At 44.6% G+C, this 144,179-nt stretch overlaps 2 protein-coding genes across 2 annotated transcripts; both read right to left on the reverse strand.

Moving 5' to 3' along the window:
* Positions 1–7,848: 7,848 nt before the first annotated feature.
* LOC146861109 (collagen alpha-1(VI) chain-like) lies at positions 7,849–20,957 on the reverse strand. The gene is made up of 8 exons (XM_085646209.1): positions 20,885–20,957; positions 20,462–20,470; positions 19,159–19,292; positions 17,671–17,780; positions 15,432–15,618; positions 12,903–13,077; positions 12,229–12,258; positions 7,849–10,588 (listed from the first exon to the last, which is right to left on the reverse strand). Exons 1-8 carry the CDS (start codon positions 20,955–20,957, stop codon positions 9,978–9,980), a joined length of 1,329 nt encoding a protein of 442 aa, XP_085502335.1. The 3' UTR covers positions 7,849–9,977.
* On the reverse strand, positions 20,953–118,508 carry LOC146861110 (uncharacterized). The gene is made up of 29 exons (XM_085645170.1): positions 118,174–118,508; positions 117,025–117,084; positions 112,418–112,547; positions 87,915–88,115; positions 87,045–87,204; positions 86,141–86,263; positions 85,656–85,676; positions 82,790–82,810; positions 80,577–80,621; positions 76,182–76,235; positions 69,087–69,131; positions 68,954–68,980; positions 68,105–68,131; positions 67,805–67,849; positions 66,900–66,953; positions 63,921–63,983; positions 62,616–62,678; positions 58,479–58,532; positions 58,334–58,369; positions 47,636–47,698; positions 42,212–42,274; positions 36,693–36,755; positions 34,112–34,174; positions 32,465–32,515; positions 32,326–32,361; positions 31,285–31,347; positions 27,087–27,152; positions 21,809–21,844; positions 20,953–21,080 (listed from the first exon to the last, which is right to left on the reverse strand). Exons 1-29 carry the CDS (start codon positions 118,346–118,348, stop codon positions 21,036–21,038), a joined length of 1,953 nt encoding a protein of 650 aa, XP_085501296.1. The 5' UTR covers positions 118,349–118,508; the 3' UTR covers positions 20,953–21,035.
* Between the last annotated feature and the right edge of the window lie 25,671 nt (positions 118,509–144,179).

The raw sequence follows: 144,179 nt of genomic DNA on the forward strand, positions 1-144,179 counted from the left end.
CCTTTCTGCCAGCACGACTTGCGCAACATTAAAAACACAATGTAGGTGTTCATCAAGGTTTTACTTACGACTTTTCAAGGGCCGGGCAAACAAACACTGCGCTAGCTCTTTAGCTTCCAATAGTTCAACAATTTAAATAATTAAAAAAATGGACACCTTAAGAGACTGCGCGGCCGGTGCCGGGATAAGTCGCCTTTGGGACCTTATAAGTGTTTAGTTATCCAGCACAATATCCTTGGTGCAACAGCATCAACTGTTGCATGGCTAAACACTTATAAGGTCCCAAAGGCGAGACCTATTGGCTATGCCACTGCTTGTTCTTGATTGTCTGAGCCAACCTACCCTCCTCGCCATTATGATCTCATTATTGCCCCATACGTTAAAATGTTTACATTTACTCAGCCAATGACCAGCCCTATTTTGGAGCCATGACTCCTGTTGGTTGGATCTGGGGGAGACCCCAGCCAGAATTTAAATGTAGTGGCAGGCTGAGGGGGGAAGACTCAAAGTGTCCTGGCAGGGAGCAAAGCAAGTACCTCAGCAGCCTTAGGAGGTGAATTAGTGATCAGCAAACAAGGACAAGCTGTAGTAGTAGACAGACCAATCATGTTTGAATCAGTTGTCCTCAAGGTATGCGTACATCTGGTATTCACATTGGGTAAAAGTTTGCAGTTGCCCACAGAGTTCTCAGGAGGGCTCTTACCCGCAGTCTGCAGATTGCCATGCAAAGGGTTGCACAAGGTTATGTGTTCGTGTACAGATTGCCCATTCCCTTTGTTCCCCAAATGCTCCACACCTGGGTGTTTAGGAGTGTTGGCCAAAAGACCAAATGGTCCGATGTCGGTTTTAGTTTCCCCTCAAGAATGCTTCTAAATTTCTTACATAAGCCCGCAAGTGAAGAAAAGTCCTGCAGCAAAAGTTCACATCTGTGGCTTGCAGAACACTGAGATTGCGGTAGGGGCTGAAACCAAGAGAGTAGCTGTTTTTTTGTATTACTTGATAAGGGGGAGGTTCTTTCCGCTTTACAGACACATTCCTCCCTAATTGTCTTTTCTGCTTACCCACTAGGCTTGGGGCACACTGAGTGGTTGGAGAAGTGGCCGTCTCAGGATGAACCCCTATAATGTCAGTGGTGTTAGCGCAGTTCGTACGGCAGTCTAACACTTGTGGAGGGCCTACCCCTCTATCGGGAGGCCAGAGTATGTTACTGCTGACATCGGGAAGTGCGTGGTCTGGGGGTATGACTAAGGACACCCCATACATAGTCCAAAGAGAATCTGTGCTCCGTTAGCTCCTTTTCATTAGCAATGATTCCAACTGCTCTCTCTAGTATGCTGTCAATTGGCACTGAAGGACGCATGGCAGAGGCAGTCCCAGCTACTTTATGCATCCCCGAGATTGTACGATAGCAAACATGTCACCTTATCACAGGTGGGCACTTCCAAAACACCATAGAGTCCACTTTTTATGAGCGTTGAAGAGAGTGGGCCCAGCCCTAGGTGCTTCCTGCGTGAGTATGGCTCGAGCCAGCAGCAAGGGATACTGGGGATTGTAGTCCCCAAGCGGTGTTCCAATTCTCCACTGCTCCTCATTGGAATAATTGTCGCAGCAGCAGGGAAACAGTGTCTGTCAGAGTCCCAATGTCCTCAGAACCGCTATGTTCTTTTAAGCATGAGTACGGCTCCAGCCAGTAGCAAGGGGTATGGGGGACTGCAGTCCCCACGGATGTGATCCAACTCTCCACGGCTCCCCCTCTTCAAAATCGTAGCAGCAGCAGGCAAACAGTGTCTGTCAGCATCATACTCATTTTTGTAATAGATTAAAAGAAGAAATTTATTTTTGCCACAGAAAATGTTGTTTTTAGGCTCTAACATGAAGTTGGGAAACCAGAGATGCTGTAAAATTGTATGGATAGTGCTATTAACATTGGCATTATTAATAGTGAAGTTGTCAGTATGTCTAGTCATAACAAAAGTAAACAAATAGTACCACCTTGACTACGTCAATGAACTCAATGCAGGAATCACCTTGCACCTCCAGGAGAGACTATAGATCATACAGAATTCTGCGACCAGACTTATCATCGACCCCTCCGAATGAACCCACATCAACTCCCACCTCAGGAAGCTTCACTGGCTCCCCATTCAGAAGAGATGCAATTTCAAGATCCTGATCCACACACACAATGCCCTGCGCAACCAAGGACCAGCATACCTTAATTACTGCCTGAACTATCACCAACCCTCAAGGGATGTGCACTCCACCCCCCTTTACCTCGCTAACACCCCTCACATAAGTCGAAGCTACAGCGGAGGTCTTTCCTTCTCTCACCTTGCTGCTAGGTCCTAGAACGACCTCCCTCTTCACCTCTGGACCTCACCCTCTCTGCTGGAATTCAGGAAAGGAATCAAAACCTGGCTGTTCGACTGAGTGTCTGCAGCAAGAATACTCAGCGCCTGAATATCCTTACGGGTGATTAGCCGTGCTTTACAAGTCTTGTTTGAGTGATTGTCTGGTGGGTTGGTGAAAGCGTATGCAGCTGTTCAGGTATTCTGGTACTGTGTTATGTAGGAGTTTGTATGTGTGTGTGAGAAGTTTGACATGGCTGCACTTGTGAATGGGGAGCCAGTGAATCTTCCTGAGGTGCAAAGTGATTGCGGCATGGGAGATCCAGTATGAGTCTTGCTGCTGAGTTCTGGATGGTCTGGAGTCTGTGTAGGAGTTGTTTCGAGAGTCGAGAGTGTTGTTGTATCCAGCATGCTGCTGATGAGTACATGGGTGACAGTCCATCCGGTGTTCTGAGGTATAGTTTGAAGATCTTTCACAGTATGCGTAGGATATAGAAGTTGGAGGGGCACACTGTGTTGATTTGAGCTGTCATGCTGAGCTTGTTATCTAGGGTGATCCCTTGAATTCTTGTGTGGTCTGTGGGTGCGGGGGCGGGTCCTAGGTGGAATCCCATGAAGAGGTCTTGTTGCCGAAGGCCAGTACTTCCGTCTTGTCGGGGCTGAGCTTCAGGCAGTTGGTTTGCATTCAGTCCGCTACCATGGTCATGCAGTTGGTGATGTTGGTTCTGGTGGTGCTTGCCTTGTCCGTCAGGGAGAGGAGAAGTAGGGTGTCATCAGCGTAGAAGATGACGTGATCTCTTGTGATTGGATAATGTTGGTGAGCGGGGCCATGTATATGTTGTAGAGGGGAGGGCTTAGGGACGATCCTGTGGGACACCGCATATCGGTTTCTTGGTCTCTGAGGTGAAGTGTGTCAGCCTGACCCTCTGGGTTGTTCTTCTGAGGAAGGAACAAATCCATTTAAGAGCGGATCCTTTTATGCCAATCTCATGGAGTCTTCTGATGAGGGTGTTGCGGGAGACAGTGTCGAAGGCTGCGGAGAGGTTGAGCAAGATGAGGAATGCTGTTTCTCTTTGGTACAGGATGTTTCAAATGCCGTTGGTGACTGCGATGAGTGTTGTTTCTTTGCTGTGGTTCTTTCTGAATCCTGATTGTGTGTTGTCTAAAAGCTGATAAAGTTTGCGATGGGTTGTGAGACACTGTGGCTGGATAGAGGAGCAGGGAGATTAGTCTGGGGTTGCTCAATTGATGCGGGTCAGCTGTGGCTTCTTGAGGAAGACATTGATTTTTGCAAGTTTTCATTCAGCCAAGAAAGTTGCTATGGAAGAAGATGGATAGGTTGTCACAGAGTTGTTGGGAGGCAGCAATGTTTTTGGCAGTGGCTGAAGGCGAGGTGAAATCCTTGATGATCGTGAAGATCTCCATGCAGCTGTTGGAGCTTCCATCGATGCAGTCCACTACTGCTTTTTTCTTGGTGTCTCTAATTTGCTGGTGATAGTGTCTGAGTGCAGCTGTCAGTGGTGTTGTGGCTGGCTCTCCATTTCCTTTCTAGCTGTTTACAGAGGTGTTTGGAGTCTCGGAAGTCTTCTCTGTACCAGCTGGCCTGCCTATTTGATCTACTATGCTTGTTGGGTTTGATGGGTGCAAGTCCGCTTGTCGAGGTTGTCTGTTTGGCTAGGGTTTGGCTAGGCTGATCAGTGCTGAAGGCGCTGAGCCAGTCTACTTCCATGATTTTGCTCTAGCTGCGGCTTGGAGTGCTGAACCTGATAGGGGTGTTGACGAGATGTGTTGATTTGGAAGTAGATGATGGAGTGGTAGTTCCATGTGAGTTGTGTGGTGGAGTTGTATTTGATGCTGTACTATGATCAAGTGGTGGTTTAAAAACAAAGAATAGAAGGACAATTATTTAATGACAAGAAATTGCTATGTATGAGTGTACAATCTGAACATAGTAAATTGTCCAAGTATCCAAGAAAGGATGGCTTCAACACCGTAAAACACATGTTTTGAAGGGTGTTATATTCAGAACAGCAGAAATGATATCAACATATTTAAAACAAGACTTTAAAATTCCTGAAAGAGATTGCAAACTGTTGTTCTGTAAAGATTTGATTGTAAATGTGTTTACTGTTCACAAGAAGAGTTGAAATCACCATGAAATTGTTGTCTACTATGTTCTTGAATATTTCTAATGTTAGTAAAGTTCTAGTGACGAAATGATCCCCGCAATGAAGACTTTCTTAGGGTAGACTGAATCATGAAAACACCTTGTGATTACAAGAATATCCTGAAAGCTTTTAAAAACAGCCAGCATTAAAAACCTCTAATATTCATCAATATGCAATCTATCATCAAAGATGATTCATTTGAAGTTTGTGTGTATCCAGCCAGAATATCACTGTAGACTATTCTGTTGTAAGAGTCTTCACGTTTAGTTTCACTGCCCAGTCTGCAGTTTTGCTGTAGCCATATCAGCTGAGATACTTGCATTAGATTTAACTACTAATATATATCTGCACTTATGTTTTTAATTCATTATTCCTAAAATATTTCCATGATATTGTATTTTATGAAATATTGTTCCTTAAAGCATATGAATATTTATTTGTTTAGTTATCTTTTAAAGATATTTCTATAGTGTGACTGGAGCTATATTGGTAATGAGCCTTTGAAATGACAGAAGAAAAACACCATCAACAGTAAATGCTAGCTTAACTAATAGATATAGGTACACTAGAATAAAGGTGTCCTAGTAGCGTGTCAGGTAAGTGGAGTCCATGGGCTCCGCTCTTTTGATGGAGGACTGCATGCATGTTTCAAGCTCCCTGCCTGTGTTGCAGGGATCACTCTGTGTTCAGTGCATCCACCACCAGTTCATTTGATTCACTGAGCCACAGATGAATGCCGGGGAGGTGACAGGTTTATTTGCTCCCTCCTGTCATTCATTTCATGCTTTTCTGAAACCAGTGCAAGAGTTTGTTTCTAAAAAAAAAGAATTGTCATCCATGATGTGAAAGAGGTTTTCTGCTTACTCATCAAGCAAGTTGTATGTTTCCCTGTATAGCTGACATCGACGACCCAGGCAGGGAAAGACAGGCATCTGCCCAACCTTAAATAGGCTTTGGCTATTGCCATTGTGACCTGGTGGCATTGTTGCAGATTGTTTGTCAAGTTAAGGGTTTCCAACTTCAGTCAACCAAGGCTCAGCCATTCAAAATAGCAACTCTAGATGATGTGTCGGAACCTCCACATTCATTGGCCCTGAACTCTGCCAGTTCATGTTAGAGCACCTGGTCTGTTAAACTTTAAATGTAGCTCATAGACTTCAAGGTAGCGTTTAATACATGGTATGGAGTATTTATACTATGATACAGAATAGGTTTGAACAGAATTCCTCAGGTGAATGGTTTCAGAGCCTTGGTGCTTGACAGAAGAAGACCTTGTTCAACCTTTTGGACAGTCTAGTTCTGGGATTTCTGAGTTTTCTGGTATTTTTAGAAATTTGCAGGATTCACTTCTATGAAATTCTTGATATTCTTTGATTCATCAACTGCTTTCAGTTTTACTGCCATAACATTGCTCTTCACAATAATAGATCCAATGTGTATGTGAAATAAAAAAATGTAAGGTATCACACATCCATTGTACCATTCCACTGCTCCCTACATGTAAAATATACAATTATTACAATGCAATTTCTTTAAAAGGCAAGTCTCTGGTATGCAAATGATATCTACATTTATGTAAGCTTCTGTACCATATGAAGAAAGATGGTTTGTGGACTGTTGCATTCTAACTAATAAGGTTAATTTAATGGTCATGAATTCTATGCTTCTAACTTTCCTGGGACTGTTGTTAAAATAACATACCAAAACCAATGAGAGGGGAGAGAGAGGAACAGTTTGAGGGGAAATGCCCTCAGTTTTCCCCAAACTTTTATACATAAACCAAAAGTGGAGGGTGTCTCCTAAAACAAGCGGTCACTATGCCCTGCTCCTTGGTGCTCACCATGCACAGAACATGTGTTCTCAGAGAACCCTCACCCACATGCTAACATGCTTCATCATCAGATCCTAACCTGGTGAGGTACTCACCACCAGATGGGCTCATCCTTGTAGTATTTTGATATTCTCTATATTAGTAGTGGGGTCTTAGGACATAAAAGGATTTAAAATATATCCAGGACTGAAAACCCTATGTGCAGAGGAGGGGGGCCTCTGTGAACTTTTGGAGGTCGCCTATGACTGAGACCAGGTTGGTGACCCCTGTGCTGCTGAGGAGAAAGTCACCATGAATTGGAGTCCATCACCTGTAGATGAGAGTAGGTTGAGACTCCTGTGTGCAGAGGAGATGGCCCTCTGTGAAGTTTGGCCTGTTGTCTATGACTGAGACCAAGTTAGTGAACCTGTGCTACTGAGAAGGGGACCACCGGGTATTGCTGGCTGTTCCCTGTGGTAAAGTATAAGTTGATGACCCCTGTGTCTTATGGTGAGGCGGTGCTATGAAGACAAGGCTGTTGCCAAAGGAAGGCCAAGCTATGCCACCTCTTGTGTAACCATTAGAGGGGGGAACTACTGCGGAACCAAGAGAAACACTTACAGAGTCTGACATCAAAGCGGATCATCCAGAGACAGAGGAGGGCACTGTGTGATCGGAGAAGGGATGGCGAGAGGATGTGGGCCCCGAAATTTGGGAGACCAGCACTTCCGTAGGAGCATCCTTGCCCTCCCAGGACTGCTTGCTGCCAATGGGTCTGGTAAGACTGTTTCAAGCTTGTGGGGCACTTGCAGGAACTTAACTCCTGAGACCTGCGCACAAACTGGGACTAGAGTGTGCAGCATCAGGGAGTTGCCTCCAGTACAGAGTGGGGAATACCACCAATACTAGAAGACCGAGGGGCTCTGGATTCTGTCCAGGAGAGCACTCGCACTATTAAATAAAGAGGGTTGTGTGGATTATTTAGCATGTCATACATGCTTTACCTGAGGGGTTTAAAAAGTAAGTCTTCTAATTTTGGCTGTAATTTAGTTTAACAAGTATTCTTTATCCTCCTTTTTTTAAAGAAATAATCTGATTATGATCAGCTATAGATATATTTACTTCTACAGTTCATCTTCCTAAATAAATTAGAGCTAGATCCTAGAATTCTCCTATCATACATCTTATACTTTAATTTGCCAGTTCCAAGTATTTATTTTTTGCCCTGTTAACCTTAGTCTCATTGAATTTCATATTTGGCTCCTTTGAGTCTAAATCTCAACCAGTATTTTCTATTCATTGTTGTTATAATGTTTTGTCCATTTTGAAAAGTGAACACTTTTTTTTCTTCAAGTTAGAAAAGGAAGTGTTAATGTGTGTGTGTTTGTGTGTGTGCATGAGTGTGTGTCCAGGGATATGAGTGACTGTAAAGTACTGTGAATACAAGCTGCTTGAAAGATGCTAACTGTAATTCTCAACTTTGCACCTGCTAATGTAGAACTCAAAGAAAACCACACCAAGCTTATCTGTGGGAGGAACTCTTTTATTGTCACATGGATGAAAGAAAAATGGTTCAGTCAAACAAAAAAATACAAACCCGGCATGATTCTGGATTACAAAAGAACCTAGAAATACCATTGATAAAGCACCTCATTCAGTGATTAAAAGCACCATTAGTTCTGGTCCTGGGACCTTTCCTTGGAATACACCAGAACAAATAACCACTCAAGGAATTGTGAGTGGAACTGTCTGATCACAGAGGAAGAGTTGATCTGAGGAGTGGAGAGTTCCTCAATACGAGCAATGGATTATGCAAACTGTCGAGGGAGAGCAGCAGGAAAATCATGAGTCCCCCAGGAAGGGGAAGTGCCATCTGGGACCAATAATACTGACATAATAAGACATCCATCTGGGGATGGGAAATAGGGAGAGCACCTTTTGTAACTATAAATTGTCATGGCGTGCTATGGCCAATCTGCACCCGTTACAGTTAGACCTGCTGCCTCGTATCTTCAAATCCTTTTGCTTACACAGAGCGTATCAGCATCAGAATCTTTTAAACTATGCAGCAACATTCAATCAAAATAGACCCCTATATCCTATACATAATGATGCATGCCCTTAACTTCCCCAATCATAAGGACTAAAAGAGGCCACCTCCCATTTACACACTTCACAGACACAGCTCATGAGAAGGCTTACCTTCTCTACTTATCTTTCATTGGGCCTCCCTGGTTGGACCCTCTTCACCTGCTTTATGTCAATCAACAACTCAGCTAGTTAGTTCTTCCTTACAGCCAGGACTGGGGCTCTTTCCTTCAAACTGAACTGTCAGTGGTTGGTAGCTTTCCTACTTCGATCTCATGTCACTCATAGCTTCATATTTACTCCTTTGGGCAGGAGTTGCTGGTCTTGCTTTAATGTACTCTTTCATAGGCCTCCACGAGAATATCACTTGCCCAATGTTCATCTAAATGGTGTTTTCTTCAAAAGAGTTGAAATCACCTGTGGCAATGAGAACCAAGCCTCAGGAGGTTCCAGTCTCTTGAGGTGGCTGTTAAAAGATGAGCAGAGCATGCAGACACTTAGAGTGTTTGTGCACTCAAATCATTGTTTGAAGGCCCTACATAGTAGACGAAAGAAGAGCTTTTAAGGGGATGGGGTGACCAGGTACAGATTTAATTCCATAATAGAGTCTAATTTTAGACATCTTTTTTATGCTTTTGTGGTTTATTTTTTGTGATTTGTACATTACCACATACCACTTACAGACATTTGTATTCACAAAAGTTTGATAAAGCACCCCGATAAAAATGGAAATCGGGTGCAAGAAATAAATGGTGTCCCATTTTCAGACAAAAACAGAAGAAAAAGTATCCCAACACCCAACAAGAAAATGGGAGCCTCTTTTACACACAAATGAAGGTTTGACCCACGTATAGATAAAAAACAGCAAATTCAGTACACACGCTGAAGTACATGCTCTCCTCCCACCTTGGCCAGCAATTCATTCATATGGAAGCTAAAGAGAGAGAAAAAAGCCTTGCACTTCCTGTTCCCTATCATCATTTGCTACCCCCAACTGACAATTTGTTGAGATTGTGCTTGAATAGGCAAGCAATTGCTTAGTATCCTGGTATTCAGATCCCCTTGTTCTAAGTCCAACTTTCTAGGTGATCTATTTACAAGATGGCTGAGAACCTCATTAGCGATAAGATGTAGCATCGCAACCCCACACTTTCGTATAACAGCACCATCACATCTAAGAAGGAGAATCCTGAATATTGCTGATAACACAAAGACAACAAAAGAGTAAATCAGGGAAGCTGAATTGTAGCTCAGAGGAGTGCTTCCACACTCTGGTAGGTGCTTCTTCAGGGAGGAAAGGATGGACACTGATAAACACTCATGCTATGCCTGCTGGATTACTTATTATGGGACAAGGGATACAGAGGGTCAGCCTTGATAGAATGAATTACTTGCTCACCTTGGCTTCTTTTACGCACAAGGAGAGGGATTTTTCTCATTCAGAAGGGTTGCACTCTTCCCACAATCCATGTAATTATTTGGGGTGTCAATGGATATGGAAAGTGTGCTCAAACAATATAAGTGAACAGTTGAGATTGCCACTTCGGGGCTCATTCCAGCTCCTCAGTCAAGTGAAATCTTTCTGGAGATTGTTTGATAGAAAACCCCTCTTAGCAGGGAGGGGTAGTCTGCCACTCGGAAGAGATGGCGCTCCCCATAAACAATATCATAGTCTGTGCTCTTCCCTGCGATCAGGACACGTAAGTTGGATTCATTGGTCTGGCTGCCCACAGCTAGCACATAGATTTCAAGGCCTGCCTGTCTGGCGTCTTGCACAGTTCTCTCGAGTATGCTCTGGGTCACTCCTTGGGAGTTCCCATCTGAGAAGATCAGCACTTTTTTCTTGGCTGCAGCCCGGGGGCTCTGGCGGTACATGCGGATGACCTGCTGAAGAGCTGCGTTGACATCAGTAGCATCATTGATGAATGCCATGCTGTCAATGGCATTGGCAATCAGGGTGTAATTGGACAGGAACTGTGCTTCCACCTCCTGCTGGGTCCGTCCACTGTACTGGATGATAGAGATACGTACTGCATCATCTGCAGTCTTTCCTGCAGCCAGGAACCTCTCTGCCATGCGCTTCACAAACTTCTTAGTGGTTTCAAAGTTGCGACTCCCAACACTGGTGGAGCTGTCCACAAGGAGGGTGATGTCAGTAGGTGATGTAAATGAGACTAGGGAGAAAACAAAATGATAGTTTTACTTAAAATGTAAAATATGATGTATGAAATAACAGTGACACAAACAGGAAAAATAGTCGCGCATGGTCATAGCTACATAGGTTTATAATACACTCCTCAATGGTCTTTCACAGGAGGACAACAGGACCTCGAGTTTGACTGAGAAAGAAGACAGAACTATGGGAATAAACTACAGGAGGACATTATGTAGAGATGGATGGCCAGGTGATAAGAGGATCACCTCTAAACTATAGCAGGGCATCTGGTTTATTGGGGTTGCCAGTACACTGAAGAGAGAGCAAAGGATCATCACTGTGAGGGTAGTGAAGAGTCATGGCTGATCAGAAAGAAAACAGAGCTGAGGGTGAGACATAGAAAGATGTTCAATATTTTAGAAGAGCACTGTACAAATAATGATCTTTTGAAACCAATTGCCCAAATAATCTAACCAGCAAAAAACACATGTAAAATAATGATTTTAGTATAATGGAGCCCTATATGAATTTTTTAAATAATGATTATTTGTTAATTCTTATTTTAACAAAAGACACTTGTGCAGGTGTCACCAGAGTAAACCCTCCACTCCAAAATGCCTGCCATGTTGTGGGACATGTTGCAGTGTTGCTATCCCTCCTTCGCCACTCACCCACTGATGTCCTCCTAGCTTGACGTAATCAGTGGTAAAATGCCATTAAATTGGAAATTACATTTTGGTAGACAAAATAATTGGAAAAAAGACATTGGTACCAAAACATTGGTAACAAAACAATCAGGAAGAGAACAGATACCTAATAAGGATTAAGGGGCAAGGGTTAAATTAGGGAAAGAAGAAAAGGGAACAGGTGGGAAAATGCAAAGGGTAGATGGGGACAGTGTCCTCCCCCACACCCATAATCAAAAAGTAAAAAAAAAATGAAGAGATGGGGTATAAATAAAACATACAGTAGTAAACAAATAGCAAAACCAATGTAAGAGTCAAATAAAATGTAATAATCTAACAATGAATGAGAAAACTACAGGGAATCTCTCTATTAATTGGTTTGCGATTTATCTCCAAAACAATTAATGAGAGATAAAAAAAATCAAAGGGGACCGTACGCACTGACTGCTGTAGAGGGAGGCCGGCTGCACATTAGTTATAAACAAAGAGCAGCCTATATTAAATAAGAGCTTCCCCCAGGATCCTAAATAACAAATTAATCTACATTGCTTCTTGTTTGCAAATGAGGTTGTTGTGTGCTAAAAGAATGTTTGAATGAAAAAGGCCACTCAGAAGTGAAATATGTCATATGACAACCATCTTTTCTAAGCATATGGCTTTCTCTTAATATGCATAGGCAACAACAATGGAGACCCAACCTTTCTTGATGAACCCCACACTAAGCATTGCAATGCATTAATAATATACATTTTGCCTATCATCATTGAAATTGGAAGAGATATTAGTTTTAACAATCAAAACTTCAGTATAATCACTGGTGATCATGAAGCATGCAGACTACAACTTATGTTACTCTGGCAACCGAGCACATCAATGATAGGGTGAATCTTGGAAGGGGTTATCACTCAGACTGTCACTCAGTCAGGGCTGCATATGTCACTCAAGCAAAGATACAGGAAGGGGGAATACTTACTTGGACAGGTGTAGTCTGGGCATTTCTTGTCTGTGAAAACACAGATTAATATGTTAGAAAAGAGGGTAGAAGTCTGAACCATGAGACAATTGAAACAAAAGTACCCTTTAACACCCTAAGTGTCAGGAAGGACGTTAAACCTCAAGTCTGCGGTGTTTTGTCAGATATGTTCTAACCCTTCTCTCTCTCTGTGGTATATGTGAAGTCCTATGACCACTCTAGCCCCTTCTGTCTGTGTGTGTGAGATATTCTGTGGTTCTTTGTGACTGTGGTATGAAGTTCTCTATCCCTTTTATCTGCAATCAAACGCTGTGTGCTGCTTTCTGTGGTATTCACTCCTGCTGCTGCTGGAGCTTTTGCAGCACACCACTCTTCTATTCCATGGTGTATGGTTGTATCAAATCTTCTGTCTAAGTTGTGACGTTTAATCATCTGTTTTGGTTCTGATTGGATATTTAGCAAATTTCAACCCCACTTTGTCTGTTCAAACCCTCTCAAACCTTTTAAGACTTGAAATCCTGTTTAGATGACTCCACTGCAAATCCCAACTTTTGGCTATTGCAAACCCCATACTTCTTTCCAGTACCTGGGCTTCTAATTCTTAGAAGCCCTCAAACCTTCCTGTATCTCCTAGGATCCCTCTTAGAACCCACTTACCTGCCCCAGTCTCTTACCTTTGCAGATATGAGCAGTAACATTCTCCAGGAATCCATCCTCAAGGAGCTCAGCATAATTATCTTTCTGCAATGAAATCCCTTGGTTGTACGATGTGCCACCACAAGCAATCTGGTCCAACTGCTCTGGGTTCGGAGGTGCCCGGAAAATATCACCCACTCCCAGGGAGACCACCTGTGATGAACAAAACCAACCCATAGATGTCAGGTACATTGCAGAGGTGCAATTAGCTTCTTTTAGCAGACTGTGATGTCTGACAAGGTAGACATGTACAACATGTCAGTAGTGAAAGAGATGTTCAGATAATACACTGTAATCTTTGCAGAAACATCAACACTGTAACAAAATGTCCCCTGACCTCTGAGAATGTCTACCACACTGGCACAATGCTGAAGATCAGAGCCACTGCCGCAACCCTTGGCTATGCTTATCCATCCCTCAATGGTGACTGCCCACATCCATAACTGTGTAAAAAACTGATTTATTTCATTCTGGTCAGTAGTCTAAAGGGTGTGTTTACATAACACTGACCTTTGTTTCTGTTTGGTTACTGGATAGGGGCCTGTTTCTGTCATGCCCCACGGTTAGGAGCGGCAGGCGGTCCAGTATATAAGGACTCTGAGATTTCACGAACGCGCTTAGCGTTCTAGCCTGGAATCTAATTCCGTCCTAGTTAGTGTAGCCTGTCTTCCGGTTATTGATTTCCTGTTTCCGGGAGTCCTTCTTTACTGTTCGTTGTTTCTCGCGGCTCGTTCCGCGTCCTTGGCGTTCTGGAAGCGCCACTCTCTGTTGTTTCGTCGGATGCATCAAGTTGGTGGTTAGTGCTCTATTCTTGCATCACAGTAGTCTCTGGGACTCCGCAAGATTTGTGAGTGCGCTGGTTCCCCCGTTTGTGTTTACTATTTCAATCACTCCCTGTTGGTGGCGTCTAGTGTGTGCTCTGGCTCTGTGTTTTCGTTCCAATCCTAAGTTACATTTATATTCCCTTGTTAAGTGCTTTGTTCCTTGCACCTTTGTCAGTCGGTCCCCACATACCCGCACCCTCTAAACAGCTGAAATATCCCGGGTTTGGTATACCCTGGAGTGAGAGGTGCCGCTCATCCCCGCGCACCTCCCAGTAATTAAGTCTCGAGTGTAAAGCTCGTGGTTCCTCAGCGTTTTGCTCGCCAGCTGGTCCTCTTCCCTTCCGAACCCCCTTTCTATTCCCATTCTGTGAGGACCCTCCATGGCTAAGAACTGAAGGAAGGAGGTGGAGCACTTGCGTGGACCACGGTATGGTTTGACCAGTATACATCAGAAACACGGTAATAGCGCTGTGCGCTACCTTTCTTTATATACACGGTTTACCCTAGAGCGGGCGTGAGGTAACGATTGTTGTTCTATTCCCCTGTAGTCTTCAGCCCTTTATCAACATCAACTTGGTTAACCTGTTGCAGAATTGGGGCTTTTGGGTGTTCACAAAGGGTGAGTGATACTTAAGGCAGATCTGAGGCTATTGGGCGTGGGACAGGCTCTCAATCAGTGTTTTATGTCACATAGGATACTAGACTGTACTTTCCACGGTTCATACCTCCTGACTGGGAACAAGATCCTCCATAGGAAAGGGCATATCGAGAGGTAGGACTGTACAATTGGCAAGGTGTTAATTGTAGGTACTTATATGTGGATGGTCTATAATCTACCTTTCATTACAGCACAGAAGAGTCTCACCCTGGGATCCGCCTCTGCCACTATCTTGACGTCTTACCCTCCTTCCCTTGTTTTGTTTCCCTGTTTTCCCCTGGCGTGTCCTCCGGTTCTCTAGTGTTTGATAGAGACGGGGAACCGCAGGGGAAGACTGAGAATTGTCTTCACGGACCTGACGCTCCTGCGGATCAACCCACGTATCCTTAGAGTTTCTTTGCTTGGTTACTGGATACGAATGTTGCAGACAAATTGGTTTATGGATATGCTGTTTGCTTAGTTATTAGTTATGTATACTGTGTCTCTGATTACTGTTATTTTCTTGATTACTAGCAAGGACCTTTGCTGTCAACTTGGTTTCTGCATGTGTACATCACTGTTAGGTTGGCTCCTGGATACAAACCTGCTGCCGTTTGGTTGCTGGTACAGCGTTTACAGTCACATTGATTAAACAACATGGGCCTTGCTGCTGGCTTTACCCTGGGTGGTAGTTGTGCTGCTGGCTAGAATGCTATGGGTAGTGAATTCTGTTTTATGAAAGCCCTGAATATGTGTCTGCTTGTCTCTTGCACGTTCGGGATATGCCATGTTTTCAATTTGTTGCATGACAAGTACTCTGCTTTAGGTTAGGACTGTCTGGACATTACTGTCAATGTCACGTGGATTCTGAATATTGAGCTTATCTATAGGTTGAGCTTAGATATAATTGATTTTTCTGGCACATCCAAGAGGCACACACCACAAACGTATTGGGTCTTGAAATAGTTTGCGATAGGCTGACTAGTTTCACAATTCTATGTGCAAGGTACCATGTATCAAACTCTGGGCATGTCACTGCCTCTTACCTGAGTGTTAATTTCACAAAGGGATGAGAGAGGTGTGAGATCTCTCAGGGTATCTGAGCGCCCATCAGTCAGCACCAGTGCCACTCTCTTCTCAGAAGAGAAACGCTTCAAAAGGTTCTCCTTTGTAAACAAGAGTGCCTCTCCAGTCCATGTTCCTCCTGCAATCCACCCCAGGTTCTTCACGGCTCTGTGGGCACGATGGTACAAGGAGAGGACCTGAGTCAGCATGGTCAATATGTATACACAACCAGACTCTATAGATACCTACAGCAAGAGGCCAGCTATCCACAGCATCTCTTCAGTCATATCACATTACTATACAGCATCTCTGAGGGACAGTCCTACTCAACATTACACAGTCACATTGCATTCCTAAACATGATTTCTACAGGCAAAATGCAGCCGTACACAAAATCTCTACATCCACATCACAACTATCATTTCAACCATAGACCATTTCTTAAAGCCTAATCTACCACCATCAATTTTAAAGTCCAAGTATAGCCACAACAGAGTGAGAAATCATCAAACATCATCATTAAAAGACCTACCCCTGAACTGTTCAATCACATTACAACATTAAGCCCATCTATGGTCATTTCCTAACCATAAATAAGCAATTTTATGTATTCCCATATTATATATTTTCCAAATATAATCTCACCATCCTTTCTAGGGATGCATTGAAGAAGGCTTTGAAGGAATAAAAGAAACTTGTTGCCTCTGCAAAATCTGCTTTCTACACCAGTTAAATTTTGGGGGATGCACATTCAGCCAATGAAAAGCTCCAAACAATAAGGGAATACTCCTACAATTAATGTGAGTGAATACAATCGAAAATACCCAGGAGTTGGCGAATAAGTTGTCTAACGTCTTTGAAGTTAGGATCTCTACCATCCTTAAATCACGAACTTCCTCTAGTGAACTCTTGTCACCTGGAGAGGCTGATGCAGCTGTCATGCCCAGCCTGGTAGGTCAGGAGGGCAAGGAGGTGTCTTCTACATTAGATAGTACAGACCATTACATTTTGGTACCATTGAGAGCATCTGTTCTTGGACAAATTCATTTAGATTATCACCTTATTAAAATATAATTCACTTTTAGATCCTCTTCTTCCTCTCCATTGGAAAGCAACAATGGAGGTTCTCGGACCTGCCTTACTGGAGGTCTTCAATAGTTCCTAAATTAATGGTCATGTTCCAGAGGTTTGGAAAAAAAGTGCTGATAGTGCCTAAGTTTAAAAAAAACTTGTGCTGACCCCTCACTACTGTTTAATTTTCAGCTAATATGACTGTTACCTTTTGCTGCCAAGAGCCTGGTGAAACATGTCAATCAACTCTTATCTGTGGTGTTGGCAAATGGACAAATCTTAGATTCAACTCAGTCAGTGTTTTGACCACTACACATTACAGAGACTGCCATGTTAGCGATGGTTGATGACCTTCAAATGCTGACGGACAAAGCTGAGCCTTCAGCCCTTGTGCTATTAGGTCTGACCACTGCTTTTGATATGGTATTGCATACTACGTTACTCACCAGGTTACCGGAGATTGGTATTGGAGGCAGGGCCGTAGAGAGGTGTAGATCTTAACTACTGGATAGGTCACATGCAGTATATCTACTTCCATTTATGTCAGAATGTAAGACATTGCCCCTAGATATGCCACAGGGGTCAGCATTTACCCCACCAGTTTTCAATATTTACATATGCCAGCTGGTGAAACTAGTAAAATAATTTGGCCTCAGGTGTATGCATTATGCTGCTGATACCCAACTTATCAACACACATTGGATAGATTGGGTGATGACCCCTTTGAACCATTCCATTAATGTATGGTGGTGGTCTCGGATCGGTTGCAATAAAACTTGTCAAAGTTTAATTCAGACACAACTGAGGTGCTTATCAAGAACATTCTTGAATTCTGAGCCATTTGCAGTTAAACTTCTGGTCTATCCTGGCTGCCCCAGCTAAGATGGTCAAATATCTTGGGATATATCAAGAGCCTAAACTTTCCTTAGCTGGGCACGCTCATGTTTATAGTCCGCCCCTCGTTAGTTACAATATCAATTGCCCAGCATTGTATATAACCATGTCACAGCTCTCAAATAATCCCATTAAATTCTCCAGGGCCTTTTTGAGTCGTGCCACCCAGACATCTAAGGCAACTCTTACACATGTGCCTCAATACAGTGCAAAATACTCTCACAAGAAATTGTGTTCAGCTTTGTGCACACTTACTCTTTCAGCTGGCCAATGGTTTGGATATTAGGATCGCCCATGGCTACAGTCTCCTGAGTATTGTCGTGGCTGTACTGAACAACTCCAACACGTGATTCCTTGGAGTCAAACTGCAAGAATAGAGTAGAAGTTAGAAATGTTTGTAGCCATCAAAGAGAAGACATTATAAGCATATGCCCTGCCTACTGCTTCCCAGGCATCAGACATCAGCCCCCACACCAGATGTCTTTTGAAGGATACTCAAGCTTTTCTACACAATGAGATATTATTAGTGGCTTTTTTCTATCTGCTGCATGCAGCCATCCATCCATCCATCCAGCAACTGACCAACCCATCCATCAACTGACAAAAACACTACTTTCACACATGCATCCAACCACACATTCAGTTTTGAAATCCACTGCATAGCCTGTCCCGTCTACTCACTGATTCCCTTTGTTTGTCACCAGGGGGACGCCTATGGGTCAGACTCAGTAGGCAGTTAATGTGCAATAATTAATGTCTCATGTCTTTGAAATAATAGTATACCATGCTTCCCCGACTGTCATGGTTTACAGTCACCAGGAGAAGGGCCTTATCACAGCGGAATACTGCAGGGAGTATGACTGTGTCTTTTGTCTGTTTCATGCAATGGTTGTTATTCTAGGGAGGGCCTTTAAGAAATACAAACAACAACTATCAACATAAAGTATAAATGTACATACATTGTCACAAATCCTAACACACATTCAATATGGCTACTTAACAATAATACCTCCACAGCATCTTTCTTATAAGTAACCTTTCCTAAACAGAACATTCTAACCACATCCCCATCACCCTCATGTGCATAACACAGTATGTAGTGAGCAAAGTGCTGCCAACTCAACAGCACTCCCTGCACACTAACACAAAGTACAGCTTAGAGCTATTCAGAAAACGTCAGCTTAAACATTTCAGACCATTAGACTCACAATACTGAATCATAATTATTTATCTGCCTAGCGGTGCTATCAAGAAAACAAACTGCACATATCAGGTAATGGGCACCAGATGACGCACCTCAATGAAAAAATGGCAAAGTCCATTGGCACGATAATTCATACATATAACACACTATAAAGTTCTTTAGCAGGATAAAACTCATTGTTCTTTCACATTTACCACCACAGACCATGCTCTAGAAAACTCAAACAACACATCAAAAATGTCTTAAATTCAAGGTTTGAGCCTCCTCAAACACCTGACCTGTACTGCCTATGCCTCCATGGATTTCTAGCCTCTGTCCTTGGTCCTGATCCCTGGAAGTGTATGTGAAACTGTGTGTCCCCGTTTATCCTCTTATCTGTTGGTAAGCCTTGATTACTAGAATGGTAGGTGGCACTCTTGTCGTGTTTATTTCCTGTTGCACTTTAATTGAGCCTGTTTTCTTGTAGGCCAGTCTCCTTATTTGATATTGATGGGAGCGAAGGGAATGTTAAAGCCGTCATGTTCTCCATAAGGGCTTACCTTGACATGCTCATCTCTGCTGAGCCGGTCAATAACCTTGATGATGAAGTCTTTGGCGATCTGGAAGTTGGTGAGACCGATACTTTCCGAGCTGTCCACCACAAACAGGACATCTATTGGCCCACAGGTACACTCTGTGTTTAGAAGACAAAATCATTTTCAGATGAGGCACCCCTTGCTCTGTTACTGACAGGTCTTCCAAGATCCTGACCTCAACCAACTCGCAAACGATGTCAGCTGATAGCGAGTATGTACTCCCAACATAATCTTCAGCCTTTTTCTGTTAATTGTGATCACACTAACTCTATCAATTCCATCAACTTCGAGCCATTCAACTTATCTGGTGTCTCTGGGCCTGGAATTACTGGGTCTGCAATTTCTGGATCCAGTAATTCCAGGCCCCGGACACACCAGGCTTCTGGGGTCTGAGGGCAGCATTTGCGTCTTGCGTCCAACGGCTCTGCAAAATGAGAGAAGATTCAGATGTTCCTCCAGCTCTCACTTCACCTGCACTGCCCTGTCCACTGCCTAGTCACCCATACCAATGGTCTCAACAGTGCCCCCTCACCCATTTGCCATCCACTTTAAAGATAGGAAATGGGTGTGAATTTGGATGCGTTATAACCCCTAGAAGGAGGAAAACACATAGGACCCAATTCACAAAGATAACCTGAGACGAATGTCTAACTTCATGACTTTCAGTATAAAGTTAGACTTTTTGCCTCAGTCTACCTTAAATTTTAATCTCAGTAAAACTTGAGACCAAAACTTAAGTTAAACTGAGACAAAAGTCTAACTTTACTACTTGTAAATGCCCTTTGTGAATACCAAAAGTCGTAAATTTAAACTTTCGTCTCTGTTTACCTTTGTGAATTGGGCCCATAGATCTGTTAATCTCAGGTGCACACGTTACTCTCCATTCTGGGAACATAATCCATGTATTTGAGTGTAGGGGTACATGTTGAAATGTGAGATTTCAGCCACTGAATCCCCACACCTAAATACAGGACACTCATAATGAGAACGAGAAAGTAAAATGGTGCTGGGAGCAAAGTACTCACCACAGAAAGAGGAACCAGACCAAGGGCAGGCGTACTTACTACAAAGTGCAAATAGATCATTGGACAGAGTACTCCAAAAAAGGTTCAGCAAACATAACATGGGCTGGGTTACTCATCTCTGAAGAACAGAGCATAGCACTTACCAGAGAAAATGAAAATTGATCGGTTAGTTCACACACCAGAGAGAGTATATTGAGCAGAGAAGGGGAACTCACCATCGAAGATTAGAAAAAGTTACTCACCGCAGCAAGCTAGAAAAAAAAGACATATGTCAAACTCACAAAGCAATCAAAAAACTGCAGTTATTCAAATGTTTGAATTTCACATTAAAGGTTCTTCACTGGGCTCACAAGTGGTTTCTATAAAATACTAGTTGTACATGCACTTTCTAGAATGTGCCAATGTCTGGCCAAGACACAAAAAAACAGTGGAGGTGTCCTGCATCAAAGTGGGAGCAAAACAATATTGGTATGCCCTGTGCTGCAGAAAGAACAGAACCGGTAATAGAGGTGTGATGCAGCCATGGGGCAGTTAATTGACATACTTGCATTAGAGGAGTAGAGTTACAGGCAATGGATGTGATCTGTAATACAGTGGAAACAGGAGCATGTACTTGAGGTGCCCTGTGGCACTAGGTGCATGAGACCGTTAACAATGATGTCTACCAGTCTTGTTCTGCACATCATTTTCAGATTTATCTGCCCTCTCACTACGTAGACCAGCACCATTACTTTCCATCCGCACACAATTATGGCAGACTAGTAGAGTTAAAGGAATGTCATAATTCCCATGAATAAACTCATTTGAAAAAATAGTTCACTTACAGCACATCCTCATGATGATGTCCAGGATTTCACAATCCTAAAATAAACGATGCATTAATTGCAGATGCTCTATCAAGAGTAGTTTGGAGACCCATGCCAAAGAAAATACCCCACCATGTTATGTAGTGAGAAAACAGAGAAAGATCCTTTTGGCTGAAGGGAAAATATACCAATGAAAAGGTCTGAGAAGGGCTGTAGGACAGAAAGACTTGGAGAGATGGTTGACAAAAGATTATCTGGGAAGAGATCATAGAAACAGAAGATGCAGTAGAAAATATCAAAAATAGAATTTAGTTAACAGATAAACATAAACCAGAAGCCAAAGGAGTCATTTGGAGAGCGGCGTGCAACAGGCCATCCTACACAACATTAGAGGCCCTGGCATATCAACTAAGCAGGTCTGCTGCTTCTTGAGTTTGGAAGGAAAAGGCCTGAGAGAAAGACAGTAAGAAGATAAAGACTTGAGAGAGAAGACTAGGAGAGGAAGGCTGGAAAGAGGAAGTTAGGACTAAAACTGAAGTGATCAAAAAATGAAATCAGCTCGCAAGGAGAAAACCAGAAAACAAAGTCTCAAGTGTGATGGCCGGAAGACACAGTACAGTTTAGGATAATTAAGCCAAACTCCAGAACACGAGAGCTGGAATAAAAAGACTAGAAGATGAAAGCTGGAGAAAGCCAGCCAGAAGAAGAAAGACAAATAGAAGAGAAATCCAGAAGAGAAGGTGGAAGTTCTAGACCGGACACCAGAAGAAATGTACTACTTACATCTGGTCCTGGTGGTCCTGGTGGTCCTTGGCTACCCTAGAAATCAGATGTATTGACAGAGAAGAGTATTAGATGACTATTAGTTTGCCTAATCTTGTAAATTCACCCACATGGTATCTACATTATTTAAAGACAAGCCTAGGAGCCTACTGGAATGCGTGTCATCACCTGATCTCTGAGCTGCCACAAAAGAGATGTGTTCTGCAAGCTGCGTGCCAGACAATCTCTATCAATCTGGAGACTCTTTCACTGCTAGCAGAGCCTTTGCCTACCAAGACAAATGCTGTGTGCCGGGACCTCACTTTCTAAGTCAAGAGGCATTTATTCTCCCCGGCTGTCATTCTGCCTTGCCATCCTAGAACATGGTTAGTGCCTGAGCCTCATTCTGTGGTGTATGCCCACTGTATGGGCCTTATTGTGCTTTGGTTAGTGACCTTATCATGGACTTAAGTCTCACTGTGTCTTTTTTGTGGAAGAAGCCCCCTCACCAATCTGTCCTCATCAGTGAACACCTATTTATCGGAGGACTCCCCCTACCCTAAATAATGTATATTTAAGCTGCCCAGGGCTAATCCACCCTTCATAGGTGGGAACATTCCCACTGCCTTGGTCTCATTCTGCCCTGGTAGAAGAATATCCACCTAATATAAATGAACCCAGTTGGTCAAGAGGCCCTGTCTGAATTTTACTCTTCCTTACCAAGGTAAGAACTGTTGGCCAATATTCACTTTGAAACATCAAAGAAAAAAAATATAATGACCTAATCGTTTAACACTGAAATCTAAATGAGGGCCAATGTCTTACATGTGTGATGGGGCCATCTAAAAGGTAGTTGCTTGGTGTTTGTTGTAATGTGTGTGTTTCAACACATTGGAAAAGACCTACTAAAGACTACACAGCACAACTCTGTTTGAAAATCAGCAGTGTTGAGTTAACAATCAAAAATAGCACACCACCATATTTACAAAGTGTAGCATGCCAATTATGTCATTGGTGATGCTTACACAAATAACATGATGCTTATATAACACTCAACAGGGTTTTGTGTTGACAAATGTGAACAGGCAGAATAGTTGACACCTATTGGCAGTTTTTGTGACCCTTGTATTTGAGACTACTGTCAAGCACACTTAATTCATGCAAATGAATGTCCAAGGCCAAATTATGAAATATATGTGTAACGTGATAATATAACATTTTCTGCATAGAAAAATCATGTGACGTGCATATGCACATTGCTAGCAGTTAGGTTCAGTCTCTGATAGGGTTCAGCGTAACACTATTTCACGCTCCTTTGCATGTGATTTTAGTAGGTATAACACTGCTTTGAATCATATGGATGCCTACACTATTGCCACCAAGTCAACTCCACTTTGGATGGATTTTCAAGGGCTTTGCCCTGTGCGACACAATGCCATTTGCAACTGCAGTCGTATTGAATTTCAGCAGATAATTCCTTTTGCGCACATCCATTGATCAACTCTAATGCTAGTATCAGTTAATTATCACTTAGTTTCACTTAGCGTTACATAGCGTCACTCTGCTTCGCGTGAGCACCCATACAAAACTTCAGTAAACTTGGGGCCTGGTGTGAATTGTGCTGGCAATACTTTTCTTCCCCGATAGACTCCACTCTCCTGTAGTCTTTAGCCTTTCCTCATGTTTGAAGAGTCCCAAGATGCTAGATGAATGTTAGGTGGTTGACCACTAATGCTGCCAGAAGAGCACCTGCATTCACACCTCAGCTCCTAGTCTGGCCACATATCTGCAAGATGTGCTTGTGACAATGGAAGTTGTGATCTCTTTACCCCGGGAAGACGCTTTCCAGCTAGACTAAAGATAATGTAATTGTAATTGTAAGTAGCATTTCTATAGCGCGGCTGTCACCCAATGGGTGCTGGGATTACCATTAGGGGACACTGTGCATAACTGAAGGTCGGGTCAGGGGGACTGAAGAATTAATTATTCAGAAAGAGTCTGGTTTCCAGTTCCATCATAAACCGCAATAGAGTATTAATTTGTCTGACCTCGATAGGCAATGGGTTCCAGAGTCTGGACGCTACATGACTGAACGATCTGCCTCCTAATCGAGCTTTGTTAAAATATGGGGCACATACCAAATTAGCTGAAGAAGAACGGAGACTTCTAGCTGGAGAGTACCAGAGGAATTTCCTCTGTAGGCTCAGGCCCCATTTTATGAGCTGCCCTATAAACAATACAGAGTGCCTTAAACTGAACTCTCTGTGCCATATGTATTTTATGAATGTATTTTAGAGTACGCTTTATTTCCATCCATAGACCGCATGAGCATGAGTGAACAGACTGGGTTATGTTACCTAAGATGCCACTGCGTATCAGGGGGCAAATAGATTGCGCACACTCCAATGGAATAGCGGAAGGAATGCAAGCTGCCAGGCTCCAAGTGGGATGTTTTGCAAATGGTAGAAGTAACTCTGCCCGCCACTGAGAAATACGCATTGAATTATGAGGCTGCTAGAAGTGATCGGTAGAAAGATTATTTACCCCACTTCATAATTCCCTTAAAAGGAATACACAAAGCAATACATATAGCAGTTCCTGTTCAGAGACAAACCTTTTTTCGGTTTCATTTGTAGCAGACCCTGTAATCTTGTGGGACATATTTCTGGCGTGATGACCTCATGTCATGGTCATGCTACCATACCGTCCGTCATAAATTGGATTAAGTGCAGAATGGCTCTCACAGAAGGCTGTCTCTCCCAAAAAAGCAGATTCCAAACAGCAAAGATAGTGAGGCAGCTGTCACTTTGAGCAGGCAGCCTAATATGACTGCCATCTAGAGCATCTCACAGATGGAGCCCAATGGACTTCATCATTCACATGCAGAGGGACATCCAAAATCACACACACACACATGCAGGTGACCAGATGTTATGGAAACAAAGGGCATCCATGACGACAGACTGAACAAGCTATATATATGACGGGACCTGTTTGGCCATCCTTCTGTATAAGTGCAGACGTCTCCAATCATAGCCTCACTTATAGGCTATCCTAGCTTGGGCCAAGACTGAAGTAGGTAATCTCATAAGGAGGGTTTCACATAAGGTGCTATCTTGACATTGGAACCAGCTCTGATGTCTTATGTAGAAAAAGCAAATATGACTGTTGAGCTCACAGTGGTAGAACTCCCAGACCTGCACCCCCCCTTGAAGGGCAATGCTGCCTTCCAAGGATATGACAGCATTTTTTCAACAAAACATGCTAATGAATTTCGTTCCAATAGAGCAATGGTTTGCTCTGATATGAGTACAGCATTCTTCAACCCTGAACATAATGCAGGTTCATATGAGCCAGATGTTCTTTGACTGAACTGATGGGTCTGAAAATGAGCTGTTCTGGTCAAACTCGGGCAGATGTTATCTTTAACAGGCAGGAGGACTGCAAGAGACATGCTGCTTATTATCCTTTTGCACATCAGGGTGCAGCAGTAGAACACAGCATTTCATAAATGCTAATAATATTGGTGTTTTAAAGGCCCCAGAGTGGGACCCTTATGATAGTCGGATGGACTTATTGAGACAGGATATGAAGATAGTCATAGACAGAGATGTGATAGGAAAAAGCTGAGGATTCAGTTATTAGATTTCTACAGCAAACTTAGTGATCTGAATGCATCTTGTCAGTGATATAACTGGAAACCCTCTTGAGGCCGAAAGAAATAAAACCCTGTATTGCAGGCAGCGGTAATGATCCATTATTCTTGTATATGCGAAGAGCATCATGTTCCATTTCTGAAGTGGTAGCTAGTTTGCTTGCGTTAATGGAGAATAAAGCCTGTGAAAGCAGACAGTCTCGGTTCACTGTCGGTTTGTGAGAGAAGCAGGATTTCCATATTTGGTAACTGCCTGAGTCTGCTGGCTTGGCTCCACAGGATGTGGAGTTTGTGAAAATTCAAACAAAGCTCGATTCCAACAAAAACAGTTTACAGGAATTTCCAGTGGGGCGTACAGCAGACGACAAGAAAAAGACACCCATTCCTGAAGCATCCCGTCCTCAGAGACTAGGAGATGTACACCTAATTTGGAACTCCAAAGCCACACTCTCCCAGATTCCAAATCCCATAAAACACACCCTGCTGGGATTTTAGTGTCTGGGAATGTAGCTTTAGTTGCAGTTCCAGAAGGTGGATTTATTCCGCAGTCTTGCAGTAGCAACCAGTTCTGGAATTTCCAAATTTCAAATTATTTCACTTTGCTCATTTGAGACTGCAGTACTTCCTTGGCTTGGGTTTAGGAGAACTGTGGGGTAAATTCTAATCCTGGCCACATATTCCCACAAACGTCTCCGGCCCGGCTCTTAATATCCTAAAACTCTGCCTCTGATATCTTCACATCTTATCCTTGACGTCTTCCAGCGCTGAAACTCATGTGTTCACACTCTAACATATTTCTTCACTTGCCCTAATATGTTGACACAAACCGCTCATAGTCTCACACCTTGCACTTAATGTCATTCTACACTCGACATATGTCTAGGTGCTCATCCTCTAAAAATGAACACCTTGCCTGTACATTCCTTCAAATCAGTCCACAGCTCCATCCATAAGGCATCCGTCCCTTAAAAATGTCACATGCTACCTCATAAGTTAGACCATTTTTCTCTAAAATCTTTCATTCCTCCTGTTAAGGATTCCTACCCTGTCACAGCAATCTTTCCCTGCCCCTAAAATCTTCCTAGTCTATTCTACCCTGCAAACCTGCCTCTAAAGCCCTTCTGCCCTACACGTTCACTGTGCTCAAGTTGCCTCACAGCCTTCCTCCCTAACATCCTCCTTCTTCCTTACCCTCGAGTCCCAGACTTCTAAAACAATTCTATCACACCACTAGTCACCCGAGCTTATTTAAAGCTTTCTAGCTTGCGGATGAAGCATACAACCTGCTGTGAAAACGTTACTACTGTGTTTCCTAAAGTATTCTTACTTTGCCAAAACACTCTGCTGACCTCTTTCCTTAAACAAATTCTGCCTTCTATTGAAATTGCCCAATTTGCTTCTCAAGTCCTCTAGGCTATCCCATTATTCCTTCTACCAACTGCTTGAGGCTATTATATTCTCTTCATAAAGTTCAGATCTACACCCTCACTCCCCTGTCCTTCTTGTAAAACGTTCTCATCTTTTGCACTCAAAATCTTCAATTCTACCCATGTTACCAACCCTCTATCAAGGACTAGATGATACATTATGGTTTATACATGTTCTTTGTTCGTTTAGTGGGGGTACGCAGGGTTGGTTACTTACCGGGGGCCCTTCAATGCCTCTGTGGCCCTTGGCTCCCTTAGCTCCTGGGGTTCCAGGGGTACGGTTCTGAAAGAGAAGCACAGGCAGTTACATTTCAGACTCTACAGAAGTAAATCAAACTGTATCGAGTAAGTACATTCAAGCCCATGCAACTTTCTCTCACACAATTCAGAATTCCAGTGTGACAACCGGGGTCCTAGGGCACCACGGCAGTCAGGGGTTACTGGGCTCCATTTACATCAATTGGTGCTGTTCCCCACTGAAATCCTGGGTCCAGAGTACTACTGATCCACAGACTGGATAATCAAGTGCCCCTCTCGAGCACTTGACTCTCGCAAGGCTTACTCAAGAAGGTGAGGTGGGTTAGACATTCAGAATACAGTTTGCAAGGTGATACTTGCTAATAACATCAATATTCAGTGGGTGCTTTCATTTATAAAAGAAAAACAACTTCAATACACGCAAAAAAATATGATATACCCATAAAACTAAGATACACAATGAAAACCAAAATTCTTTAGGACCATCTGGACCATAAGCAGTATTATTGCGTCTTGATGCCTAGCACTATAAAGAACAGTTAATATTGCATTATATAGACCACATTGCATTAGGTTACTCTTCAAAGATAGAGCAATGACATTAATACTTGTGTTGCAGCGATGTGGCTTCAGCTGTTGATATGAAGTCAAATGTTCCTGGTCCATACAATGTCCCACCACCCAAAGCAACAGATGTGCCCACCCTTCCTTGGTGAGGACACTGCTTTGGTGGTGCCATGGGCCTGGTGAAGGGTGACTGGTGTCTTTGTATAGTCACTGAATCCCACTCCCACCAGTTCAGAAGCAACTGGTCTGGTTATAGGAGGGAAGTGGCTAGCCAGGGTGTCAGTCCACCTTGACGTCCTCAGAAGACACCAAGAGGACCTGTACCACAGAGCCCATTGTCTCAGTCTAGAGTTTTTCTGTATGTTCACTGTGTGACGAGTGAGTGATGAGGGCCTGCTGCTCTTCTCGCTGGTCTCTTGAAACCTATCAGGCCTATCCTCAAGAGGGCAATTTTATGTAATTCCAGACCAGGCAGCACTGACCACCACACAGCAGAAAGAGAGGGTGTTAACCCAGCAAAGGGAGCCTGAGCTGAACGTAGATATTCAAGCTTCTACAAGGAGCAGTGAGGGTCACGCGGAGCTGGAAGTCCAGCAGAACAGACACCAGCTTGGCTCACATTAAACACAAGTGCTCAACCAGTTGAGCTACTGGCTCTCAAAACAGATATCCCAGATATGACAGACCCAAAATGAACCCAGGTAAGGGATACCACGCAGACTTTACCAGGAGGGAGCTGGTCGGCAATTCCGTCTAAGGGGTACAGAGGTACAGAAGCCCCTGAGTATAGATTAATGCTGCCACCACTGCCAGGCTACCACAAGTGTGGGAGCATGGACAGTAGACACTCTCTGTAAAAGAGAGGTATACTGTGCATGCCCCTTGACCTCATATCCAAACTCTAGGGTCTCCGTTCATATAAATAGGGAGACACACAATTGTAATGTTCACTGTGGTTGAGCTCAAGAAAACCTACAACACCTTTCCAGTGGCTTGCCAGAAGATCAGCATAACACAGAGAAGCACGTTCTCCAAAGCCCTGCAGGGGACTATCCGTCCAAACATAACCTGGGCCGAAACATTTCAGGACCTATAAAATGTATTTGATATTTTACACAAAGTTTCTGAGTTATCTGAATTAATGTTGAAGTAAATGTTTAACAAATACACCACTCACTGACTTATTCACTGTGAGGCCTAAACACAGCAGGCTAACGCCACCAGGCCATCTCATCGGATTTTCATATCTACTGCACCACTACAGACGTTACAAGGTGCCCAGTGTTTCCCTTTCCCCCATTTCCTAGTGGACCTCATTGAGTGAGTTTGAAGGAATACCTTACTTTTGAATATTGTGTTCAGTTCTTCATACCCAACTCTGTTGCGATAACCTCTTTATGCCTTGCATGTGTACAGTGGTAAGGTCATAGATTTATATCACGATAGGGCACAGTGTCTTGCAGATCCTTGATATCAATAAAGTGAGTACCAATATTTGCACAATTAGGGCTATTATTTAAATTAAGAGACATAACCCAATCAATTATAAACACTCTGCAAATGGTAAATAATATGTTTTCGGTAAAGAAACATTTCCTTCCTTTACCTTATTAATTGCCCTCTTCTACATTATTCATGATCCCATTTCTGAGCTAATATTGTTGCACGTCTTCACAGCCCTGTAGAGTCTGAAAGACTTCCTGTTAAGGGGTTTTGTAAAGCGCTCAATTACCCAAGAGGCGTCTGGGCGCTAGCTGAAAGGGCTAAAGTGAGAGTGAAACCCTTGAAGGCAGGTTCAACAGGACCTAAAAAGCCAGGTTTTCAGAGCTTTCCTGAAAGCTAACAAATTTGGCATGGATTTAATGACCAGGGGGAGTTTGTTCCAAGCTTTAGAAGAACCCACCAAAACACCCCTTCTACCCTAGGAGGCGTGTCTATATCTGGGAACTAGCACCAGCTTTGCCGAGGCGGATCTTAACTCTCGACCCCACCAGCCTTCATTCAAGGCCCTTTATTCCTTCCACAGGGCTATCGGGGTTCTTATATGAAGCTTTGTTGCATATGGCCATATTCAGATCGTATCCTCTATGAACGCTGCATGCCTCATAGCAGACATCCTGGGAATCCTTACTGTTTACCAAAGAGCCTCGGCCCCTGGATTCAAGGTCAGGGGTGCATGGTCAGAAAGCATTGTTCGCAGCATCATACATATCTTTCACTATGTAACTGATAGGGTGATTTGTGAACAAATATGTGCAACTGCTACACACATCACAAGAAGCTGTCTCATGAAGGTTTAGGGTTGGAGGAGGGTGAGAGTACCATTATCCCTCAATAGGCCAGTGCCACACCCACCCACTGTGACATGCTGGAATTACCCTCTGTCCCTCCCTTAATATCAGCCTGAATCACATCCACCTGGTTTGCACTGGATAAGCACTGGTCACAATCACCTCCCACCATAGACCACACCCATATGCACTTCTGAAAGGACAGAGTCTTCAAGGCTGTGAGTGGGATAGATGGATATACATTTTGTTTTTTTTAAAACAAATATAGATGTTCCCCTCCTTCCCCACTTCATTTTTAGCACTCACAACATGTGCTTCTGAACTGTGTGAAAGGATCAAACCCTGGTACTGAGCAAGCAAGTGTTTGTCCCATGCCTGAACAGAAGTGGTGAGTTGTGATGTTAAACATTTAACAGTGTTGGCCTTTGGTGTTCTGTTATGTGCAAGGGTGGTAAATTGTCAGACTCAAGATTTTAGTTGGCACCAACAGTGATGGATGGCAGAGGTGTGGAGAGCAGTTTGCTGCAATGTGCCTTCTGAATGGTCATGCTCTTTTGTTGATGCATGGGCGCATGCGGTTGAGCTGTGTGAGATAGGTGAGTGTAATAAATGTGTTGTATTATTAGGGTTGCCATTTGTCAGGGATATTTCTTTGGCTTTGTGTTACACGTGGAGGGGTCTGATCAGTGTGTTTTCATTGTCTCTGAGAGACATGGTAGCTAGCTACAGCAGGAACAAGGCTTTGTCAGCTTTCTGTCTTTGGAGCCGTGTTGTGCCTCGAATGGTGCTGTATGCTTTAATTAGCAGATGCTATTGGTTCTTAGTAGAATTGCTGTGTGAAGAGCCTGGTCTATGGCTATGGAGCCGTGTTGTGCACGTGATGAAATGGTGTGGTCATGTGAATGTCATTTTTGCTTTGTGAGGGATGCTTGTGGGAATGTTGAGTAAGTATGGTTAGATAGCCTCTCTTTGCCAAGCATAAGACTTTGGTGCCAATGTACAGTGTCACTGCCCTGTGTCTTTTAAAGGGGGTCAGTGATACAGTAAAAGTGATCTGCATGGAGTAGTGGCCATTACATAGTGACACTACAGCCCACTGCTAGGCTAGCAGACATTGTTCACTGCAATCTTCACATGATACACGATGGTCCTGGATTTCTTCACTGCCCCCCAACTTTATTCTAGTTTACAAAATGCACGTAGAAAGCATGCAGACAAAATAATACAACAGTGAAGTGTCAAAGCGATTACAAAGGTATCTTTTCAACATTATTTGTAAAAGAGTGGTTAGTGACTTACATCATCTCCTGTATCACCGGGTTCCCCTTCATCTCCCTTGGGGCCAGGGTACCCTTTAGGACCCTGAAATAGATTGGACAATTATGGCAATTTAATACACATCTCCATCAGTTAAGTTCTGCCAGTCACACCCTTTGATACCTTTTAATCCCCTCTTACATTGACTTCTGAAATGTGTCTCTCTAGTTGCCATGATTTCCCCCAGGTTTTTGTTACTTCTGTCTTTTGATTTCAGTACTTCTCTCTATAGATATTTTGACTTCGCTCAATAGGTGTTCTGAGTTACCTGTTGATCTTGTTACCACTTTCTTCCCTAGCTTAAGCTGCTCTCCTTACTTGCTGTTGCAATCCCAGGCTCTGGATATTATTACTTGGATCTCCGGCTCCCCACCCTTGCTGTAGTTGCTTACTTCCGTACCTATAGCACTCCAATCTGTGTGTTGCTTCTTATGTTTGTAGCTCATTTCACATACCGTCCACAGCTGTTGTGTTTTCCCTCCCTAGCAGTTGTGGATTTCCTTCCTTGATATGTGTTTTTCCTTCTTTCGTATTATGAAGATGCAGTTTTCCTTATTTGATGTGCACCCCCAGATATACAGTTTTCACTGCAATCTGTTGCACTTTACCTCTGCTGCGATTTCACGTTCCGGATGTTATAACAGTGCTTCCTATCTGTTGGTATTTCTCTTCCTTGCTTGTGATTCATTTAGCACTTCCTTCTGGTGGATATATTTTATTATTTTTTATTTCGTTTTTTGGTAAAAAGATCAAACATGCAAGAGGAACTAGGGGAGGAGCCAGTGTTTAACATTCTCTGCTGGAAGTTATAAAATATAAAGGACATGATCCGTCTGTCTATATGTTTTATTCTCACAGAATGCAGGGTCCTCTCTCACAGGGGGAAGAGACAATTTGCATTTTTCTTTTCAGTGTGGAATGTGTGTTGCGCAATTTGAAAACCGTTTCAAAAGTGTTTCGCCTCTAAGTTATGTTCAGGCGGGACCAGCTCCTTTGCCACTCTATGTAGACAAATAGACTTACTTTGGACCCTGGGTCTCCTCTGGCTCCTGGATATCCCTGGAAGGTGAGAAGAGGAAAGAGAGAGTCTTAAGTCAACATCATGAAGCAAGTGTGATTCATTTTAAAGTACAGATAAAGGATGCTTAATCTTCAAACTCACCTGAAATCCTGGAAATCCCTCAGTGCCAGTTCCTGGTTCGCCATCATCACCCTAACAGGAAGAAATAAACAATATCAAGAAATCAGCCAAACAAAAAGGACAAGCCACAATGCAACCAAGTTCAACCAACCAGCATCAGCCAGGGAACATCAACCTACCAATTAAACATCTAGTCAAACTTCTAACGCTAACTAATAAGCATTATTTACTCAACCAACTAACCAATTTCAAAATAACTAAACCAGACAAACAAATCAGTTAACCAAGCAACAAACCAACAGTACCAACCAAATAGTAACTAGCCACAGAGTTGACCAACCTACCAGTATCAGCCAAGCAATAAATAAATCAGCGACATGTTCAACCAGCACAAAATAATTAATCAACTGATCATCACTTGCTAACACTCTGCAATAACACCATATAACTGTCCAGTCAACAAACCACACAAGCCACCAAGGAACCCAACAACCAGACAACTAATCAGACAATCATCAGTATTGACTAACGAGCATCTATCCCACTTAACCAGACAACTAGCCAGTCAAGCAAATAGCATCTCATATATCTAGACGCCAAACAGATTATGTTACACAATCAAAGCAAGCAATGCCATTCAGCAAAGGCACCTCCTTTTTCAAACTACTAACAAGCCACTAAAGTTAATTATATCATGACCAGTCATTTACAGCACCTAGGAGCTTCACAACTGATGCATTGAGCACAATATAAATTCGAGCTATTATTATTGTTATCATTATGGTTATTAATAGTACTGTTACTATTATTATAACTTTCATCACTCGTGCTACTGGTCAACCAAATAGCTGGCAATGATTCCACCCAAAACCTATTTAAAGTGGACCTATGTTACATTAAATCACTTATTGAACAATCCACTTACCAATTGATCAAACATCTACTTTCCCAATAAAACACAAACTACACTAACCTTTCAGCAAGTTTAACTATCAAAAAACCTAATAACTTACTCATACATTTAACCAGTTCGATTTTTTAGTTTACTGTTTATGCACCTCTCAACCACACCTTACGCACCCAAGTCAAATATTCACTCAAGCAAATACCCAACCAGTTCCCACTACATACTAGCCAATTAATATTCGAAGTAGCATGAAGATAGCAAACCCATCTGTTCAATCATAAAATATACCAAATTATGCTATCTAACCAAGAAAAAAAAATCTTGCAAATAATGCCATAAACTCATCCAACCTAGACTAACCAGTTTTCTACAAATTGATCAATTAAAATCAATTATTAGGCTAGTCACCACAAAAAAGAAATCAACTGATAATCAACCATCCAGAGTGTCATCCTCCCCTTGGACAAACAATCCCAATACAAGCAGATGCACAAATCATTTGGTCAGCCAGGAGGCAACATATGCACCACTTGCGCCGTACCCATGATATCCTCATTGAGGCATGAAAGATATTTCCTCACTTGACTAACCACAGTTGAGAGGAGTAAAATTGCATGCTTCAAAACTGAATAATCAGCCTCTGAGTTTCCCCGCTATGGTTGTACACTGTGGGATTACTCTGCTGTGCTCCCAGATTTCCCCTTTCCACACACTGGCTCTCGAAGAAATGGAGGAGTCCCTGAAGTGAGATCTTCACTCACCCTTTCACCCATTGGGCCATTGTCTCCTGGGAGCCCCTTGGGACCTCTGGGTCCTTTGCCACCCTAGGAAGTAAGAACAACAAAAACAATCATTAGTTAAAGCAGAGCAGAAAGCAGGAAGAGGGTAGGGGATGTACGTGGGCTTCCTTCCTCAGTAAACACTTTAATCTTGTCCAGTCATTCATTAAGTGAGATTAATTTTGTGCATTTTTCTCGAATGAATGTGAAGGTAAATTAAGACTGCAAATATTGGACCTGGTTTATAATGTGGTGGACGAAGTAAACCCCATCAGGGTGATGGGCTATATTACTCCATTTCCCTTAAGGAGTCCCCGGCAGCCAAATTATAAAATGTTCGTCCGCCCAGCGGACTTTTCAAGCATTTACAAGAACTGCTGTCAAGGCAGTTCCTGATGATGCATTGTAACTTTGCCAGATGACTCCGTCAAGCATAACAAAGCTGTTGGGCGAAGTTACAGTTTTTTTATTTTACAAAAGAAAATCTCATAGCAGGTTTTTTATTTTTTGAAGTAAAAAAAAATAATGCCCCCCTTTACCATGAGAGTTTGCTCCCATGTGGAGGGGGGGGGGAGTAAACACTTTTCAGTGCACCTTACCCGCAGTTTTTTCCTGCAGGTGATGGGCATTAAAAAACTGCTATTTGTCCACCCATCTAATTTGTTGGGCAGACATTTAACCAAATCTCTGATGATCCTTACTCCATCGGGCTGTCAGAGACGTTTGACCATGGCAAAGTTGGAGCAGACTCCTCCGACGTCAGACTATGGTCCACACAAATCAAATTTGGGTGGGCGTACCATAATGTTTGCGGGACTGATGGAGTTTCCTCTCAACCAATATTTATGTTTGTTTAGAGATTATTTTTTCTTATTTTACTTTATGAGCAATCTTTAGAGTTCAATGTGATTCAATGACACAGAAAGCACAAGGAAAGCTTTCTACCAACACAATAATTCCCCTTCAGTGACAGCTTCATCTCAAGAACACAAGTGGTCTTTGCCACTCCTGAATAAGGTCGACGACTCGTCACAAACAATCTGAGATCCTGATGTGCTCAGGACAAGGACCCAATGTATTAGAGCTGGGCGTGAACGGCTCATAAATCAATACGTGACCTTGTCCAATGCTTGGATAAGAGATCCTGATAAATCTCACTATGAGGAAGACTAATGTACTTCCTAAAGAAGGGTCAAGGATGCTGCTGCGGTTTTACTCATTTGAATAAGAGCAATGTGGAGAAAGCATCAGATCCCAGAACATGACCACCGGCCATACATAAAGTTTCCATGATTGAGCAGTTCTTAAACTAGAGAACACAAAAACTTCTTTTTACTGCATCCAGATGAATTAATGTATCTAAAGCAACAGGGTTGGGTCACCCCACCCTGACCGCTGAATGAATCCTATACAACAGAACTGAACTGTGGTGTAGCACAATAGCACGGAACTAGGAAGGCAATCCTTCTAACCTGAAAAATCCTTCCTGGTCAGTGGTGGATTCCATTTGAGCCCATAAGTTGATTGGGCCACTAATGAACAACACCAGTGATGGACCTCGCATAATCTGAGATACCGGGTTTCAGAGGGCTGATAATAGGACCCATTGTGTGAGAGCTTAATCGAAAATCAACTTGAGGAGCAGGACACTTAAGAGCTTTAAATAAAATACTTGACCTTGACCAGTGCTGGGACAAAGAGAAGAAAGTTCAGGAAGAACAGTTACTGACAAACGTTACGGGTCTCTCGGTTACCAATTAAACTCTCAGAGGAGGAAATTAGGAAAGCGGGGATTGTAGTGTGAGGTCACTGTCATCTGTGTCACCCACACCTTCCCAGCCTGGAATGAGAGTCATTCAAAAAATAAATGGCATTAGTTACCTGGACGTTTCACTGTAACTAACTGACCAGGTGACTGATCTAGGAGGTCACAGTAGAAACGTATTGTTTTCTGTAAATGTCAGGGCTGGTTGCTCTAAACTTGAGCTTGGGGTGTGCTCTGGCACTGGTTTGATTGGCACATGATAGCAAAGCAAAGCGACATCATCTCTCACCTAACAGCACTTATGTACTCCACCCCCACATTCAGCAATATGTAAATACCCCAAATTGCCAGCCACCTCTGCAGTGTGACCACTCGCCACTGGGCCTACAACTCTGGATAGTGTACTGTCATAGAGGCCGCAGGGGCTCTTCACACTCCAATGTCAGGATAGGTCAATGAGAAGAGATGCATAGAGACACAGCCACATGATACTGTTGGAATAAGGAAGCCTGTAGGCCTGCTGAAGCACTATACAGAGAGAGTGGTTAGTAAGTACAGTTAGCACATACATCTTAGATTGACAGATTGGAGGGGGCTGTTTACTTATTCTTGGGTAGGGTTATAGGTTTCCTTTGCTTTCCCAGCTCAGTGCAACTCTGCAGTGGCATGTGCATGCATAAGTAACTGAATAACTAAATTAGTAAGTGAATGAATAAATAAATTAAATTATGAACAGCTGGATGGGCAGACAGGTACTTGTATGGAACTCCATATATGCAAAGGCACGCTATCACTCACCTCGGGTCCAGCAGGTCCTTCATCACCTCTGTATCCCTTTGGCCCATTTGGCCCAAGTTCGCCCTGCGAATTAGAATCAAATATTGCAGAGGGTTAAACTCTTTTCTTATTCCATGAGAGAGAGGCCACCTGTGGCAGAAATATTACTCAAATGAATCATGCAACAAAGAGGGCTCCTTTCCTATGTTTGTGAGAAGTAATCCACATTTGTAAAGCGCGAACAATCACCCGTAGGGTCTCTAGGCGCTGGGGGCCGTTGGGAAGATTAAGCAAGCTATTGCCCAGAGTCACATGGTGCTGGGCTAATCTGCCTGCTGCACCAGGGATCGAACCGTGATCCCCAGATTCCAGAGTCAGTCGCCCTGGCCGCGGCGCCACACCTCTTCCAGTTATTTTATGAATTCTGCAGGTCACTCACACTCCTGATATACCGCAGCACTACTCTGCACACAACGATAGCATGCGCATGCAAAGACCAAGGTAAGGCTGACACACACACACACACACACATACACACACACCACTCTAGGATATCCATTTATATGTAGAAAAGGCCCTCTGAACACATCTTGGCAGACATGGATCAAGGACCAATCAGCCTCGCCAAACTCTTGCTGGGATGTGCTCATAGGGTCATCAAATATAATTAAATGGTTGGGCGAGCGTAATCTTATCATCCAGGATTGCATGGCAAGTAACTCTCTAAAACTTAATGGGAAAAAATGGACAAAAAAGATTTTGGAGAAGTCCTCTCAGGCTGACAGAGAAGCTGGCCATCTGCTTTGGGAAATCACAAGTGTCAGGGCCGAAAGTGTTTATCAGAAGCCTGCAGCTGGTGCTGCCGAATGTCAAGATTGCTAAATACCAAAGATGCATATACTGAATTCCAACTCATGCCACTTTCTTTCACCACCAGGTTATGCCTGCCTCTTTTTTCGGTCTTGCATGTTCCATATATCCTTGCTTTCTCCCTCTGTCACTCTTTTCCCCCTTTCTCCTCCTCCTCCTTTTGGTTTTTTTCCCTCTTTGATCTGGGTCAAAATCTGATGAGGAAAAGTATGTGCTAGTCCTACAAAATGAGTGCCGCTGGGCCCCACCGGTAACCATCAGCTCAAATTTAGTACTGCACGTGTGTCTGTATGCCAAAAAAATGCATCTGATCCTCCTGTTTTATACTGAGGAGGATACCAGAGAAAATCCTTCCATTTATTGTGCTAGAAAAATAGGCCTAAGTCACGAGGACCATCATTTATCCAACACTGATTATGCCAAGGGCTCCTCCAAGCTCCTCATACTCCTCAAACCCTTAATAATAAAACTGCAGAGATTGCAGACCATGGCAGAGTATGTCACTTTAGTTCAAAGGGCTTTGGTTTGTTCATTGGCTTCTTACAGAACAAGCCCAGTTTTCCTCTCAGTCTTGATCTCGCCATATTTTCTTATTAGGTCCTTTAAGATTTAGATCTCCTTTTCTGCTAAAGTTGCTGATTTTAAGAAAACTTGAAGTGATGGGTGAGATTTGTGGTTCCTTGGACCTCAAATGCGAAGCTTCAAGTGATCGCTAGTTGTTTATTTTTTTGAGAAACACTAACAACATGTCCTTTTTGAAAGTCAAAGGACTTTTTTATTTGTCATTCTGTTGGTTTCCATCGCTGTGTATGTGTAGTCAGAGTAAGTACCATGATGACATGTAATACGGGAATGATGGATAAATGAACAAATGAGTAAATAAATCACACAACCGTGCACAAAAGGTAAGCCAGAAACTAAAAGGCTAGGGAGATATAGGGGTCTATTAGGTTGGCGGTCGGAAAATCACTCCGACCGCCATGGTAGCGGGAAAATACTACCCGCCAGGACCGCGGCATAACCGCCGGTCCAATTAGTATGCTCCGCAGTTGAAATCAGACCACAACGGTACGATCACGGCCTTTTTACATTGCGGCGGTTGCTGCTGCTAGCAGCACCACCGCGATGTCAAAAGGAGCATGTCCTGCATATCCCTGCACTGGGTGGCAGGCACTACACAGTGCCTGCCACCTGGTACAGGGACTTGTAGGGGTGTACCATGGTAGGGGAGTACCATGGGTACCCCCCAGTGCACCTACCCCCCAACACACTGGGGGCCCGCAATGGGCCCCCGGAGACATTCTCCGCATGCCTTTCCATGGTGGTTCCACCGCAGCGGAAAGGCTGGTTTCCGCCGGCATCATCATCATGCTGGCGGACCCTGGCCCTTCACCGGTCCCATTTTAGCAGCCCAGCACCGCCCGCCAAGCAAGCGTGTGGACTGCTACCGGCGGAAAGGTGGCGGGCAGGATTTCTCACCGCCGCGGTCAACACCGCCATGCTAATGTGACCGGCAGTTTTCCAGGTTTGATGGTGGACGGATGGTCGCCGCGGGACTGGCATCGGCCATCCGTCCGCCATCCTCATAGACCCCATAGTTTCTGTAAGAATTTTGTGAGGTCAAAGGCCACATGTGGGAAGGTCAGTAAGAAACTGTATAAACTGCATTTGATTAGAAGAAATACATTTGCCAAATCTGGAATAAAAGAGGATAGGTAGGATGATGAGAGACCCACTGGCTCTCAGTGTCCTCAAAGACCCTTTTCCGTATTTTGGAGTTAAAAGTTAGGACTTTATCGAATAGCGAGCTTTGTACTTGTTTGTTGCACCATATTTGCAAAAGGCATACAAATACAATTGTAAACTTTATTATTTTTTTTAATGGCATAATGTATTCCCTCTGTCTAGGATTTTCATCATGGCTTCTGTGTGATGTTGCCTTGTTTATTTATAAATAGACATTTGCCTCTTTGGAGATGAACTGGTAATGCTTCCTCTTTCTTACAACTGGCAGTGATCTGTAAACGTTCATCCCTTGATAAAGCATTGTGACTCTGACACGCCAGTGAGCGGGAGAATGGTCACAAAGAGGATGGGGAAGATGGACTTTTGGATTATTGGTACTTTTGAAGATCCCTAAATCCAGCTTTCGGTCACCTGAAACCGTCACATCCGGGAGAGTTGAAGTGACACCCATTGTTCTACTTATGGTAGCGTAACCCACCACCTAGTAACGGGGAAATAGTGGAAATATAAATATTTATTGAAATAAAGTTATTGACTATTTTTTAATGAAACACACCACAAATTGAAGTGATTCTTGGGATCTAAGCTTTAGCTCTAAAAAGCTGAGCTTCAGATTGGAACCTGGAGATACAAACAGGCTCTGTAGCAGATCTGCAATGCGCTGCATACAACACCGCCATCTTGTAAAACCTTTTGAAAGTGTCATTGGAGAAATGTCACTGGAAGAGAAATGGGGGTCTTGGGTAGACCCGTCCATGCACAGTCCTCACTCTCTTCCTGCTCCTCCACTGGAGCCCCCTGGAGGGTGGACCAGAGGAGGCCTGTGATTGGTTGCTCTCTGTGAGTCTATATGATGTAGTCTCTTTCATGCAGAGCAGGAATACAATGTATAAAGAAGAGGAAGTGGGCAAGTCAGTGAGTGGGCGTTCACGTGGAGGGACAAAAAGGGGAAAGAGGCAGGAGGGGGATGAGGGGAGGCTGGAGAAGAAAAATGAGGAAGGAGTGAGAGACTGACATTAGGTAGAAAAAGAATAAAGGGAAGAGAAATGACACACCTCACACTTCATCACATAACACAAGCTGGTACCTCGGGAAATGAATTATCTGCGTAGGGGTAACACAAACACACCAACAGGGCAGTACTATGGCACCACCAAGGGCACCACCAGTAAAAGCGGGCCAGACTGATCCTAGAAATATCAAATAAGTCCAATTGTTTTGCTTTGGGATAATGCTAGTGTGTGGAACTTATTTCAACAGACCATTCTGTGCCTGCTTCTGCAACTATTACATTTAAATGAATAGTTTTTTATTGACATTACTTACAATTTACAGCTGTGGCCAAGGGGTGTTCCTGCGCGCTCTCTCTCTCTCTCTCTCTCTCTCTCTCTCGCTCTCTCTCTCTCTCTGTTTCTATTACTTCATTTAAGCATATCGCTCTTTCTTCCTTAATCACTTCTACCCTACTTTGCTCGTTTTGCCTCTCCCGCTCCATCTGCCTGTCTTCATGTCTCCTCCCTCCCTTTCCTGCTTCATTTCTTGAGTTTTCTCAGTTGTTTCTCCTTACAATGTCTCTGTCTGTTCTCTCTGACCCACTTCTATATAAACTTCGTTACAAAACCCCCTCAGAGAGTAAAATTATCTGGCAGTTCCTTCGGTGTGGCTTGTGGATACATCTGTAAACTTTCACTCGATTATTGCATGGGCCAGGAAAAATCATAACTCTTCCAAGTTCAGTAACTTCTCAGTCGTACAAGCCCACGCTACAAAAAAACAGATGTGGTAAATTTACTGGCACTGGAGAGAAAAATAAAGTTTGGTGAAGAGTGGGACAAGGGTGGAGTGACTCTTGTTACAGAGCCTGTGGTGAGCTCCACATAAACAGGGGGTGCCAGACCCAAGGGAGAGACCTCAGGGTCACAGCATGGTGGTTGATGATACACTGTGGAATTGAAAGCGAGAGGAAGGCTTCAATGAATCATCATCCATAAAGACCAGCGCTGTCCACCAGTGATTCCAGGCCAGATGAAGCACCCAGGGCCTCAACATGTAAAAAAAACAATGATCCGTAAGAGGGACTCTAGGTCAAAATTAAGACAATTCCAGACCAACAACGATGTCTTCAAGATTGCAGCAGTTGATATGACCAATGGTAGTTAATAGGGGTTTCATCTACGAAAAAGAAGGTCCCCAGGGGTTTCCTAATGTATCAGTACCTGTGATATGCACGAGGAAATACGCCGAAGAGGAAATTCCTGAGACCTCAGCATATTTATAATGCAGTTTATGTTCTGCAAATTCCAGAAGAAAAGGAAGTGACCACAGTCCATCATGCATGTCTCATTGCCCCGCGAGTTCGGGAGACCTTCAGTCCTGATGATGCAGCAGTCGCTCGTTGTTGCCCTTTATGATGAATTATGGATTGTGCCGGTCTACGCTGCAGCGATCAAACTCAAATGACAGTGAACAGTTGTGGTCTGTGTACAAAATGGTGGTCTAAGTCTTCCTTGACCTATAGCGGTTAACTAATACTTGCCAGGTAATAGGGATTCCATGTATGATGGTTTTGGCATGCTATTAAGACTGTGAAAAAACATGTAAAAACTATTGAGCTGCACCAGTGGGGAAGAGATGAGTTCCACACAACAACCCGGTAATATTCTCTCTCATAAAGTCAGTCACTGTACATTTCCCTGGGGATACAACAGAAACACACGCAGATTTTGGCTAGTCCACAAGCTGCTGTCAAAGACTAAGCATGCTCACCTACCTCAAGTGGTCCAAACATGCGAGAAGGTAAAAGTGGAGATGTGAGGATACGTAGTACAATTGGGCCCTCCTTCTAAGTCTCTAAATTGCTGCAGTGTGACACACAATCAAGAGCAAGGTTGGGTCGTCTAGGCACACATAACATTGTTACTTACTGAATCTCCGGAAGCTCCTAAAGGTCCATCTCGCCCTTGGTCTCCAGGAAGGCCAGCTTCGCCCTGTGAAGCAAAGAGACAGAATGAACTCAGGAAAGTGTATTGCAAATGGACAGTGGATATTGTGTTAAAAAAAGATGTTTCTCATGATATTTGTATAACATGCACCTCTCTTGGCATGAGCCCTTAAGTTATAACCTTAAGTACTTGTGTCTGAGGTTCTGTTTGCTGAAAGTTTAATTATTGTTGAGCATTTAGTGTTGAATGTGACACTAAGCCACAATCGGATCTATTGTGCTTTCAATGACCTACATTGGTTCCACTGCTCAGCATCCCTCTAAGTTGTTACAGATTCTTCGAAGGTGAACGAGGGAGGTTCACCATTTCTTTGAGCACAATTACCTACACTAGTATCTAATGAAGGTTTTTAGAAGCTTTTTTGATTGCGACAAGCTCTAGGTTTGTGAGTCCTTAGAAAGTGGACAAACAGAGCATTATCTATATTGCATATACATCAAAAGTGCTATAGAATGACCTCTCAGATCACTTTATCAGAGAATGACAGAGATGAACTTGGGCATGGCCATGATGATCAAATCCTTATATTTAGCACTGTAGAAATAGTGGATCATCACAACTGGAGTTACTTCTGCTCTTCATTTCTCCTCATCTGTACCTGATATTCCTGATCAAAGCAGATCTAACTATTGTGAGCGTGGCCCATACTTCTCCAAGACTTAAGATGTCATTGACAGCTAAACAGCCTCATATATACTACTCCAGGAAGAATGTGAAGCACCTCCAAGGTCTTACAAACTAACAAGAAGCTTGGGTTCTTCCTCCTCCGAGAATGGGTGAGTGGCACTTACAAGACTGCAGAGACCTCAGAGAGTTCCTCCTACACCCTGCCCTGAGGTCCAGCGAAACACGCCTCACACGAGTGCCAACAAAGTGAAATTTCTGTGCCTCATCTTAAACAAGAAAAGGGTATAGGCACAAATCCTATAGACAAACTCCCTGGAGAGGGACAAACATCAGAAAACCATGTGTAGGCAATGTGGATGGTCCAGGCCTCCTCGTTCAAGAAAGATAGGAGAGCTTTGATCAACCAGGTGGAAACCTGCTATGTTATGCTATGTTAACAGAGATTTAGATAGCACTGTTTTGTCATTAGTGTGGCCTTTCTCAACTGTCTGGTTGGAATACCTTCACACCTTGGTTAAGACAGGCCGCCTCATTCTGTGAAAAAAGCTGATATTCATCTCCAGTTTTTAGAGGGTCTAGGAAGCATGCACCCTCCCCACCCATCAGTTCATTTATACAAAGAAGGATCTAGAACACCCCCGACCTGTAGGTGCCATGAGGTTTTAGATGGGCTGTACCTCTCTGCCATTCCTACCTCCAGCCGTGAAGAGCAATCCGGAGTAGCTACGGGTGTTCAGCACAGATAAAGAGCGCCCAACCTCAAGCAGTGAGAAAGGATGAGAACCATCTAATGCCCTCACTCCTTAGTAAAGACACTTTAGCACGTAAATAGATTCTTGGCTCATAACTCAATAAACAATGATCAAGTCTAAGCTAATTTCCAGGTTAAGTATCTGCTTGTTTTTCGTTTTTGGGACTCCCTGTGACTGTGCATGGCACACTTCACACTGCAGCGGAGGGCCACCAGCCATGAAACACCGCGCACACTCGTGAGCGCTCGCTGCAAACAACTGGAATATTAGCCTTGGCTTAGAGCCCTTGTGGAAGCTTAAGACAGGGAATGGGAGCGGGAAAAGATCCCGGAATGCTTATGCAGACCTGAGGGCTCTCAGCACCAGCCCCAATATGTATCCACTGAGGGCCTGCAGGAAATGAGCTGTCTCAGCTTTGGGAGAAAGTTTCGGTCACTGACACAAGATTGATTTGTACTGCCTGCCACATGTGGCCACAGCTGCAGAACGAAAAGCTGGTGTGAGGAGGAGTCCAGGAAATAAAGATGTAAACAGGGAAATCAAATGAAGTCTAAAGAGAATAGCGGATATTGAACTAAACACAAACAGCTGGTCAGTGGGGGTGGGAGTGCGCAGGAAGAAGCCTTGTTTTGGCACTCCAAGGACTTTTACTGCCCCCATTATATAAAATAATATATGTGTGTGTGTATATATATATTCCTATCCATGGTGTTTCATATCTTCTCTGAACCCTCCACAGCCCCATGTTAACTCTCGCTGTTGAACAGATTATTTTATTTCAGCTACTTGTTGACGTCACCTACATTATGCTGTGCGCACCACCTGCAATTCTAAGACATATTCCCAGAGAGGTGCCTTCATGTTCCCTATGATTTGAACTCATAGACTTCTCTTGTTCATGTTCCTATGTTATGTGTTAATTTCCCGCGCAGCATGCTGTGCCCTGCACCCCGTTAAACTCTACGCGTATGTAGTTTCATAAAGCTGCAGATATACGTTCTTACCCTTCACTTTACTGTGCACAGTATCAGGTTAACTCCTACACTTCCATGCCTTACTGCTGAAATAGGTTCATGTCCCCTGGAGGAGGCTGTGCTCTGCAGCAGGTAAAGGTCTGCACTTGTATACGTCACAGTGCTGCAGGTGTATGTTCACACGCCTCCGGTGCACTGTGCACAGCAGCACCCAGTCGACACTTACACTTTAAGGACTTACACCCCTGCTGATATGTGCACGGGGGATACCCAGAGCAGAGAACACAACGTCTTTCTCTCTTTGCCCTTCCCAGCACCCCTAACACTCATCAACAGCAGGTGTTCCAGAACGTTCCATGTGTGATATCTGCCTACGTTTTGAGGCCTTCTGTAACCACATGCGTCAGAAGGCCCCTTTTTTGTCCCCTCGCGGGTGTTTTGATCTGCTCCATGTTAACCCCTGCACTTCGACTGTTTATACCTAGCAGATGTGCTGATAGCTTTCAGTATTCCCTACTCCGCACCATCTGCATTTATACAGCCTCAAATATGTGTTCATATGCCCTACAGTATGTTACTCACGCCATGTCCATAATCTTTACAGTACGTCACTTGTGCCAGGTTAACCCCTGCACGACTATAGCCGAAACGTCTAATACTGTGCTCATATCGCCTCAAGCCTGTGTGCACAGCGCAGTGTTAACGCCTAAACTTATAAAACCTATATTCATGCATAAATTGTTCCATATTTTAGAGGCTTTTTAATTATTCCTATCCTGGGGGATTTTTACACCTGTGGCCTGTATTCCTATATGTGTGTCTGGTATTACTGCATTTTGCAGCATGGTGCATCCGTGCCCACAGATGCAAGCTGCCCTTCACAGCACAGAGCAGGCAGATGTTTCAGGCACTCGGCTTTGACAGAACATATTGGACTACGAGCTCGTGTGGCCTGTGGCCAGAACAGAGTGTGCGCTTTACAAGGGCACCGCCAAGGGCCCCCGAATGGTCTGGGCCGCGAGCCTTACGTGGGTGGTGGGCGGAACTGCATACCTTTCAGGAGCACATTTCTCCAGGAGTTGCCCTGGAAGAAAGGAGTGGCTCGCAATGACGGTTGGATATTTAAATAAAGCTGGCTTAGAAATCCCGTGACTTCATTTCCCACAGGCCTGGCGGTGTGCTGAGCCCACCGAGTGTTGACGTTGGCCCGCGGAGCCCTCCTGGCTGCGACATTGTGGGAATGTTCAGTGACGCATCCAGGTGTGTCAGGCGAGTGGAATTCAGCAAGGCGGGCCCCTTCTGAGGGGGACAAAGAGGGGTATTCTGTCAGAACGAGGCGCTATTTCCAGACCCCCCCACTGCACTCTCCACCCAAGAGGCAACGCCTCACTCCGTGCTGGCAGACACCGGCAGTGGAACCGCTAACGGGAACAATTAGCCGTGTTAGAGAAAATAAATAACTCCAAAGGATAAAATAATACACTCACACTGGAAAAAAAGTGCAAAGCACGGCCTGGACTAAGCGGTAGGGAGGTCTGAGCAGAAACAGGGATGGCGCAACGCCGAGTTCAGTTTTGAGCCCATCTTAAAATTCCGTTTGCTACAATTCAAACAGGGTTCTGATGTGCTGTGCATGAGCCCCGCCCTCTAGCTCTCACTCCACAGGGCCTCTCAGTGCCGGACTGGCCTATAGGGTGATCGGGCAGCGCCCGATGGCCTCATCTGACAGGTCTTTGTGTGGGCCTGTTCTATGGTCCGGCGGCTGGTTTTACTCTTGATTTCCATGATATTGCCACAGACGAATTGTAAATGTGGGCCACATTTAATAACTATTTTATTCACCATTGGGGGCCACACATAATTTGGTCCCTGGGCCTATTTTTTGTCCCAGACCGAACCTGTTTCACTCTAACTTTGAACTCAGTCGTTGAGTCTTAAAGTGTCTCTTAGCTCTCACTGCCCAGTGTTCCTCTCAAGTTGTTCTTTGTCCCTAATCCTTACTCGCCAGAGTCTCTCGCCGATTACCCTACAGCTATTCCCTAGATCTTGCTCGCCAGTCCTACAGGTCAATCTACCTGAGTTCCTTAGTTCTCGACGGTCGACCCCAAGATGTTTTGATAAATATATTTATGCTTCTAACTCTTGCTTTCCAAGGTCTCTCAAACCATTGATCACTAACTCTAGCTCATGAAGATCTCTCGCAATTTACAGTTAACTCCACATCTGGGCCTTTCACATCAGTCGGCCTGTTCTTTGACCTGTTACTCCATCTCTGAGCCCTGGCCCATCTCTCCAGTGTCCCAAAGTCACTTTGCCTTTATCGTCTAGCCGTTGATCTCTGGGTGCTTTAGACCACTCTACCTTTATCCCATAGTCCAGTTCCATGCGGTATCTAGGTCATTTTAGCCCTAGCGGCTAGGCTTTGCTCTCCAAGATCTCTAACAGGAACTCTACTTTCATTTTAGTATTTGATCTCTAGCCCTCAGGGTGCTGAGGTCATCCTACCTTTATTCCCTAGACCTTGCTCCCCACAGTTTCTGGGGCAATCTGTCTATGTCCTCTAGCCCTTGTTCCTAAGGCCTGTAGCTCAACCTATCCATGCACTTGCGTGCCATGGTCTCTAAAAGGCTACTCAACTTCTCCCCCATGCCCTTAGATGCAATTTGAAGGTCATCCCATCCCTGTTACCTAGCCAACACTCCACAGGCCTCTCTTGAGTCATTCTACCTTTTCTCCATGGTCACGTGTTCTTATATCTCTCATAGTTTACTGGCCTTTGCCCCCTAACCCATGTCCTCAAGAACCTCTCAGATGCCACACTAGAGCTTTTCTGAAGACCCTTAATGCATTCCCCAGGAGTCTCTGGTCCTATCTGGATTATTCATGCAGCTCCAAGAGATATTTAGGTCTGTGTCGAAGTTGCTTGCGAGCCCTAAAAGCAGAAACAACAATTGTATTAAAAGGTAGTATGAAGATATTGTTCAGAATATTACCTTGTCTCCTCTGAGGCCACGCCCCCCTGGAATTCCAGGCGGCCCCCTCTCTCCTGCTCCACCCTGTATAAGAAGAGAAGAAAGCTACGATGAAAAACAACAAGAAACAAACGAGCCAGAGTGGAGATATGTGTGTGAATACAGGTTGTGCTATGTGTACATACGTTCAAAAAGAAACATCTACTTTGCCCATTTCCTTGCTTTGCATTTTGGCAGTTTGACAGCTACTATTTATTGCTGTGTTAAGTCACTTATTTAGTTCACTTAGTAGTTTTCGCACCACATAGTGTGCTTTATGCAGCACTTTATTTCACCACTTGTGGTCTTTTATTTGTCTAGCATGGCTCTGTATGCATATTTCATTTATCTCATATGGCACTTTATTTTCCTCAAGTGGTGGTTGGCATAAACGTTTTTTCACTTGGGACATTGTGCGGTGCATTAATTACTTCACATAATAAATGATATGTACTGTATTGATCTCGTGCTGTTCATGATGGAGCACTTTATTTACCTAATGTCATATATTGTATGGTACTTTGCATGGATATTAATATGCCCTTTATTTATGTCACATGGTACTGTTATGTTTATTTTTTACCTACCACAGTTCTTCATAAAATACTTTTTTCTTTCGCAAGATACCTTTTCGTATCTTATTTACCTCACCTGTCATTTATGTAACTATTTACATCACACACGGTCTATATTCCCTTTATTTGCCCAATAATTTACTTTATATTTACTTCATTTACCTCCTATGGTATTTTTGTGCCCTTTTAAGGTCCCGCCTGAGACAGCGCTTTAGCGCTGCTCTCGCGAGAGCTTTTGTAAATGGGGGATCTGGAAGTGCAAACGAGTGCTTTCAGGCCTCCAAATACAGTGCATGTGCGCCGGCCGGGCGTGCGCACCATTTGGAGGCCTGAAAGCACTCGTTTGCTTTCACTTTCGCGGGCCGCACGGCAGTAAAGATCGGCAGTAAAGATTGCAATCTCTTTGTTCCCAGCATCAGTGAGATGCAAATGAACAAACAGCGTGAGGCCAAAGATCTTATTTTTTTTAAAACAAACCAGGTCACTGCTACAGTGAAAGGAACAACAAGCATTTACAATGCAATAGGTCTCGCATTTACGCGAGTTTGAGCTATTCACATTGCAAATAACAATGCCTTTTATTTGTGTTTTCGTTTTTCAAACATAAATAAAAGGCATCGTCATTTACAATGCCAATAGCTTAAACTCGCGTAAATGCGAGACCTATTGCATTGCAAATGCTTGTTACTTTAGATTTTCCCTCATGCAGTACTTGCCTACCTCAGATAGAAAATTAGTTGCACTTACGTCACTTCATTCAGTACATTATGTAGTACTCTATTTAACTTACATTTGATTTATATATTGTTTTCGCCCCAATTGGTGCATGATATACTGCAGCCTTTACCGCAGAGTTTTTCTGTCACGTGTGGTTAATTTAAATCACATGGCATTTTATTTTTAGTTAATTCCCTCTTATTGCACATTGCATATACTATATTACAGCACAAATATCATACTTATAATTTGGTGCCCAGCTGTAAATTAAAGTATTTAACCCCTTCGGTGCTCAGGTCGGCCCCCGGCCATCCACGTCACAGAGGGAGAATTCGCGCAGCGCCAAAGGGGTTAAGATTCGGTCTTATGCTTATACCATTGTGTCAATTCGTAGGCTCTTGGAATTCAACATGTCTGTCATCAAAGAACTATTGTTTATGTGGTTATAAGGGATGAGGAGGTATCACAGATCTTGCAGGCGGACCTGCAGCTTTGATCAAGCAGGCGGAGGACTCAGCTTTAAGTGAACCAGCTGCAAAGAGAGCCAGGACAGATGCAGATGAGGAGTATGAGTCTGACCCCAAGAAGCACTAAGTTTAGGGTTAGCACGTTCAAGAAGTGTTGGCACACATTAGAGATGTGGTGGGTTTTTTAACAAACCAAGTAGGAGCAGGACCAACTTTATTCGCAATATAGCACCTCTCCGGTTGACAATCTTCCTTTCCATGATGTCATTAAGGATAGTGTCATGAAAGAGTGAAAAGACATTGATAGGTCATCTATTTCTCGCTTTATTGGCAAAAGGTATCGAATTGGCCACTTTGAGAAACAGTTTCTGCTTTTTCTGAAGGTCAGTACTCTATGGCTTCCTATTCTTCATTCACGACAAAGGATGCTGTATTATCACATGTGGTGAAAAGGAAAGTGGAGAGCTAGGATACCTGCTACATCAAATTTCTCTCTGAGAATAAATTCATATGCAGCGTACACAACTCAAGTTATTTTAAGTAGTTTTCAACACTCTATGAAGCTTTGCAGGATAATTCGGATCATGTTCCAATATTAGCCAATATGGAACTTTTGGCCCAATTCATATTGGATGTGTCATTCAATAATTTACGGTCTTCTGTGCCATCGGCTGGTGGAGCAATTCAAAGGAGGAGGCTGCTTTGGGTGCGGCTATGGATGGTGGAAGTGGGTCAGACGTCTCTGATCCAAAAGCTCCCATTTACTGGTTAGAAATGATTTAGGGGTAAGTTGAATGAGATGGTGTAGAAATCTTCTGACAAAAAAAGATTTTGAAACCCTTCAAATTCTTCCCTGAAAAATAAATCTTTAATTTAAAAATGAGTGTTGCAAAGTCAAAAGGATAAATATCCTGTTTGAGGCCGGGCCCCTGGCTGAGAGGCAGCGTTTGCAGACAGCCTTCACAGTCCACAGATCAGTCCAAATGACTATATGAAGGCGGGCAGTCAGTTGAAGCTGTTTTATCTCCATTGGTTGGAAACAATTCAAGATGATTGGATCCTCTCAATAAAAACTGATGAACATTTGCAATTCAAGGGCAGTCCTTGGTTGGATTGGTACATATGTACGCCACTGCCAGAAGACCAGTTGATAAGGGACTCTATGTTGCAGGGCATTCTGTCTCTTCTGGCCAAAGGATCAATTGTGCAAGTTCAATTACGTCAATGTTTCTGCAGCTTCTATTTTCGACTATGTGTAGTTCAAAAACAGGTTGTACAGTTCGTCCAGTCTTTGATCTTAAGGAACTAAACAATTGTACCCTCCTGGAAACTTTCAAAATGGTGACATTGCAGAACATTAAACCATTAATATCAGCCAGAGACTTCCTGGCAAGTCCAAATCTCCAAGACGCATAACATCCATGTTCAGATTCATCTAGCCAGTAAGACGTATCTGAGTTTTTCGATCATAAACAATCATTAACAGTTCCAGACTCTTCCATTCGACCTATGCACATCTCCGAGCATGTTCTCACAGGTATTTGCTTCAGTGGTGGCTGCATTGCAATTGAAGGGCATTGGCATATTTTCCTATATTGAAGACCGGCTCTTGAGGGCTTCTTCCTTCTCTAAGGCACAGCAGAACATGAGGACGGTCTGGACCTTCCGCCAGGATTTGTAGTTGCTGAACAACATCAAGAAATCTCATTTGGTGGCATCACAGGAAGTGGCTTTTATAGGTGTCATCTTCGACACCGAGCAAGGAAGAGCATTTCTGTCACAGAAGCGGGTCATTGCTATGCAGTCCCATCTTCAAATCCTGCTGGGGCAGAAACAAGCCATGGCCCGCACTTGGTTGAGTGTTCAGGATTTCATGGCAGCAGAGACTGGAGTGGTTCCATGGGCTTAATTTCATTTGAAAAACTTCACTGAATCATCTCCTAGATCACTGGGACCAGGCATCTCAAACATTTGAGCGCATGGTTCCAATGACTTCAAAGGTGGTCAAGGATCGTCAGTGGTGGCTGTCAGAGTCTAATCTAGTAAAGGGAGTACACTTCAAATCTACCCCCTCCATAGGTTAACTACTGATACAAGCCAGTGGTGTAACATTATGTCCCACAGCCCTCGTGGTGCATGGGGGGGGAGTCGAGCTCCAGGGAGCCCCCTCTGGCACTATGTAGGGGCATGCCTGAGAGCTCCTGACTGGGTCTGGAGCCGTGAGGGGGCCCCCTTCATGCAATTTGTTATGCCGCCGATGCAAGCATTTGGGGTTGAGGGGGCTGTGTTTTTCGACTGGGAGGTCAGCATATAAAGGTTTCTCTTCCAACTGGAGGGAGGTGGTGGCTGTTTGGCAGGCCATTCAAGCCTTTCAATCCCATCTAAAGGTGAATCTGGTTATTAGAATCAACAATCCAGAAGCCAGTTACCTGAACCTTTAGGGGGCACGAGAATTCAGGGACTCAACAACTTAGTAGCCAAAATCTTTTCCTGGGCAGAACATTTTCTACTGGCGGTGTGGGCAGTATACAATCAGTGGGAGGCACATTTTTAGATGGACACATTGAGCTGCAATTTGCCTTCCTCTGATCGTTCCACCTATCTTATTTTCACTCCCAGCAGATATGCAATCCCTTCCAGACTCCAAAGATAGATCTGTTTGCCTCCCAAGCAGATGCAATGCTTCCTCTTTTTGTTGTTCTGAGACCTGGTGTCTTTGCAGTGGATGCCCTGTTATGCACTGGGACTCTATATCTGCAGAATGCCTTCTGCCAATTCCCCTCCTCTCGAACTACTGCAGAAGATTTGGGAGGAGAAGCTTCTGGTAATATTGGTGGCGCCATTTTATCCAAGACTCCCATGGTTTCTTGATCTTGAAGATGGTGGGAGGGGATCAGTTTCATTTCCCTCTCATTCCCCCTTCTCTACAACTTCCCACCCTTAGATTTCAGGTTCTCAAGAGATGAACCTGACGGCTCAGAAATTTAGAGGGTAGGCTTTGAAAGGCTAGGGTTCTTCTGGCAGATGGAAAAGGCTTACAAGAGTCTAGAAAGTGCTCTACATTGCAATCCAAGCATTAGAAGAATTTCTCATTATGTTTTTCTTATTTTTCCCTTAGTGGCTCACCTTCCTAACAGTGTTAGACTCAAGAAGCCGGTGATTCATAATATGGTCCTGACATGGGATTTGGCAATAGATTTTAAGGGGCTTGATTTGCAAACATTTGAACAACTGCAAGAGGCAAGTATACAGTGCTTAACGGAAAAGGTGGCTTTCCTTTCAGCTATTACTTCTACTAGAAGATTGGGGGAGTTGTCTGCCCTATAGACTACTTACCCTTATTTGAGGTTTTTCCCAGACACGATTGTTCCTTGATTGGATTCTAAATTTATCCCTAAGGTGCAGTCAAGATACCATTATTCCCAGGAGATAGTCCTTCCAGTTTTTCCACCTTCTTTGCAGTCTGAAGTTCCTTCTTCTCGTGACATAAGAACAAATGTGCTGGTATACTTGCAAAAGACAAAACCTTTTAGGCTCTCTAACTCTTTCTTTGTTTCACAAGGGGGATCCAACAAAGGGACAAAGGTGTCAGCACCCACTTTGAGTCGATGTGCGAAAGAGGCTATTTCTCAGGCCTACAGATCAGATAAGCGTGCAGGAATACAGTGGGAGCATAAGACAAATTCTTATGAGAATTTAGAGATGAATGAGGATTAACTGAGCAGGTATTTTCATGGTGATATCGATACCAAAATTGAAAATGGTTTTTGTGAATAGGACCATATATTGTACACACCTCATGTTCATATTCAACACTAGCATTAAACTATAATGCGGCCGATTCTGATTTCGGTCGGAAGGGCTCTCTGACCGATTCGGATCATGTTGGCCGGATTCCTTTCCGACTGAGCCATTCTGATGGGCTCAGTCGGAAAGGAATCCGACACGGATTTCCGGATTGCGGACGACAGGCTCGGAGAGCCCGTCTGCCGTCCGGAAATCCCTCAGTACTCCCTCGGCTGCCTCTTTGCGACCGAGGGAGTACGTTGGCAGTTTTTCACTGCCTTTTCGTGCCGGTTTTTCCGGCACGAAAAGGCAGTCGGAAACTGTCTTTGGGGGCCCCCAGTAGGGCCCCCATGGGTGCGAGGCTGCCGTATGGCGGCCTGGGGGCACCTATGGTGGCCCTCTGTGGATCCCTGTACCCGGTGGCAGGCACCTTGGGGTGCCGTCCACAGGGTGTAGGATTGAACTGCACCCCTGCTTTCCACGATGCAAGCATGCATTCCGCTTCGGAATGCATGCTTGCATTGTGTTGTATACCAGTTTGGTCGCATCGTACTAGCAGGGCCGTAACCGACGACAGCAGGTCGGTCAGTTACGGCTCCTGACCGATGTCGGACGGACCTGAGTCCGTACGACATCGGAATCGGTGCCTAAGTGTGCAGTGCATGCACACGTACATGGAATGTACTTTTAATAATTTGTTTTCCATCAGCATTTTGCTGCTGGTAATTTTTCCAGTAAGATCTGTGAACTGCAAGTCCTTTTCCAGACTTGAAAACTGTGTATCACTCAAAATCTGTGGCAGTGGTAGAAATGTGTGATTATATCAATACTACACAGGTTTAAAATTACTGCGCAACTCAGAAAGAGTGTGATAGTAGTTTATGCAATATTTTATTTACTTTGGTAAACGTTTATTCCACATCAAAGTCTCTCAAAATTGTTTGTTAGATGCATTTGTTTCCTCAAAACCACATTGGGTTGTTCCACAATGAGAAATGTTTAATAATATGCATGTGGAAATCTGTGCTGAAGTGTGTTCATTACTTCAGTAGAGATAACGCATACTCCTAGGGTGATGAGGTGTGGTATCTCTGATATAAGGACACCTATTGTGACATCATAATGCGCAATTCAAACAGGTGCATTTTTCCATTATTTGATCATAAGCCACTTTTTGGCCAACTTCTTAGTGGTATTATCCAATACTTCAAAATGCTCACTTTTTTAAACATTACTTCTAAAAATAATCACTTCAAAATCTAAATGCTTCTCTAAGTGATTGCTTCCATTGGGCATTAGTCAATTGAGGTAAACAAAGGTGGTGTGTGTTTATATAGGTAAGATTTTGGTTAAGTAAAATATTCACTCTGGTTGTTCACACTTTGGGGCAGATTTACAAGAAAGTGACGCATTTGCAAAGATGTGTCACTTTCCCTGCGCCACACTGAGAAACCCTTGCGCCACTATGGATGCGCCGTATTTACTATATGGTGCACCATGGCGCAAGGATTGACAGATGCATCAGAAACTCTGCATCTGTTGACGCAAAAGTCACGCAATGCTGGATTTGTGTCGCAAGCACAACACAGCTCCAGCAATGCAGGTGGAGGCCTATCCTCATTGTGCTACGTCACTCCTTACGCCTGCTTCAAGCAGACGTAAGAATTTGATGCAGTGGCATCCTAGATGTAGCGCAGTGAAATCTTGTAGATTTCACTGCGTCACTTCTACGTGGCTTTTTTCTTTGGAACGCCCACCCTGCATACATTATACCTTACGCAGGTATAATATGATGCAGGGCTTTACAACGTGACGCATCTCCCTAGATAAGTCACGTTGTAAATGGGCCGCATTTTTATGCTGCTGCTGCGTCACAAAAAGTGATGTAACAGCGGCGCAAAAATGACGCAAGGGGCTTGTAAATCTGCCCCTTTGTCTGTAGAAATGTAGCATGTTCCAATAGTACTTATATCACTTGAAGTTACATTTATAGATGTGTTTTTCCTAGACTGTGTGACTTGCCAGACTTCAACAAGGAGAATTTTACATTTATTCCCCTCAGTCCGATGTCCTGCTTGAAAAGAACGGGTTTTCCCACTACTGATCAAGGCCAAGGATGCCAGTGGGAGTAATCCAGTCCCCATTTTACGGAAAGTCTAACCCTTATTAGTGGGATTTCCAGAGGACAAGGAAGGAATGCTCTTGGACAGCTGGCACTGTGTAAAAGAAGGTGAGTGGTGGTGGTGGTGGTGCTCTGGTGGGACAGTTTGAGTCCCTGAGCAGAATGTTTTCCACCTACATCACATGACTTCATTGTATCACTTTTTAGGTTTGGCTTGACAGTGCAGATGTCTGCAAGGCATAGTGTTGACAATTCTTTAAAACATACATTGAATGGTCTTTGGCTCATCCCAGAGGAGTATTGCCCTCTCACCTCATGCTGTTGGCTGCTCGGTGCATCATTTCGCCTCCTGTGGAATGCTTGCACCACAATGCATGAGGGTGTGTTTTACATCTCAAATGTACTCTGAATCTTCACAAATGTATTATCTCTTAGACACCTTCTATACAGAAAGCAATACTTTTTGATTTCTTTTTCATTGCAGCTGGCTGTTTTCTATGTTTTGTTTAAGCCAGACCTACTGGTTTGACAATGATTGGTTTTAAAGCATCCGCTTTGAAGTTTGAGAAGGTAGTGACATTTAAAATATGCTTTTAATCTGAAAGTGTTTCTCAACACATCTACCTAACTTGGAAGTTTTTTTTTTAAATTCACTTTGCAGTCTTAGTCTTATAAGACTGAGTATTTGTTCTTTCCTCTTTCAAAGTAACATTTTCATTTTTGCCATCTTTCTTAATTTTTGAAAGCTGTTATGATTTCTCTTGTATAAATTTAATTGTGTGCGTGTGAGATAAACTATTCCTACATTTAATTTGATTGTAGATTTTAGATATCTGTGAAGTATCATGCCTCAGGGCTTTTGTCACGAACTGTACAAAGGCAGTAATAGCGAGTGTCTTCTTCACTGTGCTGTTGAAAACTCATATTTTGTTATTTCTTTAAATTCACACTATGTAATCATTTATATTAGATTGTGTTTCTATGTTTCAAATATTGTTTAATTCTAATTCTTTGTGTGGAAAAAGTTTGAAATTTTGCATTTTGAAATAACACACATTAAGAGGTACCTGGTAATCCCAATTCGAATGGGAACAGGAGTTAGCAACATCATTACAGGATGCACAGTAATTTATGGATCTGGTGCCTCTCTTCCAGAGATTTCACGTGCAATAAGCAGATGGCGCCATCTCATGCAAGGCAAATGAGGAATAATCAGGAGTCTTGAGACCAAATTTCTGATTGCCTGGTAATTCCTCATTTTTAAGGTGACCCTGAAGGTCCCACTTGCAATGCCCAGTAAGTTCCTCTCAAGGAGTTACTGATGCCATGAAGGGGGAATGTTTTCCCAGTGTAACTCCAGGCACTCCAGAATAAGATTCGTAATGAATTTCACTGGCACGAAGTACCTTTTCAAAAGAGTAACTAATATAAGTATTAAACTGAACAAATACAATTTCAAGGTTACATTTTCAAACACTACACTTAATCCTGAGTGCACTTTCGACTGGGCCCGTAAGCTAGAGGCATGTGCCCTGCATGGTCGTGGTAGCCAAATATATACCTCTAGTGACCGCCATATTTGCCTAAATTCGAGATGCAACACTCATGATATGAACATCACACTCCATCACAACCTTTATTGTGTGCCAAAGGCTGACTATAATGTTAAGGTAACCGTGTCTCCTTCAGTCTTACATTGTGCTTCTTTATTGCTTCCATTCATACCCAGATCCTTAAGTACAACATTGCCTGTATATTTTCTATATTTCGAAAGGCAGCTATCAAAGCCAAGTCTGTCGAACTATATTTATAACTCTTGCGTGATTCGAAAACAGTAGATAGTCTCCAGCACGTCAAGTGAAGTCTTGATTATATTAGGTCATATTTTAAATATCCAATTTGGGCAGAGACTCCCAAGATAGAAAGACAGTCAACTCTGCTATGTGGCTCACTGTTCACCAAGAAATATTGAGATTGACTGATACACTGACGTCTTGCAGGACGCCTCTATAGTGCATGACACTGAAGTTATATTGCACTGAAATGTCTTTCTGACGTCACCAGAATTCTCGGTGGCACAGCTATGACTTCTCTATGGTACAGCCTATCCTTTTGTCTCACCCCACTTAATACTTTTTTCTTTAATGCCACTAAGACTTCTCTTTAACCCCTCTCGGGTATGCCTTTAACCACGCACAATTCCCTACAACTGCACCTTAACTCCTCTGTGATACCCCTTAGTCTTATTTCTCTCCATCAGACCTCCATGTGACACCACTCAGGCAACCGCTAAAGCATGCGAACAAACTCACTCATATGTCTCAATATGGCATCTCTCGTATATTGATGTAGCCAGTTTAGACTTCTCTCTGATCCTGCTCATTGGTTAATGCACTATGATTTCACTATGTATTTCAAATGAACTGTGCTGTCACTGTCATGCTTAGTCAGTGATAAAGATGCTGTGATGTCAACCTGGATTTCCTTTGATGTTCTTGTGGCAAACACACTGCAGTGTCAGAATTCTTTGCTTATGACGTGCTACTATCGGTAAATACATTTCATTATCTCCATTGCGCAGGCTGTCTCGTCATTAGTAGAGGTAGGATGGTGTCATAATGTTCATGTCATTATGCACTGGTTGAGCTTTTCAAACCCTGGCCAATATTTTATGAGGTGATGACTGCAGTAGCAGATTCCTGTTTATTGTGTGCCAAAGATGCTAGTCCTACTCAGAAAGTTGCTGTGGCAGGTGTGATATGAAATTCATAGTCTATTGAAGTATTAGGTGGTTGTATCTTCTATGTAAAATTGCTGTGACCTTCCCTCTAAGGAAAAGGCATAGCCATACTGCTTTCCTGTGCTTCCGTACACCCTACTTTGTTCATGTCAGACTGTGTTAAATTGTGCAAATGTTCCTGACACATTCTATGAGTTGTAGGATCATTAGTAGGCATTCTATATAGTTGTAGAAATGTATCTCCATAATCAAAGAAGTTAATTTGCGTCTTACTCTCTCGCCTGCAGGTCCATCTGGTCCAGCATCACCCTAAAAGAAAGAGAACGGAGAACAACTGATGATCAGCCTTATAATTCATGTTACAGTGAGGAAGCTCTTACTACACGACCAACACAGAGAAAATGTCTGCTTCGCTCACCTCATCTCCAGCTTCGCCCTTATCCCCAGGCTGTCCTGGACCGCCAGCTTCACCCTGTGGTTAAGAAAACACCTTGAATACACTAGCAAGTGAACAATTAACTATGGTAGATCAATAATAATGAATGGAGCAAATTAAAAGTAATTGAGGACCTGGACAATACAGCCTAAAAACGGGGAGTTCAACAGAAGTGATAAAAGAGTCCACACAACACTTAGCAGATCAAAGAAAATATGAGTGATGCCAACATGTGGGACATTTGGCAGTGGAAGCAGGCTGAAGATAAGCCTCCAGGACAGCTGTGGCTGCTGCAGGTAAGAGAGGCGGGGCCAGGTTTTGGGGGATTTCGAGAGACGACCACGAGGGAAAATTAAATAAAGAATTAATTTCCCCTCGTGGTCGTCTCTCAAAATCCCCCATCGCCCCACCGCTCTTACCTGCAGCAGCCACGGCTGCTCCAGGAGATACAAAACTATCAGTAGGAATGTGATCATTGGATGCAAGCTAAGCGAATAGTAGAAAAAATTGTTCAATTAATAATTTATAGGAAAAAACTGACCAATATTGTTACAGTTGGAAATTGAACAACAAATAATGATTTTATATCAGGAAACCAAACTATTGCCAAACACTTCACAGTACAAAGTGAACGACTGTTAAACACAGTACACTTGGGGACCTAATCAATGAGGAAAGCCTTTATAGTTGGATACTTGATAACAACCACCTTACAGTAGGGAAGTGAACAGTAGAAACCTCTTTAAGATCAACTTGCCAAGTGAACAAACTATTTTTGAAAGAAAATTGAGCAATAGATAAATACATGATAGTTCGAAAAGTAAACAATTAAGAAACACTATAGAGTATGAAACAATGGATTTACACCCTCCGAAAATGAAGTAACAATGGAAACACTACTTCAGAGTTTGTAATTGATCAATTGTAAACATTCTATAGAATGATATTGATCAATTGACACACTCTGAATATTAGAAAACCCTATAATGAAAGAAGCATACAATAGGAAATTGAAGATTTTTTTTTTCATGGGCCGAAATAACTGTAATTACCAAGGAAAACACATTGTCTGGGAGCAGTTTGACTAAAGAAAATGCATTGTGACCTGCTATTAACTAAACACCGAAAGTCTATTTTTCTATGGTTCACAGTTGAAATATTTAAGAGAAAATTTTGGTTGAGATCGAAAAAGAATGAGTCATCTGTCAAATCCATTCTCATTTCCAGGGTTAAAGCAATAGAAACAGGAAAAGGCTACTCTTGAGAACACGGCCTGCCCCCTGAAAGATTACTTATGTTTTCGTTCCCTGAAATATCACGTTCTATCAAAAATGAGAGTAAACATGTTTAGGGTGAAATGTATGGTGGACATTTGGGTCACATCTCATTTACCTAAGTCACAAAAAAGTTTCTGGAACATAAAGTGAAATTTGTGACTTGTAGGGAGATTTGGAAAAAGGTGAGGACAGTAGAGTGGTTAGAGGAAGGCTTGGTATTTCAATTGCAGTGGCTGACCAGCAGCTCTAAGTCTCTTTCTGGAATACACATGGTACTCTAGGTCGGGTTTGAGGCATAGCCCACTCTAGCCACCTGGGTCTTTACTATTAAAAAGAGTCCCGGGGGGCAGCAGGCATTTACACCCATTTTTACACCTCTGGGACACTCTGGTATTACTTTAATATTACAGAAGGGACCACGCAACACATAAAGCAACAGAAACTCATAAGTGCACCTGAGATGCACTTATGGCAAAATTTGTGTCCAAGCACCATTGTGTCAAATGCCATACATAGGGAAATGTGTTGTTCCTCAACAGGTTAACTGCATATCACCAAATTAAGGGTCATGAAACATGGAAGGGACAAGGCAAATTATATCTCTGAAATCAAAGGACATGGCTTCTGATGCAACACATAATACTGTATAAGACTTTAATCAAACTCCTGCCTATTATAACCCTTGTCAACATGTCTAGTCAATGTGTTGCTATTCAATACTATTCTGACTATTCGTCACCGAGAAATCGACAGCACTATATATTGTTTTAGTATCTTTAGCCTTGAGAAAGTCCTTTGTGACAAACACGTCAGCTGTGGTAGGTGCATATTTGCTTGTCCTGAACAATTATTGGAAGCTACCTACATCACTTTACTGTCTTATATGAAAACTAAAGCATTGGATGCATATGTGTGCTCTTGTCGACCACATTCATTTTTCTGAATTGTGCTACTATATCGAATTGAATAATCCAACACCTGTTCCAATGCAATAAACACAACTGATTGTACTACTCTCTGATATTATCTCCTGATTACTGTAAAGAACTTACTGCTCATGGCATGAGAGCTAGTCTTCCCATCACACAAGAGACACTCTCTTGGTAGGCATGTACAGTCTGAGTTAAAACCGTTTCCTAATATTATTGTTCTTCATTATAATCACATTGCTTAAACCCCTCTTTGAGATGAGTGGTTGACATGTTTCACTGCTATCATTGTAAAAATTTTAACATGAGAAGTTGCAGGTGAATACATTCTAGGTCATGTCAATGGAAGATGTGCTTATTCAAGAATTATCTACTATTAGATAACAAAAGTGGACAACAGGCCAATGCAACATTGCAGGAGGAAATAGATGTATATGTTGACTTTACATTATGAAATGCAAATCTAAGTATGAGTGCTGTAAAAACACACAACACATAAAATCTGAATAGTTGGATACCAACTGAAATTGTCTAAACATTATAACAGCAAGGGAAACATAGTGTATAGAAGCAAGCTACAAAGTGCAACAACATAGCACCACCATCACACCATGCTGTTACTTTTTGGCCACGCAGATAAGGCCTTGTGTAGAGTTGTAACCATTTACTCTCGCCAGTGCCGGGATACTGACTGCCATGGAGCAGTTAATTGTATTCAGGAGTGAAACCACATCCTGATCACCTCAGGTTTTTGTATGCCACGCAGCTATTCTTTGACAGCTGATTAGCCAGAAACCGGTCCCAGGATGCTTGTTGCCGGTCCAGGGAAGACATGTCTTGGCAGTTCGGGCTGGATTGTTCCCATGAGGCACAGGTTCAGACTGATTTGCATATGGTCATGTGTGAACTGGGGTGGCAAAGTGAGCTAAAGAATGACGATGGATTAAACCCAGATCAATTGACTGGGGTTGAGTGCTTGCAATGTTCAACACTCCGTCCATCTTTGCAGCTATTCTTTGGCATTTCTGCCGTAGTACTGCAATCCATGCTCTGCTGGGGTAGTGACACATGCTACCTACTATCCAGGGCAAAAGGTGTCTGGCACAGCAAAGGAGAACTTTTCAAAGTGCAAAAACTGATTTGCACAACTTTGTATCAAGAAGCTGTTAATGAGGCGGATCAACGCATCCAAGCTCGGTCTGCTAGATAGCCAAACCAGGCTTTGCTTCAAAAACTAACACCTACTTGAAGCAAGTACAAACAATGGGAAATATGCTCATTTATAAAAAACAAAAAAAAACAAAAAAAAGATGAATGCATGTGTGCTGCAAATAGCAGCACACATCCAAATGTAAGGAAACCTTCTGAGCTTGTGTACCGAAAGGAATTTGTACTGGAAACGTACCTCCAAATCTTATGCTAGGCAGTGCATGCCCACCTCTGCACCATGGTGCAAGGCTATGTGTCGAGCAAGGCAGCCTGTTTGGACACCAACACAAGGGATGACACCAGCAACAGGCCAGTCTTTGTAGATATAGCACTGCACTGATTTCTCTCTTGAGCAATGTATCATTGAATGCTAAGCTGCATTTAGTAAAAAATTTGTAAATCCAGGCCTCAGTTCTTTGTCGCTCTTCAGATGTGCTGGTTCTGTAATCCTCAAAGTGTAACTTGGATGTTTTTTATAGGTAGGCATAAGACATACAATGTAGGTACTTGTGATTTAAAGACAATGGGCAGCTGGATCTGGTAATGGAGGCCCAGATTTGTGCCACACGGCTTTCCATTTCAGCTAATGAAACCTTCTACTCACCCTAGTTTTCAATGTCTTTTCATTATGGTGCAGCAGGAACAACACCTGGCTTGCTGCCAACAAACCAGTGTTTCCCTCCAATGCAGGACTTCTTTCTTACCTTATCTCCAGGGTTTCCGCTGTTCCCTACTCGACCTGGGCCTCCATTTGCCCCCGTTTCTCCCTGCACACAGATAAAGGGGTAAGGTTTCATGAGTTCATTCTGTGGCCTGGAAACAACACATCCAAGAATTCTCTATATAAAGGCGGAGGTTGTTAAAATTCACAACAAGCCCCAAGAAAAACACCCAGTGCAAGAGAATCAGGGAAACCAATTACAAAACCCATGATATTAAAAACAGTAACCCATGCTCTGGATACAAGCTCCTACCAAACCCATAACAACATCCAGCACAACATACTAAGAAAAGGTCAGAAGCATTACAGATGATCCAGGCTATTGTGAAACCAAAATATTAATGGAAAATACAAGAGTTTGCTACATAGTGAGTGCACTCATAATTAACCTCCTGTAGTTATCACTTGCAATACTATTTTCACTAGTGGCATTCTTCGTCACTTTCTCTGACCCCAAATTCTTTGCTTTAGTAGCACTCCCTTCTTCTTCTTACTAGATCCCTCTAGTTGCTGCCCACTGTATTTCCTTTAGTTCATACTGTGTATCATAAAGACATTTAATGTCAATGTTTTGTAATAGGTTCGACTCATACTTGAATGTGATTAACCTCTTCTGTATCATATATGTGTACTGCCTGACATCTAGTTCTGACAGCTGGATTTGTTTGAGAGATGTCTCTTGCTCAAACGAGAGTCGTATGTCATAATATCGAGTGATCAAGTATTGTCTTACAACAAAATCAAGCACAGAATATTGCCTTCTACCATATTGTTAAGGCACATATATGTAGGTAACAATAGATTTACTACTGATAACTCTATATCTAGGTACTTTGAAGATATATATCTTCAAAGTACATAAATGTAGGGCAAAGAAAGGTAAATATATACTTCCCTGCATTTACGTATCCTGATGATATACTGCTAGTCAATATTCTGCAACTGATAGTGTTGAAGGTCGATATTAAAAACTCATTGTGGTAAGATCACCTTTAATGGGTGTAACAGCCTGATAACAGTCATTCTGACTAATACACCTTATACACTTCTCTTAACAGCTTCCCCATCACTTACATTCGTATTAAGGTTCTCACTGTTAAACGTAAATCTACTCATTGCCTTCTACAATATCACTACCAGAAATCGGAATTTATTGTCCTAAAGCCAACTTGCAGAAACGTAGTTTCACATATCTCGGCCCAATTAAAGGAATCCGAAGTAACATTTAATGGTGCACATGTGAGACCTAAAGCCTAAACATGTTGAGAATGCAACCTCAGGGGCTTACCTTTCCTCCTTTTGGCCCATATGATCCAGGGTCTCCTTTTGGGCCGGGTGGGCCTGCTTCGCCCTGTTAACATAAGAGGTTAATGTTAGGTGAGATATTTATCACTTATTATGTCATTAATATACTAGACGCTTGCCCTTCCTTCGTTTGCATGTACCGCCGCAGACAGCATCCTGTGTTCCACAAGGAAGTACCTCAGCTTGCCCCGCCCAGTCCTTTTGCTACATCTCATCCAAAAAACTATTACTTCATTAACAGCACAGCCTTTCTCAGCCACCCGCCCATAAACGTAGCCTTCTGATGCCATAGAAGTCTGTCTTGTTACCAACTCGAATATGTTGCCCACTTTAAATGCATCTGTCCACATACCTCCCACTTCTGAATTAAGTGAATTTGTATGTGAAAAATAGTAGAGCTCATATGGAAATATCTCCCATCCTGTATTGCTTATTTGCTGAGAATAATGCATTGTTCATATACACTAATGTTCCAGTCGACACACATTTACCAAAAAATAATTCTCTCAATTGAATTACTTTTTAATGTTCTAATAGTTTGTTTTTCTTGAAAATTCTTCACCATATGATAACTCCTTGTTAATAAAATACCTGTCTTGTCCTCTGAGATTTTCATGTCTTCCGGAAATTATCTTGTTAAATATTGTTTCTTGCCCTGACATCTAATCATTTCCTGGTGGATATCCTTTTCACTCTTAGGGGCCTATTCTGATCCGGGTCGGAAGGGCACCGAACGCGATCCAGTCGGAAAAACTACGCGCCGTACGCGTGTTTTCCGCCTGACTCGTACAGCTGTAAGAGCGAGCAAGTACGATGCGAGCTACATGAAATTCACCGACCGACTCGTTTCTGGGTCTGAACCGATCCGTACGTCTCGGTCGTAAGCTAACCGTGGCGTGCAATGGATGCGATTCACGACCGAGCCAGTACGATGCACGCGTCGGACAGCCTGTGCGAACCGGAGTGTCCGGCTCGCAAATCGTCCGGGTGGTTGCCTTTGGGGGTCCACGTCAGACCCCCTGTCACCCGCAGCCCTACGACACGAACACAGGGGGAGACCCATGGGTCTCCCCAACACATGCATGTACGGTGCGGATGGCACCGACGCGTACTCACTGTAGGGGGCGCACTTGTCTGCGACATACCCATTCAGTCATTGGGAGCCCATGTACGCGTCGTACGACCGGCTCCCATTGACTTCTATGGGAGTCTGACCGAACCGAGTCCAACAGCATACGGCCACATCGTACTCGCTCGGTCGGACTGCAGGACTCCGGCTCGGTCGGAAAACACTCCAGATCTGGCTCAGTCGGAGTGCTTTCCGACCCGGATCGGAATCGGCCCCTTAGTGTCAGAGTATTAAACCTATCATGCCACAGACAGTCTTGTGTGTCAGAGGTAAGATTCCTGAGGGTTTTTTTCAGTCAGAAGTATATCTTGTTACACAAGCTTTGTCCAAGAGGCAGATCAATCAATACACCCTCCTTGGCCAGTAATGCTACAGTGAGAGACTCATGCATCTGGCGGGAGGCAACAACTACTCAAAACACCCCCTGAAAGGCATTATACAGACCCCAGCATTTATCATTAGGGCAGAAAGAAAAATGCCTGTGTCACACATCACCCATACCCAGATTGAACTCAAGTGGCATGCATCATCTTCAAGACCATCTGCATCATCTACAAGGCTACCATGAATGACTATCATGAATGACATCCATGTCTATCTCGCTGAAAACTAGCAATCTCAATTGGGTTTCGACATCAATAGCCAGGACATTTCAGACTAGAGAAGAAGAAATGTAGGAAAGAAAAAAACAAGAAATAGGCCTTTTGAATCAATGCACTGAGAGTCTGCAACAAGATCCCTTTAACGCTCAGATATTCCCTAACCCTTCCTCATTCAGAAAACAGCTGCAGACTGACCTCCTCAACACCTTATAAGGTTCCGTCTTCTATGGAGTACAGTGGCTCCCATCCACTCCTCTGTCTAACTGATCATATATCATCTCCTGACCTCTGTACAGTGCTCCATTGTGCCCTCTGCTCTTTTTATGCTATAGCAATACCTACATACATCTTTGAGTTTAGCCTTTTCAGACAGAAATAGGTACCTGAAAACTATCATGTTAGCTAGAGTAGATCTTTGAGAATTGGTCCCTTGGCTAAAGAAAGACCAGTGAACACATTTTGATCAACAAGAAATCTCAAAACAGTCTTACAAAAATAGAGGATGAACTAGGAGTAGTGCCTCCAATGAGGGTATAATTCTACCAGAGTTATGACGTGAACTATGGGGTCCTTAGCTTGAGGCCAATCTTGGATTAAAACATAATCAGAAAGAAAATATTCTTCTATCAAGAATAAGATCTTTAATGACAGTTATATTAATTACATGTAGTTTTCAGAGAACAGTATTTTTAGTATGAGCATGATGTTTCAAGAATGTGCCATCAGCTACAGGTACATCACCGAGCAGGGCATTCTTCGAACAATGTTGATTTCTCATCAACTACAGATACATCTCTGAGGACAGTCTCCTTATTTATTCTGAAAAGTAGGATCTCCAAGGAAAGTTTTAGTCAATGGACCTGGATCTCAGAGTGTATAGTTCTAGGGCAGAGGTATGCCTCCAATGTGAGTCTTAGATAAAGGAGATCCCAGAACATTGTTTTACTGGGTAAACACAGATATTTTATGCTAGCCTTCTTAGCAAAATATAGATCTGTGAATAGTACTATCACTAGAGGTGGACCAATGAGGACAGTGTTGTTTACTTCCGGAAGGTATTAAATAACAGAGTCTTCAATTAACACACAACTCTCTAATGGCAAACTGCTTAGCTAAAAGCAAATTTCTGATCACCAGCTCTTCAGCTAGGCTGAAGTTCTATCCCTGTCCCTCCGAGGCTGCACTGTTTCTTAGCCTTACACCTTTACGCAGTCCTATACCAATCACTTACATCAAATCCGGGAGATCCTTTGCAACCAGCCAGCCCTGGAAATCCAAGTTCGCCCTGCAAAAAAACAGATATGTTAGAGCCACATTGTCCGAGTTATGGAAAAGACTAGACTCATCCACCACAGGCACCAGCATTCCTTTGCAGGAATAAGATATCGCCACTGCAGGCACCAGTCATCCATCACCAGCATTGGAGCGATATTACAAGAAGTAGGGCCAATAACTACAAGGACCAGGAGAGGAAACGATACACATGTTGAGCAGATGGTTCAATTCCACCATCCAAAAGTTGTGTGGATGGTGGGATCGGATTTTAAAAGGAGGTGGTATTTGGAATGTGAGGAGAGGAACACAAACGTGCAGGATTGAGTCAGATTGGAATGTTATATTAGTGAAATGACAAGATTGAAATTTGGAGGTTCAAATTAAGTCGCTGAATTTAGACTGTGATTGAAAGTGTGGGGAGGGTGAAATAAAAAAAATAGGTATGGTGAAATTGGATTGTTGGGGCTAAATAAATTTGGAGATTAGGCACAAAGTAAACTGTAGGTTTGGTGGTATGTGGTAATGCAGATTGGATGGATGGTAGGGCAGAATGTTGGGTTTAGGGTGGAGCTGGGGATTTAATAGAGTTGGAGATTGAGAGTATCATAAAATTGGAAGTTGGTAGACAGTGGGATGATTTCAATGCTGCATTGAGGGAGGGTGGATTTGGGCATTAGGTTGACAGTGGTAGTAGAATTCGAGGTTCAGAGAACATGAGGTTGGCTGGTGGTCACACTGGCGATTTCAAATTGCATGTTCAGGGATTAAGTGAGCTTTAAAGTAGTCTAGATTGAAGTGGTGGGTTGTGCTAAGCTCAGGAATGTGAATTCCACAATTTTAAGATTTGGTTACGCAACTTACCTTCAGTCCATCAATGCCATCAATGCCCCTGCGACCTTTTTCCCCCTGTAACAAAAGAGAAGACATGTAAACTTTATTGAACAAAAGCTTATTACAGTGAATAAAATGCTGCAGTTAAGGTAACTGTGTCCCCCAGCCCACCACACACTTCAACTCACCCACTCCCAAAAAGGTTCCCCCAAATCTTTGCCAAAACCATGCTAATTTATAGTACTCTACTGACTTCACTGTTAATTACTTCTACAACCCATTTTTCACATCCTCTCAGTTCCCATACTATCTGTTTCCCCCTGTACTTACCTTTGAACCTTTGCCACCACGTCCTCCCTGTAGAATGAAACAAAAGAGTGTCATCTATGTGGCAATAATGTCTTGCAGTTAAAATGATGATGTAAGATCAGGATCAAGTGGCTGTCCATCATAAGATAAGGCACTGTATCTTCAGGTTATTTCTCAGTTCTGGAAAAGGCCTCTCACATCTACCATGGGCATCTTTCATACTGGACTGGTGTCTTGCACCCACGATTGTGACAGACATCCTGCATTTAAGTGGAGTAACATGTCTAGAACAGGCCTTTACTGTCTAGTGGTGATATATAGAATCTACAGCAGGTTTCTAGTGAAAATATCCCACCTATACTGTGAAAAGCTATTGTCCATGGCAGGCATTTACAGCAGATATTTAAGAGACATTTTCAGAATTTGCATCAGGCACTAAATATCCATTTAATGTTATGTAGATTAGGTAACTCCCATGTACAGTGGGTGTACCATGTCTCTGTGACCCTCATGAATCTGGAGTGCGGTTATGACATTTATTTATAGTCAGAATCAATATTCTAGAACAGGTGATCAGTGTCTGGAATTAATGTCCTGTATCCTGGGTAAGTGATTGAAGTTTAGAGTGTGAAGCATGCATCTGGAATTGTTCCTTCCTTCAACTACTATTCAGGTGTAAAAGAAGACTGTGTTTACATCTGGGCACCAGGAGGCATTAATGGATACAGCAATACAGCTGTGGCAAATTTCCAAAGAATGATTTGCTGCTTCCTACCCTGGCTTCATGTGAGCCATCATTTCATGGATTCTTTGTAGCTTGCCGTGTACAGAAATGTATGATTTGGAAGACAAGAAAAACAAAACACCCACCTTTTCACCTCGACCACCTCGGTCCCCCTATAAATAGAGAATAATAAAAGAAAGAGACTGTTATACATGAATCTCACACATGGAACACTGAACAATTAAATATCAGGAATAGAATAAATTGATTAGGACTCACCTTTGGTCCTTGGTAACCGACAGGTCCAATGTCTCCTTGTCTTCCCTGTAAAAACACAAGATAATGGTCAGAATCCCGATGATGATAAGAACCAATTATATGCTGTGTCTACAAAAAGCCAGGGTGACAGGACAGCATCATATAGATCTCTTTGCATTCATGCCAAATAGAGAGTAGAGCCATTGATCACCGGGTCACCAGTTCCTGGCTGTGGTATTTGTGTGATTTAAGAATAATCTCTAACAAGAGGTATAACAGACATAAAGAATATTGAGATTTTGGGGCAGTGGAAAGTCATGTCGGAAAAGTGGGCTCTTTAGTGTTGATAAATGTTCACTACAGGCACATCTTTGATAAAAGTGATTGCTCGTGCTGCAAGCAAATATTCACTGCTGTGAACTAGGGGCATAATTCCACCATTTCAGAGTTTGGGTTAATCTCATCCTTTCTGTGCTGCAACTGAAACTCCACATATTGAGGTGCCATGAACTGGAAGGAAAAGCCGTCAACTTCAGAAAGAGTTGTTTTTTCAATGTTTCGCATGCAGTTATGCTACTGCTTTCCCGATCATCGAAATACAAACATATGAAAAATATTTAGTGCACTCTCTGCCACTGCAGGTGAGCATAATCTTATGTAGGGAGGACAAGATTTTTCATGTTAGGAGAGGAAGCTTCTAGAGTTCCATGTCAACATGTGCTACCTTTCTTAAATTGTTTAGGTCAAAGAATACATTTTTTAAAAGGAGCTCTTAATTGCAAAAGAAACACTTAAAATAATGACACAAAGCATCATGCACTGTAGCCTCATGATACAGCCGTATGGTTGTATAATTCCATTCCCCTGTTCCGTATACTTCCCAACCCCGCTCAACAATTCACCAAAAGATCCTGGAGATTGTTCGCCCAAGCACAAATCATCAAGTTCGGGACCCTCAATAGACGCACACAGTCCACCCCAGTAGTCGTTCCATTTCCCCCAAATGTTTAACCTTTTTTAGGACAGGCCCATCACTCGTAGGTCGCCTGTTCTCCCAGCATGCACCAATCCCCAACCGTGCTATATTTCGCTTGGCCACCTAATGGTCTCAATGTCATCCCGATCTGATCCATATGGGTGAGGTGAGTCGCCTCCCAGACATTCATGAGGCACCACTTGGCTGAGGCCTCCATGTTGCCCCACTCACACTATTCAGACAGTGAAACACTGATTCCCAAGTCACCTGAATGGCGGGGCAACTCTATAGCATGTGGAAAAAACGTACTTACTTTCCCACAATTCCGAAGACTCAGCAGACTTGCAGCCCTGTACATTTTTACCATAGTGGTATATGCGTAACAGCATCTATGAGAATTTTTAGCTTCACCAGGCGATATCGGGACCTGATAGCCACCTCCCAGGGGGATGCCAATACTTCAGAACACTCATCATCTTCCAGGCCGCCAAGGTCTCTTTCCCATTTCTCCTGCATCTTAACAAAAGTATCTGGTGAGTTATTGATGATTTTAGGGTAGGTAAGGAAGATTGCCTTTCTGGCCATGTAGTTGTCCAGTAATCTGTCCTCAAGCGGAGAGTATTCAGGAAGGTCTTCTTCTTTTTGCAAAGCCCTCTGCAATGGACGGGGTACTTGTAGGTACTTGTAGTTTTCAGTGGGTGCTAGCTGATACTCATTTTGCAGTTCCGCAATTGGGATTACCCCTCCTTTTGTCTACAGGTCCCCCACCCTATCGAAGCTGATCAGGTCCCACTTATTGAAGCCCCTCTGTTTCTCCAGTATGCCAAGTTGTGCAGTGTCTCATAGGAAAGTGGCCTGTATAGGTTTATCCCGCCAGCCCAGGTTTTTCAGTATTGATTGCCAAAGAGTGAGTGTGACTGCTGTTAAGGACGGGAAGGACGTATCGCGTCGCCCTCTATAGATGGCCATTTGGTGGCTTCCCGGTCGCATTATCTGCCTATCCATGCGGTAAACTGGTTCCTCCTCTTGGAGATGGACCCAGTGAATAATAACAACGAGTTGCACCGCCCAATAGTATTTCTGTATGTCAGGGAAAGCAAAGCTTCCCTCATACTAGCTCCTCATCATTTTTTTAAGGACAATCCACGCTGGTCCCCCATCCCAGTGCAATTTACGAGTCTCACTTTTGACCACTTGAAAGTAGGATGCTGGATCTGGGTATGGTGTATTCTGGAGGACGTATAAAAAGCGGGGCAGAGTCACAATTTTGAATAGGGTAGCTTTCCCCAATAGCGATAGAGGAAGGGCTCTCTAATGTTGTGTGTCTCTCCGGAGATGGGTAAGTGGAGGATCTAATTTTTGTGTGAAGAAGACCCCTGAATCTTCAGAGATGTATATCCTTAGGTAGCGGAACCCATCCCCAGCGATGCCAACTGCACAGTCTCAGGGCAGACGTGGTGCATTCCCATGTAGAAGATAATTCAGGACTTGTTCCAATTGATGATATAACCTGAGTACCAACGGAACAGGGTGATGATCAGGCACAGCCGGCACAGGTAAAAGCAGTGGGAAGGGGTGGGAAGGGGCGGATGGGGATTGAAGTGGACTGAGGATGGGATAGGGACAGTAAAATAAAAAAAGAAATAAAACCACTTAGCTTGCATTCGGCGCATCCCTCACATGTGGCGAGCGCAAGGTAAGTAGTTTTATATCTTTTTTTTTTTTACTTTACCTATCCCGTCATTTATCCACTCCCCCGCTGCCCCATCCCCCGTCCGCCCCATCCCGCCCCACTGCTGTTACCTGTGCTGGCCACACCTGGTAAGGATGTGCATTATTCGGAGTGGGGGTCGGGTCTGAAACATAAGGGAAGATGTCATCGGCATAAAGGAAGAATCCATCCTTCAAGCCCACAGACCATTCCAGTCCCTGATTAGGGGATCAACTCTAATCCAGGCCACGAGCGACTCCAGAACCTGGGTGAATATTAAAAGGGAGAGCAGGCATCCCTGTCTTGCGCCACACTGAAGACGAAAGACAGAGGACGTGCCTCCATTCATGATCACCTGAGCTAGGGGAGCCGTGAAAGGAGGCGCATCCACGCCATAAAGCGTGGGCCGAACCCCAAAACCTCAAACATGTAAGGCCACTCAATTGTATCGAAAGCAATTCGTGCATAAAGTGAGAGCACAAGGGCATCCTGAATCTTGGCAGCACATCCCAAAACACCATGCAGACATGGCAGATTGAGGGAGGTGTTTCGTCCTGGCATGAAGCCAGACTGTTCCGGGTGGACAAATGTCTTGACCACTCTCACCAGTTAAGAGGCCAGCAATTTTGCCAGAATCTTCACCTCTGTATTCAGTAGCGAGATTGTCCTCAGGCAGTTCCCCTCTTTATGGATGACCACTATGGTGGCTAATCTTTGATCTCTGGGCAGCAAGCCTGTCTCGCAGCTCTCCCTGACATACACAGAAGATGAGGTGAGTCCCTGGGAGCTTGTAAAGCTCAATTGGGAGGCCATTAGGGTCCACTGCTTTGCCAAGAGTTAGGTCACGGATCGCCTGCATCACCTCCTCTTCTGTAATCTCCTGTTCTGTCTGTGAGAGTCCCGGGAGCTAGATGTCTGCCAACAGCCCACGGGATTTGGCTGCCGTGGCAGTGTGTGCCGGGGAGTAGAGACGCAACTAGTAGACTGCAAAAGCAACTGCCTCTCCCTGCCTATTCATCACTCGTTCCCCACTCTTTGTTGTTATCTGAAGGACCCAGCACCTGTCTCTTTCCTTCTTGAGGAGCCAGGTCAAAAGTTCTCCTGCCCTATCTCACACCTCATAGAGGCGATGCAGTGTTGCCCGGTGGCTAGCCTCCGTGGCCATATCTCTATATTCTTTCTGTTTCAAAGTCAAACTATGATACAGGTTATCTTGTGAAGTATTAGTGAGCTTGAACTCCAGCTCTAGAATCTGCCACTCTAGTGTCTCTAAAGGGGTCCTTTTCTCTTTAGTATGTCCTATAATAAGTGAGAGGCCCTAAACCTTTATGACCACCTTGTAGGCCTCCCATAAGGTTTGCGCCCAGTCTACTGACCCTTCGTTCTCCTCAAAATATCCCTCCATGGTCTCATAGATGCCCGTTTGGATGCGGGGTACTTTTAGGTACCAGGGGCTGAGTAAGATCCATCAGAGGCGGGGGCATCGGCGGGGGGAAACCAAGCCTCATCAGTGTGTAAGTGTAACTAAAAGAGCTTTGTGTCAACAACATAAAAACCAAGAAAAGGAATACCCCCAACAAACCCCGCACTCCCTGTATGGTGGACCTAAAACTGCCCGTCCCCCAAACTCTGCAGAGCACCTGTCATCCCAATACAACATGTTTAACAGTAGGTGGCTGGGGTCAAGGCCAAGGAGCCCTCCATCCGCCCCCTTAAATGGGTTAAAGGAATTTCACCAAAGATTTGTTCGTTACTGCTGTCGCAGCTAGTGGCTGCCAGTTCTCAGCCGACAATCCATGTTGAGTGCAGTACATGGAAGGTGTCTATTTTCGCAGTTCAGTTTAGTCATTGTGAATCCAGACCATCTCTACCTCATGACCGGCCATCATGAGTAACTCGGAGCACAGCTGATCACGGTGTCGAGTGTCGAGGGGAATCGTCCTGTTCCCACTGGCTGCTGATGACACACAGGGACTCCATTCTGTCGGTTCCCCATCTCCATCTCCCAGAGCACCCCAAGGCTTGGCTTGCTCACTGTTCTCCTGCCTTCAAGCCAGTCCCATGCTTCCTCAGGGGTCGAGAAGTACCAAGTTTTGCCTTCAGCTGCTCGTAGTCTAGCAGGGATGATCATGGAGTATTTCATCTCTCGTTCCCTCAGTGCTTTTCTAACTTCCATGAAGCTGTGGTGCATCCTTTGAACTTTTCACATGAAGTATGGGAAGAAAGTGACAGTGACTTGTTCATAAGTTAGCGGCGGGCATCGCATGCTTTTGGAGTATGACATCACGGTCATGGCAGTTGAGTATTCTTGCTATGATAGGGCAGGGGCACCAATGGTCTTGGCTGGGTCCCCGGGACTTGGTGGGCTCGCTCCCCCGAGAAGTAGTTGGAAAGACCACAAGGCTACGGATGCTTCAGAACTAAGTCTTTAACTAACAGGTCCACCACCTGTCCCTCTGCCCGCTCAGGCACCCCAACAATGTGAATATTGTTGCGCCTTGAGTGGCCTTCGTAGTCCTCAATGCAAGCGTCCAGCGCAGCAGTAGTGGCTCGCAGTTCAGGGACCTGTGTTTTCAAGGCAGTTATATCAACCTTGAGAGCAGCAGTAGTTTCCTCCACTTCCTTTACACTAGTGCCCATATTGTGTAGATCGGCTCTCACCAACGCTACTTCTGTTGTGACAGAGTCAATTCTGGCTTTGAGGGAAGAGCACACCACCTGAATTGCTGCCATGATATCATGCAGTGTGAGCGATTCATTCCCTGTGGATACCATGTTAGTCTGGGCCGGCGGCGTCTGGATTTTCCCCCATTGCGGATGGCTCCATGGGGAGCGTGTATTTATTCAACTTGGTCTGGTGCACCCCTTGAATTTCTTTTCCCCATGTCATTGTCCATGAGCTGTTCTCGGGGTCTACTCTGTGGCTGCTTCTGGGCCAGGTAGTGAGGGAAGAGAGGAGAGGACGACAACCGCACCCTGCCTAAGGGATGAAGCTTCCACCCCACAGTCTTTCGGATTTCCAGCTTCTGGCCCCCACTCCTCCTCCAGCCTTTGTAGCTGTGTAGTGAGTGCCACTCAGTGACGGTAAGCAGCACCAATCACAGGGGCAACGCAGGCATCCCGCCCGGTGCCCCCCCGGGTTATCGTCACTGCATGTATATCAGGGCTCCTCCAGGCAGATAAATATTAGGCTGCACGCCACCCAGCAGAGCCACCCCTCATTCCAAAACGATGGATGGGCGCCAGCATTCTCCAGCAAGGTATGGGGGCCACACAGGGATGTCATTCAAATAGCCTATGGTTGGCCTCCCCCGACTTAATGCTGCAAGTGGGGCTCTTCCAAGTGGCAGCTCTCGCACTCCCTATAGGCTCACACATCGCTCGTATCTTCCGGACTACACTTGTTCTCAGGGGTCGCTCCTCTGCAGGCCAGGAAGATGAAAGCACAGGGGTCACCGCACCGCAACCGTCACTAAGAGCAATGGTGCACTCACTCTCGGCGCAGGCCTCCCGGGCACTGAGACCACCCACCGCCACCTCTTCGGCAAGAACACTGCCCAGTGTGCCCCAATCTCCAGATGTCACAGTGCAGTTCTGAAGGGTGACGGCAAGTCTTAGAACTGCAGGGCAGAGGTATCGGGGAGCCCAGCCCCTGTATCACATCCTTGCCTCCTCATCAGCATGTCGCATAGCAGCCCAGCCCACAGGCTGCGTTGCGCCCGTCAGGCCTTGTCGCGGCAGTTGCCCCAGGGTCGGCTCAGGAACCCTGCACTGCACATCTCTGTCACAAACTGCAAGTAGAGCATAGATTAGCTTGCCATGGAGGATGGATGTTTAACAGATTAATGGGGATTGCGCAGATGTATGGCCAGAGCTGCTCTAGAAAGCAGCCGACTTCCTCTGTGGTTAGCCACGCCCCCCTCAGAATACATTTGTAAGAGTCTTAGCTGAAAGAAATGGACATTGTCAAAACACAAGAACAACTTGCTGATTTTCTTAAAACAGCCCAGGATGAGCAAAGAGAAGAGAGATACCAAAAGATGGGGGTAGGAGAAATAAAGAAAAATTTAGTAATCTCAGGTGAGAAAGATGACAGGCCCTTCCAATTAAATGTTGCATTACATAGGATCATTAGAGATGGTACTGTGGCTGATAACACACAAAGTCCACTGTAAGGGAACATTATTGCCACTGGTTATTCTTACCACTGCTGTATAAATATTCAGACATATTTCTCTTCAAAACATTCCTTGAGTCTTCATTAAATTGACAAAACCTCTGTACAAAGCATATGATCAATAGGTTTTCACTTTTCACTCTACAGACTCCTAACATCGAAGAACATCTAATGCTATGTTATCAAATTCGCCACATCTATTGTCTTGCATGGATTCAAGTTCATTATAGATTCAGCTGTGGTGATACTTACTGGGTCTCCTGGTGTGCCTCTCTCTCCTGGTAGACCCGTCTTTCCTGTTTCACCCTAGAAAAGAATTATAAATAAAGCTTAAAAGGATGTTGCTGCAGTGACTGACAAACACACACTTTGACAGACCAAAAACTCAAAAGCTGTTCCTACAGATTGCATTTTGAACTATTCTCTTTGGTGGCTGAGAGGATCTCATGAGCCTTAAAGGCCGTTTTGGAGAATTGTGCATTTTAGGTGGATAAGAGATCTGCAGTGACATCCCTTAGTAAATATTAAGTTCTCATGTTGAGCAAACTTAATGACAGTTTTGACCTCTCCACATTTGGACATGTTTTGACTGTCAAGGATTTATTGAACTTTCCAGCTCTCCCATTATAGAGACATCTTTCTGAACGTTAGTGGGTTTATCAAAAGAAGGTAATTTCCCTTACTCAATTATCTACATTGCCACACAAGATACGAAAGGGTTAGAGAGATCCCTTGAAATTAGAGAAAGAATGTCTCCATAATAGGTCTTACTTATTAAGCATATGAGAAGGGTTTTATGGTTAAGAAATGCCAATCATGGTTTTAGGTTACAGGAATTGTCTGATGATCTCAGAAGTGATTGAGTTCAGCAGGATTGACATGAACAACTTTTCCTAGATATAGATGTACCTTGGAAAAATATTTAAATAAAACCATCCTTTGCAGAATATTATTAGGTAATCAATACCTGCCATATGTATTTGCAAGAGAAGGCAATAAGGAGATGTGTCTTGTATTCAGAGAATATCTACCCAAAGGGATTTTCTTTTTTTTTTTTTTTTTTTTTTTTTTTTTGAAAACCTTTATTGACAGTTCAATAAGAACAAGTATGGGCCTACAACCCCCCGGGGCCGGCCGCTAAGCAATCAGAGCAATAACGACAAGTATAAACACAGGCAGCACTTCAGGGAGCAAAATCGTACTACTAATACTGTGAACAGCGTAAGTAGGGCACCAGGAGAAAAAGGTTTTCATTTTATGATGAAACAAGGCAGAAGGATCAGGTGACAAGCAATTTTAAAACAACGATCACGGATATGCAGAGTAATGAACGTTAGCGATTTACAGCAATCTATTCGGTCAATGGCGCAAACACAAGAACATCAGGATGGAGAAAAACATAGTCTACAGCTGCGCCCACAGTCCCCTGCCAGAACTCCCCAAGAACACCCCGGAAGTTGTGAACACATGGAACGGCAACGAGGCATAGCAAAAGGAGGTGTATCACGCTGATCCCAGAAAAAGAAAGACAAAAAGAATCAGAGAAGAAAAAGGAGGCCATGGAAAAAGATGAAGGAATACAGAGTCCCCTCCCCCAACCCCCCACCCTGCACCTCTGCAGATGAGTACGGCCCCCCCCCCCCAGCAGTGTGCCTGTCGCCCTGGAACCAGACCCGAAATGTAGGAGAATAGGGAAAAAGAAGTAGGAAAGGACCCCCACCAGACGGGGGGGTAGAGAAAGTATTTATAAACTGGAGGAGGGCCTTCATAACAGACCCCCGGCTTCTCCCTCCCGCACGGTAAGGTTCCCCTAAAGTGAACAAGGAACAGCACAAAAACAATCTTCTCAAACCACGATGGGGAGCATTATGCGTCTATTGTGCCTGTAGCCATGTCAGGAGAGCACACCACCCCAAGCCCGCCCGTCCACTAGGCGACCACCCCCGAGGGGCCAGCCTCATCCCTGACCACTCAGTGGAATTCTGCCCATGCCAACCCCTCGACCCAGCACCATACCCAATGTTCCTAGGCAGAGGAATGTCCAACAACGACAGAGAAGCGACGCACACAGGTGGGGTGGAAGTCTCTGAGCATCAACACAGTCCGCCGCGTGAGGAAACAGGCTTCCAAGTGCTGCCCTAGGATCTGCACTGCACGCAAGGTTCAGGAAGGCAGAAGCAGCCAAAAGAGACATTAGTTGCTGGAGTTGTCTCTGGGTCGCAGGAGGGCATGCACGGGATGAGGCCACCACATCCCACTCAGGTCCAACGCCTCCGGGACAGATCAGGCCCTCAGAAGGTCGAACACACTGTAGCATACTGGCCGGGGCGTCCAGTCGTGTACTAACCTCAGGGGGGGCCGCCACAGCGTCCTCCTGCGCGCAGTGTGGGTAGACTCTGTGTTCGTGCGGACAGGCGGGCCGCCACTGCCCCAACTCCGACGCCACACCATCGAGCTTACTCCCCAAGATCACGAAACCATGAACCAAGGAGGAGTGAAGAGTACCAAGAGCCTCGAGGAGGTCGCCGTACCCCAGCTCAGCTCTCTGTGATCTCGCCGCCACACTCCCAAAAATCGTACGCTCACAGGCCCGCTGCGGCCCAGCGGACAGGATGGTAGGCGTCATCGACCCAAGATGGCCGCCAAGTATGCCCGACCCTCACCGGGGCCGGGACCCCAGGGCAAGCGTCGCGATGTCCCCGTCGCGGGTGACCGGGTTCCGGGGGCAGGCAAAAAACTATCCGTGGTCACGGGCAACAGTCGTCCCCACCACGGACCAGCTCCCGTAGAAATCCGGGGGCGGCCCGCAATGATCGGGGCAGGATACGGACGGCGGCCGGGCAGCTCACCAGCAAGGCAGGGGCAGTCACCGGAGGATCTAAGATTTGCACCCCCGGTCATGCACTCGGTCAGCTACACTGGGCAGTAGAAGTGACCACGCCGAAATGTAGGCCGAGTTTGGCACCGCTCCGGTGGGCCGACTCCACCCAGTCACCACCGGCCGCTGTTGTCGCACTGCCACCCGGCCACGGCGTCCACTCGATGTCCCGGCTCCAGGGCCGCACAGGCCGCAAAGTTCAGATGCAGTTTTCTCCGGCGATAGCACGGCTAGAAACCTCGGAGTCACACAGTCGGGAGCCCCTCTCCTTCAGAAACACGACCACGTAGCACAAGTTGAGGATCTCAGGCAGGATATCCGTGCGGGATGCGGAGGCTCACGGAGCCGGGGGTCTACGCTGCCGTCCCGGTCGCCATCTTGGCTCCTCCCCCGCCCCAAAGGGATTTTCAATATCTAGCCTATATTTCTCACAATTAAGGAAAATTTGATTTTGTGAATGACATTTTGCATGATTAGGAGAAATTTCTCAACAATAGAGAATAATTTAAAGGATGGTCCTTCTCTATCTTAGCTTTCTCATGGTAAGAGAGAATTGAACATTTGCGGCATTGATGCACAATTGTTTGGTTTGATACCATAGGTCAAAAGGTGATTTCATAGAATTTTGAAATATATAACAAGAGGCCTCATCCATGGTTAGCAAGGATTCCATACAGAATATAAATCTAAAAGGTAGCACTAGATTAAAGGTACATCTCATAATTTTCAGCAATTTTATTATTTATATTTTTTTTAGACACCAAAATATCAAATGGTTAATATGAATGACTACTGTTTACATTTATCATCCATTTATAGGCAATATTTTGCATGGTAAGGGCAAGAATATGTTGGTTATAATTAAATAATTTCTTAAAGGAGAAATGTCCCAGACATGTTCTAGTCTTTGTCAGGACTTATTAAGAAAATATTAAATTTTTTATATGGGAACCTCAATTGATAGAAGAGATTTGCAATTGTTTAATGGATATTTAGCATGTACAAGAAGCATTTACAAAGATAAGGAGAATGTTATAATCCGGAGAGTTAGCATGAATTGTGTTTTATAAATCATAATTGGGTAGTCCGTCATGGCAGTGGTAATCTCTTTCACTGCAAAGACAGGTATACATGGCAAAGCGCAACCTCCGGGTTATATAACTTTAACAGAGATTAGCTATAAAAATTCTGCTCTTTTGGTACATTAATATTGTTGGCAAAGTAGGCACTCTCATGGTCAAGAATTTTTTTAATGTGGTAAGAAATATTCATTGAGAAAATAATACTCCCATAATTGGGAAACACATATCATTGGTAGGGAAGATTTATCATGGAAAATATGGACAATATATAATACTGAAGGATCTCTATCATGAATTGAAAATAGTCTGATGCAGCTAGGAAAGATTATATGTGGCCTGGAAAGACTTAGGAAAACATTAGTCATTAAAAGGTGTCTTTTTTAAAAATCATTGGATTTTGACAGATTTTCGAATTATTTCTTTTAAAATTGAGCCTTTTGTGGCTACTTCAATTATCTAAGTATAACAGGAATGGTTCGGTTATAAAGTAACTTTCATGAAGAAGTAGTGTCTTTTATTGAAATTCAATTATGATTTAAGAAGGGGATATCACTTTATCTCAAAGAGAGTGAAGTGTTAATATAAAGGGCCATTTGCTAAGGGGCAAGGAGGCTCTCAAGGGGACCATCTGCTCTGTTGGTACCAAACATACGTTTTACATTTAACCCATACATCTAAATCACTCACCTCGTAGCCTGGATCTCCAGCAGGGCCAGGAGGACCTCTTGCAGGCTGAAAAACATTAAAATCAGCAATTACAACATGTGCATCATTTCGAAATGCAACAATATGTAAGATCACATGACCACAGCATGTAGAAAGGACATGTGGATCGCCTTGAAGGAAAATGGGAAAATGTAAGCAAACTAAGCTGTAGCCACACATGAAAATAAACAAAAAAGGCATGTCACATTCTACAAGAGATGAATACAAGCAATGCGAGCCAAAACAGCCAAAATATATTTACAGAAATGTACATGCTGCATGCACACATAGACCTAGCATTCATGCAAACAGATAGGCTCCCAATGTGTATAGATGGACAAGAATACCTCATATTCAAAAAGGCTCAAAAACATTTACAGAGAAGCATATGCGGTTGTACATGAACGATCAGCCTGTCATGTAACACATGCACTAAAAGATCACCTAGCCTACATAAGGTGTCCGAGGACTTATATTTTGTTGAGTTAGACACTTAAATCCGAAATATCTATGCTGGTGGTGCCCGGGTCCACAGATGAAATATCTTGTAAAATATTTTAATGGTAAATGATTCTTTAATAGATAGAATTCATGCTAAATTCCTATAAATGACAACTTTTTAGAACGTAAGAAGGTTATGGCCCACTACTGGGTGCTCAGACATAACGATATCAATTACGCCAGTGTCTATGATGGGCTCATAGGGCACACTAAGGTTCTCATGCAATTTTTATCATGATTCAGCAAAAACAGAAGGTTTCACCTGAATTAGGATTACGCCGTGCATGACATAAGCACAAACAGCAGCTTTTCCTTGCCCAAATTTCGCCATCTGAAATCTGGCTACATCTGCGCTGGGCAAAACTGCAACATTCTGCATTGCGTATCATGAATGGCAAAAAATGCAATACCACTACGTGTTATGCCCCATTTTGGCGAGGTAATACTGCACCCAGTAAATACAGGACCCTGCAGTATTGCTATTTAGCATGTATGTTATTACCATCCAAATACCTTGCCTTTGCTGAAGAAGGCCTAAACGTCACTACTCTGAATAAGTGCATGGTGTGGGTGAAATACAGGACTGAGGACATTAGGGGCTCCATGAATGAAAATGTCATTTTGCGATTACTAAATGGTGATTTTTAAGGAATCGCTATTTGGTAACTGCAAAATGCGATGTAAGAAAACAGATAGGAAATAGCGATTCTCTAATTGAGATTCCTTAAAGATCACAAGCGTAATTAAGGAATCACTATTTGCAATTGCGACTGCATTCGTTCCTATAGGCCTCAAGGCCCATAGGTGAGAATGGTCTTGTATTACCTAAATTGTGATTACCAAATTAGTAATCACAAATTAGGTAATGCAAAAGCAAGGGTGCGGGGAGACCCCCCTGAAGCGTTCCTAAAAAAAACTGCACTGGTAAGGCACAAACATACCCTTGGGGCATGTGTGCACTAAAAGGCACTTTGAAAAATGCAGTTTTGTGCATTTTTCAAAGCATGCACATGATTACCATCAACTTGGAGTTGATGGTAATAGCCTTTCCTAAATGCACAGTTCGCATTTAGGAGAAGGCTTCTTAAATGTGCATTAGGGATTTGCTTATTGCAAGTCCCTATTTGCATTCGCAATTTAGATAATCGCTAAAAATTGTGATTACCTAAATTTCGAATGCCAAAGCCTTTCATACATAGGGAAAGGGCATTTAGCATTCGCAAACGGCCAATTTTTTTTTTTTGCACTGTTTGCGACGCAAAATTGTTTCATACATCTGAGCCTATATTTTCAAGAGCAAATGTTCTTTATTTATTAATTCAGGCTCACTGTTAGAGTCCACTTCTGGTCCCAAAGAGGCCCATTTGTGAAAAAATGAAAAGGAAGACAGTAGTTTTACCACTACCCTTTAGATCTAAGCAGGAAACGTATATGAAAAAACTGCAAAAAGGGCCGGTGCTTCTATCAGTAAATCAAAACTATACAACCCTCAAACAATGCATCAATTCTCCAGAGATACTGTGTCAATAAAACATCTAAGAACACAATATACCATCAAAAGATGAACATACTTAAATACATGTACAGGGCTACCCTACACATACCAGCAAAGACAAGCACATTAAAAGTACTTAAACAGACACCAACAAATAGTACTGTTGCGCAGATATTTAACAAGGATTTAAATCACTTACCTGACACTCAAAAGAGCAGCACTAGAATGAGGGGAGAAAAGAAAAGAAAGCTATTACAATCAGAACATTTACAAGCCAGAATTATTGTGATGGAATATACGGAAACAAGGGCTGGAGATCTGAGCAGTGCATACATAATCTTCAACAAATGGTGAATATAACAACCCTACCAGCTTTTACTGTTGTGTGAGTAATGAGCAATACCAACTAGAACCAGTCTCTTACCAATGACTAGGGGTGGGCGGTAAACACCGCTCCACCTTCAGAGTTTGTGGAGTTTTGCCCAGTACCATTCTGCTTGGAGCATAGAGTTCTGCAAAAAGTCCGCCAACCTGCACGGCTGGCAACGTTATGTTGACCAGCCCGAGCGAGAAATAAAGGTACCCTAGACCACCTCCCTGCGAGATTTCCCAATGCGGGCGGTCGCGGCAGGTCGCATTGAGAAAGTTGCTGCTCGCATTGTGAAAGCTGCTGCTCGGGTAGAAAATCTGCTCGAGTGACAGAAAGAAGCAGCGCATGGTGCATGGTGCCATTCGCACTCATTTGACTGCTCAGAACAAGCTCCTGGCACTAAAAGTCAGCACGATCAGCACTACAGACTTGAATTCCGATACTCTCTGAACTTCACTGAATCTCACAGAGCTCTTAGGTACCTCCGCGGAATTCTGCAAAGTAAACTTCCACGAGTTCTGCCCACCCCTCCCATTGATGCTCCTAACTGGAATCTTATTTTAAACTATGGAACTCCCAGATGGAATAATTTTTTTAAGGCAGAATCTATTCAGTATTGGTCCATGGAGGTAGGGGAGACAGTGCTATGTACCTGATTTTCAAGATAACAACAGGAGATAAACTTATGTATACTTCTGATACATTCATATATTTATTTCTTTTTTGGGTGGTTTTCCTGAATATAAGACCTGAATCAGACCCCAGTGGACCAATGTTGGGCAACTCAACTCAACACCAGAACCCAAGCAGAATAAAACCTTACTAAAGAGCAACACAGACAGACAACATCACCCTACACGGAATGACATCTGCAGGAAGAACCACTCTGAAAACAATTGCTGTCCAAACAGAATGGCATATGGCGTATGCATAGGAACATTTTCTACGTAAATTACATTCCCAATCAGTTCCACTCTTAAAAGACTGCAGTTTCAAACAGAAACAGGGCTGACAAACTAACAGAGAGCCATCCTATAAGCGATGACACTCATAATCGGATGTACTCTTCTGCAATGCTATCCTGGAGCCGTGGCTAACCCTGGGCGTAGTTCGCGAAGTAGTGCTACGCGTAGCTACGCAAAGTGCACTTCGCACTACGCGAGCTACGCGTAGCACTTCGCGAACTACGTAGTACCCTGTTCGCACTGTGCAAGATGTCGTTTTCAATGATTGCACAGTGCGGACAAGCAACCGGCACTGTGCAATCATTGAAAACGGCATCTTGCACAGTGCGAGCTGTAGTTTTCTGCAGCTCGAGTAGATTTTTACTCGAGCGGCAGCTTTCTCTACGCGGACTGGTAGTTTCTCATCGCGAGCGGTCGCGAGCATGCGCGGCCACTCGCAATGAGAAACCTGACCTCCTCGCGTTGAGAATCTTACCGGGAGGTTTATTTTCCACGCTCGTGATCGCCAACTTGATGTTGCTGATTGCGAACGAGGAAAAAGTCTCGCCGGGATGTCATTTTGCTTGCTCGCGGTCGCCAACTTCACGTTGAGGACCGCGAGCAAGCAAAAAATGACCGCAGCACTACGCAACACTACGCTACGCGTGTTTGCACTGTGCTACGTGCAGTTCGTGTAGTGCGAAGTAGTGCAAACTTCGCAAACTACGCGAGTATTGGTCCACGGAGGTAGGGGAGACTGTGCTATGTACCTGATTTTCAAGATAACAACAGGAGATAAACTTATGTATACTTCTGATACATTTATATATTTATTTCTTTTTTGGGTGGTTTTCCTGAATATAAGACCTGAATCAGACCCCAGTGGACCAATGTTGGGCATCTCAACTCAACACCAGAACCCACGCAGAATAAAACCTTACTAAAGAGCAATACAGACAGACAAAATCACCCTACACGGAATGACATCTGCAGGAAGAACCACTCTGAAAACAATTGCTATCCAAACAGAATGGCATATGGCATATGCATAGGAACATTTTCTACGTAATTACATTCCCAATCAGTTCCACTCTTAAAAGACTGCAGTTTCAAACAGAAACAGGGCTGACAAACTAACAGAGAGCCATCCTATAAGCGATGACACTCATAATCGGATGTACTCTTCTGCAATGCTATCCTGAAGCCGTGTGGCACATTCTGAGCAATGAAACCACCAAGCAAAAACTCACTCTAAAAATGAAACATTTAAGAGGAACTTCACTGTTAGTAATGACACTCCTTAGGAGAACCCTCTGAAAGGAACTGGAACTGCAGAACAGCTGGACTCCATAAGGAGCCATACTCTAAATCAGAACCATGTTCTGCGATATGAAATTCCTAGGCAGAACCACTCCAAGGAATGACACTTCCAAGCTTTGCCAGACTCTAAGGAGTAGAACACGCATTGTCTAAGCATTGATATTGCCAAGATGACCCCAAGCAATGGCACCCCAAACACAACCACTCGCCAAAACCATGAGCTCACATTTGGATTCCACTATTACAAAGCGGGGATCTCAAAATGTTTTCATAGATAGAGCTGCTACACGGTGTTATTCAAAGTTAATAGAGAGATGGTTGCATGTACATATATAACCCATCAATTAACTTATTATATAAATTAAGGGATGGACAATAAAGTGGAGGAATACTCAAGTATATCAAACGATTTAAGAACCAGAGAGACTTACCACTTGTTCCACATTTGTTTTCTAAAATAAATAAACAGAGAAGATAAATTAACGTGGTATATTTTTCAAGGGGGCAAACAGTACAAAAGTATCAGTTTCGAATGAGATGGGATCTTAATTTAAGCAATACTTCTAAAGAAGAGTATAGGACTATGTTATTCATGAATACATTGAAAGTGAAGCAGTAGGTATGAAAATAAAGGTTCCAAAGTTAGAGGAAAGCAAACGCCTAGATAAAAGAATTATGCAAGGAAGAAAGGAAGGAACAATCAAAAGACGTCTGGAAGTAAGTGTGAAGCAAAACATATGAGGAAGGATGGCCAAGAAAGAAGCAAATCAAGTAAGAAGTTATGAAGAGACTAGATTTGGAATGAAGAATGGTCGAACTTGAAAAGGAAGGAAGATTGTGAGGAGGGATGCGACTGAGAGATGGAAAGAGTATGGAAAGAGTGAAAGTGACCATAGGGGTGATCAGAGATACTTACAATAGTGTCAATAATGGTGTTGATTGTGTACTGCATGTCATCCTTTGACAGTCCGGATGAGCTGGTGGCTGTAAAGTTGCGCCGATGGCTAGGATCAGTTGCAATGACATTCAGGCGGGACTCCTGCAATATTGAAAACATAGAGTGAAGTGAGGCACAGTCATGTGAGGGACCTTTTTTAGAGAGGTGTCAGTTTTAGGACTGGTGCTGCACAAAGCTATGCAAGAACAATAGCAAGGACTGGTGTTTCCCATGAATGTCTCACACAGAGCCCCAAGGGGTGAGTAGTTTGAGAGCTAATTTGAATGTGGGGGACGCAGGATATCCACGATACCTTTGGTGGCCCTCCCATCTACCATATTTAGATTGCATTCAATGTACACAGTCTAAATAGGGCGGACAGGGCATCCAGCCATTTTTGGCAGATGGCTTGCATACGTCAAACTTTAAATAACCCCCTTACACTGGTGTTCAAACTAAATTCTGGTGCCATGAGAAGTTCTTTAGGGTGTAGTATAAAGAGTGGTGTTGCAGTCAGTGCATCAACAAATAATACTGGGCTGTCTTCTGAGTGGAGACCCTTTGGAGTCACCTCCTAGACTGGTATTTCTTGGAGCTTCTCCAGCATCAGTACCAGAACCCCCGGCACATGTACGGTCCATGAGCAGGGGAGTAACTACAAGAATTACTGTCAGATATCAGTATTAGGTACCTAAATTGCTGTCACACAAGAGTACACATTTTGGTGTCTTATTTGGAGACCCACTGAGTCATTAATAGTACTGATGACCCATGAATGACCCCAGGAGTTAGTGTTAGACCCTGCATTAGTTTTACATTAGGTTTTGAACACAGAAATAGAATTTACACTAATATTAGACATACATTTCCTCATGAGCCCTACCAGGTGATTTGGTGAAATAGCCACAGAGAAGCTTCTGATGCCCAGGAACTTGGCTTCATTGGCAGCATCTTCCAGTCCTCCGCACGGCTCTTTGTAGCCCTCCAGTGGGTGTCCGTCCGTCACTATGATCAGGTACTTGTTTTCCCTCATGTGTGAACCTCTAGAACAGTGCACAGGCAGAGTTATTTATGCTTTACAGACACATTTGTATTTGCTTAAGGCTTGTTGTTTCTTTATTCCACCCTATGACCCTTTCTTTATCGTTATGTGTCCCCCTCTCTCATTTGCCTATTGTCTCTCTCGATCTCGCCATCTTTATTATTCTCTTCCTATTCTATCTGCACCTGATTGTTTTATGTCTCTCTTTTCAACCTTTCCCTTGATTCATTTCATATTCAGTCTTAATCTTGTCTTGATTTCTGTTATTTGCACCTTCTTCTGTCTCTCTTGTTACACCTCCTTTATATCTTCACTCTATGCATTGCACTTCCTACATTCACGTTTGCATACACTATTACACACACACACACATGTACCCATGCCACACACACACACACACACACACCTTTCTATCCAGAGTTTCTCTTGCCACTCTATATATGCCTTTCTGAGCCTCTCTCTTTCTTTCCTTTTGCACCATCACTCAGATGTTCCTATGACTGACCCCCCACCCTTTCCCACTACTCCTATTTTTTCGGCAGGTAATGGTCAGTCACCCATGCCTTACTGCGCACCCTCTCCCTTCTGCCCCACGTTTCTATCCTAATCTGTCCCATCTCTGCTCTTCGCTGTATGCTACTCGTTTTGCTCCAGTCTCTGTTTTCTTCTCACTCCCTCTGCCTTGAGGTGCTGCGATTGGCGAGTACTGACCCGATCAGGATCTCCTCGATGCCCCTCTTGATGGCGCAGTCAGTGTGAGTGCCTTTCCCGATGTAGTTGACATCCTCCACTCTCTTTTTCAATTCGCTCTGTCCGTCGGGCATCCGGGTCAGCCCCTGGATCAGTATCACCTCGTCACTGTAGTGCAGCGCTCCTGCGTTCCACACCAGGTTGCGATCACATCGGTAGTACCTGTCATTGGATAAAGATACAAGGTTAGAGCCTGCTTGCCATTCACCCATGCATACAAGTTAGATGCTGCATTTCACTAAATAGTGAACAAGGATCATGCATGACCTCCCAGCCAATAGCGAGAGGCGTAGGGGAGGGATTTTAGCCATTCCTCAAAAAACCAGGGCCATATGATTTAACAATTCAACAAGAACTGGAGTCAGAGGTAACCTGCACTTTTACAATGAAGTGGGGATGGGAAGGCTACCTTGTGTTAAAAAAGAAGGATACTAGAGAATACTACTCCAAACCACGGCTAGCAGATACCTACCACTAAAATTACAACCAGTTTACCTCTCCAGTGTAATCATGGGATACTTGGTGGTAATCAAAGAACAATAGTTTAGATTTCGCTCACCCTTCAACAAAGACTTAAGTAAGAATCAGCAAAGAATTGGCTTAGAAATTATCACTCCATTGAAGATCTGCAAGGAGGGGATACCTGCCCTTTAGACATGGGACAGGGAGTAGAGTTAACTAGTTCTTCAATGAAGTATCTGGTTTGTTGATTGACCATCATTCAACAAACTACAAAGATCATAGGCTCATTCATCCAGAAAGAGTCAAATATTACCTGGAATTCCATAAAGGATCCCAGTGTCAGCGGTGCTCAATGGCAGCCACAGACAGGTGCTACTTCCTGCTGCAGGGGCACAACCACCAGGCTTTGAGGGCTATCCACAGAAGACCTAACCCTTGAAGCACCGGATAAAACACCTAATACCAATTTGAGGAGATACAACACTGAGTACAAGCTTCTCCCATACAGAGAGCCTAGTATCAATAAGGGTGTAGCACAATACCTAGAACGATCATGAAGCATACACAGAAAATATGCATTACAGGAGAAGATAGGAATTTACAGGAGTCACTACAAACATGCTATAGTGTAATGCTGAAAACGAACATACAGCCAAAACTTTACTCGGTATTAACACAGTAAGATAAATGAACCAGTATAAATACCATAAGAGACAGAGGCCTACATGAATTAGATGATACAAAACTCAGTCAGACTGTGAAGATGTACAATACCCAGAATAATCAATGATTGATTAAAATACAGGGCACAAGCAGATACAAGACCCAGTAAAAACAAGACCTAATATAAACATGACCACACACAATTCTTAAGGTGAAAATGACAAGACACAAGACCCACAATGCTGTCACAAGACCCAGAGTAAAAATAATGTGATGCAGCATTCACTGTTAACATGATATGGTGCAACAGTAGCATGAAGATGCAAAGCCACAAGACCTACAACTAACAGGATGAGATGAACGACCCAACATGTACATGGTGAGCTACAAAACCCAGTATGACCACAACACTATACAAAGACATGCCAATGGATATCACCAGACACTAGTCAAAGAAAAAACAAAATGATGAGGTTCCACAGAAACCATTACACACATCACGAGGTAAAAATCCCGTTTAGAACATGGCATGAAAGAAGAACGAGAAAAAAAGTTATGAGATACTAACCCGGTATAATGGCTGGATGCAAAACACAGTATGAATGTGATTAGAGACAACCCCCCAAAAAAACACAATGCAACGCAGCAACCAGTATGACCACGATCACCACCCTTCACATGAATGCTCCTTTATTAAAGAGAACCCTAGGTGAGCCAAATCAGTTAGCAGCGTGTTATACATCGATTAGCTTTGACTCATTAAAGATAATGGTATGGCCCTTGAAAGATGTTGTAAGATTTTGATCTATCCTATTGACAAATTGGCAACAGTATCCATGACTGAAGCTACAAAATGACCCACTCAGAGGATAAAAGTCTTATATTCATTCTTGTTTAACCTACTATAATGCATGCAAAGAATTTTAATGTGTCTATCAAGACGTTTTCACATTATCACCAGAAGTCATTTAAGTAACACCTTCAACGCATGTGTATGCTGATTTGATATCCTTCTTGTCTTGCAAAATTACTTTGCCACCGCTTATAAGTTCCCAACACGCCTCACCCCAGCAGAACATCAGTACTTAATTGCCTCACAGTGGGCAAGATTTCACCATCACTGATGATACCAACACAAGACCATGCATAACTTAGAACTGTATTCTTCACTGACAAAGCCTTGCAAAAAATCATTAAACTTCACCACGTGGCCTTTATGTTATGTTATGTTATGTTATGTTACATACATTTGTAATGCGCACTGCTGCCCCAGCAAAGGGGCGTCCAGGCGCACGGCAGGTAAAAATGCAACACCACAGGAAACACAACAGAAAAGAGGAAAGAGAATTTATTAAAACAAAAAGGTTTTTAAGGCCTTACGAAAAACTAAAAGATCATCTAGCAGGCGCAACTCTACAGGAAGGGAGTTCCAGAGCTCGGCTGCTCTGACCCGGAAAGAACGGCCACCAGCCCGACACAGCCTGTATCGGGGAATCACAGTGAGTGCCTGACCCAAGGATCTCAGGGGCCGAGTAGGCACATACCAGGACAAAAGATCCACAAGAATAGAAGGGCCTACCCCCCTCAGAATCTTGAACGCCATGCACAGCACTTTAAACTGAATTCTGGCCCGGATAGGCAGCCAGTGCAGTGATCTCAATGTGCTGGAGGCAGAACAAGAACGGGGTAGGCCAACAATAGCTCTCGCCGCAGAGTTCTGGACACGTTGGAGGCGGGTGACCTCAGCCACATTGGACCCTACCAGAAGAGAGCTGGCATAGTCCAGGCGAGATAACACTGTCGCCTGGACAATCAGCTGCCTGGTGCGATGGTCAAAGAACTTCAAAACAGGGCGAAGTGACCGTAAGATACCAAAGCAACAGGCCGCGATTTTCTTCGTGTGGCCAACGTAGCTGAGGGAGGGATCCATCCATACTCCTAAGTTCTTTAATTCCGTGACCGGAAGGGGGGCCGGCCCCAGCTCCATAGGCCACCACCTGTCCCCCCATAGCTCCGATCTCTTACCTACGATCATGATCTCTGTTTTCTTGGCGTTGAGCTGGAGACAGTTGTTCCTCATCCAGCTCGCCACCGCCCTAAGTCCACTCTGAAACCTGGGGGCATCCCGGTCGGCATCCCCGCTGATCGTAACCGCTAGCTGAGTGTCGTCAGCATATGAGACCATAGTCATGCCCCATTGCTTAACGACCTCAGCCAGCGGTCTCACGTAGAGATTAAACAACGTGGGGCTCAGCGAGGATCCTTGCGGCACCCCCTGTTTCAAAGGATGGAATTGGGACTGGAACGGTGGGACGGCAACGCTAAAGAAACGATCGTCTAGAAAAGACCGGAACCACTGGAGGGCAGGTCCACCCAGCCCAATCTCCTCCAGGCGATGCAACAGGATAGGATGCGAAACAGTATCAAACGCGGCGCTCAAGTCCAATAAGACGAGCGCTGCTGTCTGTCCCGCATCCATCACCGTGCGAAGATGTTCAGCCATGGAGAGGAGGGCGGTCTCCGTGCTGTGTCCAGCACGGAACCCATTCTGGGTGGGATCCAAGATGTTAGCATGGATAAGGTGGGCAGAAAGAACTTTGTTGACATGGGCCTCCAACACTTTAGTCGGCCACGGAAGTAAGGAGATGGGCCTATAGTTTTCAGGTTTATCTGGATCCAGGGACGGCTTCTTCAAGATGGGAGAAACCACTGCCCGCTTCCAGCTAGCGGGTACCGTGCTTGATTCCAACGAGATGTTAATCAGGGAGTGAACCACGGCCCGTCCCACAAACGACTGCTCTCTAAAAAGAGTCGCAGTAAGGGGATCAGCGGGGGACCCTGATTTGACCTGCAGAGCCAGGAGGTCAAACCCCTCTGATGTCAGCGGGGGCAGCACGTGCAAGGTGGTACCACCATAGATGTTGATCGGAGGCTCTGCCGGAGGCCCTGTACAAGGGAACGTCCGATAAATGTTTTCGACCTTTTCCAGGAAAAATCGAGCAAGAGCCTCACAGTGAGAGGTGGAACCAGTCGTCGTGATACAGGCACGCTTTGCCAAAAGGTCCTTCATCACTTTAAAGATGGTTTTAGAGGGGTTGGAGCTGTTGCCAAATTCAGTAGCGTAGTAAGCTGCCCGAGCATGGCAAACAGCCCGATGGTAAGCTTTGACGGAGGCGAGATAAAAAGCTTTCTTCCCGCTATCGTACGCCTTCCGCCAAGCCCTCTCTGCTCGCCTAAAACCACCCTTGAGAGTACGTAAGGCACCATCGTACCACGGACTGGAGTCCCTGGAGCTGACTTTACAAGCGGCAATAGGGATAAGGGCGTCAAGCGCCTTGGAGATCCAGGAGCAGAACTTCTCGTAACCTGAATCAACCAGCATCGCAGGTTCTAAAGGCTCCTCGGCGAGGACACGATGTAAGTCCTCCAGCCGTAATTTACTCCATTGCCGCCTTGTAACCAGCTTTGCCGGGGGAACAATAACCATTCCCGGCAAAGGGGTGCAGATGGTAACCAAAGAGTGGTCCGTCCAGCCAAGAGGTGTAACGGCGGAGACAACAGCGTCTGCCAAATTGGTGAAAAAAGGATCTAAGGTGTGGCCGCCTGAATGGGTAGACTGACGAACCATTTGCACCAGTTGAAGGGCCTCCAGGTCGGCAAGAATACCGCTAACCGAGGGGGAGGTAAGGTTCTCAAGATGTAAGTTGAGGTCACCCAAAATCGAGAAATTAGAACAACCTACCACCAAGGAACTAACCACGTCGGGGAAGGCCGCTCTAAACGCCACATCACTCCCAGGGGGGCGATAAACCACCATCCCCGAGAGTGTAAAATGTGGGGTGACCGAGATCTTAAACACCGCACTTTCACATCCCGGAATGGTCAGACCAGACCAGCTGCCAGTGAGGCCAGGTCACAAGGCCAGCGCAATACCCCCTCCCCTAGTAGATCGGTTAAGGGTGAAAACCGAAAAATCAGAGGGAAATGCCAAGTTGATAATGGCCACATCGTCATCCTTCAACCACGTCTCGGTGATGGCTACGATGTCCGGAGCCTCTTCCTGTATCAGGTCAAACACGGCCTGATAATGCAGCACCAGAGACCTGGCATTCAGGCTGAAGATGCGAAGGGAATGCTTGGCACGGATCTTACTGGGGGCAACCGTAGAATATTCATGTGCGCTCAGGGTAGGGGAATCTAAAGACCACCTACCACACGCACAGTGAAAGGGGCCCACTAGTGGGTGTATAGGGGGAAGGGTACAACTCACGATTGAACGACCAATACCCCGCAAAGTGTCGCCGGAATACACCAGCATGGTAACGAGAGCCGAACCCGAGACCAACTCTCAAGAACCCCGCTGCGCCCTGCGCGCCCTTAGCGCGGACGGGCGCAGACGGGCAGGACTCAGGCACGACTCCGGCTAAGCGACGGCGTCCCACTGCGCGTACCCGCTGCGCGGGAAAGGACGACTTTAAATAGGCGTTCCTTTGAGCCGAGCGAGCGTCAATACGCTCCAAGATGGCGCCCGCAAACAAATATTAAAGCCCAAAGCAAGATGGCGCCTAAAGCAGCAACCCCGGACCACCCACGGAACCCGGACCCGCCAAGTGACGGTGATTCAAACAATTTACATGCGGTAAGAGGGAGGGGGGGATCTATACCCAGGTCCTGCTAAGACGGAGTGACAATAAAAAGCCAAAAAACAACAAAACTACAGTTAAAATACAGGGCGAGCAAAGCGCTCGTAACAGCGTGCTAAAGGTAGAAGCAGTACCTGACCAGAGTCCAGATACCGAGTCCGCCTTAAATAGGCGTTCCTTTGAGCCGAGCGAGCGTCAATACGCTCCAAGATGGCGCCCGCAAACAAATATTAAAGCCCAAAGCAAGATGGCGCCTAAAGCAGCAACCCCGGACCACCCACGGAACCCGGACCCGCCAAGTGACGGTGATTCAAACAATTTACATGCGGTAAGAGGGAGGGGGGGATCTATACCCAGGTCCTGCTAAGACGGAGTGACAATAAAAAGCCAAAAAACAACAAAACTACAGTTAAAATACAGGGCGAGCAAAGCGCTCGTAACAGCGTGCTAAAGGTAGAAGCAGTACCTGCATTCACCAAGTTTTTTAGTGTTTCCCTACAGCCAGCAGTTATAACTCAGAAGCTTACATTTGCCTTTGTCACTCCACTTAAAAAAAAAAAGAAAACACCATAAATCCTGCATTTCTGCAAAACTTCAGGTCAATTTCTAACCTCTTGCCTGGTTCACTATCGGTATGTTAAGGTTTTAAAACGCACCTGCCTAAACATTGTGCTAAAAAGGATATTGTGATTGACTAAATGGATATTGTGATATATAGCAAGTGGGTATAGGTAAGTATAGTTTTGCTCTACTAAACAGCCTTCTACCTACCTTGGAGATATGTTTCTTCATGGTAGGTAGCTGTAAGAATAGTAAATATATATAAATATATATATTAATTGAGGCACCAAACCCACTCCCTTTCAAATGTGAGATTATTCCTCACCCAACCGAAAGCCTTCTTTGGAATAGAGGATTTTCCATCGCCATTCCTGTCAAATAGCATCACCCAGATGAAACTCAGTTCCTTCCTTTTCGACTGTAACTGAAATCACTTGTGGTGTCCTCGATTGATCGTTTTTGACCATGAGTTGTCATTATTGGCAGCGCTCAAAGGCCTATTCACAAAGAAGGATCTACATTTGTAGATTTCCTGCTAGTAAATTTAATCTTACGCTTTACTGCTTTGGGCTATTCACAAAATTCAAGTGTAAAACTACTCAAAAGTCTAGACTTATATGTCTTCACCCCCTGAAATAGGGGGAGGTGTCAAATTTATGAGTGTAAGGTTACCACTGCCAAAGGAGAACAGTAGTAAGACCAGCACCACACATGGCCAACAACTTATACTACAACACAGTTCCGTAGAAAATAATGTTGGTAGGGACTTAAAATAAAACCGTAGGAAATAATGTGGAATATAAATACATTGTTTAAAATAGATAAAAATATAAACAGTTTTAATTTAATATTTACAAAATCATCTGATATTAAAACGTATTTTTATTCTTTTTTTAACATATTGTAATAACCTTTTTGCAATTTAAATATTTATGTAACATAATTTTAAATACAATATAGTTAAATTGATTTCAATTAATTCTATACACCACTCTTAATAATTATTAATAAACAATTAAAAAAATGTTTCTTTTTACATTAGGTGGGATTTTTCTATTTAAACTTTAGAAAAATAATGGTATTTTAATTTAATATATTTTCAATAATTAAATATTTCATTTAAGTTTAAGTTAATAGTGGATAAAGGAGGTTATCCAGACAGGTGATCAACAGAAATTTTGGAAACCAGTAAATACTGTCAGCCTAAGGGTCTCACCTTGCATGATTGTGGAAAATACCTGAAAAGCTTAGGTTTCTCCATTTCCACACATCAATGATGATAACGAATTACACTGGTTTTCACCCAAAGAATTTCAATTCACGATTGTACCTATGAAACTGAGTCGAGCTGCAGGCCCAGATAATATCCCTGCCATAATTATCAAGTCTAATAGCGGCTGGTGTGTAAGCATATTTGGGCACTGGTTGGATAGCTAAACCTGGGGTATTTTTGGATACATGGATGGGCTCTCTGGTAAACCCCATTCTTAAAAAAGGTGACAGAAACCTGCCATCCAACTGTAGACCAATAAGTCTGCTAGATGTGGTAGTATTTAAAAAATATATATTGCACCCCCTAGAGAAATAAGTTTGGCTAAAAGTCTTCATCCCATCAAACAAGGCAAGTATCGGGAGGTACACTTCATTACTAATCACTGTTTTGCTCTGTGGGCATTATTAAGAAATCCTTGGATGTACCATCCCGCCTTCAACATAGTGGAAAGAGGACAACGATTATGTAATTTCAGATGTCATCAGTGATGTCCTAAATTATGTCATAGAACATCATGAGGGATGTAATATGTGAAGTCAGAAGCAGTGCATGGCGGGGTCACAAGTTAAAGTTTGCCCTGTTAAGTGTATTTGTTGAATTTCTGTGTTTTTTTAGGTCAAAATGTTACTGTCCTCACTGACATATTCGCCTCTACTTATAACGTTACTTCAACCTTTGTTTTTTCAGTATATATATAACCTACTGGCGGTCGCCAGTAGGTAGTTATAGTTAGGATCTATAATCCATAGGAAAATCGTAACATTCTTTTCCCAATAACTTTGGTGTCGGTTGACGAATCTTCGTGAAATTTTCAAAACTCGTGGGGCGCTCCGGTCAACTCCTATCTTAAAAGTTTCGTGGTGATTCGGCAAGCGGGGGCCGGGAAAAAAGGGGGGGTCCCAAAACGTGTTTTCTCTATGTTAATTCCCATAGGAAACGTTAGACACAGCTACAGCCCGAACTGCTGAACGGAATTGCACCAAATTTGGCAAAAAGGTAGCCCTTGGTTCAGAAAGATCCCTTTTTGTTAAATGGTGTAAATCCGTTCAGTAGTTCATGAGAAATTAGAAAAAGAAAAAGTTTCAAATCTGGGTTGAGCCTAATGACACATCTCATCGTGAGATCTGATTGGCTGTCAGCACTTCATCCTGGAATTGCTGGCAGCCATCTTGGGACCAATATACATGATACTACCCCATTGAAATGCATTGTAGTGAATCGAATATTTTGAGGGTTACCAAAAGGAGAACTATAAAGGGTGATAACAGACTTTAGTTACATTAGAATTTATTTGTTGATGGTACCATACTAATTTCAGGAATTGTGGTGTGTTCTAAGGTGATTTTACCCTGTGAAAAACCTTCTGCTGGGAAATCATGAATCGTGTTTGAGAGAAAACTGAAGCTAAAATGAGAGCATATTTTCTGTAAATTCACATTATCTTTCTCAGTCATGTGAGAATGAAGTCTGTTCTCAGTAAATCATGTACATCCAACAAGGGCAGAGACTGTCAGTTGATTTCTTTGTGTTCCACTGCAGCTTCCCCCCAGACAAAAGTATGGCACACCTGAAGCCATCTTGATTGGAATAAACTGGTAACACTTAAAACATTTAATTTAAAAAGGAACACAATGATGGGGTTCATTTTGTCATAGAAATTATGGTTAGTGCTGTAGAAAGAAAAATTAGGACATGTTTCAAGTGTGACCTCAAATATCTTCCTGTTATATTTCAACAGGAGCAGCCTGTCAGTTGATGCCTTTGTGTTCTACTGCAACTTCCCAGAGTGTTCTAAAGAACAACTAGAGCGCTAACAGCCTTACTTATGACAAAAGTATGGCACACCTGAAGCCATGTTGATTGGAATAAACTGGTAACACTTAAAACATTTAATTTAAAAAGGAACAAAATGATGGGGTTCATTTTGTCATAGAAATTATGGTTAGTGCTGTAGAAATAAAAATTAGGACATGTTTTAAGTGAGATCTCAAATATCTTCCTGTTATATTTCAACAGGAGCAGCCTGTCAGTTGATGCCTTTGTGTTCTACTGCAGCTTCCCAGAGTGTTCTAAAGAACAACTAGAGCGCTAACAGCCTTACTTATGACAAAATTATGGCACACCTGAATCCATCTTGATTGGAATAAACTGGTAACTCTTAAAACATTTAATTTAACAAGCATTGGCATAGCCAATAGGTCTCGCCTTTGGGACCTTATAAGTGCTTAGCCATGCAACAGTTGATGTTGTTGCACTAAGGATATTGTGCTGGATAACTAAATACTTATAAGGTCCCAAAAGCGAGACCTATTGGCTATGCCAAATGCTTTTTTTTTAGCAGATTAATCAATTACCTACGGCCGGTGAGACAGCTAATTCTGTGTCTAGTCAGAAGCTAACACGTTATGTATGAGGAATGTAAAAGAAGTGTTAAAAAAAAATTCTGATTTGTTTGAGCCTGTAAATTATTTATAGTAAAAAAAAATACTGTTTTACTGCTATTATTGGCAGCTAAGAGCACCATGTCCTACACAAAGTGATGGGGACCTTTTGTGAAACTAAATGTATAAACTCCACCACTGATACATGTGGGCATTGTGGTACCCCTGCTCTGCAGATATTACGCCTCTGGCAGAATATAGAGACTTAAAAATAATTGTGTCCTCGCCACGTGTATATTCTCGAAAGGTAGTCTGCCACTGGGATTGTTTTTAGTAATTTGTAGTGTTTCATTTTTTCCATTGCCTACTGCAGAAATGTCAGCTAAAATGTGTCCCTAAATCCCAGTTGGTTAACAAGGATGAAGGAAATGGTGAAGAGAAATTCTGTCGCTGTTAATATGAACACCTACTGTACATTTTGGAATTCTTTACCAGCTGAATCGCTGTATGACTATACATGACTTTTTAATAATAATCTTTTATTTTTTTATAGATAAACGTGGTACACTGACCCTTTCTAAGGTGAAATATGTTCCCCTTTTATGTGCATTTAATCGAAATATGAGATTAGCTAATATAAAATAAGATGAACTGTAACTGCGCACTGACACTCCAATGATAATAACTAAGCAAACGCTATCCTTTTAATGGGGTGCTCGAAATCTGGATGTTACATCGCGGTGCACATGAGTGCAGATAATATTCCTTTAGAATGCAGGTGAATCTTGAAAAGGCAGTACGGAATGTATAGTCTCCAAAGTGCAATCACCAATGAAATGAGTGCGTGGTAACAAAAAAAAGCACATTTTAAAAGCACAGAAACTCACTCTAATATCATTAAACTAACCAAAGAGAATGCACATCTGCCATAAAAAATGTAAACAAGGATGCAATTTGCTTTGCTATCACTGGAGCTATAATAGACCCTACATGGAAATGGATTTTATTTAAAATGAAAACAGACTCAAAACTTCCAGTGTTTTTCTAAATTATGGTTTTGCTAAATGATTGCGTGCTTCTGCATTCCTTTCTGTGGAGGGGGAAAGTAAGGAAGAGGAGACAGAGCGAGTGAGTGTACAAATAAGATTGTGCGAGAGTAACCTGCTGTACTAATGTTGATTCTAGAACAGTTCTCATTTGCTCATGTACCAAGTGCTCACCGAATGCACTTTATTAACACAGGTTTGTGGTCATGAGAGTATGGCACAGGTGAAGGCTGATATGGGAAAACCTACAGTCTAAAGGAGGAAATAAAGGAACTGGTGAGGGAAAGGGGAATAAAGGAGGTTGCTGTGTGGGAGAGAAAGGAGAGAAAATCACAGAAGAAACATGTGAGGTACCAAAGTGGAGGGCAGAGTGGACACACAAGGAAACTGGTGCTAAACAGTGCAGGAGAGGGGCCCTCGCAAACAAGAATGGCGAGGAGAGCAATGCGGGGGATAGATCGGTGTAGAAGGTAGACTGTAAGGGAATGTAAGACACAGGAAAAATGTCCTGCTAGAGACTTGTTAGCAGAAGCGGCCGGCACAGGTAAACGCGGTGGGATGAGGCGGGGTGGGGGATTATTGTCGACAGACGACAGAATAGGTATTATTAAGTAAATAATACCTATTCCGTCGTCTGTCGGCTTACCCCCCTGCAGCGCCCTGCCCCGCCCCACCCCACCGCGCTTACCTGTGCCGGGACCCACTGCTTGTTAGAGAATGTTCAGGGGAGGGTGCTGTGCAACAGCATAGGGTCTCAGTGGAGCACATAAGTGAACTTGTGGGCGGAGAAGGGGAGTGCCAAAAAGAGTGCGAGAGAGCAATGGGAGTCATGGAGAGCAGGAGATGATATAGGAGGATAAGTGAAGGTGAGCAATGAAGCGGGAAAAGTGTGGGGTGGACCAGCAGTAGAGGAATGACCTCACACATGGAGAATAAGGAGGAAGAGGGCTGGGGATCAGGCAGAAGAAAAGGGGGGGGGAGCAGAAGAAGAAGCTGATGTGAACAGTCTGTAGTTTGTGTGAAGGCAATAGTTAGTAAATGAAGGAATAATATTGAAGATTCTACTTACTTTAGAGAGAGCACGGCTCACAAAGTCCTGTAACATGAGCAAAGGCTTTAAAATATGTACCTGGTGTCTGGTATATAAATACCTTGTGGTGTATGTGGGTTGTTGTGCATATGTGGGACTTTGTAATGCTTTACAGTATTTCTGGATTTGTGAGGCACTGAAGAATTGTGCATGATCCAGTGTAGATGTGTGCATATGTCTAAGTATCTATAGATTAATGTGGGTGTCTGGCAGGAAGTGATCTTTGTTTGAAGATTGTAGTGATTATGCGCATTTCAGCATGTTTATGTTAATTTTTTATGTGTTTCTGCACGCCAGTATTTATGTGCCTCTGCGGCTGTCATGCTTGTCATCTTCTTGGGTAGTTATGTAGAAACTGCATTAAAAAATAATGTAGTAGCATCTTTCCCCACGCGCTCCCATGAAGTGATTAAAAGCGGTGAGAGACAACGCATAGTAAATAGGCAGTAAGCTGTTAAGACTTAAAAAGCAGCAATTAATCGTGCTTCATATATGAAGTTAGGCAGTATATATACTTCGGTCAACCTTTTCTGGACCAGCATAAATATTTAGTCTGCCTACGGATGAGATAGAAGGGAGGAGGGGCAGAGTACGTATGATCAGGAGAAAATATTTAGCTTCTCATACAGGGAGGCTGCACATTCACAGCCAATATATCTAAGATGTATAAAAACAAATCCTGTTATTCAGTGACTGCCTGAAGTGATTTAAGTCAGCAGGAGCAACGTTGTTAGGTGTAAGGTAAAACATTCATTCTAGGACTGCTGACACGAACATAGACTGCCTCGAATATAATTAGGCAGAGCAGAAATAATGTAATTCTAAATATGAAGCCAGTGAGAGTTTCTCTGACATGAAAGTATTTGAAATGATAAAGTGCCATTGCTTGCTGTCTAGTTTGGAAGGAAAATATAACGGTGAAAGTGCAGCGAGGCAAGACCCTGAAATACTGTTTGAGAAAAAAGTATTCAGCGTCTGGCTGATAAGACACTTGTCAATGTGAGTTTAGTAATGTTAAAAAAAAACACGCTAGTGATGCGCGCGCACGCTCGCGTGAACGCAAGCGCTAGGCCACCAGGCAGCACTTAGAAAACCCCGATACTAAATGTCTCGGAGCAGCGTATGCGCTGGCTCAGCGAGACCTAAAAAGGAACAAAATGAGGGGGTTCATTTTGTCATAGAAATTATGGTTAGTGCTGTAGAAAGAAAAATTAGGACGTTTTAAGTGAGATTTCAAATATCTTCCTGTTATGTTTCAACAGGAGCAGCCTGTCAGTTGATGCCTTTGTGTTCTACTGCAGCTTCCCAGAATGTTCTAAAGAACAACTAGAGAGCTAACAGTCTTACTTATGACAAAATGATGGCACACCTGAAGCCATCTTGATTGGAATAAACTGGTAACACTAAAAACATTTAATTTAAAAAGGAACAAAATGAGGGGGTTCATTTTGCCACAGAAGTATGGTTAGTGCTGTAGAAAGAAAAATTAGGACATGTTTTAACCTCTTCTATGCCCATGACGAGATAGTCTCGTCATGGAGCGCGGTTGCGCTGTGCCCATGACGAGACTATCTCGTCATGGACCCCGCCCGCTAATACAATGCCCGGCACAGGAGGGGGAAAGGGCGGGGCACTGAAGGGGCTAAGTGAGATCTCAAATATCTTCCTGTTATATTTCAACAGGAGCAGCCTGTCAGTTGATGCCTTTGTGTTCTACTGCAGCTTCCCAAATAGTTCTAAAGAACAACTAGAGAGCTAACAGTCTTACTTATGACAAAATTATGGCACACCTGAAGCCATCTTGATTGGAATAGACTGGTAACACTTAAAACATGTAATTTAAAAAGGAACAAAATGAGGGGGTTAATTTTGCCATAGAAATTATGGTTAGTGCTGCAGAAAGAAAATTTAGGGCACGTTTTAAGTGAGATCTCAAATCCTCTTCTATTTCATTACCAGCAGTAGACTTCCAGTTAACTCCCTGGTGAGCTTTACTACAGTGATCTAATGATCAACTAGAGTGCTAACATTCTGAATTTATGGCAAATGTGTGACACATCTGAATGCCTTCTTGATGGAATCAAAGTAAAAAACTGAAAGCATTTCCTACTGGGGAGACTGCAGTAAATGAGGAAATTAGGAAACTTCATAACAAATAAGTCTCCTAAGATGGCCACCAGAGAAAAAAGAGCCCAAATGTAGCACAAATATCCCCCAGATAAAGCCCACATATAGCCCAATGACAGAAGTGTGCAAAAAACTTTTTATTTTTTGTTTTTCTGCAGTTTTATTTAGTGCAGACTGGTCAGGTATTGGAGCGTTACATCTTACTTGGACCCCTTATTGCGTATTTTGCACGAAGCACATGAGATTGATCTTGCGAAACATTGAACTTTACGATTCTGTTAACATGAAGTTGCTCTGAACCGGGCTTTGTAACACCCGTTTTTACCTACTGATTTTAATTAATTCTCACTGTATTGCATAAGGAAAGAGGATTTATTGTTTTTATGTACACTTTTATGATCTATGTTTCTAAATCAGATCGAATAAAGTTTAATGAATTATATGGCAGGACGGTAGCGAGGATTATGCCTATCTTTCCTCACTTTATTTGCATAGCAGCTCAAAGAAAACGTAACACAACAATCATTAAACAAAAGACTACACAACCCATGAACCATTAGGGGCGTAGTCTCCAAGGCAACTATAGTCCAATCATATCACAGTCCATCATATATAATATCGTGACGTCCCTTCCGCTTCCTCTTTCTTCACTGCTCATCAGTTAAGTGCATTCCTTACATTCTTGGCTTAATCTGACATCGTTGCTGTTTGTATAGCGGTTTCTTGTGCACGTTATTAGCATTATTGCCTTGGTATTGTTTCATATACCCTGCGCAGCAGGCTCTTGCCTGAGAGTGATCTCCCCCTCGCAGTTTCTCCCGCTGTGCGCTCTGCGCGCGGTGAGATCCTGTCAGGCGCGTCTGGTCCGAGCGAGGCAGCTCCGTTGAACGCTCCCGCTGGTCTTTACGAGCGTTTGGGAATCCGGTCACTCCTTTAGTGTCCGCTTCATTCCCGACCAACCCTCGCGGGTTATTCCCCACACGGCCACGTTAGTATTGCGCCTCAGTCTATTCTTATAACAGCTTCGGTGAAAGCCCAGCTGTTGGAGCACCGGCGAGGGGGCTGCCTTAAGGATTTTAAGGGCATTTGTTCTTTGCTCACACCCTCTGCTATCATGTCTTCTTCAGAAGACCATTTTTACTCCTCCTACCAGGAAGTGGACGAGGAATGGGCCCCCAACTTCTCCCTCCAGCAGTAGACCAAGCCCTCTCTCTGGCTATTTCTAGGGCGCTGGCTGCTCTTAGGGGTCAGTTTGATAAGCTGGCGAAAAGCAGCCCTGGGGTGTTCAGTGACCCAGATCTGGTGGTGGCGGGTCCCAGTAGCTCCCAGATGGGGAATAAAAGGGCCGTTAAGCATAACATGGGGCACTTGGAAGGATTTGATAAACTTACGGAGACCTTCCTCAAGAGTGCGTGAATGCTGAAACATGCACCCTGCCGGGAGGAGGAGGAGTCCGGAGAAAATTGCGACGCTGTCACCACTATTGTAGAGCCCGACGGCGGGTTTCCCTTAGAGGGAGAGGGTGTATCGGAGGACGATTTCTCCTCCGATGAGGATAAGGACTTGGGGTGTCCCTGGCATCCAGAGTCCCACTCCTCTCAGTCCTGGGTTGGGGACGGGGTCCACTCGGACATGTTCGAGCCTACCCAAATTTACCATCCTAGGTCGGCAGAGTGGACCCCTGACACCAAAGTGGCAGAGTATGTGGTGGGGAAAATCCATCAACCCCTTGAAAGGGAGGTCAGGAATAGGATGAGGGGAGAATGCCCCAGGCCCTCACTGAAAGGGAAGGTGGCACACACGCCTGAAATTGATGAAAAACTATGTACCTTTTTCTCCAAGTATATGAGGGATCCCAAGAAAGGAATTGATAGGTCTTGGAAGTGGTAGGGCCCTTGACCCAAATTATTCAATTGGCAGAGCGTTCAAAGGAGTCAGGATCCCCTTTGTCCACAGATATTGTTGCTGGTTGGGCGCACTACCCTAAACCCTAAAACACTACCCCCTCCACTACCCAAACACCACTGCAGTACCCAAAAGCCTAAAACACTACCCCAGCACGATACCCTACACTACCCAAACATAACTGCACTACCCTAAACCCTAAAACACTACCCCAAGCACGACTCCCTACACTACCCAAACACCACTGCACTACCCTAAACCCTAGAAAAAAAAACACCCCATGCCCAATCCCCCTTACCTCTCATTCCTCGTGGTTCCTCTCTCCTCGTGGTTCCTGCTTCACGTCGTCTCTGAGGGGCAGTGCATGTCATTGTAAGGAAACGAAGCAGCCTCTGTTTCCTTACAACAACCTGGATCGTCTACATGTTTTTTAGAACGTATGGTCATTTACCATACATACCTTTACAACAAAATTTGTTGTAAAGGCATGCGTGGTAAATGACCATGCGTTCTAAAAAAATGTGTAGTAATGACTTCGCGATGTACAACGCATGCGTGGTAATGCATGCGTTGTAATGGTATTGCGAAGTAAAAAAGTTGTTGTAACGGCTGTTTACCGATCGAAGCTGGCCCCTGTTCTTCAGTGAGACGTTTATTTGATTAATTAGGAGGAAGGAAAGTGTTTTTTTTACCGAAAAGTGCATTCCCAGCTGTTGTATTGTGAAAGTGTCCGAGTGGTCTGGTTTCACTTCCGGTGAGAAAGTGGAAGAGTCTGTTTGGATCTAAAGGGGTTCATGTTGTTGGATGGGGCCGGCCCGACACGTCATCGGAAAACATAGCTAATGGAAAACGTCCTCCCTGAAGTGTGGGGCAGTGCCATGAGAGGTCAACGAGTGTGCATCCCACCGCAGTATGACCGTACCGCGTGACCCATGTACCGCCTCTAGGGTACGGGAGGCAGAAGCAGCATCGTAGGTCCTCTTGAAGACCGTTGTAGCACTAATTCTACATTTTGGTACTAGGGCATTTTAACTTTGTTGTTCCTGCCAGATAAAAAGAGAAGATCCTGTGTTATTCAGTGCCCTCGTTACCTTTTTTGTGGGTTGTGGTGCTTGTCACTTTGCTGCCCCGCTGGTGCACACGACTGGGCACCCCACCTCGTGTGCCATCTGGAGGGCCTCTGCCCTTGGATCACTGGTTTCTGTTTCTGGAGTGGAAACATAAACAGTTGCTCCCAAAGGACTAGCCTGAACACTTAGGTGAATATCCCCTGCACCAGCATTCCACAGAAATTCTTTCCTAGCTCTCCCACGTCGACGAGGACGTCATAATAGCACGGCTCCGCTCACGACACCGTATGACATCATCGGAGCCATAAGAAGACCTCGTTAGCGTGCTGACGTCAGTTCCACCCATTTTTTCTGTGACACCGAGGCAAACAGGCGGACCGAGACATTTTCACATGTATACATAGTATAATAAATATACATATATTCACTGAAAAAACCATAGGTGTCAGGCATGTTATAGTTAGAAATTAGCATTTAAAAAACCTTAGAAATTCACTGAAAAAACCATAGGTTTCAGGGGCGTTATAGTTAGTTGGACATTTCACTTGTACAAAACCATAGAAATTCCCCAGTTATAGTTAGTTCAGCTAACTACAACTCACTCGCCCGCAATGCACTGCTGATGACGTCACATATTACATCACTCATGACATGGTCAGTGATATCACTCATGACATCACTGATGACATCTCAAATAATATCACTGATGACATCATCCAGTGAATGTGTGTTTTTCTGAGAATTAAATATGTTTTATATATGTATATCTCAGGTTCGATGGAGAATAAATGGGTATATAAGTGTCTAAATGGATGGGGTTTTTTTGTAAAATTGATTGTATAACTGACTGATTAACTGTATCTTAGTGAATACATGGGTTAGTGAGTAATGTTTAAATATGTAAATATCTGCATCTGTCTCTCACTTTGTGTAGAAGTGGCTGCATGTTTGTGCTTGTGTTTGCGTTCTGTGTCCTGTGTACTGTGTTCAGAACGAGAACACAGGCCCCCATTGAGAAAAGGGGTGGTTGGGGGAAAACTGTGCACCCTGTGGCGGGCACCCCATGGTGCCTGCCACATTGTGCATGGTTGGGAAGGGGGGTCCCTTTGGTACCCCCACGGGCTCCATTTGAACGCCTCCAGGTGAAGGTGGGTCCGCAACGGTCCAGCAAAGACAGATTCCCACAGCTGTTTCATGTTGGGTAGACCGAATCGGAACGGCTGTTCGAATCGGTCATCGTAATCGCTCATCTGGAAATCGTGTCCATGGAGCTGTACGATTCGGCTCCGAAAGACTCGGTCTGTCTGAATGCGTTTCGGAACCGATTCGTACTGCCCGTACGGTTTCCGGGCATCATTATCGGTTATTGGAAAATGTGTAAAATTTGTTTGGAAACTAGGGTTCCGAATCAGATTCTGCAATACCGAATCCCAATCGGAGCCTTCCGAATGACATTGGTAATCGGCCCCTAAGTGGTAAACTTATATGTGTGAGGATCTCCCCACTTAAAAGACAGGAAAGGTGGAGGTGTAGATTTACACTTGCAGGTTTGTATTAATAGTTTTATTTTGTAGTACTTTAGTAGTCCTGTTGTAGAACCACTAAACGAATTACAAAATAGAGCTTGTTATTAAGTAAGTAAGTAATACGTTTATTATTTACTTAATAAAAACCTTAAATATTTTGAAGTAAAAAGCATGATACAGCAGGTTTCATAATTAAAGATCGGAGAGCATATCATAAAAGCATTGATTCCTTGTTTCATGATAGTCAGAACAATATACAATGATTGTTATCAGGACAGTAAAAAGACGAAGTCTTCAATCTTGAGATCGGGCATAAAAAATGTGTCTCGAGCTAACTAGATGTATAAAATTTCAGCTGTAATTAACTAAATGTGTAAAATTAAGGCAGTTCATTCAATGTGCAAAGCGGGCAATGTGGATACTGGGATAATAGACTAAAACCCTAAGGGCCTCATGTAGGTAGCCATATACCGGTCGGTAACGGCCGATTTTCGGTAATTATACCGTTACCGACCGGTATATTGGCTATTGGTATGTAGGGGGTCAATTTCTGAAATCGGAATTTACCGAATCGGTAAAACTACCGAATCGGTAAAATTACCGAATCGGTAACGTTACCGATGTGGTAATTTTACCGATTCGGTAGTTTTACCGAATCGGTAAATTCCGATTTCAGAAATGATATGTAGGGGGAGTGTGTGTGTGTGTTTATGAGTCGGTATTTACCACCAACTTTTAGTTGGTGGTAAATAATTAATGTATGTGTGTATGCATTTGGAAGCGCGTAGCAGTGTGCAATGTGGCATACATACATGCCCTTAGGGCATGTATGTGTGCCACATGTGCACACATGGCCGAATCAGGGGTGCAACAGGGTGTCAATGTGACACCCTGCCACCCTTGCATTTTCTCCACCATTACCGAATCGGTATTTACCGATTCGGTAATGAGGCATACCTTCCCCTCAATGGGAAGGTATGCCTCATTACCGAATCGGTAAATACCGATTCGGTAATTACCGAATTGTAACGAATCGGTAAAAAATACCGACTCATTACCTACATACGAGTTACCACTTCTAAAATACCGATTCGGTATCGTTCGGTATTTTAGAAGTGGTAACTGGTATGCTACCTACATGAGGCCCTAAGTGCATTGCTAGCTAAAGTTTTCAGACAATATTCAGTCTTGCATAGCACCGTGACAAATGCATCCTCTAAGATTTGGTTCGGTGTGCAGGGAGTAGCAAGGTAAGTATAAACTCCATTCTTGGTTTTAAATGTCTTTTAAAGTGTGAGGTGTTGCTGGCATGTAAAGGGCATAATGCCTTATAAATTATGGTGAATTACTTTATTAATCTGGTTAAATGAAAGCCATAGCAATGAGATATCAAATTTTAAAGTTGTATGTTTACCGAAAAGGGGAATAAGGAAAGGGATAGGGTACAGGGAATCATGATTCAGTGGTTTAAAAGTCCAGACTTATATCTCTGTAGAGGTAGAAGACAATACTGTACATGATTGTTCTCTAGACAGCCGGGATGGTGTTATACTGATGGCCGTTGTGCTACTGCTTTTAGTGCCGGATCTTGATCATTTTGATATCTGAAGTGACTGCATCGAAGCCCAAATATGAGGAACATGAGGCTCAGTGGTCCCAAGCGACGGAGGGGGCAGCTTGTGATTAGGCCCCTCTGCATCTGACAAATGGATTTCACCTGCGTGCAGACTAAAGTCAAATCGATGCTAGAAAATAAGGATGAAGCAAATACTCATTCAGCGAAATAATGACTTCCCACATGGGATTACGAACAAGTGGTTATGTCTTAGTGAAATAAAATAGAAGATCCCAGTGTGCTCCCATTGGGATAAATTTCTATGTTGGGTGCTCCCCAAGCTCCCTCAGGTGAGCTTCGAAACCTGAGGTAATCTTCAGCTAAGACCTATCTCTCATATCGCAAATAAACAACATGAAAAGATATATTTGTTTTTTATCCTATTTACGTGGAATTAATCTATTGTTGCGCTCTTGTCTCTAAGTTGGTGTTGTCCTTACAGTTTGGTACGCGTTGACTGCTATAATAGAATTTACTTGGATCTCTCCACCAAACAATCCACAAGATCCTATAGACTGATGTCCCAGACAACTTTTCTAAACTGTCAAACCTATATAAACTAACAAAATAAATAAGGTTGTCTTTACTGGGCCACATCTCATTAATTCTGTGGACACTCCAACAGTTTGGGAGAAGAGAATTTCAACTTTGTGCTTCACTCCTCTAAAACTCCCTACTAATGCCCTAAATCTGGAGACAGCCTTTGGAAAGTGTTGTAAAATGCTTGAAGATCGGCTCTTCCACCAAGCAAAGGACTTAATCTAACTTAAGCTGCCTTATTTCTCTGCACCTTTACCCCTTCCTCTGCCCCTTAAACATTATGAAGTATCTGTCCAGATATTATGGAATATCTGTCCAGATTCTGAAGGACAAAATAATGAAGATAAGAATGCATGTTCCATTTCTGCTATAAATTAAGCCTGGGCGGAGTTGCGAAAAAACCTCCGCCGTGCTACGTGGAGCTCCGCAAGTGGCGGAGTGCGTTAGATAAATGCTGTTCGCAGTGATTTTCAGCGCCATTATCTTGAACAGCACCATGCACAGTGTTAGCGGGCGCTGCTTCCTTTCTGCCACTCGAGTAGACTTTTTACTCGAGCGTCAGCTTTCTCAACGCGAAAGGACGGTTTCTCAACACAAGCGGTCGCGAGCATACGCAACCACTCGCAATGAGAAATCTGACCGCCCGCGTTGAGAAATCTCATCGGGAGGCTGATTTTCCATCCTCGCTCTCGCCAACTTGACATCGACAATCGCAAAAGAGGAAAAATCTCACCGGGAGGTGGATTTTCCTCACTAGCGCTCGTCCACTTGACTTTGACTAACACGAATGAGGAAAAATCTCCGCTATGTGGAGCAGAGTTTTTCGGAACTACGCAAGCTCCACGTAACGCGGAGTGTGGAAAACTTCGCAAACTCTCCGAGAGGAGCCGAGTTCACCGCCCAGACTTACTATAAATATTCATCAGCTATAAAAACCTAAAATTAACCTCATGAGACAAAAACAGCCAGTATGAACTTGTTGTAATAAAAATCCTGTGTGAACATGACACAATGCAGGGCCAAAAATGAAAATGTTAAAAAATGCAATATCTTTTTTTATCAGCATAAGGCACGATCCAGAGTATGAGCACGATGACGAAAATCCCTAAATAATGCACTCAATATTTATGAAGATAATCTTTGAATTTTTGTAGTGATGAGGCACAAATCAACACCCGAGGCATTGTTTATTTTGTCACTGAACGATTTCTTTTCCGTCCATTGCTGGTTCCTGCACATGTGTGTATCATGCTCTCTGCATGATGGGCTCCAGACTCAATAGATGATTCAGCTGAAATCTGGGCATCTTAGCAGTGTTGGGGTTTTAAGGGAAACTATAGGGTCACAAGTCTATATTAGCTAAATTAACTTCACCTAATTGGAAGGTATTCCTAATTAACAATATAGGCAGGGCTCCCGGTTTTATGGTATTTATTTCTGTAACATTTCTGTCTGTATTTATCCATATTTATTTTTTTGCCATGTTATTAGTATTTATCCATATTTATTTTGTGTTTTAAGATTAAATGGAACCGTAAAATGGGATATTTCCAATTTATTCAACTCTTGAACTTGCACTCATACATGGATGCCTGTCTCGATTTTGCAAAGTAAGCAGCCACGCAAAACAAAACACTACACCCACAGGAACATATTAGCGTTATCCTACAAATATATGTTAACATATGCCTTTTTAATGGAATCTCACCCTGTTTTTGAACATCTCCATGCTGTCTATCTGCTCAGCTATTGCCTAGAATTCATGCAAGAGAGCATGGAGAGTCTCTCACAACAAGCACCATTTTCAGTATTTTTCCACTTTTAAAAATAAACACAGACCGCAAAAACATTGTTTTTTGTCTGTATTTATCTGTAAAAATCTGTAAAAACAGAAAACCAGAAGCCTTAAATATCGGTAGGAGGAGATCCCAATAACATTTAACGTATGTTAACCCTAACTATACTATTTTTTATGTATGTTCAGCTCTGATATACAAAAATATTTTCCTTCAGATCTCCAGTCATTTGCTGAATTTATCATGAGAGCTGAGATTGTCACTGCACTCAATTAATATACTGGTTCTCTTAGCATGAGAATGAAGATTATATCAAATTGAATTTAAGAAATGATCACGTTATCCCTGCAGACAACGTATTTTATTCTTGTGGATATCCTTATCTTGGGGATGAATTTTCTGTAGAATTTAACTTGATAAGATAACTAGTTATTCCTACTAACAATATATTATACTACTTTATATGACTGCGACTTTGATGGACATTTTCTTCGTAACATTTGTTGCATGAACAGGATGATTGATTCATTAACCGTGAAGCAGCGACTCTTGTCACGAGAGACATGTTGGCTGTTTGTTTGTCGAGAATTGTTTTTGTTAGGTTATAAAAAATCTAGATCAAAATTTATGGAGCTTCATGAATAAAACTGACTTTTTTATTTAAAAAATAAAAAAATAAAAAGCAATAGGTAGATAGATATTAAGAATCACAATTGAGTTGTTACTATCCATCAGTCAGTCTGATCCCCTTGTTACTCAAACAAACTGCTGTTATGAAAAATGTGGAAGTCTCTTTTGGAATTTGTCTTCTTTTGATTCGATTAGTGATCTATGTGAATCACATCAATAAACGTCTGTATCTGTTTTCTATCCCTAATTTCAAATCTGGCACATTTATTTGTGTTTTTTGGACTCTCTTCATATTTATAAGTATGGCTCATAAAATTAGTACTGTTTCCCATAAATGTTCCCAAAATAAGAGTGCCATGCTGGTAGAAAACATTTGCAGAAGTGGGCCAATGAACTCATTCACATAATGGTTAACATTGTGTATTGCATCATACCAGTGCTTGTAATCCCATTTTCTTTTCACATAAAGATTCTGAAGTCAGTTCTATGAGCTGTAACCACGCTCATCATTATCTTAGAGGTCATAATTTGTGAAATTAGAGCTTCCAGTCAGCTGTTCAGGACCAGATCTGGACGCCATGTTTGTGAGGGCTTTCAATGATTTTGTGAGAGTTGCTTTTACAGCAAATAATAAAACAGATAACCTCCTAATTCCATCAAGACCTACTGTATAAGTGTGTACACTTCCTTATGGACATCTTCCCAGGGTTGCCTGGGGCATTCCAGTGCTCATTGTTTCCTATTGGCTAATGAGCCCTCCTCCTCTCAAGGCAGGTAGGTTATGGGTAGGATTAGTGTTAGATAGAGGATTGGGTTTTGGCCTGGTTTTATGACAGGGTTTCTGTGAGGTTTTGGGTTAATGTTAGGTTTGGAGTGAGGCTTAGATTGAGGGTTAGGCTTTGGAGTAAGAATATGTTTAGGGGTAGCATTGTAGGTAAAATAGGATTCAAGTTAGGGTTATGTTCAGATTACGTTTAACTAAAGGGTTAGAATCTGGATTAGTATTTGGAGAAAGGTTCACCCTCTCTCCCTTGCGTTGTAATGATAGAGCGTCCGCTTCTTCCTCCATCTCCCAGAAGGCTCTACCTCTCCCCCATAAGAGGTAGCTGAGATGCTAAAGTGTATGCGACCTTTACCTGGACGTTAACTGGTCGATGAAGCTCTTGGTGAAATCCTTCACTTGTTTGACAAGGTTGCCAAATGGTTTCACTCTGAGAGCGACACTCTCCGAAGTGTCCAGAACAAAGAAGAGGTCCACGGGGCAGTCTAAAAGAGACAACACACAATTCCTCAATGAAGATCATATTGGTATACAATCGACAACATGAGAAGAATGCAACAACAACACATCACAACAGAAGACATCACCACAACATGGTAACATAGAGTCAATACACACAAGACAACAGAAGTGAGTTTGTTAAGGTAGCCCAGCTGCTCACGCATCTTCAGGTCACGCCAGTCAGCCATGGTCCTCTCTGGAATGTTCCAGTGAGTGACTTTTCATGGTATTACTAGATCTCCCCTTGTTGACACCAGCCCCAAAAGTGGCTTGGCCTTTAACTTGGGTTTAACTTTAATAATATCACTGGGTCTGGTAATACAGCTGACTTTCACTTTACTCATGTCTCAAAACCATAATTGGCTGCACCTGGTCACGTGACCTGGAGATGGTGACCTCAGTGAATATAATTCAACAAAACACAACAGACAACCTAGGGTAGAGGCAGGATAGGAGGGCCATAGCGCATTTAAATAAATTGTATCTCCCAAGCACCTATGCAGAGGTGCATATAGAGTGTTGAAATGTCCCCATTCTCATTGTTTTTACCTATTTTGGGGGCTTTGAGAGCATCATGAGATAGACGCCAATCAAGAAGTACGTTTTTGTTCATAAAGCCTTTGGCTGTCTGATGCAATACAACACCTTAGAACAGCATGCCAAACTGAGCAACAGAGCAATACTATATAGTTCATGAAACAGCACATGGCAAGACATATCCATAAATTATTGGCCTGGTATAGAGTCTAAGGGCCAGATGTATCAAGCCTTTTACCAGTCGAAAACGGGCCGATTCGCAAAATCAGCCCGTTTCTGAACGGTAAAATATGTATCATCTCAAAAGGCATTCGCAAAATAGGGAATCGCAATTTTGTTTGTGAAACCTACATACATTGCATATTGCGATTCCATAATAGCGAATCGGTAAAATTTGCTATTATGGACTCGCAAAATTCAATGTCGATGCATCTAGCCCTATGTTCCAATGCGGCCTGCAGAAGCCAGAGTTTCCTAGGGCATTCGTAAAAAAGGCTTCGACTCAGAATATGAGGTGTTCTCCAACATTGTTTAGAGGCAAAAAGAAATGTCATCTCTGAATCCAGGACTAGGCCTCGTTATGTGTGTTTTTGTGTGTGAATATATATATATATATATATATACATATATATATATAGCACACAGGGCCTTATGAGAAAGGAAAACGTGGACTCAAGCAGTTAGCAGGGAATAGGAGAAGAGAAGGCATGGAAAGAAGGCAGGGAAGAACTCAGGAAGGAAGGTAGGAAGGAAGGAAAGGTAAGAGCTAGAAGAAAGTATAAAGAGGAATGATTGAAAAGAGGGAGGAAGGAAAGAAGATAGGGAAAGTGATGACAGAAAGGCACAGAAGGGGCTTTTGAGAAAGGAAGTGAATAAAGAGGTGGACACAGGGGGTTAGGAGAGAAGAGATGGAGGAAAAGGATGGGAAGGTGAAAGAAGAAGTGAAGAGAAGAAGGAAAGATTTACAGAAGTGAGGGAGAATAGGGTGAGAGAAAATAAGGAATTAATGGAAGTGGGTGGAAGAAGGGAAGGAGGAATGAAGGAAATAAGGGAAAGGAGGGAGAGTGGGAGTGAAGAAGACAGTATTGTACAAGGAAAGAATAAGTGAAAAAGAAAGAAAGAGAAGGGCGAAGGCAAGAATAAGATAAGACAGAAGGAAGGGAGAAGAAAAGTAGGGAGCAAGAGAGTGAAAAGATAAGGAGCAAGAGAGTGATAGATGAAGGGAAGAAGAAAGAAAGAAAATAAAAGGGGTGGAGGTAGGAATGAATTGAGACAAGAATGAAGAGGTGGGGTTCATTGAAGCACAGAGGGTGTTTGGAGAAAGAGAGGAAAGAAGAGATTACAGATTGTGTTAGGAGGGACGGATTAGAGGAAGAGAATGATGGGAATGGAGAAAAGAGAAGGGAAGGGAGAGAAATGGAGTAAGGGACAGAGGAGGACACAAGTTAGAGGTAGAAAGGCATAAAGGAAGGGGAAAATAAATGAACCAGAGGGATTGAGAAAGTCTGAAGGAAGGAATTAAGGGAGAGCATACGAAGAGGACGGGAGGGAGGACGAAGGAAGGGAGGGACGGATGAAGGAAATGGAAGAAAGCAAGGAAGTAAGATGTAGGGAAAGAAAGAAAGAAAGAAAGAAAGAAAGAAAGAAAGAAAGAAAGAAAGAAAGAAAGAAAGAAAGAAAGAAAGAAAGAAAGAAAGAAAGAATAAGTTGTCGGGAAAGAAAGAAAGAAAGAAAGAAAGAAAGAAAGAAAGAAAGAAAGAAAGAAAGAAAGAAAGAAAGAAAGAAAGAAAGACCAAGGAGGGGTCCAGGGAGTTGGAGGTAGGCAGGTGATTTGAGGAGAGGAATTGGGTGAGGTAGAGTGATGAAGTGATGGGCAGATAGAGGCAAGGAAGCAAATGTGATTGATGAGGTGATTCTGTGGAGGCCCTGAGATTCAGTCTGTGAATGAATCTGCTCCTTCGACCTGAGAATCCCCTCCATGCTGAGAGTCGGATGCACGCAGAGATGCCAGTAACTCATCCAGTGACTGTCCTGCTAACAACACTGCACCACCATCTTCTGTTGCTGGACTGTGTGTTTATAAATGTCACGCCATTTCTAAACAGCACAGACAAATGACAAAACCACAAGAACACCACCACAAATGACATGCAACAGACCCCAGCACGCAGTGAACCAGAGAATCTGCATGCGTCACTGCAACCACACCAGCGTGCCACTCTGTGTACGGTGCATGCAACTCAGCCCTGTGTTTGCACTGCACCAGGGCTTTGTCTGTGAAGGACGCCACTGCACCTCACCTGTCACAAGTCACTGCAAGCAACCCCAAAGAACAGTTCAAGAGATAATATCACACCTCATACTAAAGCTAATGCACTGTCTCGCAGCAGGCAGCGAAGCACAGCCACTGTCCCAGGGCGGCAGCGCCGGTCCACGTCACAGCACTGAGCAGTGCCTGCAGTAACACTACTCACAACCTCCTCGCGCTTATGCGGCATAATCACCGCATCCACACAACGAACACTACAACACAACCTCCCTGTGCACACAATACAGCACAACCCCCGCACAGTAAAGAGCTGCAGCTAAGCAGCACGCAGCAAGGCACCGTGATTATTGTTTGAGGAGGGTTTGTGAAGCGCAACGTTGACTTTCGTAGAGTTTCTTGGCGCTGTAGGAAATACTGCTTTGAAAGTTCGTTAACAAGATTGTCTGCTGAGGATGTGGAAAGATTTTTATTTTTTTTCCCTGAGTTTGATGTGATCTCATTCTGAGCGAATATCACGCCCTCGTTTCCACATCTTTTTGGACCTTGTTTTAGGGACTTCAAACAGGAGGCAAGTTGCAGGACATACACAACAGTGATGTCTGTACCACATACAGAACCGCACCTATGCCATACAAAATATAGTACATCACTGTAGCTATACGACATACAGCCCGCCACTGCACGTTTCATGCATCGCAGCACTGCATCTGTATGAGGTTCTGTACACCACAACACCTGTAAGGCATTGTGCGGCACTGCATCTCAACTGCATACAGCACTTTTTTGTCGTGACCTACAGGCCAGTTGTGGCTAAACAACAAACAGCACAGCACTACGGGTGTACCACGCACGCTGCATCTATAGACCTTGCATTTATACGACGTACATCAACATGTAGAAGCAATCTAGAATTGTTTTCCCTACACCACATACAGCTCAACACTGCGTCTATTCTACAGCACATGCAGTACAGCCCTGCCAGTGTATGATACGTAGTAGGGCACGGCACTGCACCTGTACAGTGCAGTGCAGTGCAGTACTATATGAATACGCCATATAATGCAGCACAGCAACTATATGATAAGGTGCAGCACTTGATGTATACGGTGCACAGCACTTCACTACATCGATATAACTTCCAGCACCGAACGGTCTATCCAACACAGCACTGTCGACACGACACACAATGCCCTTTGGAACTGTACGACACACAGCACTTCAGTGCAGACATACGAACAACAGCACGACAGCTGTACAACCGAGCATCGCCAATGGACTACACACAACCGCACCATAGTTATACTACATACTACTACCATGTGCTCTTTCTGATCTTAGACTGTGACTGCAAGGCGCACTGCATGCTGGGTTGACCATTGAGCTGTGACAGACGGGTGGCAGTAGTGTAACATGCCAAGCTGCACAACATGCCAGAGGTGCAACAAGCCCAACATGCGACATGCAATAGCTGAAACATGCTAGGGGTGCACCGTGATAGCAGTGGACGGCAACATGCAAAGGGGATAACACGTAACACGCCAGAAGTGCCCAGATGGAAAGGGTGCGTGAAGTGGGCGTGGAGCCAGGTGGGGTGGGTGTGATGGAAGGGGCAGCTGTGCTTCTGAGTGAGAGCAATGCAGGGGGGGTCTCTTCACCTCGCGCCTCTTTGGGCACTTGACACGGCCCAGCTCCCCAAAATTCAGCATCCCCGAAACCTGGCACGTCGTGAATCATTAAAGGAAGAATGTGAGAATTAAACAGCGTCAGAGCCGAGTTCGGCGGAGAGACAGAGCAGTTCCTGCGGACGACATACGACGTCTCTTGTGGGGAAGGGGGCAGGGGAGCGCCGACTGCTCCTGTTCTCCTCTACCGGGCTCACTGCGGCCAGGGTTCGGCAGAGGCGCGCCTCGCATTGCAGATTGCACTACCGGAGAAACAACTGTAAAGGAATAACCCCAAAGCACGCCTCGCGCGCCCCCTGCTGGACACGAGTTCACCCGCTGCACCCTTCAGAGGCTCTGGTCGTCTCCCAACCCTGTTGGCCATGGCAAAAAACAGTGCGCTCCTGAGACAACCTTTTAATGCCCCATTCAAAATATGGGATTTTTGGTCAGGTTTTATATTATTACTTTAAATATTACAGTGCTTTTGAGAAGTGTAGGTACCGCCCAATGAAAACTTTTACCCCAACACAAAATTGCTATTCCGGTCCCATTAGAAGGGGACCAAATCTCCTACGTGCCGGTACTTACTGTCCCATTAAACGCATTACAGCCCTCGTGATGGGTATTGGTCTATTCCATTAAAGTGAGAACAGACCTGCCAATAATGTCTTTTAGAATTACTGATGTAAAGACTGCCCTTAGTGTCTGTATAAAGAATATAACCCGGAGGGTGACGGCAAGCACGGGGTAGCCTGTCTCGGGAGGGCTCCGGGCATGGCAGTCCTTAGGGAGGGGCACTCTGCAGTGGCAGTGCTCCCACTCTCCTGGAACTTATGCCCCGCAGAGGAGAACACGGGGCCTGTGTAGCATGGGGTGGGGGTGACTATCCTCTTGGGGTAAAAAAATGGCCATCTCTCTGAATATCTACTTTCTGGGTTATTGGGTACCCTGACAGAGGCACTCGGGGTTGTCACTTGGGGAGCTGCTATTCTCTTAAGCACCCCGTTTTGGGGGACGCATCCTTGCTGGTTACAATATGTTTTAGGGTCCCCTGCTCTCTGGGTGCCCTCCCGGCTGCCCCCATCCTCTGGGGCCCTGCTCTACACCCCCACCCTCTGCGCCAGGCAGGGTCCCTCTTACCTTGGAATCCCTTGCTGGGGCTGATGATGCTGGTGTCTCCCCCGGTTCCGGGCTGAGGGGGGTCCAGCGGCACCTGCCCCCCCGGCCTCTGGCCGCCTGGTCTCTGTTGCGCCAGGGTGCCCTGGCAGAGCAGGCAGAGCTGCAGCACCGTCAACACCAAGTCTTTGCGGAACATTTTCGAGCTGTCACCAGCCTGGCATGGGGCTGAGGGACGGCGCGGACAGGGACAGGAGAGAGCCGAGGCAGGGGTCTGGGGCTCACAGAGGCAGGGCAGGACTAACTTTGCCTGCCGAGCCTCAGACCTGGAGAGGGAAGAGGGTGGAACCGAGGGGGGAGAGGCGAGCGGGAGGAGAGTCACTCAGGGGGAGAGGGCGGCTGCAGGGAGGAGAGGGGGACGGATGAAGGGGCGAGAGTTAGGGTGGCGTCACGGGGTGAGGGGGGCTTAGGTGGTGGGAGGTTGGAAAAGAGGGAAGACCGTCGAGAAGAGGGAGAGGGACAAAGAAGTGGGCGGCAGAAGAAGAAGGGAGGGGAGAGGAAAGAATGGGGAGATTGGGAGGGAGGGATAAGGGTGGAAAGAGCGCGGAGTGAAGGGAGTTAGGGGAGTGTGGCGGTGCGCAATGGGTCCAATAAATACTGTACGGTGTAGTGCAGTACCATTATGGGAGCTACGTGGAGCGGTCCACTGCCCCTTTATTCAACTCCTCGGCCGATCGCGGCCTCAGGGGTGCGTGTTTCTCCTACTAGTGGGGGCCGGGTGGCTGAGGCTCCCTACACCCCTCCCCAATTTAGATTGGGCCATTGGCCACAAATGAACAACTCTGCACTCCCTTGTCCGACATCACAAGCATAATCTCGTAGGGCCTGGGTTGGGGCAGGGTTTGGTTTCAACTTCATATCTCTGGCTTCGTAGCATGTTCGGATTGTGCTCCCTCTCAGGTCCTCGATGGTCCTCAGTTTCTCTTACCTGCGTCCCCTCTGCCTCCAGGGGCCCCATGGCCCTTTCCTCAGATTCAAAGGTGGCCATTGACATTCCTGAACTGTTCAGTGACTCCGGCATCTACTCTCACTTCATTTGCTGCCACCATTTTACACAATGAAATGTTCTGTGACAGCCTCAGAGCTTAACTTGTGCCGGGGCCCTCGTCAAGAGGCCACTGCAGCTTGCACTACTCATTGCCCATATACGTGCTCCCAGAGACGGAACTAACACAACTACTAATCAACACACCCTACAAGTATGACATTTCAGACTATTCCAGACCCCAAAGCTACAATAATGGCCTGAGCAGCAGATACTACTATTTTTAATGTCCATTGAAATAATAAACAACTGTTGATGTGTTAATCTCTAATTTAGAGAAACAATGGAAACTGTCATAAGCATCGGAAACCAAAACCGAATCACTGGCCAGCCTCTGTCCTCCCCAGCTGCAGATATCATGTCTCTTATTTTTAGGACGGCCCGTGGCCCACTCTCGAGCGGTGCCTGGAACTTCCATCCCAGATGCCGGTGTCTCATGAGGACCAGGACCCCATTTGAAGCTTAAAAACTTGAGCCATTTGGCGTTTACTCGAACGGTCGTTTGTGTCTTTTCACCCCTGCTGTGTCTTATCTACGGGTGAGTGTAACTTGCGGAGTTAGGCATTATAAACTCGCAAGATTCCGCGGAGTTCTGCCAATGCGCAGAAAATATGCACGTCGCACTGCTCACGCTCCAATTTAGAGCCAGAACTGAAAAAACAGTGCGAATGTCACCATGTGGTGTGCAAGAGCACGTGGACATTCGAGTTGATTTTGCTGACACTCGAATACAAAATTTACTTGAGCAGCAGTGAATCTACTCGAGAGGTATCCCTTTGACTGCGACCACCTGCATAGGGGATGCCACATCTCGATCGTATTTCCCGAGCCTTGTGGGGAAAAAATTCTGCCATTCAGCGATTGATAGAATTTGGCCAGAACTCCGCATTACAAGAGAAACGCAGAGTTGCCGAACTCCCCCAGTTTTGCGGGCAGAATGACCCATTCTGCCCACCCCATGTCTTGTAAATGTCCAGAGGTGCTGAACACCAGGTGAACCCAACTGAGAGGCTGTCTCGTGGCCATTGCTTGAACCTATATGCGAGCAAGCATTGAGAGGTGCTATAGGGGGTGTTTGAATAAACTCTCAAGAAACAGTGTAGATACCACTCAAGGTCTTCCTCTTGGTCTACACCAATGCGGAAAACCATGCTCAGAGTACTCATAAATGGTTTCACCTCACCATTCGCTTGTGGCCACTGTGGCATTATCTTCTTATGTCTGAACCCCAGGAGGTCTAGATTTTCTTTGAACTCTTTCCTTTGAAATGGAAGTCCATTGTCTGTTATGATCTCTAAAGGCAGGCCAAATGTTGCAAATGTCTTTTCCAACAGTGGCTGCACATTCTAGAATGCCGTAAACGAGACTGTATAAACTACCAGCTACATTCAATGCCCATCCATCATTGCCATTGTCATTCAGTCATCCGATAAGCTGCCAATGTCCATAGTGATCTTTGTCCATGGTTCTTCTTGTATGATGGGCAGGGCTTGCAGCTCCTCTGCAAATCTGGCATACACGGCTAGTCTTCAGCATCTCCTCTACGGCACTATCCATCCCGAGGAACCATAGTTTTTCCCTTAGTATGGAGTTAGTTTTGGCTATGCCTTGGTGACCTTGATGCCCAAGCTTAATGACCCACTTCCACAACAACTGTAGTACCACAATGCATCGTCCTCGTGGAAGAAGGCCCTCGCGTGTGGTGCTGAGCTCATGTCTTAGTCTCCACAGCTGCATCATTATCAGCTTGTCATTCCATCCCCATCTCTTGGAGTCACTCAAGAATGTTTTCAATTGATGTCGTTACATGGCCCTGATGATACCTGGATCTCTTTCAGGGTTATTGCTTTTAGGTAGGTCTCTCTGTTACCAGTATAATAAAGTGTTTCAGATCCTTGTCTCCCTCCATCACTTCACCTTCCTTCGGTTGGGGGAAACTAGACAGGTAATTTGCTGTGTTTCCAGTCCCCGATCTGTTAAACACTGTGTAGTAATTTTTTAATTTTATAAAGTTTTATATAGCGCTAGCCAGATCCCGAGGGATATCAGAGCGCTTTACAGAAGGATGAAAGGAAGAGTAATACTCCCGTAACAATATCAAATAAGAATGCCAAACAATTGTGGTCACAGCAAACATAGACAAATGGTACACAACGAGAAGAGAGGGAGAATAAAACTCCAGTCCGATATAGGATAAGAATACCAAACAGTTATAGTCACAATTATCACAAACAAATAGTACACAGCGAGTAATGTGATCAACAGGTTAATAACAGGCTGCTACGGAGGGCACATCTTACGTCCGAGAGGAGCAGTGAGCACCAAAAAAAAAAAAACATGATGTAATACTGTTGAAGCTATACTGCCCATTTTTCTATTCGTGGTGGGAAGCTGTCGAGTGGAGCCTGCAAACAACAGGATCTGTGGCTGATGGTCTGCTCCAACTCGAATTTTCAGCCCATAGAGGTAATTGTGGAAATGGTGATAACCACACTTGATAGCCAGTGCTTCCGCTCTATTTGTTCATAGTGGGCCTCTGTGTCTGTCAGACCCCTGCTTGCATATGCATTGGGTGATCACACTCAGTCTTTCTGTTTGTTCGTCTGCACCACCCCAAGGCAAACTGGGCTAGTGTCTGCAATGAGTTCAGTGTTTCTTTCATGGGTGAAATCTGCCATTGTATCATCGAAGAGACAAAGATATTTACACTCTTAGCAAATTAATTTCTTACAAGAAATTATATATACATAATTGCATTGAAGAGTGTTCTCCAAGAAATCACAATTCATAAATATAACGTGTTGCTGGTCACCTGTGTAGCCATGCCCAAGAAGCTTCTCACTTCTATGGCATTCTGAGGGTTGGGGGCATTCTTTATAGCTCCTGCCTTGCAAAGGTAATGCTGACGTCATGTTTTGAAAACACATACCCACACATACCCAAAAAAGTCAATCCAACCTTCTGAGAAAGAACACTTTTTCTTGTGAAGGGTGAGCTCATGCTCTGCTAGCCTAGTTAATATTGCCCTCAGGTGGCAGTGGAGATCCACTAACATAGTTGAGTATATCAGAATGTTGTCACTGATATTTACCATGCCATACACACCTGCAAACGGCTCCTCAACGGCATTCTGAAATACCTTGGTAGCTAAGGATATTCAGAAGTTAAGACATTGAGATCTCCTGAAGCCCAAGTGGGTGGAAAATGTAGTGATATACCTACTTGCAGTATCTAGCACCAGCTGGTAGTATCCCACGTTCAGGTCCAGGTTGGAGAACCATTACACTCCATTCAGATCTGCAATGATGTAATTCACGGTGGGTGTTAAGTGTCTCTCCCGACTTATGACTTTATTGGGAAGTCTCATATCAGTACATACTCTGATCCCCCTTGGCTGTTTTGGCTCTGCGGTGATGACCATGGGTGTCACCCACGGATTAGACCTCAATCCCTTTTCAATCATCCCCATTTGATTCAGTCTCTAGAGCTCCTCCTCTACCAACGGCAGGAGGCGGAACGGCACCCACTGGTGACTGAGGGCTGTTGGCCCAATCATCTTGTCAATGTACAGTTTGATAGTTGTGCCTATAAGGCACATAAGCCCCTCAAATATATATAGAAAGTCCTTGATTATTTTTTCTACCCGACAATCATGCACATTCGGTACAAAGATAACCAGTTCCAAATCCTCCACTGAGTGGCATCCATCTCCTTTCTTGGTGATGTGAAAGCGGGCTTGCTGGCCACGGGAGCGAGGTGGTCCTTTTTGTATGATGTTGATTGTTTCTTCCTGGATGTACTTGGGCACATGTGTCCCTTCCATAAGGCGATGATCATCTCTTCCGCCCCACATTAGGCACACCCCCATGTGGAATGGCCATAGATATATTGCTGAGGGCCCTCTTTGCAGAAGTTTTCGAAGGGCCTTATAAGTTATAATATATGAATATTCTAGGGGTGTAGGTGAATGGGGTTTTATTTCTTGTGTGAACAATTTTGAATGGAGGGCACCCTATTTTCTCCTTATTTTCCCTCTTCAATTCACCCTTTTTTTGTAGCTCATAGGATCGTGTCAGGCTGAATAGATTTCCGGACAACAGCCATTGCCACACAGTCAATACCACGTATTACCATTACAACGCAGTCATAACAACGCAGATGCCATTACCACGCATATACCTCTACTAAGAATGGCTTTACCATGCATGCCTTTGCCACAAATGTCTATAGTATATAGGCAAGTATGCTTTTTAAATTGAATTTATGAATGTATGTGTGTGTTTATGTGTATGTGTGTGTGTATATATATATATATATATATATCCACATGCAATTTGCTCACACAATGAAGCGCCCATTCAACGTAGATTTCACCTTATTTATTCAGCAGGCAGCAGCGAATCGCCAACGCACAGTGCAAGCAAAATTTCTTCCAGCCTTTTGCCTACGCGTTTCTGGAAACATTCATCCCTTCTTCAATGGCGGGCTGGGGAGGAAAGTAACAGCTGTCTTGCATTTCTTGCTCTTTTTTAATGTTTGTAATCCCGCCCACTCGGGCGTGCACATTGCAAGGCATCGTGGTTAATGTAGTCTTGAATGAGTGAAAACCTTCGTGATTACAGCTGTCACTACACCTTCCAACAATAAATTCCTTCAGGTTGCATATGCCTTGTTGCGCCGCTTTTCGCTGCTTCTCTCATGCCAAACTGAGTAGGTAACGTTGTTCCTCACTGGTGTTCTCCTCTTCAAACACCGGACCTGCACCGTCAGCAGGAGGGCTGCTTCGTGACCGGAGCGGGCCACTATACATCCACATGCAATTTGCTCACACAATGAAGCGCTGATGCAACGTAGATTTCACCTTATTTATTCAGCAGGCAGCAGCGAATCGCCAACGCACAGTGCAAGCAAAATTTCTTCCAGCCTTTTGCCAACGTTACCTACTCAGTTTGGCATGAGAGAAGCAGCGAAAAGCGGCGCAACAAGGCATATGCAACCTGAAGGAATTTATTGTTGGAAGGTGTAGTGACAGCTGTAATCACGAAGGTTTTCACTCATTCAAGACTACATTAACCACGATGCCTTGCAATGTGCACGCCCGAGTGGGCGGGATTACAAACATTAAAAAAGAGCAAGAAATGCAAGACAGCTGTTACTTTCCTCCCCAGCCCGCCATTGAAGAAGGGATGAATGTTTCCAGAAACGCGTAGGCAAAAGGCTGGAAGAAATTTTGCTTGCACTGTGCGTTGGCGATTCGCTGCTGCCTGCTGAATAAATAAGGTGAAATCTACGTTGAATGGGCGCTTCATTGTGTGGGCAAATTGCATGTGGATATATATATATATATTCACTGAAAAAAAACATAGGTTTCAGAGACGTTATAGTTAGAAATTAGCATTTAAAAAACCTTAGAAATTCACAGAAAAAAAACATAGGTTTCAGGGGTGTTATAGTTTAGTTACTAATCCATGTATTAAGTGAGACACTTTTAATTACTCACTTAAAAAGACAGTCAGGCAGCTACTAAATCCTCCATCCAGACAGTTATATATCCACTCAATCTTCAATACAGATTGGTATATATATAATACATATTTAAATTTCCACATTCAGTGGATGATGTCATCAGTGATGTCATCAGTGATGTCATTTGAGATGTCATCAGTGATGTCATCAGTGATGTTACTGACCATGTCATGAATGATGCAATATGTGACATCATCAGCAGTGCATTGCGGGCGCGTGAGTTATAGTTAGCAGAACTAACTATAACGGAGGAATTTCTATGGTTTTGTATGAGTGAAATGGGCAGCTAACTATAACACCCCTGAAACCTATGGTTTTTTTTCTGTGAATTTCTAAGGTTTTTTAAATGCTAATTTCTAACTATAACGTCTCTGAAACCTATGTTTTTTTTCAGTGAATTTCAAAGGTTTTTTAAATGCTAACTTTTAAGTGTGATAGTAGTTATATCTATATTGTTGTACTGATTTTCTACAGTTTGTTAACTGTTTATTTATAAATATTTTATTCATTAAATAACATTATATATCTTTCTGAAAATTGCACAAAAAAAATGTTTTTAATTAAAACTGAAATATTGATTATTTTTCTTGTTTTCATTTTTTATTTTAATACATTTATATTATTTTCTTTTTAAAAAAAATTCCAATTTTTTTCAGAGTCGTGCACTCAAAGTGTACACATCACGGTGGGTGCGCGCATTCTAGCCGCCATTTTAGAAAAGTCATGAAGGATCCGCGTATGGTGTGCGACGGCTGCGTGTTTTTCAGTTACATCATATACATTTAATATCACGTGATATGCGCGATTGGTATGCGACCAGTCTGCGACTCCTGCTCCCGTGCATTTGCGACACATGCGCATTACGGTACGAGATGTTTGCGTGGTTGCGGGTCCCGCGTGACATCATATACGTGCTGGGGCGCGCTGGGTGCGCGACTCCCGCAAAAAAAAATTATGTTCCAAAATGATATGTATGTGTCTTTAATATACATATTAAGGCAAGAGATTATGTAAGATATTCATCAAAATAATATATTTGTACTTATAATAAACTTATATTATTTTAAAATATATTTTCGCGAAGTCGGGTGCGTGCATCGTGAGTGCAGAAAACCAGGTCAGTAGAGTTGCTGTAGAGCCTAAGAACTAGGTCAGCAAAGCTGCTCTAGAGCCAGAGAACCAGGTCAGAAGAGCTGCTGTAGAGCCAGAGAAACCAGGTCAGCAGAGCTGCTTTAGAGGGAGAGAACCAGGTCAGCAGAGCTGCTTTAGAGCCAGTGAACCAGGCCAGCAGAGCTGCTTTAGAGCCAGAGAACCAGGTTAGCAGAGCTGCTTTAGAGCCAGAGAACCAGGTCAGCAGAGCTACTCTAGAGCCAGAGAACCAAATCAGCAGAGCTGCTTTAGAGCCATAGAACTAGGTCAGCAGAGCTGCTTTAGAGCCAGAGAACCAGGTCAGTAGAGCTGCTCTAGAGCCTAAGAACCAGGTCAACAGAGCTGCTCTAGAGCCAGAGAACTAGGTCTGCAGAGCTGCTGCAGAGCCAGAGAAACCAGGTCAGTAGAGCTGCTTTAGAGGGAGAGAACCAGGGCAGCAGAGCTGCTCTAGAGCCAGAGAACCATGTCAGCAGAACTGCTTCAGAGCCATAGAACTGGGTCAGCGGAGCTGCTTTAGAGCCAGAGAACCAGGTCAGCAGAGCTGTTGTAGAGCCAGAGAACTAGATCAGCAGAGCTGCTCTGTAGCATAAGAACTAGGTCAGCAGAGCTGCTCTAGAGCCAGAGAACCAGGTCAGCAGACCTGCTGTAGAGCCAGAGAAACCAGGTCAGCAGAGCTGCTTTAGAGCCAGAGAACCAGGTCAGCAGAGCTGCTCTAGTTGACACTGACTGGCTGACACTGACTGACTGATTGACACTGACTGACACAGATTGACTGACACTGACACTGACTGACTGACACTGACTGACTGACTGACACTGATTGACTGACAATGATTGACTGACACTGACTGACACTGATTGACTGACACTGACTGACTGACTGACACTGACTGACTGACTCTGACTGACACTGACTGACACTGACTGACTACTCTCTACTACTCTACTATTGACTCTCTACTACTCTCTACTACTCTCTCTCTACTACTCACTCTCTAGTACTCACTCTCTACTACTCTCTACTACTCACTCTCTACTACTCACTCTCTACTACTCTCTACTACTCTACTACTCTCTACTACTCACTCTCTACAACTCACGCTCAACTACTCACTCTCTACTACTCTACTACTCACTCTCTACTACTCACTCACTACTACTCACTCACTACTACTCTCTACTACTCACTCTCTACTACTCACTCTCTACTACTCACGCTCTACTACTCTCTACTACTCACTGTCTACTACTACTCTCTCTACTACTCACTCTCTACTACTCTCTACTATTCACTCTCTACTACTCACTCTCTACTACTCACTCTACTACTTTCTATTACTCTCTACCACTCACTCTCTACTACTCTACTACTCACTCGCTACTACTCTCTACTACTCACTCTCTACTACACTCTCTACTACTCTCTCTCTCTACTAATCTCTACTACTATTCTCTACTATTCACTCTCTACTACTCACTCTCTACTACTCACTCTACTACTCTCTGCTGCTCTCTACCACTCACTCTCTACTAGTCTACTACTCTCTCTCTCTACTACTCACTCTCTACTACTCTCTCTCTCTCTACTACTCACTCTCTACTACTCACTCTACTACTCTCTACTACTCTCTCTCTACTACTCACTCTACTATTCACTCTCTACTATTCACTCTCTACTACTCACTCTCTACTACTTGCTCTCTACTACTCACTCTCCACTACTCACTCTCTACTACTCGCTCTCTACTACTCTTTACTACTCACTCTCTACTACTCACTCTCTACTACTCTCTACTACTCTCTCTGCTACTCACTCTCTAGTGCTCACTCTCTACTACTCTACTACTCGCTCTGCTACTCACTCTCTACTATTCTCTACTACTCACTCTACTACTCTCTCCTACTCTCTACCACTCACTCTCTACTACTCTACTACTCAATCTCTACTACTCTCTCTCTACTACTCACTCTCTACTACTCACTCTACTACTCTCTACTACTCACTCTCTACTACTCTCTACTACTCACTCTGTACTACTCACTCTCTACTACTCACTCTCTACTGCTCACTCTCCACTACTCATTCTCTACTACTCGCTCTCAACTACTCTCTACTACTCACTCTACTACTCACGCTCTACTACTCTACTACTCTCTCTACTTCTCACTCTCTACTACTCTCTCTCTACTACTCACTCTCTACTACTCTCTACTACTCACTCTCTACTGCACACTCTCTACTACTTGCTCTCTGCTACTCGCTCTCTACTACTCTCTAGTACTTTCTCTACTACTCACTCTCTACTACTCTACTACTCTCTCTCTACTATTCACTCTCTCCTACTCACTCTCTACTACTCTCTACTACTCTCTACTACTCACTCTCTACTACTCTCTCTCTACTACTCTCTACTACTCACTCTCTACTACTCTCTACTACTCACTCTCTACTACTCTCTCTCTACTACTCTCTACTACCCACTCTGCTACTCACTCTCTAATACTCTCAAATACTCTCTCTCTGCTACTCACTCTCTACTACTCTCTACTACTCACTCTCTACTACTCACTCTCTACTACTCTGTACTACTCACTCCACTACTCTCTACTACTCACTCTACTACTCACTGTCTACTACTCTCTAATACTCACTCTCTACTACTCACTCTCTACTACTCACTCTACTACTCTCTACTACTCACTATCTGATACTTTCTCTGCTACTCTCTACTACTCGCTATCTACTCTCTATTACTCGCTCTCTACTCTCTACCTCTTTACCTCTCTCTACCTCTCTCTCTACTACTCTATACCTCTCTACCTCTACCTCTCTACCTCTACACCTCTACACCTCACCTCTGCATTTATATATATGTATGTGTATATATATATATATACATATCACCACCAAAAGCTGACCTTGAAGAAAAATCAGCGGGACACATGCTCTGGGCACAAACAAGGATTTATTCAGCTTAGTTGAAACGCTTTCCTGCAGTCCGTGAAACACCTATGGCAGGCGCGTTTCTGGCCGGAATGGCCGTCATCAGTGCCGGTCCCACAGGCTGTTGATTTCTCGTGGACTTCAGAGACCACTCCCAAAGAAGTAGACTCTCGATTCCTCCTCCCACAGGCAGGTGTGTTGGTTGCGCTAGGAATCCCAGGTCCACTGCATGATGGTAATTGCAGTCCACACGAGGTTCCTCATGCAGTGATGTGGAACTCTGAACAGCGATATTGTCCCCTCTTGGCGCTGGGCTGCACTCCACCACAGAAGTCCTGGATATGATGGTGCCGCTAAAACCTTGATTTGTGCCCTTATCAGGCAGCACATTGCCGCCTCCTCTCTCCCCTCGCATTAATACTCTCCAAATGGAAATACCTATGCTTGGGGGGGCGCCGCGATTGCACTCTTCGTACTCCACCAACAATTGACGATTGCGCGGAGCTCCAGAACGAGAGGGCGTGCCCCCTGCCGGTCTCAGCAAAACCCGGCTATACATCACCACCAAAAGCTGACCTTGAAGAAAAATCAGCGGGACACATGCTCTGGGCACAAACAAGGATTTATTCAGCTTAGTTGAAACGCTTTCCTGCAGTCCGTGAAACACCTATGGCAGACGCGTTTCTGGCCGGAATGGCCGTCATCAGTGCCGGTCCCACAGGCTGTTGATTTCTCGTGGACTTCAGAGACCACTCCCAAAGAAGTAGACTCTCGACTCCTCCTCCCACAGGCAGGTGTGTTGGTTGCGCTAGGAATCCCAGGTCCACTGCATGATGGTAATTGCAGTCCACACGAGGTTCCTCATGCAGTGATGTGGAACTCTGAACAGCGATATTGTCCCCTCTTGGCGCTGGGCTGCACTCCACCACAGAAGTCCTGGATATGATGGTCCCGCTAAAACCTTGATTTGTGCCCTTATCTGGCAGCACATTGCCGCCTCCTCTCTCCCCTCGCATTAATACTCTCCAAATGGAAATACCTATGCTTGGGGGGGGCGCCGCGATTGCACTCTTCGTACTCCACCAACAATTGCCGATTGCGCGGAGCTCCAGAACGAGAGGGCGTGCCCCCTGCCTGTCTCAGCAAAACCCGGCTATACATCACCACCAAAAGCTGACCTTGAAGAAAAATCAGCGGGACACATGCTCTGGGCACAAACAAGGATTTATTCAGCTTAGTTGAAACGCTTTCCTGCAGTCCGTGAAACACCTATGGCAGACGCGTTTCTGGAAACATATAAATATAATCTGCATATCTATATAAATATAAATGCATGCAAACATATACATATATGCATACATATGCATGGTATGTACATGAAAGTTTGAAAAACTCTAATACAAGCAAAGCTAAAAAACCACCTAATTACAAACAGAATTGCTTTAACTTAAACGAGGGCGAGACCGATTGTATTTTCAATGCTTGTTTACTTTGATTCCATCAAGAAGGCATTCAGATGTGTCACACATTTTCCATAAATTCTGAATGGTAGCACTCTAGTTGCTCATTAGATCACTGTAGTAAAGCTACTGCTCACCAGGGAAGTCTGCTGCTGGTATTCAAAGTGCATGTTTCAGTCTGCATGTCAGAATTTTTTAATGAAATGGCAGAGGATTTGAGAAGTCAAAATGTGCCCTAATCTTTCTTTCTGCAGCACTAATCATAATTTCTATGGCAAAATGAACCCCCTCATTTTGTTCCTTTGCAAATTAAATGTTTTAAGTGTTACCACTGTATTCCAATCAAGATGGCATCAGGTGTGCCATACTTTTGTCATAAGTAAGACTGTTAGCGCTCTAGTTGTTCTTTAAAAAACTCTGGGACATTCTGTCATTGGGCTATAATTGGGCTACATCTCGGTGATATTTGTGCTATATTTGGGCTCTTTTGTCTCTGGTGGCCATCTTGGGTGACTTATTTGTTTTGAAGTTTACTAATTTCCTCATTTACAACAGTCTCCCAGTAGGAAATACTTTCAGGTTTTTTACTTTCATTCCATCAAGAAGGCATTCAGATGTGTCACACATTTGCCATAAATTCGGAATGTTAGCACTCTAGTTGCTTATTAGATCACTGTAGTAAAGCTACTGCTCACCAGGGAAGTCTGCTGCTGGTATTGAAAGTGCATGTTTCAGTCTGCATGTCAGAATTGTTTAATGAAATAGAAGAGGATTTGAGAAGTTACTCAAAATGTGCCCTAATTTTCTTTTTTCCGCACTTATCATAATTTCTATGGCAAAATGAACCTCCTCATTGTGTTCCTTTTAAATTAAACCACTCACTCTCTACAACTCACTTGCTACTAGTGTCTACTACTCACTCTCTACTACTTTCTCTCTACTACTCTCTACTACTCTCTACTACTACTCTTTACTACTCACTCTCTACTACTCTCTACTACTCTCTACTACTCACTCTACTGCTCTCTACTACTCTCTACCACTCACTCTCTACTACTCTACTACTCACTCTCTACTACTCTCTACGACTCTCTCTCTACTACTCCCTCTCCACTACTAACTCTACTACTCTCTACTACTCACTCTCTACTACTCACTCTCTATTACTCTACTACTCTCTACTGCTCTCTACTACTCACTCTCTACTACTCACTCTCAACTACTCACTCTCTACTACTCACTCTCTACTACTCTCTACTACTCACTCTACTACTCTCTACTAATCTCTACCACTCACTCTCTACTACTCTACTACTCACTCTCTACTACTCTCTACTACTCTCTCTCTACTACTCACTCTCTACTACTCACTCTACTACTCTCTACTACTCTCTCTCTACTACTCACTCTCTACTACTCTGTTAGAAGGTGGTTCTGACACTATGGGCCGCCCAGATTTTTCGCTTTTTGAGCACCTTATTGTTGAGCTTTTACTGTTGGGGAGCCTCATAAGTTGGGACTCACCCACAGTGAACTCAGGATGGAAGAGACATGCCAGGGAAAGTCAGTGTGTTTTACTGTGTTTTCACTTCCTTATTCCCCTATGGGAATGTGGAGCCAGGGGCTAGATTAACTTCAATTAGGCCTACAGATTCCAGACACGCACTTAAGTCCAATGTGGCAAATGTGAAAAGAAGTATTCTGCAGAGTCCAAAGTCATATTTGTACTGCTTTTGGGTCATCCAGAACTGTCATATTTCTCTGAGCCAGCCATGACCAGACCCAGGCTGAGGGCTGACCTCAGCTGGATGGATTGATAACCTTTCTTCCACAAGTGAGGGCCTCCTCTCCACGAAGAGAAGATGGGTGGGGCTACAGGCCAATCCATCAACCGCTGTCGCTGGGTGCCAGGCACCAGGCTGCACCAAGGAGGGAAGGCAGCTTGGGGGGAGGTGGTTTTGAGACATGTGGCAGAAACCCTGGACGAAGCCATTTTGAACAAGCTCAGAGGCTGGACAAGAAGGAGGGAGCAGGGGCAGGGACATGATGTGTCGCTGTTTGATAGGACCAACAGAGACTTCCTGCCAGCCCCCTACTCAACTTTAAAAAAAGTGCTTGCACAGGAAGAGAAGGTCTCTCTGGGGTGTAGTTTGCTGAGGGTGAAGGTGCTGGAGCCTGGGGCGGTGGGCAGTTGGAAGGAGAGACCCCCTGACTGCCCCAGGACCCTATCAGCACCAGAAGAAGAGCCCAGGACTGGTGCACAGAAGCAGGGGCCTCTGCGCAGGGAGAAGAGAGTCCCAGAAGGAGAGCCTGGCCAGTGAAGACAGCACCCTGCTGAAACAGAGACCCTGAGGGCGGAGGAGAGTGTAGCCAGTGGCGGGGGCTGGTAAAGAGGAGCATGAAGCGCCCCATAATGCCTTGCCAGGCATTTGGAAATCTGCCGTTTTGGTGCTTTGTGGCCCCCAGAGGAGGGGGGTCACCCTCACTTGTGAAAAGGTGCTGGGGGAGCGGCTGGAGGAGCACAGTCTTTCCCCCCCCAGCACGAAGAAATCTGCCATTTTGGTGCCTGGTGGCCCCCAGAGGAGGGGGTCACCCTCACTTGTGCAAAGGTGCTGGGGGAGCGGCTGGAGGAGCACAGTCTCCCCCCCCCCCCCCCAGCACGAAGAAATCTGCCATTTTGGTGCCTGGTGGCCCCCAGAGGAGGGGGTCACCCTCATGTGTGAAAAGGGGTGCAGGGGGCTGCAGGAGCACCGCAGTCTCCCCCAGCATAAAGAAGAACAGTCCACCCCTAAGTTTCACGGGGCATCTGAAAGAATAACCCCTCCAGGACTCAGCCAGCCTTTAACACCTTCTAGGCTGGAACTTATGTTCTACAGCTGAGGGTGTACTATGAAGTGCATCATGGAGTGAAGGGCTGAGTTGGGGATGTCTGGAGAAGGCTATCCCCTGGAGGTGAAGTGGTGTAATTGCACCGAAATGCATTTACTATTGGTTATTTCTTTTTAGGTGGACTGAAAGTCACATGTGTGAAGTGAAGTACATGTGTAAGGTGATGTTAAGCTAAATGGAGTTATGTTGCTGGACCTGTGATTCCTTTTAAAGTGAAGAGGCGCACTGCAGGAGAAGTGTAGTTGCCAGGAGTACTTCTTTTGAAGGGACTGTAAGTCACATGTGTAAGGTGATGTTAAGCAAAATGGAGTTATGTTGCTGGACCTTCCTGCTAGGGGGTCTGGCTGTATTTACGTAATCCCATGCTTTTACCTGTGATTCCTTTTAAAGTGAAGAGGCGCACTGCAGGAGAAGTGTAGTTGCCCGGAGTACTTCTTTTGAAGGGACTGTAAGTCACATGTGTAAGGAGATGTCATAAGCCAAGTGGGGCTATGTTGCCAGACAGTCCTGCTAGGGTGTCTGGCTGTATATGCGCAATCCTGTGATTTCATCTGTGATGCCCTTAGGGGCTGTAATTGCAATGCATTCAAATGATCAACCAAGGTGATGAGTACTGTCATTCTAAAGTGTGCATAAACATGGATTCTTGCTACTGCACTTAGGTGAAGACCCCAGACTGCTAGCCCTTAAGATATAGAGGTGCATACTTTATGGTCAGTAGGAGATACTCAGTCAGGGTCATGTGTCACCAAGGCAGGTTTACCCCTTTTTAATGCTTGTTGAGGTAATGGGGTGGGTCGCCACTGGGATGGTGCCAGTGCGCAGTGCCCTCGCTCCAGGTTATGTTCAACTAACTGCATTGGGGGCAAGTTGATGTGCATACATGGGAGTGGTGGTACTAGACCCCACCCCCCCTGCAGGAGGGGTGGAGATGTTATGCAATGTCACAAAGTAATTCCAACAGCTTATGTATATTTGTAAATTGGTGCATAGTATTGAGTGGTGTGTGTGTTTAATAAATGTACTCTTACTTTTATAAAGCAAAGTACAGACTGGACAATCAATTATTGAGTGTTATTTTTGTGCACCTGCAAATGGCGATTACTAGCCCACACCACCTCCCTTGAGTAAGCCTCGGACTGCTCTGCAACGCTTCCCTCTGAGAGTCAGGCGCTACAATTGGGTGTTTGGTTCCAAGTGAAGGACAAATGTAGTCATGTTATTTGTGCAGACCTCACAGATGCTGCCTCGTTTTCCAACATTGGTGTCTAGCGGCGGGAAACATAGTATCCCATTCTGGTGTGCATTTATAGCATTTGATAAGTCCAGTTTTGCCACACATTACCTATGCAGTAATGAGCAAATGGAAGAGCGCAAGGCTCTGAGAAGGGTTCAAAGTTTTGATAATGTGAACTAAAGGTATGGGAAAGGAAAGCCCAGCGCCCATATGTGTCATGTGAAGTTATTATGGTTTAAATGTAAGCTGTATTGATATGACCGCGCTATGTTGATTATAATGTGCTAGCGGATGGTGCTTTCCAGGAAATGATTGCATACAAATGTTCTAAGCCATATTGTACACCTTTGTACCCTAACACTACATACACTACACCTGCATGAGGAGGGTGTCTCCTCAAGAGATAGGGACAGCAACTGATACCTACATCACAGGTGGGGGTGTAGGGGTGGATTGATCTTCAAGGGGGACAGGAGAAGTAGGGGTCCTGGGAGGTTCCAGCGCTTTTTAAGGGCAGGGAGGGTTTCCACAGGAGGGGCCCCAGATATCCTTCCCCCACTGGAAGTTTCTTGCTAATGGCGCAGGCCAAAACCACTGGAAGGGTGGGGCAAGAGGTTTCTTTACCCCGGGTAGTAGCGTCCCAGGGGTTCCCATGGTGGGGGACCCCAAGAACCTTTTCCCACAGTGGGAGGAGGGTGTGGTAGCGTTGAGTGTCCGGCAGGTCCCCCAGGTTCACTGGTGGGGAGGTGAGCAACCCAGGGGTGGCCGCTGGTAGTGGGTGGCCCCCAAGGAGGGTAGTTCTTTAGTGATGGTGTGTAGTGGTAGCCCCTAGGTGGGCTAGGTAACTGACCAAGTGGAGATCTGAGTGGGGGCGATGTGCTCCCTAGTTTCCAGGGGAAAGGTTAGTGGTGGACCCTGAGGTGTCGGGGTCGGGTGGCTGGTGACCAGTCCGGTAGGTCCGGTGGGACTTGAACCCCAGGACTAGGAGCTGGTGGAGGGAACCTGAAGTGATGGCTGGGGCGATGCCTAGCCGGTAACCAGTCAGGTAGGTCCTGTGGGACTTGGACCCAAGGACCAGGAGCATGGGGGTGTTCCCCTAGCTCGATGCAGGAGGTGGACTTCTGCAAGGTAGTACCACCCTGGACACAGGTGGGGCCCAGCTAAAGTGAAGGGACCCTGTGTTTCCCCAAAGTGGTGCCGTGCAGGCCTAGCCGGGATCTTTAGGGTCCCTGGCTGATGGAGGTAGTACCGCCCTGAAGACAGGTGGGGCCTATCTTAAGTGAAGGGACCCTGTGTTTCGTGAAGGGATGGTGCAGGCCTAGCCGGGATCTTTAGGGTCCCTGGCTGAGAGTGGTAGTACTACCCTGAAGGCAGGTGGGGCCTATCTTAAGTGAAGGGACCCTGCTCTTCATAAGGGGTGGTGCAGGCCATCCAGGGACCATGTAGGGTCCCTGGCTGATAGAGTTAGTACCGCCCTAAAGGCAGGTGGGGCCTATCTTAAGTGAAGGGACCCTGCTCTTCAGAAGGGGTGGTGCAGGCCATCCAGGGACCATGTAGGTCCTTGGGCGGTCTCCCACGGCGCTGCAGGGAGACTGGGGAGAGCCCTGAGAGGTGGGCCTGGGTCTAGCTAACTCGGGACCCACAGGCTCTCTAAGGGTACTCCGGGATGAGAGCGCACCTCTCGGATGGAAGGGTACATAGGCTCTGTTCTCGCAGAGGAGAACAAGGAAGGGGTCTAGGTTCCCGGGGTAGTTTCCAGGTGGAGCTACTGACGGGGGGAATGAGCTGTAGGATGTCTGATGAGGCACCCTCAGTGTTCCTCCCTGGCACTGCCAGAGTGGTGGTGAGGCCGGTCTGAGGTCTTATCAGGGAGCCAGGCCAGTGGCCAAAGGGTGCTTTTCTGTGTGGGGAAGCACAAGTGGCTGTGCTTTCTTGAGGGAAGACAGTCATCCCGAAAGGGTGGTGGCAGCATAATGACCTCAGCGGCAGGCTGAGGGTGAGGGTCCAGAGAGGTTGCATCTTTAGGGTGCAAGGACCAAACGGAGAGAGGGTACTGGTTGGAACAAACTCTGGAAGGGAGACCAGCTAGTGACCCAGGGGATGGGATTTAGACCTATCCCAGAGGACCGCATCGGTGCTGAGGCACTGGACCCTTGTCCAGAAAAGTGGTAGGCATAGGGTTGCTTGCCCAAGGGCAAAGGTGAGCCTAGTTAGGCTGAGTCCATGTAGACCATGAGTGACCTAGAGGTATCTAACCTAGAGCCCGGAGGGTTCTTAGGGTAGTCTGGGATCCCTGTCATGGGTGGAGATTTCATGGATGGGAGGAGTAGGTGGTCTAAGCGGATAACTGCTGAATAAGGGGGGTCTGGTCAGAACCCCTTATAACTAGTTATCGCTGACTACGGGAAGTGTACCCATGTAGAGTGGCTACTTCTTCCCTGTAGGAATCAGCTGGGCGCGGCTTGTGTTAGAAGGTGGTTCTGACACTATGGGCCGCCCGGATTTTTCGCTTTTTGAGCACCTAATTGTTGAGCTTTTACTGTTGGGGAGCCTCATAAGTTGGGACTCACCCACAGTGAACTCAGGATGGAAGAGACATGCCAGGGAAAGTCATTGTGTTTTACTGTGTTTTCACTTCCTTATTCCCCTATGGGATTGTGGAGCCAGGGGCTAGATTAACTTTAATTAGGCCTACAGATTCCAGACACGCACTTAAGTCCAATGTAGCAAATGTGAAAAGAAGTATTCTGCAGAGTCCAAAGTCATATTTGTACTGCTTTTGGGTCATCCAGAACTGTCATATTTCTCTGAGCCAGCCATGACCAGACCCAGGCTGAGGGCTGACCTCAGCTGGATGGATTGATAACCTTTCTTCCACAAGTGAGGGCCTCCTCTCCACGAAGAGAAGATGGGTGGGGCTACAGGCCAATCCATCAACCGCTGTAGCTGGGTGCCAGGCACCAGGCTGCACCAAGGAGGGAAGGCAGCTTGGGGGGAAGGTGCTTTCGAGACATGTGGCAGAAACCCTGGACGATGCCATTTTGAACACGCTCAGAGGCTGGACAAGAAAGAGGGAGGAGGGGCAGGGACATGATGTGTCGCTGTTTGATAGGACCAACAGAGACTTTCTGCCAGCACCCTACTCAACTTTAAAAAAATGCTTGCACAGGAAGAGAAGGTCTCTCTGGGGTGTAGTCTGCTGAGGGTGAAGGTGCTGGAGCCTGGTGCAATGGGCAGTTGGAAGGAGAGACCCCCTGACTGCCCCCAGGACTCTATCAGCACCAGAAGAAGAGCCCAGGACTGGTGCACAGAAGCAGGGGCCTCTGCGCAGGGAGAAGAGAGTCCCAGAAGGAGAGCCTGGCGAGAGGCTGGCGCAGGGAGCCAGTGAAGACAGCACCCTGCTGAATCAGAGACCCCGAGGACGGAGGAGAGTGTACGCAGTGGCGGGGGCTGGTAAAGAGGAGCATGAAGCGCCCCATAATGCCTCGTTGGGCATTTGGAAATCTGCCGTTTTGGTGCTTTGTGGCCCCCAGAGGAGGGGGGTCACCCTCACTTGTGAAAAGGTGCTGGGGGAGCGGTTGGAGGAGCACAGTCTTTCCCCCCCCAGCACGAAAAAATCTGCCATTTTGGTGCCTGGTGGCCCCCAGAGGATAGGGTCACCCTCGCTTGTGAAAAGGTGCTGGGGGAGCGGCTGGAGGAGCACAGTCTCCCTCCCCCCCCCCCAGCACGAAGAAATCTGCCATTTTGGTGCCTGGTGGCCCCCAGAGGAGGGGGTCACCCTCATGTGTGAAAAGGGGTGCAGGGGGCTGCAGGAGCACCGCAGTCTCCCCCAGCATAAAGAAGAACAGTCCACCCCTAAGTTTCACGGGGCATCTGAAAGAATAACCCCTCCAGGACTCAGCCAGCCTTTAACACCTTCTAGGCTGGAACTTATGTTCTACAGCTGAGGGTGTACTATGAAGTGCATCATGGAGTGAAGGGCTGAGTTGGGGATGTCTGGAGAAGGGCATCCCCTGGAGGTGAGGTGGTGTAATTGCACCGAAATGCATTTACTATTGGTTATTTCTTTTTAGGTGGACTGAAAGTCACATGTGTAAATTGAAGTACATGTGTAAGGTGATGTTAAGCTAAATGGAGTTATGTTGCTGGACCTTCCTGCTAGGGGGTCTGGCTGTATTTACGTAATCCCATGCTTTTACCTGTGATTCCTTTTAAAGTGAAGAGGCGCACTGCAGGAGAAGTGTAGTTTCCAGGAGTACTTCTTTTGAAGGGACTGTAAGTCACATGTGTAAGGTGATGTTAAGCAAAATGGAGTTATGTTGCTGGACCTTCCTGCTAGGGGGTCTGGCTGTATTTACGTAATCTGGTGCTTTTACCTGTGATTCCTTTTAAAGTGAAGAGGCGCACTGCAGGAGAAGTGTAGTTGCCAGGAGTACTTCTTTTGAAGGGACTGTAAGTCACATGTGTAAGGAGATGTCATAAGCCAAGTGGGGCTATGTTGCCAGACAGTCCTACTAGGGTATCTGGCTGTATATGCGCAATCCTGTGATTTCATCTGTGATGCCCTTAGGGGCTGTAATTGCAATGCATTCAAATGATCAACCAAGGTGATGAGTACTGCATTCTAAAGTGTGCGTAAACATGGATTCTTGCTACTGCGCTTAGCCCTTAAGATATAGAGGTGCATACTTTATGGTCAGTAGGAGATACTCAGTCAGGGTCATGTGTCACCAAGGCAGGTTTACCCCTTTTTAATGCTTGTTGAGGTAATGGGGTGGGTCGCCACTGGGATGGTGCCAGTGCGCAGTGCCCTCGCTCCAGGTTATGTTCAACTAACTGCATTGGGGGCAAGTTGATGTGCATACATGGGAGTGGTGGTACTAGACCCCACCCCCCCTGCAGGAGGGGGTGGAGATGTTATGCAATGTCACAAAGTAATTCCAACAGCTTATGTATATTTGTAAATTGGTGCATAGTATTGAGTGGTGTGTGTGTTTAATAAATGTACTCTTACTTTTATAAAGCAAAGTACAGACTGGACAATCAATTATTGAGTGTTATTTTTGTGCACCTGCAGATGGCGATTACTAGCCCACACCACCTCCCTTGAGTAAGCCTCGGACTGCTCTGCAACGCTTCCCTCTGAGAGTCAGGCGCTACAATTGGGTGTTTGGTTCCAAGTGAAGGACAAATGTAGTCATGTTATTTGTGCAGACCTCACAGATGCTGCCTCGTTTTCCAACATTGGTGTCTAGCGGCGGGAAACATAGTATCCCATTCTGGTGTGCATTTATAGCATTTGATAAGTCCAGTTTTGCCACACATTACCTATGCAGTAATGAGCAAATGGAAGAGCGCAAGGCTCTGAGAAGGGTTCAAAGTTTTGATAATGTGAACTAAAGGTATGGGAAAGGAAAGCCCAGCGCCCATATGTGTCATGTGAAGTTATTATGGTTTAAATGTAAGCTGTATTGATATGACCGCGCTATGTTGATTATAATGTGCTAGCGGATGGTGCTTTCCAAGAAATGATTGCATACAAATGTTCTAAGCCATATTGTACACCTTTGTACCCTAACCCTACATACACTACACCTGCATGAGGAGGGTGTCTCCTCAAGAGATAGGGACAGCAACTGATACCTACATCACAGGTGGGGGTGTAGGGGTGGATTGATCTTCAAGGGGGACAGGAGAAGTAGGGGTCCTGGGAGGTTCCAGCGCTTTTTAAGGGCAGGGAGGGTTTCCACAGGAGGGGCCCCAGATATCCTTCCCCCACTGGAAGTTTCTTGCTAATGGTGCAGGCCAAAACCACTGGGAGGGTGGGGCAAGAGGTTTCTTTACCCCGGGTAGTAGCGTCCCAGGGGTTCCCATGGTGGGGGACCCCAAGAACCTTTTCCCACAGTGGGAGGAGGGTGTGGTAGCGTTGAGTGTCCGGCAGGTCCCCCAGGTTCACTGGTGGGGAGGTGAGCAACCCAGGGGTGGCCGCTGGTAGTGGGTGGCCCCCAAGGAGGGTAGTTCTTTAGTGATGGTGTGTAGTGGTAGCCCCTAGGTGGGCTAGGTAACTGACCAAGTGGAGATCTGAGTGGGGGCGATGTGCTCCCTAGTTTCCAGGGGAAGGGTTAGTGGTGGACCCTGAGGTGTCGGGGTCGGGTGGCTGGTGACCAGTCCGGTAGGTCCGGTGGGACTTGAACCCCAGGACTAGGAGCTGGTGGAGGGAACCTGAAGTGATGGCTGGGGCGATGCCTAGCCGGTAACCAGCCAGGTAGGTCCTGTGGGACTTGGACCCAAGGACCAGGAGCATGGGGGTGTTCCCCTAGCTCGATGCAGGAGGTGGACTTCTGCAAGGTAGTACCCCCCTGGACACAGGTGGGGCCCAGCTAAAGTGAAGGGACCCTGTGTTTCCCCAAAGGGGTGGTGCAGGCCTAGCCGGGATCTTTAGGGTCCCTGGCTGATGGAGGTAGTACCGCCCTGAAGACAGGTGGGCCTATCTTAAGTGAAGGGACCCTGTGTTTCGTGAAGGGATGGTGCAGGCCTAGCCGGGATCTTTAGGGTCCCTGGCTGAGAGTGGTAGTACTACCCTGAAGGCAGGTGGGGCCTATCTTAAGTGAAGGGACCCTGCTCTTCATAAGGGGTGGTGCAGGCCATCCAGGGACCATGTAGGGTCCCTGGCTGATGGAGGTAGTACCGCCCTAAAGGCAGGTGGGGCCTATCTTAAGTGAAGGGACCCTGCTCTTCAGAAGGGGTGGTGCAGGCCATCCAGGGACCATGTAGGTCCTTGGGCGGTCTCCCACGGCGCTGCAGGGAGACTGGGGAGAGCCCTGAGAGGTGGGCCTGGGTCTAGCTAACTCGGGACCCACAGGCTCTCTAAGGGTACTCCGGGATGAGAGCGCACCTCTCGGATGGAAGGGTACATAGGCCCTGTTCTCGCAGCGGAGAACAAGGAAGGGGTCTAGGTTCCCGGGGTAGTTTCCAGGTGGAGCTACTGACGGGGGTAATGAGCTGTAGGATGTCTGATGAGGCACCCTCAGTGTTCCTCCCTGGCACTGCCAGAGTGGTGGTGAGGCCGGTCTGAGGTCCTATCAGGGAGCCAGGCCAGTGGCCAAAGGGTGCTTTTCTGTGTGGGGAAGCACAAGTGGCTGTGGTTTCTTGAGGGAAGACAGTCATCCCGAAAGGGTGGTGGCAGCATAATGACCTCAGCGGCAGGCTGAGGGTGAGGGTCCAGAGAGGTTGCATCTTTAGGGTGCAAGGACCAAACGGAGAGAGGGTACTGGTTGGAACAAACTCTGGAAGGGAGACCAGCTAGTGACCCAGGGGATGGGATTTAGACCTATCCCAGAGGACCGCATCGGTGCTGAGGCACTGGACCCTTGTCCAGAAAAGTGGTAGGCATAGGGTTGCTTGCCCAAGGGCAAAGGTGAGCCTAGTTAGGCTGAGTCCATGTAGACCATGAGTGACCTAGAGGTATCTAACCTAGAGCCCGGAGGGTTCTTAGGGTAGTCTGGGATCCCTGTCATGGGTGGAGATTTCATGGATGGGAGGAGTAGGTGGTCTAAGCGGATAACTGCTGAATAAGGGGGGTCTGGTCAGAACCCCTTATAACTAGTTATCGCTGACTACGGGAAGTGTACCCATGTAGAGTGGCTACTTCTTCCCTGTAGGAATCAGCTGGGCGCGGCTTGTGTTAGAAGGTGGTCCTGACACTATGGGCCGCCCGGATTTTTCGCTTTTTGAGCACCTTATTGTTGAGCTTTTACTGTTGGGGAGCCTCATAAGTTGGGACTCACCCACAGTGAACTCAGGATGGAAGAGACATGCCAGGGAAAGTCAGTGTGTTTTACTGTGTTTTCACTTCCTTATTCCCCTATGGGATTGTGGAGCCAGGGGCTAGATTAACTTTAATTAGGCCTACAGATTCCAGACACGCACTTAAGTCCAATGTAGCAAATGTGAAAAGAAGTATTCTGCAGAGTCCAAAGTCATATTTGTACTGCTTTTGGGTCATCCAGAACTGTCATATTTCTCTGAGCCAGCCATGACCAGACCCAGGCTGAGGGCTGACCTCAGCTGGGTGGATTGATAACCTTTCTTCCACAAGTGAGGGCCTCCTCTCCACGAAGAGAAGATGGGTGGGGCTACAGGCCAATCCATCAACCGCTGTAGCTGGGTGCCAGGCACCAGGCTGCACCAAGGAGGGAAGGCAGCTTGGGGGGAAGGTGCTTTCGAGACATGTGGCAGAAACCCTGGACGATGCCATTTTGAACAAGCTCAGAGGCTGGACAAGAAAGAGGGAGGAGGGGCAGGGACATGATGTGTCGCTGTTTGATAGGACCAACAGAGACTTTCTGCCAGCACCCTACTCAACTTTAAAAAAATGCTTGCACAGGAAGAGAAGGTCTCTCTGGGGTGTAGTCTGCTGAGGGTGAAGGTGCTGGAGCCTGATGCAATGGGCAGTTGGAAGGAGAGACCCCCTGACTGCCCCCAGGACTCTATCAGCACCAGAAGAAGAGCCCAGGACTGGTGCACAGAAGCAGGGGCCTCTGCGCAGGGAGAAGAGAGTCCCAGAAGGAGAGCCTGGCGAGAGGCTGGCGCAGGGAGCCAGTGAAGACAGCACCCTGCTGAATCAGAGACCCTGAGGGCGGAGGAGAGTGTACGCAGTGGCGGGGGCTGGTAAAGAGGAGCATGAAGCGCCCCATAATGCCTCGTTGGGCATTTGGAAATCTGCCGTTTTGGTGCTTTGTGGCCACCAGAGGAGGGGGGTCACCCTCACTTGTGAAAAGGTGCTGGGGGAGCGGCTGGAGGAGCACAGTCTTTCCCCCCCCCAGCACGAAGAAATGTGCCATTTTGGTGCCTGGTGGCCCCCAGAGGATAGGGTCACCCTCGCTTGTGAAAAGGTGCTGGGGGAGCGGCTGGAGGAGCACAGTCTCCCTCCCCCCCCCCCCCCCCCAGCACGAAGAAATCTGCCATTTTGGTGCCTGGTGGCCCCCAGAGGAGGGGGTCACCCTCATGTGTGAAAAGGGGTGCAGGGGGCTGCAGGAGCACCGCAGTCTCCCCCAGCATAAATAAGAACAGTCCACCCCTAAGTTTCACGGGGCATCTGAAAGAATAACCCCTCCAGGACTCAGCCAGCCTTTAACACCTTCTAGGCTGGAACTTATGTTCTACAGCTGAGGGTGTACTATGAAGTGCATCATGGAGTGAAGGGCTGAGTTGGGGATGTCTGGAGAAGGGCATACCCTGGAGGTGAGGTGGTGTAATTGCACCGAAATGCATTTACTATTGGTTATTTCTTTTTAGGTGGACTGAAAGTCACATGTGTAAAGTGAAGTACATGTGTAAGGTGATGTTAAGCTAAATGGAGTTATGTTGCTGGACCTTCCTGCTAGGGGGTCTGGCTGTATTTACGTAATCCCATGCTTTTACCTGTGATTCCTTTTAAAGTGAAGAGGCGCACTGCAGGAAAAGTGTAGTTTCCAGGAGTACTTCTTTTGAAGGGACTGTAAGTCACACGTGTAAGGTGATGTTAAGCAAAATGGAGTTATGTTGCTGGACATTCCTGCTAGGGGGTCTGGCTGTATTTACGTAATCTGATGCTTTTACCTGTGATTCCTTTTAAAGTGAAGAGGCGCACTGCAGGAGAAGTGTAGTTGCCAGGAGTACTTCTTTTGAAGGGACTGTAAGTCACATGTGTAAGGAGATGTCATAAGCCAAGTGGGGCTA

This window comes from Triturus cristatus, chromosome 3_1 (assembly GCF_964204655.1).
Source record: "Triturus cristatus chromosome 3_1, aTriCri1.1, whole genome shotgun sequence".
In the NCBI taxonomy this organism is placed as follows: Eukaryota; Metazoa; Chordata; class Amphibia; order Caudata; family Salamandridae; genus Triturus; species Triturus cristatus.

Bases quoted from the DNA above. Each gene is read 5' to 3' on its own strand.
- LOC146861110 (XM_085645170.1), bottom strand. From the start codon at position 118,348: ATGTTCCGCAAAGACTTGGTGTTGACGGTGCTGCAGCTCTGCCTGCTC. The intron at 87,205-87,914 runs GTCAGTACTCGC...GCACTGTTCTAG, and splicing joins ATCGAGGAGATCCTGATCGG to AGGTTCACACATGAGGGAAA. The intron at 68,981-69,086 runs GTGAGTCCTAAT...CTCTATTTATAG, and splicing joins TCGGTTACCAAGGACCAAAG to GGGGACCGAGGTGGTCGAGG.
- LOC146861109 (XM_085646209.1), bottom strand. From the start codon at position 20,957: ATGGAAAGTAATGGTGCTGGTCTACGTAGTGAGAGGGCAGATAAATCT. The intron at 13,078-15,431 runs GTAAGAGGCAGT...TGTTCATCACAG, and splicing joins TTTGTGAAATTAACACTCAG to GTGGTCTCCCTGGGAGTGGG. The intron at 12,259-12,902 runs GTAAGAGACTGG...GTGTTTTCACAG, and splicing joins TACTGCTCATATCTGCAAAG to ACAAGAAATGCCCAGACTAC.